Source organism: Pygocentrus nattereri, chromosome 15, assembly GCF_015220715.1.
Source record: "Pygocentrus nattereri isolate fPygNat1 chromosome 15, fPygNat1.pri, whole genome shotgun sequence".
Lineage (NCBI taxonomy): Eukaryota > Metazoa > Chordata > Actinopteri > Characiformes > Serrasalmidae > Pygocentrus > Pygocentrus nattereri.
Window position 1 is genome coordinate 17,478,727 of NC_051225.1, and position 144,179 is coordinate 17,622,905.

General features: G+C 41.3%; 3 protein-coding genes and 1 long non-coding RNA gene across 7 annotated transcripts; 2 read left to right on the forward strand and 2 right to left on the reverse strand.

Moving 5' to 3' along the window:
* The first annotated feature begins 18,572 nt into the window (after positions 1-18,572).
* dok4 (docking protein 4) lies at positions 18,573-107,644 on the forward strand. 4 transcript variants are annotated; one of them, XM_017696502.2, is made up of 9 exons: positions 18,583-18,862; positions 57,845-58,139; positions 77,394-77,501; positions 85,244-85,358; positions 89,723-89,842; positions 90,395-90,584; positions 96,066-96,204; positions 96,848-96,965; positions 103,504-103,780. In XM_017696502.2, exons 2-9 carry the CDS (start codon positions 58,074-58,076, stop codon positions 103,641-103,643), a joined length of 996 nt encoding a protein of 331 aa, XP_017551991.1. In that variant the 5' UTR covers positions 18,583-18,862; positions 57,845-58,073; the 3' UTR covers positions 103,644-103,780. The 4 variants fall into 4 exon arrangements, with proteins under 4 accessions (XP_037401047.1, XP_037401049.1, XP_017551991.1 ...); XM_037545150.1 differs by lacking the exon at positions 96,848-96,965 and having other exon boundaries at positions 18,573-18,862; positions 103,504-107,644; XM_037545152.1 differs by lacking the exons at positions 89,723-89,842; positions 90,395-90,584 and having other exon boundaries at positions 18,576-18,862; positions 103,504-107,644.
* Positions 92,127-95,680, reverse strand: LOC108426779. Its single transcript, XR_001857803.2, has 3 exons — positions 95,599-95,680; positions 93,369-93,444; positions 92,127-92,344 (listed from the first exon to the last, which is right to left on the reverse strand). It is a non-coding gene; the product is annotated as an uncharacterized LOC108426779 (long non-coding RNA).
* A 14,472-nt stretch (positions 107,645-122,116) lies between the features above and the next one.
* On the forward strand, positions 122,117-127,121 carry dnaaf1 (dynein axonemal assembly factor 1). Its single transcript, XM_037545209.1, has 10 exons — positions 122,117-122,339; positions 122,443-122,617; positions 122,969-123,058; positions 123,185-123,405; positions 124,261-124,427; positions 124,529-124,650; positions 125,177-125,343; positions 125,447-126,024; positions 126,108-126,161; positions 126,647-127,121. Exons 1-10 carry the CDS (start codon positions 122,243-122,245, stop codon positions 126,788-126,790), a joined length of 1,815 nt encoding a protein of 604 aa, XP_037401106.1. The 5' UTR covers positions 122,117-122,242; the 3' UTR covers positions 126,791-127,121.
* Positions 127,122-128,328: 1,207 nt separating this feature from the next.
* nrn1lb (neuritin 1-like b) lies at positions 128,329-132,902 on the reverse strand. The gene is made up of 3 exons (XM_017696473.1): positions 132,673-132,902; positions 130,535-130,676; positions 128,329-129,414 (listed from the first exon to the last, which is right to left on the reverse strand). The coding sequence occupies exons 1-3, from the start codon at positions 132,704-132,706 to the stop codon at positions 129,123-129,125; spliced, it is 468 nt and encodes a 155-aa protein (XP_017551962.1). The 5' UTR covers positions 132,707-132,902; the 3' UTR covers positions 128,329-129,122.
* Between the last annotated feature and the right edge of the window lie 11,277 nt (positions 132,903-144,179).

The following is a 144,179-nucleotide window of genomic DNA, read 5'->3' on the forward strand; positions in this document are numbered from 1 at the left end:
ACAAGGTTGTGAGTTGTAAGAAAAAGTGATGGCCAACCACAACAGCACATTCAGCGCAAAGTGCCTAATAAAAATAAACAAAATGTTGACAAAAAGAAAAAAAAAAACAAAAGACTATTTATAGAATAAAAAGAAAAAAAAAACAAAAGACTATTTATAGAATATATTATAACCTTTGAAGAAGCAACAGTTACCCTCAAAACACGTTGGCTCAACAATCAACCAACCATCTCCTCTCTCAACAGAAATATTGACCTTAAGTAGACGTCCCCTGTTCTACCCAACCCAGTACATCCCAGTCCTTCAGCTCTGCTGGGGGAGACAATAATAACCAGCAATAACAACTTATGAAGTAAATACAAAATCCAAGAAAAGCTTGTTCACAATGGATTCATGAATCATAAGGTAAAAACTCACAGAATGAACAAGATTAAATTAAATAAAAAAAACATTATTAAACTATATGAACCCCCTGATCCCCCGTCCAAATGGACCACTCCAACACGGTTGCACTGAGCATGTCTGAATTTGCCCAGGCATTATTTAAGGACAGCTCAAACCTAGTTTGGGCCATTTCCCAGACCAGGAATTTCTGCAGCTCATGTAAGTATGTTATGAACCTGCTGCTGGTATTGATGTAAAGTCTTACTTTAAATGTAAAAGGTGATTATTATGTACGAGGCCAGCAAACAGCAAACAGAATTGTGGTGAGAACAGCAGCATGGGACTGAAATAAGGGGGGGGGGGTGTATGAAAAAAAATAGATCTAACCAGGAAACCAGTTCACACAACAATTTGATATCTTTTATTTGAAAAACATTGTGTGTAAGGGCTGTTTAACCACATATACAGTGCAGTGGTTAATGCAAAGTCTGTACTGTTCATGTATATTTACATTTATGGCATTTTGCTGACACTCTTATCCAGAGCGACTTACAATTTGATCATTTTACACAGGTAGGCCAAGGTGGTGCTAGGAGTTTTGCCTAAGGACCCTTATTGGTATAGTGTAGGGTGCTTGCCCTGGTCGGGGATTGAACCCCAGTCTACAGCATAGAAGGCAGAGGTGTTAACCACTACACTAACCAACCACAAAGGTTACATCTGTAACGTTTTGTTAAAACTACATAGTAATTGATCCAAATATAAAACAAATATAAATAAATACATACATTTTCTAAACTTCCTATCCTTCTGGGACACAGGTGGTGCTGGAGCCTATCCCAGTAGTCATAGGGCAGAAGGCAGGATACACCCTGGACAGGTTGCCAGTCCAGACAAACATATACATTCACACACACACACACACACACACACACAGAATCACACCCAGGGGCAGTTTAGCGAGTCTAGTTGGCCTGGCTGTACGTGTTTGGATTGTGGGAGGAAACCCACACAAACACGGGGAGAACATGCACACATGCACTCCACACAGAAAGGATCCTAGCCTACTTGAACTCAGGCCCTTCTTGCCGAGAGATGACAGTGCTACCAGTACTACTGCACCACCGTGCAGTCCAAAATTATGTTTTTCATTTTTTTTTATGTTCACTCTTGTGTATTCTATAACTACTGCTATATCTCTTTTAAGTGAACCCACTTGCCTCCTATAGGCTAGTAGTGCAACAACAGTCTTGAGTGAGATTTCCTGTTTTAAAAACTAAAGACTCCTGTGTCTGAGGAATGTTTAAAAAAACTACACGTCTTTTGAGGTGAAGCTATGAGGGTGGACTGTTTAAAAGGCTTTTCCCCCAACTAGCTGGCCAATGCAGATGGAAGCCATTTAGCTAACACTGCTAGGAAGATGAAACTTATTTTTGGCTCAGATGTCAGTGCGTGTGCAGTGTTCTAGAGAGTTCTATAAAACAGGGCAAATAAAGTATGAACTTTTAACAATTCTAAAGTAATGGTAACGTAGCGTACCGCTACTGGCTCGTTTGGCTGTGTGCAGCCGAGAGGTGTGGCCATATGGAGTGGCAAGTGTGTAGTTGTTGTGGGCTTGGGGACGGTGCTCAAGTAGCTTTTGGTGCTTCATTAAATTGGTGATTCATACTAAAGTCCAGATTTACTAAACGAAGCATTAATTACCCACAGTCTTTTATGCAGATCAACAAAATGCAACTTCATAATTAACATATGAGCAGCTCTTTAAAAGGCGTCTGACTCACATGCTTTTTGTATGGAAATCTGTTTACACAAGACCTTAGAAAAGGCTGTCCTGAACCACATTCCTCAGCACTAAATAGTGCGTAAAAAACAGTGCTCCATACAAGTGTGTTGATCAGTGTAGCATGTACATAAGTGCACGGTTTGGGGTGCCACCAAAGCGTTTTTAATCATTGGGATGAAATAAGTTCTTATCTTGACCCAGTAACTAAGGAAAAAAGATTAATATTGTTAGAATGTATCATTTTGAAAAAGATACTTTAACAAAGTTTAGATGCTAAGTAATTATATTGATTGATTTTCTGTTTTGAAGTACATTCATTTGGGGATTTTGAGCTGAACTTGATTTCTTAGAATTTAGAATTTTTAGAATTTGTGAGGTTGTAAAATCCCTGTTTAATTTCTCTGAATTCTTTGATTTTAACTTGTGGTGAGCATTTCCTCTTAAACGGCTCTAACTTGGCAGCCACATTAGGTCTAAAAATAAGGCGCTTTTCACAAGCATTAATTAACTCGGTCCGTTTTTACTGTCAGTTTTAGTTCAGAATAAATGCTTCATTAAAATGATCCCCTCCCAGTATTTTGCACTATGAGGAGGAAACCCTTATAAATGCATATTCAATGAGGCAAAAGTGCAAAAAACCAGCAGCCACCCCTTTCATCTTATTACAGGCACTAAAAAACTGTTGACCCTTTATAGCGGAGAGGAACCCTCAGGACCTTCCAGGCCTACAGAGAAGGCCTAATGATTTCTGGGTAAAAGTCACGTCTGTATTTAGTCCAAAGAAAAATGCTTGTATTTCTGTTCTGCAAGTATTACAGTGCTACTCTTCATCCATCATAGTTTTGAATGGAAAGAAAAAAAAGCATAGCTTAGCATTAACAAACTACAGCCCTATAGGTATGCTAGCAGAAGTATCATCAAGGTGGGTTTTTTATGTTTTGACATTTATGTCCTGAATTGAAGGCCAAACTATAACAATCATGCTTCACCACGGCTTTTTAATAAATCCCAACAGCCACTTTTCAATACCAACATCCTTGTTTTCATTTGTGGATCATAAACTTGGACCATGAACTTTTGTTAGTATGTTTGGTTTCCAACTTTGTTTTTCAACAACAAAAAGTTAATCAAGGAAAAACACTGACCATTGACTTCAGTGAATTCATTTTCAAAAACTCTTTAAAAACTTGGAACATGATGGTGCATTTTGGTGCCACAGCAGATGCTCTGTTCTGTTTCAATTCACAATCAAATTGTTTAACATTATAATAACCTATAAAATGATTTATTACTTTGCTCTAAATGTGACCAAACACTTCAAATGGGTCCTTAATCTGTCTCTCTTTGATGGGGTTTAATGATAGAGCATGTGCTGTTGTTTGATTGGATGATGAACATCTCTTCTGATGGAAAGCAGGTCTCAAGTGAGGAGCGTCCCAAACAAAGAATAATGGACGCAGGGTCTGAAGCCGACTTTAGCACCATGGTATTTCCATCCCTTCAGGCTCTGACTGGCTGCAGTAAACATTTACATACAGCAATGTGGCATCAGGATGGAAGGTCCACAGGCCAACATACAGTAAAGCAGTTTGTTGCTTTGGGCAGAGGAAAGTGGGAATTACTGGTATATAGAATTCTGGGAAGATGGGCCACAGGCAGGTGATGGAAATGAGGTGAGGTAGAGATCACACAGAATTTTAGAAGACAGAGAAGCAGATAAAGAGACTGTAAGGTTACAAGTGAAGTCTGAAAAGACCAGGTACAAAACTTGTCAGACTTGAGGTAAAGAAAATCTGATTCATTTTTCATTAGATGCAACAATTTGTGAACAATGATGAACCTGAGTGTTGCTCCAGTGGTTTGCGCTTCTCGATCTGCATGTCATAACAAATCCTCCACAGGCAGCTGATAAAAACTATGAATACCTAAAAACCCCTGCTCCTAAAATGACTTTCTCTGCCTCCTTTGCTCTCTTGAAGGAGAGAGATCCCCTGTGTCGCACTCAAATGAAATTACCTTGCTGTTGTTGCAGCGCCCAGAGCCCAGTAGCTACTTTTCTTCCTCACTGGAGATTAAATAAAGAATTCTCATATGAAAATTGCTCCTAATGGGCTGCTGCTTTTAAATGAGGTCACAAATTGCAAGGCGTTTTGGTTTTATAGTGATTATTATTTCAATTGTGGACGCTTGTGTTTGCGTTTTATTTCATACTTGATGGCACAGGAGCCTTGGAATGAAGCAGCCAGAAACACTGGGTTGAGCAGCTTGGATAAACACTGCGTGAGAGCTGGTAAACAGTACATCAGGAGGGCGGGCAGAGCTGATCGACAGACACTGTTACTGTTACATCAAGGATGAGAACCATTTAAGAACCTTCATTTTTAAGAGTGTCTATGAGGTTCTGGGTATCAACGACTGCTGAATATTAAACATCAGCCTTTACAAGCTTTCATAAAGATGTTAAAGATAATGTGACCGTATCTATATGGAGAAGCTACTTGCGATCACACTGGGGGCAGTACGCTACTGCGTGTCCGGTCATGTGTGTCTAGGGGGGCTGAGGGGTGGGTATAGTGACAAGGCCCCATAACAGCTTTATTATACCCTTATATCGCTACTCATGCAATTTTACACCCAAAACTCAAAGGCAGCTACTGTAACTTAATATACCATTAGCCTGTATTACAGCTCCTACTTGGCTGACAGGTAATGATGAGATAAAAAAAAAATTACTCTTTTTATGCACTGAAGATAATTTACAGCTGCAATTTTCTCACTGTTCTTGTGAAGAGGGGCTGTAATTGAATACACTCCTAAAAATGAAGGTGTCAAAGTATGCCAATGCCATAGAAGAACCATTTTTGGTTCCCTATAAATCCTTTCAGTTCACAGTTCTCTAACAATCTACAGTTTTTTTTGTAAATTAAATGTGTGATTGTGAAGAACCCATTAAAGAACCTCCATGCAATGTAAGATTTAAATATGAGTTAACAGCTTTTCCTAGAACTATACATCCAAGCTTAGAACCTTAATTTTTGAGTGTATGTGAGGAAAATATTGAAGATTGGACTTTCTTTCATAATGGACTAGCTTTCATAATGACTTCAGTGATAACATTTGTGGAGTGCATGTTGGGGTGGGGGTCAAATCCCTAATTCCCCAACATCTTTATTGAAGCCCTCAAATCACTACTTTTGCATATGTTAAATCACCATCTTGATTAAGCGAAGCTATAGTGATTAAAAAAGCAAATCACTGTTTACTTCTTTTTATATGCTGACAGTAATTTTTGTTTGGGGAGCTCATAGTTTTTTTGCACTGGGGCCAATATAATCCATCGTTCACCTCTTGAAAGGGCTTAGAGTAGCATATGTGTTATAGAACATGGAAGAAGATGCCCATAGAGCATGTAAAGAGATATAATGAGGACTATAACACATGTAGGATGAGTCAGGGCTTTATGGATATTGATGAAAGATCCTAAAGAAAGATCTGTTTCTTTTTGTGTGCTGTCTCTAATATATCTCACTTTCCATGAGTCTGTGAACCCGCCAGGGTTAAGTCTTCAGACACCCCATAAACATTTTTATTAAACACTGAGAAAAAACCTGGGAACAGGAAGGAAGTGCTTTAACGCTGTGGCTCCGATTGGGGCAAGGGAAGGAGGGAAGGGGATGGGAGGCCGGTGATGCAGTGGCATGTGAAATGTGGAGAAGTCTATCATACTTCTTTTCTTCCCCTTCTGACGTTTAGCTCGGGCTCTCAGAGGCTGCCATATGGCCCCCATTACACCCATTTATGAAAAGTCTCATGCTGGATGCTTTTAGGCTGCTGCTGCGTCTCCTAATTGTTTGTCCTCTGCACTCAATTAAACCAATGAGGGAGAGGTGGGTGGGTGAGAGAGAGAAAGTGAGAGAGATACAATCTGCACGTATGTGTTGGCAGGGGGGTATATTGTTGTATTTTGCATATACTGAGTGCTCTCCTCCTGAACCTCCTGAAAAGCAGAAACTATATCTAACAAAAAACAACAGTCTGGGGTGGTCAGTCCATTGTTCGGCTTCTTTGTTTGTGGTGTCTGTCTCCTTTTCTCAGTGAGGTTCTTGACAGCTACACATCCTTCCAGACCCACCGAGTTGAGTTGTCTTTTCACAGTGGAAGGATGCAGAGCAACAGTTGATTGCTCCAATATGAAGCAGGAAGGGCTGGACTATCTCCTCAACGATTTTAATTTTAGGGACTGATGGTGACCATTCTGGTGCCCCACCAGGTCTTGTTTTGTTGTCTGGGTCACATTTTCTCTACACCTTTTAACCATTTATTGAACTCATACTGTACATCATACGATAATAACTGCAGAAATACGGGATTTTTTCTTTTTTTTTTAATGGCAGTAATATATACACAAAATATACACAATATATACATGCATCACATATAGAAACATAATGCAGATTGTCTTCAATTGCTTTTGTTTGCTGTAAAATGTTCCTCTGTTGACAGAACAGAGGCTCAAGTGTATGTGTGTGTGTGTGTGGCAGATGTGTGGTTTTGGGCTTGACAGGCCACTAAATGCATTAAATATATGCAAAATAGATAAATATATGCACAATGCTGCATATGGATGGATGTAGATAGTCAATATTCAGTCTGCTTACCATGGATATGTGTGTACGTGTATGAGCCGCTGCCTGTCATCGCTTGCCCCCGTGTCTGTCTCTTGTCCCTGGCTGTCTCTCTGTCAGTGTTATCACACGCTCTTATCAGTGCGACAGCTCCTCTCTCCCCCTGGACAAATTCCTTCCTGCACTCTGCCTCCACCTCCCTCTCCTCCCTTATCATCTTCCCTCTCTTCTCCTTCCATATAATGTAACCGTTACAAACATACTGCACTCACAGCCTCCTGTCAGAGTGAACTACCCAGCAGTTCATGTTGTAAGAAAATCTCTATTTCTGATATTTTTAATTGACTGAAAGCCGAATTTCTTTAAGGTCTAGCTTACAGACACTGGCGGTAAAACACGTTAATGTTTCCAGTCTGATCTGCTGATAGGTGGTAGAGAACGTGAGTTGTCTTCTTGGTGCTTTGATGAGCTGCTAATGGAACTACAGCCTACTTTCTCACTTCTAACATCTAACATTCCCAACATCTACAGTAAAATCGTGTCTTCCACATCTTCATAAAGATCTACCCACTTTCCAAAAGCCACTGCCTTCATTATCAGACATTAACGGGGAATTCCACTAATTTTTTCAAAACATTTTGCATAATTAAATCATTAAAAAATCTGTACATTTTATTGTTTAAAGAACAAAGTCATTCCAAATGGTTTGATGTGGAATCATCTGTTCTAAAGGAACTCATCCAGTCAAAGCTCACAGTGGTGGTGATAGGAACCAGACATCTGAGGAGGTTGATGCTGCCAAATGCTGTAACATGTGGATGCAATAGGCTGCCTGATGCCCAAAGCCCTGTTTTATAATAGTTTTGTAAAAAAATTTGGCCTAAAACTTATTATAAATTCCACAATGTAAAGGTGCATTATGAAGCTAAACGTACAACCCCAATTCCAATGAAGTTGGGATGTTGTGTAAAACATAAATAAAATCAGAATATGATGATTTGCAAATCATTTTCAACATATATTCAATTGAATACACTACAAAGACAAGATATTTAATGTTCAAATTTAATGTTCAAATATTCACTGATTTTGAATTTGATAAGCGTTTGGGAACTGAGGACACTAATTGTTGAAGCTTTGTAGGTGGAATTTGTTCCCATTCTTGCTTGATGTATAACTTCAGTTGCTCAATAGTCCGGGGTCTCCGTTGTCGTATTTTGCGCTTCATAACGTGCCACACATTTTCAATGGGAGACAGGTCTGGACTGCAGGCAGGCCAGTCTAGTGCCCACACTCTTTTACTACGAAGCCACACTGTTGTAATGTGTGCAAAATGTGGCTTGGCATTGTCCTGCTGAAAAAACAGGGACGTCCCTGAAAAAGACGTTGCTTGGATGGCAGCATATGTTGCTCCAAAACCTGTATGTACCTTTCAGCATTAATGGTGCCTTCACAGATGTGCAAGTTACCCATGTCATGGGCACTAACACACCCCCATACCATCAGAGATGCTGGCCTTTGAACTTTGCGCTGATAACAATCTGGACAGTCCTTTTCCTCTTTGGCCCGGAGGACACGATGTCCATGATTTCAAAAAACAATTTGAAATGTGGACTCACCTGGAGATCACAGGACACTTTTCCACTTTGCGTCAGTCAATCTCAGATGAGCTCGGGCCCAGAGAAGCCGGTGGCGTTTCTGGATGTTGTTGATATATGGCTTTCGCTTTGCATGGCAGAGTTTTAACTTGCACTTGTAGATGGAGCGACGAACTGTGTTCACTGACAATGGTTTTCTGAAGTGTTCCTGAGCCCAAGTGGTAATATTCGTTACAGAATGATGTCGCTTTTTAATGCAGTGCCGCCTGAGGGATCGAAGGTCACGGGCATTCAATGTTGGTTTTCTGCTTTGCTGCTTACTTGCAGAGATTTCTCCAGATTCTCTGAATCTTTTGATGATATTATAGACTGTAGATAATGAAATGCACGTTGAGAAACATTGTTTTAAAACTGTTGTACTATTTGTCACACAGTTGTTCACAAAGTGTTGAACCTTGCCCCATCCTTGCTTGTGAATGACTGAGCCTTTCAGGCATGCTCCCTTTATACCCATTCATGCCACTCACCTGTTTCCAATTAACCTGTTCACCTGTGGAATGTTCCAAACAGGTGTTTTTTGAGCATTCCTCAACTTTCCCAGTCTTTTGTTGCCCCTGTCCCAACTTCTTTGAAACGTGTTGCAGGCATCAAATTCAAAATGAGTGAATATTTGCAAAAAACAATAAACATTGAACATTAAATATCTTGTCTTTGTAGTGTATTCAATTGAATTTAGGTTGAAAAGGATTTGCAAATCATCGTATTCTGTTTTTATTTATGTTTTACACAATGTCCCAACTTCATTGGAATTGGGGTTATATTATAAACCCAAATAAAACAAAACTTTTCAGCTTTATCACTTCATCTTTATCGACATTACAAAAATTCAAATGAGGTGAAGGTTCACTGGTGGTTTTGGAGAGTAAAATATAATAAAAGTAAAGAAAAAAAAGAATTATGAAGGAAACAGAATTTTTAAACAAATTAATTTTCTATATACAGTCCTCCACGTTGAGAGAAGCCAGTTGAGGTGGTTCGGGCATCTGGTAAGGATGGCCTCTGGATGCCTCCCTAGGGAGATGTTCCAGACATGTCCGACGGGGAGGAGACCCCGGGGAAGACCCAGGACATGTTGGAGGGATTATAGTTCTCGACTGTCTTGGGAATGCCTTGGCATCCCTCCGGAAGAGCTGGAGGAGGTGGCGGAAGAGAGGGAGGCCTGGGCCTCTTTGCTTAGGCTGCTGCCGCCGCGATCCGGACTTGGATAAGCAGTGGAGGATGGATGGATGGATGGACAGTACTGTGCAAAAGTCATAGTACCCTTCATTTAATTTCCCATCAAAACAGTCATTAAGTATGTTACACAATTTTAGTGAAAAAAATATTTGACAGAAAATTACACAAGCTGCATCATCTAATATACTATTATTACAACATCCATTTTTTCAGGGCCGTGTCCACCATTTGACTTTATTACAGCTTCCATTCTTCTTTAGGTGACTTACTTCACCTTACTTACTTACGTCAGTTTTTCAAAGAAATCTGCAGAGATGTTTTTCCACACATGCAAAGCTCAGTTTTAGAAGTTGGCTGCATTTCCTGCTTCTCACAATCCAAATTTTTCCAAACACACTTTTAAAACTACTGCAAATAAATAAACAATATACCAAAAGTATTCACTCACTCATCCAAATCATTGAATTCAGGTGTTCCAATCATTCCACAGGTGTATAAAACCAAGCACCTAGGCCTGTAGACTGCTTCTACAAACATTAGTTTGTAGAAGACCCACACCCTGAGCGATCGGCCTGAACCCCCACGAGAAACTGCCGATCAAACACCACTGATCACCGAGCCGCGACCGCATCGTTTACCCCCGCGACAGGCCCGCAGGCCTCAACAAACCACCCTCATAGTTGGCGACTCAATCGTCAGGAATATTCAGCATCGCTCAGCTGCTGTCCACTCAGTCTCTGGTGCAAAGGTCTCTGACATTACGGTGCAGCTTCCCAGTCTTTTAAGAAAACACCATTCAGTGGAGAGGATAATAATCCACGTGGGATGTAACGACATCAGAAACCAGAGCACAGAACTGTTAAAAAAGGACTTCACGTGCCTGCTGTCCTCCATACAAGACTGTGGTAAATCTGTTTTTATTTCTGGAACAATTCCTTCACTAGGAAGAGGCTCAGGTCATTTTAGTAGACTTTTAAACCTTCATACCTGGCTTCAGAATACCTGCCTTTCCAAAGGTTTGACTTTTATAGACAATTTTAACCTCTTCTGGAACCGCCCCTCCTTCTATAGATCTGATGGGATTCATCCCAATAGGCTGGGTGCTCAGATTTTAGGACATAATATGTTTTACTCTGTTTTTAATTTGAAATGACAACTCAAGACCTACAATGCAAGTTCAATTATACCAGTAGTCATTAATAGTAGGAGACCTAGGACCAGCATTTTTAGAAGAAATACCAAGAATCCTCATAATTTTAATGTTTTTATTAATCGCGATAATCTTATCAGCATTAAGCCATCCCTAATTTCCATAAACCCCCAAGAAAATTGTACTAATAACCCAATGAGTAGTCTTGAGAGTTTTAAGAAAAGAAAAGGTTTAGGTATAATCCATCTGAATATTAGAAGCCTACTACAAAAAGATAGAATGGGTCATCTTAAAATCCTGGCTGCACAGTCTGATCCTGATATAATCGTTTTAACAGAGACCTGGCTTAGACACTGTACCACTGATGAAGATATAGCTTTAAATGATTTTATCCTCCATAGAAAAGACAGAGTTTCAAGGGGAGGGGGAGTTGCTATTTATACCAGAGTAAATTTACAAGCTAATGTTTTATGTGCAGTATCCAAAGAAAAATGTTATGAGTTTTTAGCCCTCCAGGTTTTACTCGGAAAAAATAACTCTTTTGTTTTAATTGGGATATACAGGCCTCCCTCTGCCCCACACTCTGCAGTCGAGGAATTAGCGGATCTTTTATCCAAATTTAGTGCTTCTGAATTGCTGGTCCTTGGTGATTTTAACCTCAACTGGCTTTCTAATGCATCCAATCACTTAAAGGAAATATGTGGCAATCTTAACCTAACACAGTTAATCAGTGAACCGACTCGCCCAAATCTGAAAGAACCCACCAAGTCAACCCTGATAGATCTAATACTCTCCAATAAAGCTGACAAAATTACTGCCTCAGGAGTTTTTTGAACTTGGCATAAGTGATCATTGTCCCATCGGATGCATTAGAAACAATTGCACAAACAAAACAGGCTCTCGGTTGGTGGTTAGAAGAAATTTTAATAATTTTAATGAGCAAGCTTTCCTTTCTGACTTAGCAATGAGTGAAATCCACCTTACACTAGAAATCTCAGATGTTGATGGGGCACTAAACCACTTCAGTAAAACTTTTCTAACAGTGGTAAACAAACATGCCCCATTCAAAAAGTCAAGAGTCAGAGACAGATCGAGTCCCTGGTTTACGGGTGAGGTTTCCTCATTGTTTAAGGCCAGAAATAAAGCTTGGTCAAATGCTAGACGCTCAGGGGAGAGAGACCATTGGCTTACCTTTAGACAGCTGAGAAATAAATGTACTTCTGCTGTGAGAAAAGCTAAATCAGAATATTACCTCAGCTTAATCACCAGCACTAGAAACCCTCAAAACTTCTGGAAAATAGTAAATTCTCTAAAAAATAATTCCCCCCTTTTTCCAACAAGCATTTTAGTTGACGATCAGCTGATTTCTGCCCAGAAGGAAATATGTCAAGCCTTTAACTCACATTTTGCTGCAGCCGGCCACATCTTTGATAAGAATAGCACAAACCCATTGAATAAAACTGATCTCAGCTCTACTGTTTCTAAAACGCATGGTCTTTTCTCACTCCAGCCATTTTCTCCATATTTAGTTGCTAATGCCCTGGCTAAAATTAATCCACGAAAAGCCACTGGAGAAGATGGGCTGGACCCCTTTTTATTGCGTCTCGCAGCCCCGATTATTTTAGAATTCATTTTATACATTTTTAATCTTTCAGTTTTATCTTGCAGAATTCCCAGGATCTGGAAAACAGCTCATGTAATTCCTCTGCATAAAGGTGGTGAGACAACAGATCTGAATAATTATAGGCCAATCTCAAAACTGTCGTGTTTAGCAAAAATGTTAGAATCTCTAGTAAACCAGCAATTGAAATTATTTCTTCATGAAAATTCTGTTTTATCTAAATATCAGTCTGGTTTCAGAGAAGGTCACAGCACTATCTCTGCTACGACACTGGTTTTAAACAATCTTTATTCAGACATAGACAAGAGGAAACAATGTGCAGCTATTTTTATTGACTTAACAAAAGCATTCGACACAGTTGATCACACTCTTCTTTTACGGAACTTAGAAAAGATTGGCTTTGATGCAACTGGGCTGGACTGGACCCAAAACTACCTCACTGACAGAAATCAATGCATGGCATTGAATAATTATAAATCAGAGTTGGTATCTGTATCTAAAGGTATACCACAAGGTTCAATTTTGGGTCCAGTCTTATTTAATATCTACATAAATGATATAGCTACCTCTGCTTCAACCTCAGACTGCAAAATTCACCTTTATGCAGATGATACAATTTTATATTGCTCAGCTGATTCTATTCATGCTGCAAAAAGAAAATTACAGAGCTCATTTAATGCTCTGCAGGTGGCGTTATATAAGCACAAACTAGTTTTAAATGCCACGAAAACTAAGTTCATGCTGTTTTCCAGATCTTTTAATACTGATTTTAGTACTGTAAATATTACTACCCTGGCAGGATCCACTATTGAGAGAGTCACAGAATATAAATACCTTGGCATATGGCTGGATGATAAACTCAGTTTTAAACCACACATAAATAAACTAGTCAGTAAATGCAGACAGAAGCTGGGTTATTTTTATAGACATAAGTCCTGTTTCCCCATGCACGCCAGAAAAAGACTAGTTGAAGCAACTTTACTATCAGTGCTGGACTATGGTGACGTTATTTATAAATATGCTCCCTCCAGCTCTCTCAAATTACTGGACCCCGTGTACCACTCTGCCCTGAGGTTCATCACTGGAGTTGCGTACAGAACTCACCACTGTGAGCTGTATGCAAAAGTTGGGTGGCCCTCTTTAACGGTATGAAGGGAAACACATTGGTTGATTTTTATTTTTAAGACACTCTCCGGTCATTTGCCAGAATACATCACTTCATTGATGATTACAAATAACAGTAATTATCAGATTCGCTCTAGTAATTGGATCAGCTGCCAGGTACCAAGAGTTTTTACAGAACTGGGAAAATCTGCTTTTAGTTACAGTGCACCAGTGAGCTGGAATTCACTACAGGAAACACTAAAACTCAGGTCACTGGTGTCACTCAGTCATTTTAAACTTTTAATATCAAACCACCTACAGACAGCCTGTACCTGTTTTACTTAATTATATTTATTCGTAACTTTTATTTTTGTATTAGTTCTCCTTAGTTTTTTATCTCTTTTTATTTATTTATTCATTTCCTCTCATTTTATTTTAAGTTTTTATGATTACTTTTTAAATTTGTGATATTGTACTAATACTTTACTAATTTCTTATCTATTTTAATTTCTTACCATTTAAAATCTCAAGTTCTATTTTTATCTACTTTTATCTTTTATTCACTGTTATTTTAAATTTTCTTTTAATTTAAAATGATTAAATGTAGTTATTATTTTCTTTGTCATGTCAATCCCTGTTTTTTGTGAATGCTCGGCTACATTGAAAATGAGGGTTGCCCTCAATGTACTTCAAGTCAAAATAAAGGTTGATTGATTGATTAGTGAAAGAATGGGTCACTCTCAGGAGCTCAGTGAATTCCAGCGTGGTACCGTAATTGGACACCACCTGTGCAACTTGTCCGGTCGTGAAATTTCCTCACTACTACATATTCCACAGTCAACTGTCTGTGGGATTATAACAAATTGGAAGTGATTGGGACGACATGGTAGGCCATGTAAAATGACAGAGTGGGGTCAGAAGATGCTGAGGCGTATAGTGCGCAGAGGTTGCCAACTTCCTGCAGAGTCAATCAATACAGACCTCCAAACTTCATGTGGCCTTCAGATCAGCTCAAGAACAGCATAGAGAGCTTCATGGAAAGGGTTTCCATGGCCAAGCAGCTGCATCCAAGCCTTACATCACCACGCACAATGCAAAGCGTGGAAGGCAGTGGTGTAAAGCGCCATCACTAGACTCTAGAGCAGTGAAGACATGTTCTCTGGAGTGACCAATCACATTTCTCTGTCTGGGAATCCGATAGACGAGTCTGGGTTTGGCGGTTGCCAGGAGTACCGTACTTGTCTGACTGCATTGTGCCAAGTGTAAAGTTTGGTGAAGGACTCAGCCCATTAGTTCCAGTGAAAGGCTTCAGCACCAAGAGAGATTTTGGACAATTTCATGCTCCCAACTTTGTGGGAACAGTTTGGGGACGGCCCCTTCCTGTTCCAACATGACTGCGCACCAGTGCACAAGGTCCATAAAGACATGGATGAGTGAGTTTGGTATGGAAGAACTAGACTGGCCTGCACAGAGTCCTGACCTCAACCCAACAGAACACGTTTGGGATGAATTAGAGCAGAGACTGCGAGCCAGGCCTTCTTGTCCAACATCAATGACTGACCTCACAAATGCACGTCTGGAAGAATGGTCAAAAATTCCCATAAACACACCTTGTGGAAAGCCTTCCCAGAAGAGTTGAAGCTGTTATAGCTGCAAAGGGTGGGCCGACATCATATTAAACTCTACTGATTAAGAATGGCATGTCACATTCATAGGCGTGTGAAGCCAGATGACCGAATACTTTTGAAAATATAGTGTATGATTAATAACTAAAATATTTTTATATAAACACAAATAAACTAAGTTGCAGTGTGTGTTCAGTGGTGTTTGCCTCCTTTCTGCTCTCTTGCCTGGAATGTTTCCTGAAATTATTTCAGTGATGTTTTCATAAGATATTTACCTTCCAATCATGGGTAAACATAAACAAACAAACAAGCAAACAAAAAGCTACATCCTCTGGGTTTCCTAAGCAACAGCTTACCACACCTAGCAAAAAAACTGGCCTTGTTGTCATTCAAACCTGCTCCTTTTTGAGGATTTTGCCATTCTGGAATCATGTGTGTTTTTTCTATTATTCACCACAAACAGGAGATGACTGATGATGAGCCTTCATGGTGATTGATGAGGAGGACACGGCCTTGCTTGATCCAGTTGTACCAAGCCAGAAAATTCCAGCATCAGCAGCAGCAAACTCAGCTTAGCACTCCAATGATCCATCACTTCCTGTGGCTCTCCAGGGATTCATGCACCATACTAAACCCGTCTGAACCATTCCAAGGACTGTGGACAGACACTGTACTGCTCCTCTTTCACAAGACATTCTTACAACACTCCTGATGGAGCTGTGAGTTTCTGAATTCAGCCAGAAAACTAATGAATAATATTCAGGTATGAAAAACATATCACTGATAACAAATTCTGGATAAAGTGGACAAATTCTGGATATAGATTCTGAATAAAGTACTGCAGTGGATCAGCGTGGAGCTCCTCATAGACCTACAGTGTATCACAAAAGTGAATACACCCCTCACATTTCTGCAGATATTTAAGTATATCTTTTCATGGGATAACACTGACAAAATGATGCTTTGACACAATGAAAAGTAGTCTGTGTGCAGCTTATATAACAGTGTAAATTTATTCTTCCCTCAAAATAACTCAATATACAGCCATTAATGTCTAAACTACCGGCAACAAAAGTGAGTACACCCCTAAGAGACTACACCCCTAAATGTCCAAATTGAGCACTGCTTGTCATTTTCCCTCCAAAATGTCATGTGACCCGTTAGTGTTACTAGGTCTCAGGTGTGCATAGGGAGCAGGTGTGTTTAAATTTGTAGTACAGCTCTCACACTCTCTCATTCTGGTCACTGAAAGTTCCAACATGGCACCCCATGGCAAAGAACTCTCTGAAGACCTTAAAAGATGAATTGTTGAGCTACATGAAGATGGCCAACACCCTGAAACTGAGCTGCAGCACAGTGGCCAAGATCATCCAGCATTTTAAAAGAGCAGGGTCCACTCAGAACAGACCTTGTGTTGGTCATCCAAAGAAGCTGAGTGCACGTGCTCAGCGTCACATCCAAATGCTGTCTTTGAAAGATAGGCACAGGAGTGCTGTCAGAATTGCTGCAGTGATTGAAGAGGTGGGGGGGTCAGCGTGTCAGTGCTCAGACCATACGCCGCACACTACATCAAATTGGTCTGCATGGCTGTCACCCCAGAAGGAAGCCTCTTCTGAAGTCTGTACACAAGAAAGCCTGCAAACAATTTGCTGAAGACATGTCAACAAAGGACATGGACTACTGGAACCATGTCCTATGGTCTGATGAGACCAAGATTAATTTGTTTGGTTCAGATGGTCTCAAGCATGTGTGGCGGCAATCAGGTGAGGTGTACAAAGATAAGTGTGTCATGCCTACAGCCAAGCATGGTGGTGGGAATGTCATAGTCCAGGGCTGCATGAGTGCAGCAGGTGTTGGAGTTACATTTCATTGAGGGACACATGAACTCCAATATATACTGTGAATTACTGAAGCAGAGCATGATCCCCTCTGGAAACTGGGTCGCAGGGCAGTGTTTCAGCATGATAATGACCCCAAACACACCTCTAAGATGACCACAGCTTTATTGAAGAGGCTGAGGGTAAAGGTGATGGACTGGCCAAGCATGTCTCCAGACCTAAACCCTCTAGAACATCTTTGGGGCATCCTCAAGCAGAAGGTGGAGGAGCGCAAAGTCTTGAATATCCACCAGCTCTGTGATGTTGTCATGGAGGAGTGGAAAAGCATTCCAGTGGCAACCTGTGAAGCTCTATTAAACTCCATGCCCAGGAGAGTTAAGGCAGTTCTGGAAAATAATGGTGGCCACACAAAATATTGACACTTCAGGAACTGTCTCTTAGGGGTGTACTCACTTTTGTTGCCGGTGGTTTAGACATTAATAGCTGTATATTGAGTTATTTTGAGGGAAGAATAAATTTACACTGTTATATAAGCTGCACACAGACTACTTTTCATTGTGTCAAAGTGTCATTTTGTCAGTGTTATCCCATGAAAAGATATACTTAAATATCTGCAGAAATGTGAGGTGTGTATTCACTTTTGTGATACACTGTAGACTTCTCATTGCAATCACGCTAAAACAGATCCTGTGCCTATGTGATTACTGTATTTTAATGTCTATACTATGATTTAAACTGCATGCATATATTCATGATACTCTGCAAAAAATTATATCTTGGTGAGCAAAGTCACCTTGAATCTATTTAATATTTCTGAAATGTCCCAAAATTTTTATGAATATTTGAACTAATTTGTAGACATTTTAGTCAATGGTCATATTTTATTGTTGATAATTTAGCTTGTTGAGTGATCTCTTATGTGTTTAAATCAGCAAAATAATCTTCCAGCAGAATGAGATGGTTCACTAGATCCAGTTTATTGATTTTATGATTTTCTTAAATCAAGCAAATAAGATCTGAAATGAAGTTGAATAATTTGATAATATTTTTACATCAATCTCAAAATGATCTAATAATGTTAGAAATATTAAAGAGATTAAAGATGTCTTCATGTGCCAAGATGTCATTTTGCAGTGCAGTCGGGGTAAAGATCACATTTACACAGCTTTCTAACTATTTCCATTTAAATGGCTAATAAATGTTGACAGGTGGTCTTCACTCACAGTATTTTCTCAGTTAGTAATGTTAACGTGTAAATATGAAACAGTGTCCTGAGATCACAGCCTCTTCTCTGTGTCCTGCCTGTGAACTGTTCTTGTTGAATTGTAGACTGAGGTGCTTTGTTTATGCAGAAGGATGTATAACATCAGGATCATATTGAGAGAATATTGGTGTCATATTTCTCTGCACATCATATTCTGATAACAGTCAGACTGACAGTAGTTCTGACTGTCTTTGCCCCTTTAGCAGCAATTGAATGAGGAATGTGTCGATGAATGGCAGGCTTTAGTCTGTGGCAGAACCAAATGGTTCCTTGCAGAACCACAGCGCGGTCAGCAGTGTGTCTGAGGGAGAGGAGGGAGAGGAGGATGGCGCCCGTACTGTAGACATTACGGTAAGGGCTGAACTGATGTGTCTGGTTTATGGGAAGCTGCTCAGAGTGGAGACGGTCGAGCTGCGGCGCAACATCACGAGCTTCCTCCGCCTCAGTGTCGCCTGGATTAACGAGCTGTTTAAAGCGAGTTTCTGTCTCTGGCGCTTCTCTTTTACTCTGCATCGTTACGGTCGCCAACAGAGACTATTTCGCATCGGACAGAGACGCGTTTTCTCCTCGGGGCTGTTTGGCTTTTCATCGCAGCGACGATCTCCGCAGCTTCACCTACAGCAGCAACGAGGTAGGAAACGCAGCGACATGACGCACAACCGCGTCCCGGAGCTTCGAGCCCTCCTGGGTTTCGTTGTCATGCAGTTACATCGTTTTCCAGCAGATCGCGGTTCAGTGTTTACATCGACCTTCAGTCGTGAATATGAGGTGAACTTAAGAGTTTTGCCCGCTTTGTCCGTCCAGCGGTCAATAAACTTAACCTTCCGGTCAACTCTGTGCGGGAGCGCTTCTCTGAGGCACTTCTTTTTGTGATAATAAATGATAGATTTAGCTTCGGCGTCACTCCCACAAATTCGTACGGAGCCCCGCTGGGGACCTCCTATATAAATAAAAATAATGCTTTAGGAATGAGATGACTGGGAATTATATGATTAAGTCGTGGCCACGACTTAGTAAAGCGTGGGAGCCAGATCCAAATGCGTGACAAAGACTGAGTATGCCGTGATCTCGTTCTCACGCCTTACTTAAGTTATGGCCATGTATTAGGATCTCGTACTCACGCGTTAATAAGGCGTGGCCACGCATTATTTTTTATTTAAACATTATGTCCCCGGCGGGACTCCGTAAATTCTCCCGTTTTTAACTCTGTATACTAATCTGGAAAAAATAATGTGTGGCCATCACATAGTAAGTAAAACAAGATCTGGCCTTACTCATTTGAGGCCACGCATCAGCATCTCGTTGGCACGCCTTAATAAGTCGCAGCCACAACATAATTATCTTGTTCCCACGCCTTACTAAGTCGTGGCCAGCGTTATTTTTATTGATACAAGATGTCCCCAGCGGGGCTCCGTAGATCCTCACACCTCCAGCCTTTTCTGTGAAACCTGCTGGGCTCTTCTGTCAGATGCGACGGAACCAGGCAGCAAAATCGCTAACCGGTAACCGGTTGACGACGCGGCAAACCTGTGTGCGCGAGCACAGCAGCTTTTCACCACGTGCTCAAACAGCAAAAGACTTTGAGTGAAGAGTCACTGGACCCGGTTCTAGTTCCGCGCGGATGGCGCGACCCATTAAAGCGCTTAAGTGAAGTCGCGCTCCGGGTTTGTTCACTTGCGCGCGGAGACGTTTGGGATCGCCTTCCCTTGCGTCCCCGGACGCTTCATTAAAGCCGCTCCTGGTTTCGTGTTTCGCTGATAAACGGTCGTGTTTCACCTCGGCTAATGAAACGCCGCCCGCTCTTATCTCTCCAGCCGTAAACAGCTTCTCCATGCGGGCAATAAATGAGCTCGATAGGCTGTGGTGGTTCAGCGACGGGCACAGTTAGCTAAACAGTGGAATATGACGGTGTTATGATCGATAAAACCCGCAATAACGCACATTAACCTCGAGTCCGTCACAAAATCAGATCCGACTGACGCACTGAAGGAATTTGTGATGGAGAAAAAACGTAGGAAGGACAGGTTATTAGATCAGTCTAATCCCTTGAGACTGAGAGCATTAAAATATTATGGGTCTCTCTCTCTCTATCTACCTGTCTCTCTGTTTCTCTCTCTCTTTCTTTGTCTCTATCTCTCTGTCTCTGTTTCTCTCTCTCTCTCTCTCTCTCTCTCTCTCTCTCTCTCTCTCTCTCTCTCTCTGTCTATGACTTGCTTTCTTTGGCTTGGCTCAAGCAGCACTTTTAAGATTGCGAAAGTAGCTTCATTAAAGCATCAGTTCTGCAGTGAAGAGTCAGGAGGTTAGACGTTGCTGTCTGGGCCAAAGGGCGCTGGAAAGACAAGCCCAGTGACGAGCTAAGAGAGAGACTTGGCCCTGAGGTCTGTTTTAAGTGTATTATATAACAGCCTGTGATCCCAGATTAGAATTTGTCTGTTATCCTCCCTCATTCATGGTCTCTCAAAGATGCAAGCTTGTAAATGCGCCCTCTGCTTTGTTAGGCAGCACAAATAATGGGCTTCGGCTTTTCCCTGTGTTCCCCTCCCTCGTTCAAGACTGTTGGTGTCTGTAACCCTGCAGGTGGTGGGCTGGGCAATGTACCCTCCTGCCCTGCTGTCTTTTCGTCCATGTGAACGATTTAGCCTCTCTCTCTCTCTCTCTCTCTCTCTCTCTCTCTCTCTCTCTCTCTCTCTCTCTCTCTCTCTCTCGAGATTGACACTCGGAACTTGCAGACAAAACACTCTGGCTCTGTTGCTGTTCAGCACAAAGGGGTCAGCACAACAGCCCATCAGAAAGGAGGAGGTCCTGCATTTGGATAAAGTGTTCCTGTGTCTCTTACAGTGATGTGGTTGAACGTTGTTTGATTGTTCAGGCCTGGCTGTAGGAATAAATCAGCACACAGCGCATCTAAAGCTTGTGTGTGTTGAAGGCGGGAGATTGATGCACTTCAGAGAATACAGTACACAATACACAGACACCATGTTTAGTAATGTATATGTGTGGCTTTATGCTTGCTTATTAAAGTGGATTCTCCAATATTTCCACATAATTAAATTATTCAGATGTAAGCAGAGTCAGTCTGACTGCTTTGATGTGAAATGCTTCATTCAATAAAGTACCATAAGTCAGTTTCCCAAACAGCATCTTGGTATTAAGATCATCTTTGGTGGAAAGTGTGTTCCAAACCAGGTGTGTAACTGGGCCTAATAACTTGACTGGAAGCTTTTGCGTGAAATGAATGCAAATATACTGCTTGATACATGAGAGAACACTTACTCATTAATTATGAAGAGGTACATGCAGGACATTCTAATGAAAAATAATAGATTCAGTACTATTCCACAGCTACCAGTATTATACAAACTCAGAAGACACGCGAGGACTCAGTTCTTTTGGATAGTAAATAAAATGACTTCATTTGTGTTGTAGAAGTTACTACCCCTTCTTCCCGTCACCATCATCATAAAGAAATCCGAAGACAGTGTGTTTCTACAGTTTAGCTTCAAACCTAAATGACTTTATTTGGATCTCAGTGATTTAATTATGATGTAAGTTCTGAAAATCTATTGAATTGTCATTTAAATATGAAGGAGTTCCAATGCAATGCAACAGTCATTATGTTACACCATTAAATGATTCGTAACATTATGTGCTTCACTTCTTTACTCTGCACAGATTCATGGACACGGAATGATTCAGACAGCTTTGTATGTGTGTGTGGGGGCCGGGGGGGGGGGGGGGGGGTGGGGGGGGGGGGGATCTTGGCTGGAGTTTGCAGCCAGGAGCAGGGCATTGTGGGAGTAGGCTGGTGCTGGTTGGTTGGCTCATAGTCAGAGAGACAGAGATGAACAGTCTGTAATTAGCACCCGCGACTGCATGCTACATTCCACCTCTGTAAATTACAGAGTGGCCTGCCGATATGGCGTCTGGCCTGCGCCACCAGACTCAGCAAACCTGCCTGGGTGAGCTTATCCAGAGTTCTCTCATACATTCTCTCTCTCTGTATGTCTCTCAGTCTGTATCTCTCTCTCTCTGTGTCTGTCTCTCACTCTGTCTCTGTCTCTGTCTCTCTGTCTGTCTCTCTCTCTCTCTCTCTCTCTCTCTCTGTCTCTCTCTCTCTCTCTCTCTCTCTCTCTCTCTCTCTCTCTCTCTCTCTCTCTCTCTCTCTCTCTCATTCATCATCATGTTTTACTGGAATTAGTTTTGTATCTCATGCAACAAAGCGATTTCAGTACGAACCGATGACATGGACTACTCGAGCTGGTTAATATTTTCAGTTTTTTTTACAAATATGTGTATGACAGCAACTCTCGCGTAGCACACAAATACAACCATGCCCTGCCCCACGACTTTAGAGGCTGTGAGGCTGGGTTAAAATGACCATGAACTCTTCTTCAAGTCTGCATTGTAAGCTAATGTTCACTGTCTCTGATAGACATCATGGTAGGCCAAAAGCGTAGCTGACGCTCTGCAGTGCTCCATAGCAGCTGGCTTGAAAAAAGATATAGCGGGAGGCCCTGAACCTCAGAGGAGTCAAGTGTGGCCTTCGTCTTCACACTGTTGCATGCAAAGGTTCCAAAAAATGCAATCTGAAGGTTCCTATCCAGAATAGTAAAAACATTGTATTATTCATGGCAGAATTCTTGTGTCCTTGCAGTTGCAGTTCAGACCGTAACTATAAGAAACTCAGTGGTCTCTCCCTGCTAACTCACCCCCCTGAACGTTTTTTTCTTTTCACTGTGTACACTAGCAACTCAAGGGACTTCAATTTCTGGTTAAACATTTCTCTCTCTCTCTCTCTCTCTCTCTCTCTCTCTCTCTCTCTCTCTCTCTCTCTCTCTCTCTCTCTCTCTCTCTCTCTCGCTCACACACACACAAACATCAGCTGCGGTTATGCCTCCTAGCAGCAGAGTTTCTTGTTTCTTCCACCTCACTTCCACAGCGTTGTTTTTCTGTGAAGCTGTAATTGGTGGTGGTAGACTCCCCTCCTCTGCTCAGTCTCTCCTGGGCTTGGCCTGCATTGATTTGTTTTGATTTCAGTTCCTCCAGAGCCCCAGCACACACACACATACACACACACAGAGCCCTCCACACAGCTCCTTGTTGGCTGGGTGGTGCTTTCAAAAAATTGTATGTTTATTAAAAAAAGCCTCTATAGAAGGAGCTGAATGTCATTGTGAAAAATTAAGGAATGTGTCTGTGTTTGTGTTTGTGTGTATTTGTGAATGTGAGTTTGTGTGTGTGTGTGATGTAATGCCTGGTCTGATGGATGGGATGGGGAAAATGACTGTGACCTCTGACAGAGGAGCCAGCCGTGGGAGTAAATGAGCTGTGCGTGTGTGTGTGTGTGTGCCTGCATGCCTGTCTGAGTGCACTGCACTAAGTAGGACAAGTAGCCTTTCTCAGTGTCTCTCGTTCTTGTGCCTCACCCTCGTCTTCCACTTTTCCATTCCCTAGATTGATAAGATCAGTCTTACACTACTTTCTCGCTGCTCTGCACTCAACCCATATACATTTCACCTCTGACTCTTTGGCCTATGAGCCTTTATCCAGGTTCAGGATAACGTTAGGGATGTGTGATAATATTGGAATAATATCTGTGTTGGCACATATTTGCTTGACAAATGATCTGCATCAGACAGATATTTAGACTGGACTGATATTTCATACTGATATTAGACAAAATTTGTACTCCTAAGTAAGTGCTGCCCAGCATGTGCACTGGTCATTGTTTTCCATAATATTGGAAAAAACATAGAATGTGCCATAACGTTTCAGAAAATAAATTATAATTTAAGTTTATTTTCATAAATTCAGAAAATAAACAGACTGTGTTTCTGCTGTGCAGACGTGTTCTCTCTAGTAAACATGCACTTTGCTTCGAAAATTAAGAAAATGAAAGTTGACCGGGGTGCACACACTTTTGCATATGACTGTGTATTTCTCCCTACTGTTACCTAGTTCGATTTAATGTCAGTTTCTAATTTTAAGTCAGTTTAATGTTTTTAATTGTTTATGTATTGGCATCGGTAGATGAAAAATGCATGAACAATATCGGATCAGTACTGGCCCTCAATTCCATTATTGGCGCATCCATAGATAATCCAATGGTTGCTGGTATCAGATTTTTCTCTTATTACTGGTTTTTCCCAGTGTGTTTCCATCAGCTCACAAGTTGCCAAGCTGCAGTTTCCTGTTTATGTCAGCTCTTCCTGTCAGCAGGTCATGTTCCACTATTGCTTTATTGCTCTCAAACGACCGACTTATGATGAACTGTGGTGTCTGTAACGTCCAAAATGTGCATTATGTGGCTTTTCGGGAAGCCTTTGGGCAGTTGAAAGTGTTTAGTTCTCCACTCAACATTGCTTATGCAGTGTCTTCACATTGACTGATGTTGGTGAGGATTGTTTTCAGTTTTCTAATCTGCCAATGTAAATCAGAATTGTATTTTTTTTTTAAATATTTTGAACTAGGAGCCAGCAACATGATCTCAAACTTACATCATGGTATTTTCTACTCTTCAGACATTTAGGATGTCAGAAAGTTCATCGTAGTAATCATGATAATAACACCAGAGAACATTACTTTAATTGTTTATTTTTGTTGTGCATGTTTCTTCTTCTTATTGTCATTACTACTACTACTACTACTACTACTACTACTGCTACTAATTATTATTATTATTATTATGTTGTTGTTGTTGTTGTTGTTATTTAACAATTTATACGCCATTCAAAAAACAACATTATTACTTTATTGTGTAGATGTGAATGTGCCACTAGTAACTTCTTCGATTACCTTTTATGGAGTCAGTTTAGTCATTCATACAACACCTTTTGCCCTCCTATTCATCCTTATCCTATTATTCATTTTGCTGTTGGTTTCTAAAATAACATTTTTCAGGCAGTTTGCAATTCGTAAGCTTACTAAGTTAAGGTGAGCATATTTTGAATTGTTTTGTCCAGCAAGAGTAGAAATGGGAACATTTGCAAAGTAATAATTTGTGTGGTTGACAAATGGTCATGTGTTTATAATGCTTCATGTATGAGGCAGACAGTAGACAACAGGCTTTAAAACAGAAGTATGTAAGCCTTTTTACCGAGTCAGGAGGGAAAACATGCTAAATATGGTGTCTGTAGCTGCTGCATGTCACTCCTAAAGCCTGAAATTTAAGTCATTTAGAAGTCAAATAGTGCAGCTTTAAGCTGCTCAAGCTGATCTTTAGTTTCTCTCGGGCTGGGGTTCACTGTTTTTGGGTTTATCACAGTATCCACAGTACGGCAGAATCCATATCATGAGACAGCGTCATGCTGGTGCTCTTTTTTCTTTCTGCTATACCTCCCACCCCCTCAAACTCACTTCTGAGAATTCTTCTCTGAGCCATCATTGAAGAGGCATTCTCCTAAAACCTTTACAACGTCTGGTTCATACTGAGGACTACCTTCTTTTAAAAAGCACTCTGTGCTCTGTAAATGACCGTGAGACTGTGCTCTACAGGGCTCTGCAGCATAACTTGTGTTTTGTGTCTGAGGCTCCAGAGGGACCATCCTGAGAGCCCCACAACAGTTACCAATGATCAGACAGCATCTATACTTTATGCTGGAGATAAAGATGCTTGTGGAGTGTGTGTGTGTGTGTGTCCCTGTCTCTGTCTCTCTGTCTCTCTCTCTCTCTCTCTCTCTAACAGATGGATCATGAGTACATTTACTGCCTGTAATGACAGGAGACATCTAGCTAGCATACTGGTATCATCTTTCTCAGACTGATAGGTAACAAAGTGAGTACGAGAGAGTAGCTTGTCTCTGGAACAGGGTTGCCACCTCAGTCTGAACTACCAACAGCGCACCTTTCTAGCTGACCTTGTGTACAGGTCGTCTTAATGCATTCTTTGTACATAAACACTTTGATTGGATAAAAAGACATGCTACATATACATATGAAAATACTTTGATTCCAGGACATTTTCTGTTGAGAAAAAGGAATTCTTTTTCCAGCACAGATGACCAAAATCTAGTACAAACTAGACGGGTGGCAACCCTACTTAAGAACGCCAGTACGACTATGGCAAGCCACAGAACACTGACTTCTACCTAACAACCGTCTGTAACAATGCAGTTGGCCAAGTTTTCATTGGACAGTAGGACACTTTACTGTTGTTATTCCTTGTACCAGCTTTCTTCATGAGCACATGGTGTTTGCTTGGCATCCTCTTCTGTGAGTGCTGAGGTGCCAGGCAGTGCTGCATGACAGGATGGTTAGCTTATCTGAACTTAGGTAGTTGTGAGCATTTACAGCTCCTCTGCTAGTCTGTTTGTCTCTTGCTTAATTAGTCTGTCTAGAGTACTTATGATTTATAGAAAATCATAGAGGAAAGCTGGTTATCTCTCATGTTTAATTTGGTCAGAAGTGTAGTTCACAGTTTAGCATTTAAAGAAGTAGTTTGGCACAAAATCACATTTACACAGTTTTCAGTTTTCCTCTTACTCCAAGTTTAATCTCAGTCATATATAGTGTCCAAAGTATGCTCTTTTTTGTTCTGCACTGGTGCAACAAGGCTATAAAGAAATGGATGCTTATTCCACCCAAGTTAACACTGCAAGTGATTTTTTTGTAAAGAATCTGCTTTTATGTTCTCTCTCTGTCTAAATGATAACATTCTTATTGGGTTGTTCAGTAATCACAGACATACTTATGTGACACTGTATTGCTTACTGTAGCATCCTGAAGCCTGAAACGTCACTGCGACACCTGGAATAACTGTGTTTAAATTAGGATTGAAGTAGGACTCTTAATTTTAAGTTTTGCTTGGAAGCTGAAATGTTTGTCTCAGAAGGCCAGATGGGAAATAGTCCAGTTTGTTTCCCCAGGTGGTATCTAGGGAAACCTATCTCTCTATCGCTGGGTAAGCGTTTAGGAGCTGGCTTGAAGGTTTCTGTATATTCTTACAGTCCTGTTGAAACTTTGTCTTTTCCGAAATTCTGTAAAGCTGCTTTGTGACAACATCCTTTGTAAAAAGTGCTATACAAAATAAATATGATTTGATTTGAAGACGCTACACATAAAATTAACTACCAACATAATTAGAAACTGGCAATGGAATCAACCAGTCATGTATTGATGGGACCAGTTTTGTGAGAAAATACATCAGAAAGTCCAGGGTGCATCACTGACTCCAATTTTTATTTTAAGCAGCTTTCAGCCAAATGTTAGGAATGCAAAACAGTGGTGGCAGCTCTATGGTAGAGTGACTGAGACACAGAAAAACTGGAACATATACAGTAAAACATGATACATGCTTCAAGTTAAATGAGTGGAATGTCGTTTACAAGCTTCACGTCTTGTGTTTAGTGTAATGGCCAAAAAAATGTTCCATTCCGCCATTCATTCTTATGAGAGATTTTTAATTTTTAAACTTAATTTTATTAAAAACTACCAATATGATTGACTCCAAAAGTACATAGCACAAATAACAGCGCCGAGACCTTCGAAGCGCAGTTTGAATGGAGTCTGTATGTTAAGCCTTTCGGGCTGTATTAATCACAGAAATGTGTGGAAGAATAAGAAGTATGAGAGATAACAATAGAGTGCTTTTTCAAGCACTCTAATCACAGCAGTGTTCCAGCATGTAGCGTAAATCCTTCCCAGAAGAGTAGAGGCTCTTACTACAACAAAGAAGAGACAAACTTCATATTAATACATGATACATGCTTCAAATTAAATGAGTGGAATGTCGTTTACAAGCTTCACGTCTTGTGTTTAGTGTAATGGCCAAAAAAAATTTTCCAGTAGTTTAGCATTGATGTACTACAGGGTTACATCAGAAATTATAGACTTAGTAGTAATTTTGTGATATTTTTTTTTCAAAGATCTGATGAGTCATATGATTTTATGATATTGCAGTGTTGCCAATGACTGGTTATGTGAATCCAGTGAAGAGAAGCAATCAGTTTTATAAAGTCTGCTAGAAGCTGATGTACGGCTCTCGCTCTCATATAGAGCTGTTTGTGTTCAAACACTCTGGATCTGTAATTGATCTGTGTGATGCAGCACAATGTTGTGGTTTAAACTGACAAAACGCTTTGTAAAGAAGCAGTGAAAAAAGTCAAAATATGAGGCTGAGAAAGTCTAGCATGAAAAATGATTTGAAAAATACTTTTTTAAAAACGTTGCTCAGCCTACAGAGTGTTGTGTTTTGTCTGGTAGCACCTGAAAGATGTTCACACACACGTAAATGGGCAACATTTCATGCTGCAATTACAGCCACTTGTGATGGTGGTATATCCATCCATCCATCCATCCATTTTCTAAGCCGCTTCTCCGTCAGGGTCGCGGGGGGATGCTGGAGCCTATCCCAGCAGTCTTCGGGCGAAAGGCAGGATACACCCTGGACAGGTCGCCAGTCCATCGCAGGGCAGACAGACAGACACAGACAGCCACTCACACACTCACACTTAGGGGCAATGTAGCATGTCCAATTGGCCTGACTGCATGTCTTTGGACTGTGGGAGGAAACCGGAGAACCCGGAGGAAACCCACGCAGACACGGGGAGAACATGCAAACTCCACACAGAGAGGACCCTGGCCGCCCGGCTGGGGAATCGAACCCAGGCCCTCCTCGCTGTGAGGCGACAGCGCTACCCACCACGCCACCGTGCCGCCCATGGTGGTATATTAAAAATGTATTGATTGTCATTTAAAGCGACATGGATCAGTGAATTACTGGCGTAACTACCAGCATTGCAGGTGAGGTCGTCGCAATGTGGACCATAGCTAACATCTTTGTTGCAACTTATATCGCTATTTACACAATTTTACAGTCACATATAGGTAGCTACAGTAATTTAATAAATGCACAACATGTACAAAAGTCTAGTCAAGTGTAAATTTGAATACATTGGAACGAAATGTTGTTCTTCAGGCCTCATGGTGCAACACACAACAGCAGCACATTACACAGGACTACGTGAAGTGCAGAGATATAACAGCGGTCAGGAGTGCAGATTATATGTTCACACCTGACTAAATATACAAAACAAACAATACATAAAACAATAAATGAACAGAATAATAATTATACATAACAAATACACAAACTACAAGGATATCAAAACCATATACACAAACTGGTGGCCACAGAATCTAAGCTTGTATAATTTCTACAGAACTGCATTTCTAACTAGATGTGCATTTCCTGAAGGAACTGCAAAAGTGATTGAAAAGGGCTGCAAGTGTGTGTGTGTGTTTCTGTGTGTTTCTGTGTAGGTGAACAACACCTCCTTAGGTATGTGTCTGTGTGGTGTGTGTGTGAGAGGGAGAGACGTATGTGTTTGAGGTGGGGAGGGGTGGAGAGTCATTAAAATGAACTGTCACTGTTATTATGCAGCTCTTAGTGGAGAAGCCTTGTTTAAGTCCGATTTGCACCCTCTGAACAAACAGTCCTGACTCGGGAAATGTTTACTCTATTGTTTAACTGGATAGATGGTGTGAGAAGATCCCTTGAGGATTATTTTGGTGTAATGTTGTGTGTTGAGAAGAAAATGTCTGAGTTAAACACAGAGAAAAATCTTGAAATAAGCAGATTCTGATTTTGAGAAATTTACATGGGAGTGAATGGGACAGGTTTCTGTTCTCTAGTGCCAAACAAATGCTCATAACTCTAAAGCTAATTGATAAAATTATGAGATATTTGGAGGTTTCTGAAAGGACAAGTTTCTTTACCATTTAAAACTGAAATAGAGTTTCTAGGTGAAAGTTTAAGGATTTTAAAACAGATTCCCTGTGTGACAGCTGTGTCTGTGAGACTGAGTGTGAGGCCTGCTGTGACATCATCAACGTCAGTTAGAATTTGAAGTTCTAGAACAGTCCGCCATTCATTCTTATGAGAGATTTTTAATTTTTAAACTTAATTTTATTAAAAACTACCAATACGATTGACTCCAAAAGTACATAGCACAAATGGCACATTACAGTACATAGCACGTTCGTGCTGTATTAATCACAGAAATGTGTGGAAGAAGAATAAGAAGTATGAGAGATAACAATAGAGTGCTTTTTCAAGCACTCTAATCACAGCAGCGTTCCAGCATGTAGCGTAAATCCTTCCCAGAAGAATAGAGGCTCTTACTACAACCAAGAAGAGACAAACTTCATATTAATACCCTCGATTTCGGGAGAGCCATTTGATGAGTGGGGGTGGACAAACTTTTGGCTCCATGCTTTGTTATGTTTTATGCAGGTTGCGATGGTTTGTGGAGAACCCTCAGCTGCTGTGGAACGGTTTTCATGAATGACACAATGGGATTGTTGAACAATATTTGCTAAAAAAAATTCAGACATTCAAATAGCAAAATGGTTAAAACGTCATCCATATTCATTCATTTATTTATTTATATTTTATTTATTTATTTATTTATCAATCAATCAGCCAAAGTAGCAGCAAGTTAAACAAACAAAAAATACAGCACGTAACTGGCTCACATGGGCTAAAATGACTGAAATTTTGATTCCTAGTCTCTACCTGCATTAAATATGGAATTATACTGTCAAAGGCACTGGACAGTGCCATATAATTCCTTGCCTTTTCATGGCTGAAGGTATTTTTGTGACTTTTCAAAACATGTTTTTCATCAGTATCATTTAACGGAGTGCACTGCAGACAGCATAAACACACTAACCCAAGAATGTTTTCAACAGTATTTCTAATCATTTTATCATTTTCTGGGTCATTTGCCAACACTATCATATTCTAAAATGTAACTGTTTGGATAAACTGCCTTCTTACTGAAATGTAAAAGCTCCTGGACAAAATGGCAGCCGTGTCATGTATTATGACAGCTTCTACAGAACTTAATCAATTCATGTATTGCTTTCATGTGGCAGGTCCAAACAAAGGGCCTAAGATATGTTGGTATAGTTGGAAAAGTCTATAAGTTGAGGTCTTTGACCTTGACTTATTTGCTTTGCAGACCTGCAATATAGATCTGCATGCCTTTAGGTTTGTCCAAACCCAGAGCTCAGGAACAAGATGGGAGAGGGATTTGAAAAGACAGGAAGAGTCCAGACGGACTTGCTCTTCTCCATAGGTGCCAACAAAGCTGATGGCCAATTGTTATTCCACCCCAGCCAAATGCCTGCTTTGTGTGTCAGCAATGCCAGGGATTTTGGATCTGTCTGAAATATGCATTCTCCCATTCTCCTATCCTCCTCTCTCTCTCTCTGTCTCTCTCTCTCTGTCTTCTTCCCTCTCTGCTTTGTGGTTCATTGTGTCTGTTTTTTTGACGGTCTCTGTTCTCTCATGTTGTGTGTTCTTTCACATGTGCAATGTCAGCTCACATTAAAATCTTACAACTGAGTGTTAAACGTTACATGTGTGATTGTTGAATAATGTGTGAATTAAGATTTGTGTCTGTTGTTGGGCAAATGATGTGGATGAAATATTAGTATTGTTATTAGGGATGTGCACTGGTACTTGAAAACTTTGAAGTTTGAGGTGCCAGTATTCGAATACTGAAATCACTTTTTTCAGTATTTGTTACATTTTCTCTCTGTAAAAAGAGAAAATTTATCGGCTAACAATTCAATAAAAAGGCTGTTTTAGTTCAAGTGAGTATATATATCACCCTTTGCCCTAGCGTGAGCTCTTTGGCAATGAGACATTGCCACTAATGCTAAGGAGGCAACTGAATTAGAAGTAGTGCAGCACTATTTTGGCTAGCTGCCCAGTGATGTAGCGGTTAGCTCTAGTTTAGCTCATTAGCTCATCTGAAAAGGCAGCCTCTGTTTATCTACAATGAAAACCTCCTGCTATTGTTTGGCTAGTTTTGTATAAACACGTTTTCAAATGCATTCATGGTGCTTTTTCCTTTTCACTGATTAACCCAAATAGCTATTCCTTGTCTCACAGATTCATTCATTACATATACACTAATCAGGTATAACATTCTGACCACCTCCCTGTTTTTACACTCATTGTCCATTTTATCAGCTCCACTTACTACAGTAGTGCTTGAAAGTTTGTGAACCCTTTAGAATTTTTTGCATAAATATGACCTAAATCAGATTTTCACACAAGTCCTAAAAGTAGATAAAGAGAACCCAGTTAAACAAATGAAACAAAAATATTATGCTTGGTCATTTGTTTATTGAGGAAAATAATCCAATCTTACATATTTGTGAGTGGCAAAAGTATGTGAACCTGTAGGATTATGTCATGATTGGCCCCTCCCAGTCCATGTGTTCATGTTTTGGTTTAGCCCATATGCATTTTTGCTTTGGTTTAGTCCAGCCCCTTGTTTTGTAACTCCTCCCCTGATTGTCTCCACCTGTTTTCCACCTGTCCCTTGTTATCCCTGTTGTATTTAAGCCCTGTGTTTGCAGGTCTTTGTCCTTGCCTTGTTTGAATCTTTGTTGGTTGTATTGGTCTATGTTTGTTTGTCATGTCTGACCCACAATCTCTACGTATTGGCTCTTTGCCCCTGGACCGTTATGACCCTGATTCTGGATTTGCCCTCAATAAAAGTTGCTCACCTCCGCACATGCGTCTGCTACCTCGCTCCACGTTACAGAAAGACCAGCCACCACAGGACGCAGCAGGTAAGCGACACATTGGCTGTGGCCACCCCGCCAATGAGAGCAAATCCCCTGAGGGAACACGAGCGTCTCGTCAGTCTCGTAAGAAGGCTAAGGACCTTCCCGCCTTGTGTCTGGATGACGAGTGTTCAGGTAAGCGACTTGGGTCCACCCGGCTTGAACAACGCTGCAGGGAGGAGCGACCTGCAGCGCAAGTCGAGGTGGGACGGTTGGAACATACAGTTAACCCATACTATGGTACTCTGCTCGGTCTCAAGAGCCACTGTGCCACTGTTTTGTAACTCCTTTCCACAGCTGCCTATAGCTCGAGTGAGCCTTGGGAACGGCCGAGTGGGTCCCGTGTCTGCGTGGTGTTCCAGGTTGGAGCAGAGGTCACCAGCCCGAAAGCCTGATCCCGTGGCTGCACCCTGTGGCACTCCCACGCCTCCGGGCCAGTCGCCGCACCTCCGGACCCACCACCCGTCTCGGTGGACGTCGTAGCAGGCCCGCCTGCCCCCGTGGACGTCATAGCAGGCCCGCCTGCCCCCGTGGGCCTCCCTTTCCACTTGTTTCTGTTCCCCATGGGTCTTCTGTGCCTCCCATGTCTGCTGTTCCCCTTTTTCCTTCTGTGCCTCCTTTTGGGTCTTCCGTTTCTGTTCCTTCGTTTCTGCCCTGTTCGGTCCCTGGTTTTGTCCTGTTCCCTACTGTTGTGTCTGTGTCCGTTCCCATTCCTGTTGTTGTACCTGTTCCTGTGTCTCCTTTTGTTTCTGTTTGTGTGCCTGTTTCTGTGCCTGTGTCTGTCTTGGTGCCTGTTCCCCTGTTGTTTGCGTGGTCTATGGTTCGTTCTTGTCTTCCTCGTCCTGTTTCTCCGGTCGTCTCTCGTTCGGCGGGGGACTGTCACGATTGGCCCCTCCCAGTCCATGTGTTCATGTTTTGGTTTAGCCCATGTGTGTTTTTTGTTTTGCTTTAGTCCAGCCCCTTGTTTTGTAACTCCTCCCCGATTTGTCTCCACCTGTTTTCCACCTGTCCCTCGTTATCCCTTTGTATTTAAGCCCTGTGTTTCCTGGTCTTTGTATCAGTCTTTGTCCTTGTCCTGTTTGAATCTTTGTTGGATGTATTGGTCGTTTGTTTGTGTCTGTTTATAGTTTGTGACGTCTGACCCACAATCTCTACGTATTGGCTCTTTGCCCCTGGACCGTTATGACCCTGATTCTGGATTTGCCGTCAATAAAAGTCGCTTACCTCCGCACATGCGTCCGCTACCTCGCTCCGTGTTACAGATTAGCAGTTAATTTGATGGTGAAATTAGTCAGGTGTTTTCAATCAATGGGGTGACAATCAGGTGTGAGTGGGAACCCTGTTTTATTTAAAGAACAGGGCTCTATATCAAAGTCTGGTCTTCAACACACATGTTTATGGAAGTGTATCATGGCCCAAACAAAGAAGATTTCTGAGGACCTCAGAAAAAGAGTTGTTGATGCTCATCAGGCTGGAAAAGGTTACAAAACCATCTCTTAAGAGTTTGGACCTCCATCAATCCACAGTCAGACAGATTGTGTACAAATGGAGGAAATTCAACACCATTGTTTCACTCCCCAGGAGTGGTCGACCAACAAAGATCACTCCAAGAGCAGGATGTGTAATAGTTGGCGAGGTCACAAAGGACCCCAGGGTAACGTCTAAGCAACTAAAGACATTGCCTAATGTTAATTTTCATGAGTCCACTATCAGGAGAACACTGAACAACAATGGTGTGCATGGCAGGGTTGCAAGGAGAAAGCCACTGCTCTCCAAAAAGAACATTGCTGCTCGTCTGCAGTTTGCTAAAGATCATGTGAACAAGCCAGAAGGCTATTGGAAGAATGTTTTGTGGATGGATGAGACTAAAATAGAACTTTTTGGTTTAAATGAAAAATGTTATGTTTGGAGAAAGGGAAAACACTGCATTCCTACATAAGAACCTTATCCCATCTCTGACATGGTGGTGGTTGTATCATGGTTTTGGTCTATTTTGCTGCATCTGGGCCAGGACGGCTTGCCACCATTGATGGAACAATGAATTCTGAAATATATCAAAGAATTCTAAAGGAAAATGTCAGGACATCTCTCCATGAACTGAAACTCAAGAGAAGGTGGGTAATGCAGCAAGAACACGACTCTAAGCACACAAGTCATTCTACCAAAGAATGGTTAAAGAACAATAAAGTTAATGTTTTGGAATGGCCAAGTCAAAGTCCTTACCTTAATCCCATCGAAATGTTGTGGAAGGACCTGAAGCGAGCAGTTAATGTGAGGAAACCCACCAATCCCACAGTTGAAGCTGTTCGGTACGGAGGAATGGGCTAAAATTCTTCCAAGCCGGTGTGCAGGACTGATCAACAATTAATGGAAACGTTTTATTTAGGGGGATCACACCAGATATTGAAAACAAAGGTTCACATACTTTTGCCACTCACAAATATCTAATATTGGATTATTTTCCTCAATAAACAAATGACCAAGTATAATATTTTTGTGTCATTTGTTTAACTGGGTTCTCTTTATCTGCTTTTAGGACTTGTGTGAAAATCTGATGATGTTTTAGGTCATATTTATGCAGAAATATAGGAAATTATAAAGGGTTCACAAACATTGAAGCACCACTGTAAATAGGTGCACTTTGTAGTTAAACAGTTACAGACTGTAGTCCATCTGTTTCTCTGATACTTTTTAGCCCCCTTTTACCCTGTTCTTCAGTGGTCAGGACCCCAATGGACCCTCACAGAGCAGGTCCTATTTGGATGGTGGGTCATTCTCAGCACTGCAGTAACACTGACGTGGTGGTGGTGTATTAGTGTGTGTTGTGCTGGTCTGAGTGGATCAGACACATCAGTTCTGCTGGAGTTTTTAAACACTGAAGTTTTTTGTCCACTCACTGTCCACTCTATTAGATACTCCTACCTTATTAGTGCATCTTATCTTGTGGGCAGCGTCCTGTGACCATTGATGAAGGACTAGAGGATGACCAACACAGACTGTGCAGCAGCAGTAGAGCTATCGTCTCTGACTTTACATCTACAACATGGACCGGCAAGGTAGGATTGTCTAATAGAGTGGACAGTGGGACGACACACTGTTTAAAAACTCCTGTAGCACTGCTGTTTCTGATCCACTCATGGACAAAAGGAGGCTAACAAAGTATCAGAGAAAGAGATGGACTACAGTCTGTAACCGTAGAACTACAAAGTGCTCCTATATAGTAAGCGGAGCTGATAAAATGGACAATGAGCATAGAAACAAGGAGGTGGTCAGAATGTTATGCCTGATCGGTGTGTATATGCACATCCCCAGGTAGTAAATTGCTGTATACTATGAATCACCTTATATTGGCACTTTATTCATAAATAATATGATTAAAGATTGGTCTACATTATTGTGACCAACATGATTTTTTTGTTCTTGTTGGTTTATGTACATATCTTGATATATCAGATTCCTCTCATGTGGAACTGTGATTTGTCAATGCGCTCACAGGACGCAGTAAAAAAAAAAAAACTACTATTGATTGGTTAGCGGGATCGTGTGCATAATACAGCCAGCTGTGGTGTCCACTCAGAAAGGCTATTTGATACAGATAAAAATTATATACTACGACGTGCAGATATAAATGTTTATATTGCACAGCCCTTCTTTTTGTTTGTACTATTTTCCTGGGCTTGTCCAGTTAGATGGACAACAAAGATCTGTGGAAAATAGTGTTTGTCTTTTAATTAGTACATAATCTTTGTTCACAAGGGGCTTTTGGTATAGCAAAGCACCTGCTTCACGGTTTCTCCCTCTCTCTCTGTTTCTCCCACTTCAGTCTCTTTTTCTGTCTCACACTCTCGCACCTCGCTCACACACTCTTGCTTGCAGCTGTTTGCTTTTGATGTGTATTCACAGGAGTGTTGTTAGGGGAGGGTGGGGAGGCAGGAAGGCTGAGCACTTTATTACAATTCCTCTCTGCGATGCAGCAATTAAAAATGCATGCAAGCTTGATGTACCATCTCCCAAAAGCCTTCCCAGGCAAAGATGCAAGGTTAAGCTCTATTAAGCTTAAAAAAACAATAGCCATCTCTCAGAGATGTCCCTAGGTTACTCTCTAACACCTGAGGGGATGTTGTGAATTAAGAGTTAAAGTTTTTAGTGGATATGCAGCAAAGTTTCACCTTTCCTACAAAACAACTTATTCCAATAACATTGCTTTTTGATTGGTCAAGATGTTTAGAACATGCAATTAATAATATAAATATAATTTTCATAACCCTGACGGAGAAGCGGCTTAGAAAATGGATGGATGGATGGATGGATAATTTTCATATTGCAGCCTTCTGCAACATTGTGATAACTATAGTCAAACATTATACGCCCACTGGCTACTTTATAAAATATGCATGCCTGTGTCATTTCTGTGTGAAGTTTACTGCTGGTTTGTGCTGCACTTCCAAGCTTCCAAGTTTAATTGTCATTTGCACAACATCCATCCATCCATCCATCCATCCATCCATTTCCTAAGCCGCTTCTCCCTCAGGGTCGCGAGGATTTGCACGACATGTCAGGACATTTATGCATTGAAATGCTTGTGGTGAGGCTCAGATGATCATTCTACAGACAGAAAATAAGTAAAGGCAAAATAAACAAATTGAAATATATTAAATATACACAAAATATAGAGACAATACACATTTTAAAGTGGCTTAAAGGACTTGGTGTGATTGTTCTTTAAAGTGATCTTAAGGTGTTATTGTCCATAGCAGAGATGATATGATATAATAGTAATAATAATAATAATACTGACAACAAATGGTAATTGGGGACAGACCCACAGCTTCACAGCTTATTGAGAATCCTGACAGCTTGTGGGTAGAAACTGTTCATTAACTAGGTTGTTCTTACCTGGATGCTGCGGAATCTCCTGCCTGATGGCAGGATGATGAACAAACAGGCTGTGTGCTCGGTGACGCTGTCTGACCGGGTGTAGTTGGGGAGGCCTGGAGAAGTGGCTTCGCTTGGCATCCCAGTCTAGGTGCCTCAGTCCGCAGAGTGTCATAGCGATAACACAGCAAGTTACCATGGAGACAACCTTGGACGGGTCCCAGGCAGAGTCAACAATCAGCAGGTGTCTGGGGGAAATGGGGGGAGGGATACAAGAGCATCTCGCTGCAGTGTTCTTCCAGAGGAATTTTTGTTCCAGCAGTGGCCTTGGCCAAGGCCAGTGCCAATTCGGGGAGCCGAAAGCAGAGTAAACCGATTGTTTGGGTTTGGGGGCGAATAGTCACATTCCAATTTGCACAACTACTCTCCTAGTCCATTCTAGTCTCCAAATCGATCCATTTTTCTTTGCAAAGCCGAGAGCTTCTCCAAGATGTTATCCATGTTGTGGTTTATGGTCACAGTCTGAGTGCTGACAGCTCTGCCCACCATGTCAATCATGTCGGGCAGCTTTAAGGGGCCTTGGACAGCTGTCCCCATTCCTTGAATCTCGCGATAAACCAGGGCAATGCCTAATCCAATCAGCAAAACACCTGTAATCATGGTTCCGAATAGGTAGATGTCCTCAGTGTCCTCCACGGAAAGAGCCGCCAGGCACACGACTCGCCACTTCTCCCACGCGTCCATCGTGTAGCCAGCTGCAAACGTTCCGGCAGGACAGGCTGGTTCTCCCGAACCCAGACTTCTTGTTGAGAAGATGGTGTCAATTGCATTGAGAGACCATTTGATCAAATCAATTTTCCTTAAATTGAAGAGCAGCGCAGAGAGAGTCTCTCAAAAGTATAACACAGTAGACTAGACGAGACTGGAGAAGCAGGAGAGAAAAGGGAGAGGAGAGGGAGAAAGTGTGACCGCACTTCAACTTGAAGATGATGTTAGACGTATGTGTGGCTACACAGTCATGTATACACAGGGAGTACAGGAGTTCCTAACTTTCACCAACTTGGGTTGGCTCATCAGGAAGTCCAGTATCCAGCTGCAGAGATGAGAGTTCAAAGTTTCGCAGGGATGATTGTGTTGAATGCTGAGCTGTAATCTATGAACAGCATTCGTACGTGTGTTCTTTCTGTGCATCTTTCTGTTCTGGCTGGAAGTGTTGAGCAGACGTGAGCTTTGACCAGCTGCTCAAAGCACTTCATCACTGTAGATGTCAGTGCAACAGGGCGGTAGTAATTCAGACAGGTGACGGACGATTTCTTGGGGACTGGAACAATTGTGGTTTCCTTAAAGCACTTGGGAATCACTGACAGTCCTAAGGAGAGGTTAAAGACGTCAGTGAAAACCTCAGCCAGCTGGTTGGCACATGCTTTAAGTACACGGCTGTGGATGCCGTCAGGACCGGGTGCCTTGCATGAGTTATCTTCCCTGAAGGATCTCACTACCTCAGACAGGGGAATGACTAGACCACAGCTCTTCTCATCTACTGGGAGTTTCTCAGCAGGTGTTAGTTGTCTCAAAACGAGCATAATGAGCATTGAGTTCATCTGCAAGTGAGGAGGAAGAGCCCCTGTCGCAGATTACACCTTCTTTGTAGTCAATGATTGTACGCAGGCCACGTCACATTCATCTGAGATCAGAGCCACTCTGTCCCTGTAGCTCCTTTTGATCAGCCTGATGGTCTTCTGAAGGTCATATCTGGCCTTCTTGTAACTAGCTGGGTCACCAGAGTTGTAGACAGCAGCCCAAGCTCTTAGTTTGGCTCGCACCTCAGCACTGACTCAGGGTTTCTGGTTGGGAAATGATCTGACATTGTTTTTTGGTACAGTGTCTTCAGTGCATTTATTGACGTAGCTTGTGCCGGAGTCAGTATATTCATTGATGTCTGTGCCAGCCACGTCATGAAACATCTTCCAGTCTTTGGATTCAAAGCAGTCCTGAAGTGTGAAGATGGCCCCCTCACTCCATTGATAGACTGATCTGAGAACTGGTTTGGCCAGTTCTTTGTTTGTATGCAGGCAGGAGAAGAATAGAGGTGTGATCACCTTTGCCGAAGGCAGAGCAGGGGAAGGGTTTGTAACTGCACTTACCAGAGTCTAGAGTTCTGTCCTGGTGGTAGATGGTGAAGTCAGCCAGTGTGATGCCGTTGTTTGGTATTGGCGTGGAGAGCCACGTCTCTGTGAGCACTAAAACGCAGCAGCTCTCGATGTTGCACTGAAACATGATCTGTGTGTTCAGCTCATCTACTTTGTTCTACGGTGACTGGGCATTTGTGAGCAGAACACTTGGAAGTGGAGGGTTGAAGCACCTTCTCCTTGTCTTGCATAGTATCCTGGCGTGTCTGCCCCTTCTGTGCTTCCTCTTGCTCTGCCAGTGTGTGTGTTGGTAAACAAAGGGGCAGAGGAGTTGCAAAGGGGCAGCTGAGCATGTGTTTGTGTTAAAGTCAGTCTTGAATGATGATCAGATGTTCAAAAGAGTTTGCCGATCATACTGAATGATCCCAAAAGCGGTTTGTGCAAAAACACAAAGAAACGGACAAAATTGTAGAGTTTACCTGAAGTTCTCACCAGTGTGGTCATTCTACGGCGCACCGGAACCAGATAGAGCAGTTATGCAATTGGATCAGACACAGCAGTTTAATGGAGGATTTGAACCTCATGTGGATGCTATCCAGTTTTTCAGACACACTTGCACTAGTGCTGGTCCACCTTGTAGATGTACATTTAGAAACGCTAGCTTGTCTGTCGCTGCACAGATGTGATAGTCATCCTGTAGTGCATCAGTGATGAGCTTCTGGCTGAAGGACCCTGATGCCTGGATGTTTTTGGTTGGTCCAACAGTGACATAGAGTTGTTTGAAAACACCAATAACACTGCTGTGTCCAACACACACACAGACATCCCTCTACCATCATTGTAGTGCTGAGAATGTTCCACCACCCCAATGCTCAGTGGTGGTCCTGTGAGCGTTCTGATAATTGATTAATGGGCTTAAGGTTGGGATGGGGGTTGTGAAGAACTTCAGCCTGTAATTGTAGAAGCTAAAAGTGCATCTATATGGCCAGTGGACCTGATACACAATGGACTATACAACAGTTAGTTCCGGCCACGCAAGCTGATTGGTTGAGAGGCGTTCTAACGGTGCTGTTATTTCACCATAACATCACAGGTTTTTCCACAAACACTCTAATAATTAGTAATAATATTACTAATAATAATACTAATAATTCTTACTTTGCCACAAACAGAAAACGGACACTTTTAAGATGACGTTTGACCGACAGCCAATTTGGTCCGGCTCTGAAGATGAGACGACACTAAATTTCCAAACTGTCGTCACCACTGAGCAGCTTTTCAGTTAGCAGCTGTGACAGAAGAACAGCTAAACAACCTGGAATCAGCCAGACATGAACCCAATACCATTTGCCAAACGTCGTCTGATCTTCGTCACATATTAAACGCCCAGTGTATTTCATGGCCCAGTGTATTAATTTCTTACTTTATTTATTTAACTGTTGTATTAAAGCAGTAGAACACTCGTGGAGTGCGTTATCACCAATAACATCACGGCTGTGATGATCTACGCCCAACAAATCACATTCGTGATGTTATTTCAGGATAACTCGCTCCCTCTGCTAATGTGTAAAGTGGCTAATGTGTGTATTGTGCAGTCACACTGTGTGTGTCTTCAAAGGTCACATTTGAGACTGTTAAGCACTGCAGTGTATATGAGGTGTCTTGTTTCTGACACAGTCCAGAACCACGCTGCTTAGGCTCCGATTATCACAGCTTGAAGTCCTGCCCAGAACACATCACACTTGGGGTGCCACCTCTTAGACTTAAGAGCCAGTTGTGTGGACAGCACAGCAATATTACAGACAGGCTTTCAGCTGCCCATTGTGTTTGTGTGTGCTATAGTGGCTAACAGTGATAACACAGTCAAAAAAAACTGGAAAAAAAAAACACATTGTGATGTCTGCTAGCACCCCTGTGCCTCTAGTGGTTTGTTGATTTGTAAGCATTAAGCTAACAGCAATTTACATGATTTTTTTTGTACAACAGTGATGATTCTGACAAAATCACTTCAAAGAAAACATCAGGCGTTATCAGAATGCATAGAAGACCCTGACAGTGCCCCACTGGTGAACAATAATAAGGGGGAAAAGTAATGTTTATGTTTTAGCAATAAATATTATGATATTTGGAACACATAAATTTGGAGTGTGCTCAGATAAAATTTGGCTAGTTATTACTCTAGCAATGGGAATTATGGGGGACAAAACAATTCAATGAATTTACAATTCAAATATGGTTCTGTGATGTGTTGGCGTTTGTGCACATACTTGCATATTTTGCTTTTCCATTTTTATCTGTTGTAATCTGAAGGAGAAAGGAAAGGAGACAAAGTGTCTCGTCTGGAAGTGGGAGGGAGTGGGATTGTATGGTGTGTGTCTGTTGTCTGTGTTTGTGCATGTTTATGGCTGTTGTGTTATCTAAGTTAGATAGAGGTTTGCAGACATGATGTCTCATCTGGCAGCAGTCTTAACTTCTGTGTGTGTGTGTGTGTGTGTGTGTGTGTGTGTGTGTGTGTGTGTGTGTGTGTGTGTATGTGTGTGTGTGTGTGTGTGTGTGTGTGTGTGTGTGTGTGTGTAAAATGGACTGAGGAGATATGAAAGTTTGGAAGGGTGAGTTGGTGCAAGCCTGGGAATCTTTGCCATGAGATCACATGAGATCACAATCAGCACCTAGTCCACTCATCACTTCCCAACATTTCACATGCCATGGCACTTCGATCAGTACTCTTAACTTTAAAGCTTTCAGAATGAGTTTTCGGAGCAATACCGTACCGTAGAAGCACTTTTGTTTCCCTAAAGACCCTGTGAATGGATGGTTCTTTAAAGAATCATTTTGGTAAGTGAGATGCGTAAACATGAAAAAGAATTTCAGTTCTGCATAATTTAGAATTGAAATCAATTTAAAGTAGTTAAATATGAAATGGAGCATTGTAGAAAAACTTTTCATCTTAAAATTATGGTGATTGGAACCAGGTGTACACACGGATATACTACCTAAAACAGCAAAAAATAATATTTTATATGTAATGCTATTAATGGTAAAACAGTACTAAATCTATGGAAAAGTCTTTGGGGACTCATTTGTCTTACAGCGCCCTGAGTGTACCTCTCTGCAATAAATGTATTTACAAAAAAAAAAAACACACACACACACATTTCACATTCCTTTGACGTTTTATCAAAAGAAAAATTAATTGCCTTGGCAATTAGGCATGTAGTAGCTTTCTATGAGGTCTCTTTTAGAGCCGTTAAACACGTTGTGTGCCTGGCTTCTGTCACCACCACTATGAACGATTCTTACTCAGTAAGTTTCTCGAGTCGCACGTTTAATATCAAACCACACTGAATGACTTTGTTCATATCAATTCATTCATGCATAAATCTTTGAAAATGTGCTTAAAGAACCTCCACATAGCATAAAGGTCTATACCAATTAAAAGTGTTTCCTAGAGCCATATCTTTCCTAGAATGTGTAATTTTCACAGTGTTGTGTGTCTCCAGTGTTTCTCTCCCTTAAATTGTTCAGATTCCTACTGCCAGTCACCTATTCACCTCTCTGTCCCCGTCTTACTCACATCTCTCCTGTGGCGGAAAAGCTGAGGTTATGCAACCTGATTTAAAGTGTTTTTAAAGGCTGCAGGAACGAGACGCTTGATGTAATCCTGATGTGTCTTTGCCTGTCTTGAGATCTGTATGTTGAGAGTAGAGTGATGAATAGGGTTGGTTTTAGTGTTTACTGACCGAGCTTTTGAAGATGGGAACCCAGTAGCTCCATTCAGATGTGCTCTGGATGAATGAACTTCGTCTCGTCAGATTTATTGGTTTTAGTCTCATACTTTGCTGTGCACACTTGCCTGCATGTTCCGTTTATATTTGCATTCTTCTCTTGCTTTTTGATGAGGTCACTGCTTTCTTGACATTGCGGGAAGAAAATGGAGGTAAACTGTCAATGTAGCTAAAAGCAATGGACTTTGGGATGCATCGAGGAAAAGGATGGTAGAAAAATGGTAGGAAAATTGACTCAGTTTAAGTGTGACATTGGATTTTGCAGCTAGATTAGGAAACTAAATGCAGGGTTTCATTTAATGAGCTCCTATTATGACATTATATCCATTATGTCTATGACATTGGCCTCCTTGTCTCTTTTTTTTAAAAGGAATGACATTCTCTTTCTCTCTTTCTATCTGCACACTCCTTCCATTTTTCTTTCACCTTTCATAATTTCTTTTCTCCAAATTTCATTCACATGGCTTATTCCCTTATCGCTTCCATTGTGTGTTTAGTTACATGTGGTTTTTGGGTCAAATCCCCTCCAGCTGCATCTGCGGTGGATTAACAATTAAGCCTGCCCTTTCACCTCATCTCAGCCCAACTGGGCCAAAGCAGCTCCAGGCATTGATTCAGCTCGCTACCAAGTGAGCATAAAGACCATTAAACTCTCATTTCCCAGCGTAGAAAAGCTCACAATAGCCAAAGAATGAAAATACAGTATGAATCACGTTTTGTCCCCTTTTTTCAGAATGAATAAGTCATTTTGTCTGTCATTGTAACGGAGGCCTAGGAGGACGCTGTAGGCTTATAATTGGATGTGATATGTGGATTATGTAAAAGGGTTTGTGTAGGATATGATAGGAATAAGAGGATAAGAGCGATAGAGTGAAGCAAAGACTGGAGGAGAGGGGCATGTCCTTGCAGCCTCTCTGTGCCTGCTGGACAGCAATAAAGCATCTTAATTCAGTGTGAAATTGGGTTTGAGCATCAGCAAGTATAGATGCAGGATCTTCCATTAGAGCTCAGAACACATGCATACGCATACGCACGTACATGCATGCACATACACGCACATGCATATGCACGCGCATACAAACGCACACACACACACATACACATTCACGCATATGCACGCACGTATGCACCCGCATGCTTACGCATGCACATATACATACACATGCACCCATGTTGCAAGGAGGTAGTTTGCACAGTTGCATCACTACAGGAGAGGAGAGGAAATTCACTCAGCCAATTATGATGCCAGCCAATTTCCTACTGTGCCTCGTCCTCCTGATTGCTTCTTTGTGTCTCTCTCTCTCGCGCTCTCTCTCTCTCTCTCTCTCTCTTTCTCTCTCTCTCTCTCCCCCTTTCCCCCCCTCTCTCTCCCTGTCTCTCTCCTCTCTCCTTGTCCCTCTCTCTCCCCCCTCTCTCTCCCCCTCTCTCTCCCCCCCACTCTCTCTCCCTCTCTCCCTATCTCTCTCCCCCCCTCTCACTCTCCTCTCTCCTTGTCCCTCTCTCTCCCTCTCTCCCTATCTCTCTCTCTTTCTCCTCTCTCCTTGTCCCTCTCTCTCCCTCTCTCTCTCTCTCTTTCTCCTCTCTCCTTGTCCCTCTCTCTCCCTCTCCCTCTCCCTCGCTCTCTCTCTCTCTCTCTCTCTCTCTCTCTCTCTCTCTCTCTCTCTCTACACACAGCCCAACCACCATCAAAATACAGCCAGGGAAAAAAAACAAAACATCCTTGACTGCTAAATGAATGAAACCCTCAACATAAAAGCGCTTTCTTTTTTCCTTCTTTCTTTCTTTCATTCTGTCTCTCTCTCACCCCACTTTTCCCATTCTGTCACCCTCTGCTTTGTCTAGCTTAGATTTTATCTTCCTCCTGCTCACAGTTGTCTAATGTTATTTCCAAACATCTATTTCTTCTGGATCTCTCTCAGCTTGTTATGGGCAGAAGTGCTCTACATTTCTTCAGCAGATTACAGGTCCTTATTGGATGGGACAGAGTGAGCGGTATTGTTTCCCCACGGAATGTGCAATGAGGCAATTGCATCTCTCCCTCTCTCTCTCTCTCTCTCTCTCTCTCTCTCTCTCTCTCTCATTAGCCTAGTTCTTGAGTAACTTCACCACAGCTGTGCTGCAGCAGCTCCCTGTTTGTTTAGGTAAAGTTCAGCTGCAAAGAAACCAATGGGACGTCATGACACATGATCGCTGCATACATCCTTTAATCCATCCCTCCATAGCCTGCCTTCAACACATGGCAGTGCCACTGTTCAAACCTTCTGGCAGTAATTGGTGAATTTTTAATTTTCCAGTGACATCCTAAGTTTTTTCATAAATTTGTACTTGAGAAAGATCCTAAGAAAAAGTCTCCATCAGATTCATGATGTATTCTTAAAGCGCAGAACTGTTCTCACCTCTGCGCTCTTATGTGTGTAGATTCAGTTCTTACCTAACAACAAACCCCAGATAGGAGAACAATGATGAGTCAGAGTCATCATCAAAACTGCGTAAGTGGGTTTAAGCAGAAATTTCTTCTTAAGAACAGTTGGTGAATGAGGCCCATTATCTAGCTTTTCATATGTCGTTTGGTCTCAGATGTGCACTCAGACAGTCAGTCAAATGAACAGACAGCTAAACCACAAACAGGTGGATGAGCCAGCTTTGTTAGCTAACCTTCATTAAACCAGGAGAACATGGCTTTGTTAAAGCTATGTGGGTGGGATCAACCTTGGTAATACGTCCACAAGCATTGTCAAAATGTAGGACTGCCCAGTTTAGACTGGGTAAGTATATTGACCATTTAGTGGAAACAGGACAGTTATATATAAAGTTTATAGCACAAACTCACTGTCCACAGGAAAACATGTACCTCCATAATAGTAGTTTTACAGGAGAAGACAAACATATTCTTAGCATTGAATGTAAGTTAATGTAAAGAGGTTTTATTCAAGCATTTGGTTACCAGGAGACCGTTTCATTTTACCTTTTTTCCAGAAAAAGGAATGGATAGATAGTGAAAGGAGTGGTATAGAGAGAAAACAAAGGACGGAAAAGTGCTTGTTCCATGGTTTATGCATCACAGCAACTAGTCTCTCGTTCTCCTAGGGGAGTGATTTGCAGAGCCAGTGTGATTCAGAGCATATCTGGAGAGTGGCGAATTTTCCCAGGTATGTTGTTGCTTGCTGAACTAGTAACAGTCTCTGGAGACAGAACTGGGGTAGAGAAATGCTCTACTGGGAACACAGTCTTCCCATATTGATGTTAATTGGATGGGATGGCCGGTAAATCTTCACTATACTTTCCATTTCTTTGCCCAGATAGCATTACAGACCATATGAATATGAGTGAAATGTTGATGCTTACTGACTGAGTGAGCTCTTTTTCTCAGTTTCTCCATCTTCTCCTCTGTGTACATTTTCTGTCTTCCTTTTTTGCCCATTTCTTGGTGACACACTCTTAAGGGCTTTTTTCATGTTAGTTTTTTTCTCTTTTTTGGCTTTTTCCTTCCTGTTATCATCTTATGCACCAGCTGCTGGTTGGCCCTTGTGTGCCAGCCAGCTGTCAGCCTCAGGGAGGCAGAGGAGGAGGAGGGAAGAGTGAGCCTGACAGGCAGCCTCCTCCTGTGGTTAATGGATGTCAGATAATACTTCCCAGACTCTCGAGGAAGAGGTTAGCTTTACCCCGAAATCTCATGAAGTGGAGGATGTTTAGCAGTCGGGAAGGGAAACTGGCTGACTTAAGAGAGAGTCAAGGTGGAGGGAGCACTTGTGGTTGGAGCAGAAATGTGCAGATGAGACAGATAATTGGTTTTATGGATTCTTGTGTTTTTGTAGTGGTGTTTGTTTTTAAAAATGCTTCATTTTGAGGTAGAGAGAGAGGCAGAGAGGCAGAGGTCTCTTTTCACCATCAGTGACACCTGAAATTCTCACAACTGCAGTGATTGACCTTTCACACCGTTTGTTTCTGTCCTTTCATGCACACACATACACAAAGAGAACCTTGGCACTTGACCGTCCAGCCTTCATCTCCTGATCAATGACTGGAATGCTTTTATTTTCACCTTGTTGCTCCTCTTAGAGAATCCAAGTGAGAGGTCTCATTAAATTGATCTGAAGGTGACAATCAACCCATGGATTGTCCATCTGGAGCCTTTTCTCACTCTATTTCTCCTCCCAAGAGGGCACTGCCAACTCCATCATGGACCATCAGATCTTGTTTCTGTCACTCTGAGTAGTACTGTGGAGATTGAATGTCTATTTATTCATAACCTACAAACCATTTCTATCATGAAAACCTGTACCTGTATGGTAGGTGCGGGCATGAATATGAAGGTGGAAGCATAAATATAAAGACTTGTAAATTATACATTATACATACAGTGCATAGTTTGTACATAAGATGTTTTACAGGTGTGGCGAAATGTGTACATGCAACCAGTAGGTGAGACCTGTTTATACCCCAAATGTAGAATTATTATTCTAAATTATTTTAATGTCTCTAGAAATTAGTGCAGTGCTGAATACCGAGTGTTTGTGCTTAAGCTGTGGAAATTCTCACCGTGAAGTGTTAGCAGTTTTCACTCTTTCAGATGAGGACAAAAACACTAAGCACTAGTACAAAAACACTATCAGCACTAGAGTGTAAACTAGAAAAGCAGACTAATGTGTCACTTGCTGTTTTTAAAATGATCACTTTATAAATCTTTTGCCAATGTAATGTAATCCTAACCTTATTTGCCAATATGCAAGGTTTGTTAAACACTCGCAAGGGAAAATAATCACATGATTCTGTGTAACTGTAACAAACTGTATACGTTCATGTGAGAAGGTTACTGCATGAGCAGAAATCATCTTGTCTGTTATGGTGCTAATAACAGTCCTAATTGCTAATTTAGATATAGCTAGGGAGCTGAATCAGTTTTAATATTTATTGATGGTGTAGCCCAGGGCTGGAATGTAAGGGAATACAAGTATTGGGAATGTATATTCAGAATATGGAAAATAAATTTCCACATTCAGGCCAAATTACAATTTGTGAAGGCAACATTGAGAATATTATTAGAATTGTTACCCACTAAAAAAAAATCTGTGCTTAACTGTCTTAAAATCAGTGCACTGTGTGGTTGGTTAGTGTAGTGGGTAACACCTCTGCCTTCTATGCTATAGACTGGGGTACAATCCCCCACCAGGGCAAGCCCCCTACACTATACCAATAAGAGTCCTTGGGCAAGACTCCTAACACCGCCTTCGCCTCCCTGTGTAAAATGATCAAACTGTAAGTCGCTCTGGATAAGAGCGTCAGCCAAATGACATAAATGTAAATGTATGTAACAAATATGCTCTTCCCGCACAATTAAGGACCTTAATGTTTTTTTGCCAATTTATTCATCTCAGTGTTACTGAGCTCTGCTAAAGCCTGAGTAGACTGCTAAATCAATGTGATCAGTTATTAATCTCAGTGTTACTGAGCTCTGCTGAAGTCTGAGTAGACTGATAAATCAATGTGATCAGTTAGTAACGCTAGCATGACTGAGATTTCAGGATCCTCTGGACATCACCCCTCCTTCTTGCCAGCAATTAGCAGGACCATAAGTCAACATTTATTATGTTAATTCACAGAGCAGCACTGTGGCAGCAGCTCTGTGGTGCATCCAGAAAGCCTACTAGTACTACTAGAAACATCTCTCTTTCTCTCACTATGTCTGTAAATATATAATATATTTATCTCCATATCATTATCATCAGTATATTTGATTTTCTACAGTAAATTAGAAATAAAAATAGTTTGCTGCACCGCATGTATTTATTTTATCATTATATCATTACAAATACCATTTTTTGGATACAGTTATACAGTACTACTAAATCGTGCCGTGTCTCGAGACGATGTCACGTGACCACTACAGAGAAATTATGCGGCAAGATTTGTTGTCGGTGTATATCATAAAATTTGTCAATTTATTTATATAAAAATTCTACCCTCTGTTCCTTTTCGAGAAAATGGCCTTAGTCAGACAGATCCCCAAAACCAGACAAGACATGATCCCTGAGATGATTTCATCAAGAGGCGTGGCCAACAGTACATTTTCTTTGTCACAGCACTTCCAGTCAGCCAGCTAACTTTGTCATACCAGGACAGCTGAAAAGACATGTTACCTTTCCTTACTTTTTGCACCAAATCAACTTTAGGCATTGATGTGCTCTGCTGTTTAATTCTAACCTTCTCCTCATAAGGAAGACTATCAAATGGCTTTGCCAAAATCAGGTGGACAATATTAGCATTGTCTGCCATTGTGTGAACCTTACTAGCTGGCTAGTTCCCTCTGACCTAGCCAACAGCATGAACGACTGATTGAACGAACTAACGAAAGGAAATTAAACTTGAACAAGGAAATGTTGAAATTATGTTAAACTGAAACAAGGAAATACTATGAGTGTGTTTTATTTACACAATGAACAATGGAAATGCGCAAGTAATTTCATCAAGCAAATACCAAGAAATGGGTTGCTCCAATCATCTTGCAGAAGCTCCACATCCCTACCCACCCACAGCTCCATTCACCCCAGAGACGCTCAGTGTCCGGGAGCGGGACAAAATCGTGGCATTTATCCAATGACCGGTGAGTTTCGAAGCAATGAATAAAAAAGTCCCATGCATATTTGACCATGTAGTTTTTGACATTTTAGGGGAAGGTGTGCTTCCCTTACAGTTAGAGGAATCTTAGAGAAATCACCAATGCTCTATACGTCTGCTACTACGTGCCCTTGAGTTATAACTTTTGAAACATGATTCTACAAATTTTCCATCATGCTGTAGGATTGGTAACATATACACTCAGGTTGTAACTTCAAGTTCACCTTGAAGTTGTGTCACGTTAAGTGCTTTGGACGTTGTACAAGCTTTCTGTGAGCGTGGGGGTTGGTGCTTCCAATGCATTCCTTCTCATTACCAAGACAATAAGCATTAATCAGTTCACAGCAGGGGAGTGGGCTACATGGTGGATGGTTTCCCTTACGAAAATTTTCGTAGCTGTAGTCATCCATCCATCCATCCATCCATTTTCTAAGCCGCTTCTCCGTCAGGGTCGCGGGGGGATGCTGGAGCCTATCCCAGCAGTCTTCGGGCGGAAGGCAGGATACACCCTGGACAGGTCGCCAGTCCATCGCAGGGCTAGCTGTAGTCATTCTAGTGTTAATTCATGTTACTGAGCTCTGCTAAAGCCTGAGTATATTGATAAATCAGTGTGATTGGTTATTAATCTCATTGTTACTGAGCTGTGCTAAAGTCTGAGTAAACATAAATCAGTGTGATTGGTTATTAATCTCAGCGTTACTGAGCTCTGCTAAAGCCTGAGTAAACTGATAAATCAATGTGTTTGGTTATTAATCTCTGTGTTACTGGGCTCTGCTAAAGCCTGAGTAGACTGATAAATCAATGTGATTAGTTATTAATCTCTGTGTTACTGAGCTCTGCTAAAGCCTGAGTAGACTGATAAATCAATGTGATCAGTTATTAATCTCAGTGTAAGTAAAGCAGGAAATGAGAGAAAAATACTGTGTTAGAATGTTAATTTAAATGACAAGTGAATTTTTCATGAAGCACATTAACAGAAGAATTAAGAGACTCATTTCTCCCATGTGCTTTATTAAGATGCATTGTAAATGTAGTCTGAGTGTGTCTTATGACAGTGTATTCAGTAATAAGGCATTAATACTTTTTCTAAATATATTGCCCAACCCTGGGTATAGCAGTGGACAGCATGTCAAAACGATGAAACAAAACCACACAGAATGCAGATTTTAATTTGTTTTATTTGATTATTATTATTATTTTTATTATTGGTGGTGGTAGTAGTGGTAGTAGTAGTAGTAGTAGTAGTAGTAGTAGAAAAAGAAGTGTAGTGGTGGTAATATGGCACACAGTTTCTGTGTTTATTGACAAAAAGTGGTTGGTGAAAATTCAAAGTGATCGTCTCATCCACAACACACTGCAGGCAGGTGGACTACAGTGTTAGCGTGTATTTGCCATAATGCAGTGTTTTTTATATTCTGTACCATTGAAAATTGCGTGACAGGCATCCTGCAGCCAATGGTTGAACATGGTCATGTTGGTTGAAGCCAGTTTTATTCATTTCCATCTAAAGGACAAATTAGCTACTATTACCTACAGTCCTTCCAGATATTAGGCAGCCTCACTGCCTCTCAACCTACGCAGTTTGATGATTTTCCTGCTCAAACACACCATCTCATTAGATAATTACCATGTTTAGTTGCTGTATTGGAGCACAGAAATCCACAAACTGTGCTGAACTCCGGCCCTTGGTTTCATACCTTTGCTGTGTTGGAACAAAATATCAAATTAATCAGTTTTCAGTTTTTAAGTGTGTAAAAATGTCTAGGTGAAAACAGTTTTTGATATGTTTACCTTGTCACTTTCACATTTTTCGTCCTCGTTCTTCAAACTTTGGCTCATTTTATTCTGTCAGGGATTTGTACTACCTAACCTTGGCTCAGGTCCTTGGGACATGCTGCAGTTCCCATGGTAACGCAAGGTACATTGAATAATACAGCGCATTTTTCATCCATACCTCCTTGACTGATGAAAACCATGGTACATTACTTTAGATGGCTTCCTTAGAAACCAATATACAGCCTTCATGGTTGGGTCTGAGTGCAAAACTTTATCATGCAACTCTTTTAAATCCTTATTTCATACATGTAAATGTGTATTTTATAGTGTGCAGTGAGGAGAATTGCCACTTAATGTCTTCTGTTTTTGTCAAATGCTAGAGGGCGCTCCTGAGCAAGTCCAAAATAAATGGGTTAATATCAAATCAAATCCACATTGATTGTCACATCACATTTACACAGGTGGAAAGTGAGTGAAAATCTCAGATGCGTAGCCCTCTTATAGAATTTAAATGTAAAAATATATAAATATCTAGGAAGAAAAAGAAATGTGTATATACACCTACTCTGAATATACACTTATACACCATATATACTAGTACTGCACTATTCCATTACTGCTGTACAGTAATACGTTCTGAAATAAAACTATGAAATGTGCTGCTGTACACATTCCATATGTGTAGTTAGTCTGAGGGAGATGATAAATGACATGCAGGTACTCAGGGATAGAACACTGATAGAATATGACAGATAATATGGAACATTTTGAGCAAAATCATAGTTTGTAAATGGTTAACATTTTTATATAGAATAATAGAGTATTTTTTCAACAAAGAAAAGTATTTTAACAAAATTAACAGCTGTTATATATTTGAGCACTTAATCAAACTTTGTAACAGGACATCATATACGTTCATGATGTCTATGAGCGCAAACTGCTTCACTCAGCCATCGAGCTAATCAGCTCATAACAGTAATAATAGCCCTTTACTACTCATTTTCTGTAGAAAGGAAAAGGAAATTGAGTCGGAAGTTGTCTTTACTTTCCAGAAGAAATGGAGAAACAATTTGAACTTTTTGTTTTTGGCCATTTAGCTCCATTCGCCTCTAATCATGTAGGACGTGCTTGTGGACGCCCTCTGGCATTTTGCAGTAACATTTGTGATATAACCAGAGAAATAAGAATTGCATAGGCTCCCCTTAAACTAACCCTGACGCCGTGCTGAGAGTCATGACTTTTCCAATTAGTTTTCAAATTAGTAAACTGTCTCCTCTTTAATAAAGTCTCTAAACTCAATCAGCAAATCAGTAGTAGGAGACGTGGCTTGTAATTTACACTGAAAAAATAAACAGACTATTTTCACCTCATCTTACAAAAATAGCCTAGCCACATTTCACATCATAGCTATTAGCTAAAATAAGCAGAAAGTTTGTGAAGAGTTAGTCATTACCAAACCCGATAAATTAACTAAATGATATTGAAAGTTTTATTTCATTGAATCTTTATGAGTAGAGTGTAATATGAGCTTGAGATAGATGTTTATGTGCTATAACTGCTCCAGAGACGTTCCTTTAGCATAGCGTAAAGCTTTGCCTCCAGTGTGCGGTAGCCTTTAGCCAGCTGGCCAGAGGCGTTAGAAAAGAGTAACTTGCTGGTTGGAAAATAAATATTCAGTTGTATCAATGATTCAAAACATTCTTTTGAAATGGTAATTTGGCCTTCAAGTTTTTTGGTCCCTCCTCATTCATAGAGATAGGAGCCTGGGGTAGTTAAAATGTATCAGCTACTATTACTATTACTAAAAAAGGTAAAAACAAAACTAAAGTGCAATACAGTGGAAGTTAAGGAATAATGTGGCAGCACCCCGCACTGAGTGTGGTTGTCATAATGCTGTTTCAATTTCAGTTTCAATTTATCCAGCATACTAACTGCACTAATGTTATTCCTCCTTTTAAACACTTTCAACACTCTCTCCACATTATTCACCATCACTGTATTATTTTATCATTAATATAAACACAATAGTGATGAGAGGGGGTGGTGGAAATAATGTCTGCAGTCTCTGGGATTTTTAAAAGGTAGAGTTATCAAACAAAACCCTCTCTGAAACCACTGTTTTGCAATATAAATAAATACCATCATTATACTGGGAGCAAACTATGCTGCCTTACACAAACATGATATAAAAACAATAAAAACAGACAGTTAAAGCAGACGTTACAACTCCACTGGTCTTGCCCTGAAGTTAGGACAGTATTTAGGAAATTTTCTCCAGTCAGGACAATTGTGTTAAACTGTTATCAAATCTGGAGTTAGGATACGGTTAGAAATTAGGAGCTGTTGCTAATATCTACAGTCTTAACTGAAGTTGTCATGGTAATTGAACAGATATAATTAGATTTCAGAGTTATGATGTTCCTGTATGATGTGGCTCTGGTCTTGTATAACTGGTAATAACTGCCTGGCGGTGTGACACAGTATGATGTACAAAAATAAAAACCAAAAAATAAACAATATTTTTCATGGAACATTATGGAAGAGAGAATGAAGCTGAGATGTACTCCTTATTTGCCAGTTTCTTATTCAGATTTCTGTTCCACCTGTTAACTTCTGCATCTTGACAAGAGAAACCATTTGGATGCTTTTTCAAAGAATTGAAATTGAATGGGGAAATGGTTCCTTTTCAAAGAATTCTGATTAATGAATGTTTCAGTACATCAACAGTTTAGCTGCATTATGTGAAATAGGCTGAATTGTCATCATATCACTGTAATATGCAGCTGCTCAAAAATTGGGTAACTGTTTGCAACATCTCTGGAGGCTGATTATGTGGCCAGCATGTGACCAAGCGACGCGGTAAACAGTGTATTTTTAAGGTCTGGCGATGAGGCAGTGCAGGCCCATCATCAGCCAGACAGCTCTGCCTGAGCCCAGCTCTCAGCTCTGTCTCAATACCAGCACATAACAATGAAAACAGATGTTCAAGGCTTGTTCCTGCTCAGTTCCCCTCCCTGCTAGTAGTGCTGCTCATGTCTTCACAAGCTGTTTATAACTGGTGCAGTAGGGGGCTGGGTGGGATTTTCTGCTATCTGTATTGATTAGTTGCCTGTTACCTCGGCTGAAACCTGGCACCCTGAGCCACAACTGTTTCCCTTCCATAGTAAGTAAAGGGGTTTGCAATGTGTGCCCTAAGAAGCAGTGTGAGCTAGTTTTTAAGTGTTAGTTCAAGTGTTTTTATCAAGAGTCAGTTTTTCAAGGCAGAAATTTCTAAGGCTTTTCTGGCTTGTGTTTCTCAGACGTGGTATTTGGGTGTCTGGTCTGTATCTGATGTATGTTTTATTCACATAAGCATGTCTCAGTACATTGTGACACAGGCAGTGGTGGACAGTAAAAAAGTAAATGTAATTTGTTACTGTACTTAAGTAGTTTTTTCGTGTATCTGTACTTTACTTAAGTATTTCCATTTTGGGCGACTTTTTACTTTCACTCCACTACATTTCAAAGCCAAATATCTTACTTTTTACTCCACTACATTTTGAGAAATCTGTCGTTCCTTTTGGTTTTTGTGTGTACAAAAACGTAACATGTCAAAACAAAAGAAGTGAAAAGCAAGAACCCCAATCAGGGCACAGCCGTCACTTTGTTCTGAGCTTGTTTTGAACTGTTTGTCATACCGACCCTGTGCAAGCACACAGTTCAACATCAGTGCAGCAGCGTAAAAATTCGGGAGCACATACGTCTACCTGAATTATGGAAGTAATCTAACTTTGTGTAAATAGACCACAATATAGAATTATGTACACATATGCAGTTGTGACTGGCATATTTCCTTTTTTCTGAATTCATACAAACACTTTCATTCATTAATTTTCTTAGCTGCTTCTCCCTCAGGGTCATGGGGGGGTGCTGGAGCCTATCCCAGTGGTCATCGGGCGGAAGGCAGGATACACCCTGGACAGGTTGCCAGTCCATCGCAGGGCAGACGGACAGACAGACATACACAATCTCACACACACTCACACCTACGGGTAATGTAGCATGTCCAATTGGCCTGACTGCATGTCTTTGGACTGATGGAGGAAACCAGATGAAACTCACGCAGACACGGGGAGAACATGCAAAGTCCACACAGAGAGGACCCTGGTCGCCTGGCCGGGGAATTGAACCTTGGTCTTGAGGACCTTGCTGTGAGGCGACAGCGCTACCCACTGTGCCGCCGTGCCGCACACAAAGACTTTCATTTTATAGTAAATTAGTTTCAGTTAGTTTATGTTTATAAACAGAGGCCTACAGATCAATACAGTAAAGGAAAACTTATTTGTAATCCTAAGTTTAAAGCAAGTTTTTATTCAACTTGTAACTAATTTACAAAGTAATCTTAAACTGAAACTTTGCTTGTTTGTAAAAGTGATTTCAGAGCCAATGTCTTCAGTGTTTTGTGCTTATGATCATTTTAATAGATGTCAGCATCACTAATTAATGGCATTCTATTAAAAGACTGGTTTACCAAGAAAGACACTGGAGTATTTTCACCTAAAATGAGTTCATGAAGCGAGTCTTATTACAAAAATGATACCAGGATATTAGAGCCATAATTAATCTTTTAGTACTTTTACTTTCGATACTTAAGTACATTTGAAGGCAAATACTTGAGTACTTTTACTCTAGTTGAGGTCTAGAATAAGGACTTCTACTTTCACTGGAGTAATATTTTACCTTGTGTATCTCTACTTTAACTCAAGTACATGATTTGTGTACTTCGTTCACCTCTGGACACAGGCAGATCACATAATGAATCCACTGCATCTTACTATGGTGTGTAGGCAGGTTCAGTTTTCTGTTGAGCTTTTATGTCTATTTCAGGAGTATTTACATCATTCACCTCACCATGAATATGTTAAAGCCAGCCCACGACTTTATGCTAAACTTCTATTTCTTACTATGTCTCCCTTCATTTCAGTAGGAAAAGGCTTGTTTTGGTGACATGAAAACCATATACCTGCACAAAATTTCACTGATCTTGAACATAAATGTGTTTTATCTAACTTCCTCCCTTAAGCAGCCACTTTTTAAAACCAACAGCGCCGAGAACGATTAGCCAAGCTCTGTCCTGGCTAATGAGCTGCTTGTTAAAGTTTAATGTCTGCGTTCCACTGCAGTCAGGAAATTTTGCCTCTCTCTGACTCCATCTCTATGTCTCTCTCATAAAGCTTCTCTAGTTGAAATGGAGAAAGGACAGGGAAGGAGAATAGTGATGATATAATTATTCAGATGTGGAAGACCTTCCTCAGCTTGCTTGAGGGCTTCAGTTTAGAGGATTATGTTGTCTTTGAATGAGTTAGCTTCAAAGATTTATGCTGTATGTTTAGTGCTATTACTTTATATAACCACTTATGGTACTTTACCAGAAGTAAATGAATGCTTTATGCTTGGTCCCTCCCAGTATGTTCAAGCAGCTCTGCTCCAACCACAGTTTCAATAATTTATCAGTGGGTGATTTCTTTTTCATCACAAATGAAATTGTTTGTTGAGTGTATTTTACAACTGAGATTGTCGTGTCAGAATTTGGTTAAGAATTAGCTCTAAAACTATTAGACTTTTTTCACCTTTGCCATATTTTCTTGGAAGTCTGCCACAAATACCTGAAGAAGTCAGGTTCAAGTAACCTGAAAAAGAAATGCCTGGTCAGTGAAATCACATGATGGGCAAGCCTCGTGCCCTGAAAGACCATGTCTGGCAAGTCAATGAATAATCTATGGTCATGTTGCATGCCTGCATGGGCAACCTCCTTCTCCAGGAATAGAGCATCAATAATAGATGTTTGCCTTTTTTCTCGTTCCTTTGCAGAGATCATGCTGGAGCGATGAGAGACCCAGGACCCCAGATGCGCTGAGGGCTTTGTTTCTTCACCGGGTGAGATCAAATATCTGGGAGAGCAAGAACCAAGTGAAGACTGAAGCAGGAGAAGAAGTGAGAGAGAGTGAAAGGAGGTGTTTGGTTGGAACGGCAGACGGAGGGAACAGAAGGGCTGGATGCCAGCGTCCATCGGCTGCAGCAGCTCCCAGGTGCCTCAGAGATGGCCTCCAACTTCAATGACATTGTCAAGCAAGGCTACGTCCGCATGCGGAGCAGGAAGCTGGGGGTGAGTGGAGGCAACAAAATTTGATTGTGATCAAAATGATCACTGCAGTAATTGTAGTTTATCATGGTACCTCCTACTAGTCTTTGCTGGCAGTGAGAAGGTATGTTTCCAGAGTCCAGACACCCTGCGGAGGAAACTCATTTCGGCTGCTTGTATTCGCGATCTCATTCTTTCTGTCATTACCCAAAGCTCATGACCATAGGTGAGGGTGGGAACGTAGATCGACCAGTAAATCGAGAGCCTTGCCTTATGGCTCAGCTCTTTCTTTACCACAACAGACCGGTAAAGAGCCCGCATCACTGCTGACCCAGCACCAATCCGCCTGTCAGTCTCCCACTGCCTTGTACCATCACTCGTGAACAAGACCCTGAGATACTTAAACTCCTCCACTTGAGGCAAGAGCTCATCCCCGACCAAGAGAGGGCTCGCCACCCTTTCCCGCGTGAGAACCATGGCCTCGGATTTGGAGGTAGTGATCCTCATCCCGGCCGCTTCACACTCGGCTGTAAACCGATCCAGCGAAAGCTGAAGTTCACGGCCTGATGTCCCCAATTGGACCACATCATCTGCAAACAGCAGCGATGTGACCTTGAGGTCACCAAACCGGACACCCTCCATCCCCTGAGTGCGTCTAGAAATTCTATCCATAAAAATTATGAATAGAATCGGTGACAAAGGGCAGGCCTGACGGAGTCCAACTCTCACTGGGAACGAGTCTGACTTACTGCCGGCCATGCGAACCAAACTCCTGCTTTGTTTGTACAGGGCCTGAATGGAGCATAGAGCCATGTACCCCGTACTCCGAGAGCTCCTCCTGAATCCTGACTCCTGAATCCTGAAGCTCCTCCTGAATCTGAGGTTCGACTATAAGCCGGACTCTCTTCTCCAGTACCCCTGCATAGACCTTACCAGGGAGTGTAGTTGGAACAAACCCTCTGGTCCCCCTTTTTAAAAAGAGGCACCACCACCCGTCTGCCAATCCAGTGGCACCGCCCCCAATGTCCACGCAATGTTGAAAAGGCGTGTCAGCCAAGACAGCCCCACATCATCCAGATCCTTGAGGAACTCGGGACGGATCTCATCCACCCCTGGAGCCCTGCCGCCAAGGAGCTTCTTAACCTTAGCGACTTCGGCCTCAGTAATGGACAAGCCTATTCCTGTGTCCCCAGACTCTGCCTCCTCACTGTACCTCCTCACTGGAGAACGTGTTGGTGGGATTGAGAAGGTCCTCAAAGTATTCCTTCCACCGCCCAATGACATCTTCAGTCGAAGTCAGCAGCACACCATCTCCACTATATACAGTGCCAGTGGCACACTGCTTTCCCCTTCTGAGTTGCCTGACGGTTTGCCAGAATCTTTTCGGAGCCGACTTAAAGTCACTTTCCAAGGCCTCACTGAACTCTTCCCACACCCAGGCTTTTGCCTTGGCAACGACTGAAGCCGCAGATCGCTTGGCCTGTCGATACCTGCCAGCTGCCTCTGGTGTCCCACAGGCCAACCATGCCCGGTAGGACATCTTCTTCAGCTTGACGGCATCTCTCACCTGGGGTGTCCTCGGGTTCGAGGATTAGCGCCCCGACAGGCACCAACTACCTTGTGACCACAGCTACAGTCAGCCACTTCAACAATGGAGGAGCGGAACATGGCCCATTCTGAGTCAATGTCCCTCACCTCCCCCGATATCTGGTCAAAGTTCTGACGGAGGTGTGAGTTGAAGATCAATCTGACAGGTTCTTCTGCCAGATGTTCCCAGCAAACCCTCACTATACGTTTGGGTTTGCCTGGTCTGACCGGCATCTTCCCCCACCACTTGATCCAACTCAGCTCAGCTCCTCTCTTTACCCGAGTGTCCAATACACATGGCCGCAAGTCCGCTGACACGACTACAAAGTCAATCATTGAACTGCGGCCTAGGGTGTCCTGGTGCCATGTGCACTTATGGACATCCTTGTGTTCAAACATGGTGTTCGTTATGGACAAACTGTGGTTTGCACAGAAGTCCAAAACTGAACACCACAGATCAGAGAGGCCATTCCTCCCAATCACACATCTCCAGGTCTTACTGTCATTGCCCACGTGAGCGTTGAAGTCCCCCAGTAGGACAATCGAGTCTCCAGGAGGAGCACTTTCAAGCACCCCTCCCAAGGACTCTAGGAAGGCTGGGTGCTCTGAACTGCTGTTCGGTGCATAAGCAGTCAGGACCCATTCCCCAACCCAAAGGGTAGCTACCCTCTCGTCCACTGGGGAAAACCCCAACATACAGGCGCCGAGTCGAGGGGCTATGAGAAAGCCCACACCTGCCCACTGCCTCTCACCATGGGCAACTCCAGAAAAGAATAAAATCCAGCCCCTCTCAAGGAGATTGGACCCAGAGCCCAAGCTGTGTGTTGAGGTGAGCCCGACTATATCTAGCCGGTATCTCTCAACCACGCGCACCAACTCAGGCTCCTTCCCCGCCAGTGAGGTAACGTTCCAAGTTCCAAAAGCCAGTTTCAGCAACCGAGGATCAGAACGCCAAGGCCCACGCCTTCGATCCACAATGCACCGCACCCCTACTACTGCCCCTCCCATCGGTGGTGGGTTGATGGGAGGGGGGACTCATGTAGCTCCTTCGGGCTGGGCCCGGCTGGGCACCATGAGTGAATGCCCGGCCACCAGATGCTCGCTGGCGAGCCCCTCCCCCAGGCCTGGCTCCAGGGTGGGGCCCCGGTAACCCTGATCCGGGCAGGGTACACAAGTCCTGCTTTCTTGTTTTCATAGGGGTGATTATGGATCACACTTTGTCTGGCCTGTCACCTAGGACCAGTTTGCCATGGGAGACCCTACCAGGAGCTTTTGCTCCAGACAACATAGCTCCTAGGATCATTCAAGCACACAAACCCCTCCACCACGATAAGATGGTGAGCCATGGAGAGGCACCTTAAATATGTTTTGGACAATTTCTTCTTTTTGTGCATTTTGGTTTAGTTATAGCTCTTTACCTTCTTTTTGAAAAGCGAAAGTGCTGATTAGCTACGAGCAACTGGTGATGTGTTTGGCATTGGGGCCTTTAGGGTATGTTTCTGTGCTGGAGTAAAGTGGCAGAATGGAGGCTGTGAAAATGTCTTATTTTTAAGTTTTGTGAAATGTGGTCACAGGTAGTTTCATTATATTTTTCTTAGTAGTAAGTCAAGCCTCACACATTCATGAACTTTTTCATTCACTAACTAATATTTTGCCAGAAACAGAACTGTTCTTCCCTGCTGAGAGGTTTGTGAACAGATAAAGGGGGTGCTGAAGGTTAAATTGTCTGCAAAGCAGGCTTTTAACCTCACTTTTTTAGCTCTGAGACCTCATTACGATTTTACGTTCCACCTCTGCCAGAAATGTCAACCTTCAGCTCTACACCACCTGCCTGTAGCTCCTGTAACACCAGTGCATGCACATTTGCAGCACTGCCACAGTCTTACCATTGCTATCATGTTAAGATTGGTAAATAAGGTTTCTTTTGTTTTTAATATTCCTGTCATGCTTATGTTGTATTATTTTTTGCATTTTGTTCAGTTCCACTCGGTAGATAGGTCTTCTCCAATCACTCATTTCTGCTTCCTGACAAGGTTGACTGTGGCATCACCAACTATCAGGCTTGCGATCTCCAAGATGGTTGCGCTGCTCATGAGCCACAACAATTTTATTTTTCAATGAATAAAAAACTAAAAGTTTTTGTTATTTGCTAATTTTGTTGATGCTTTCTTTTTGCATTCACCTGCCCAGTCTATTGATCAATTGTTTTGGAGTCACAGGTCTTCTAATATGTAGCCACACCAACTCCATGAGCCATAAACCAGCAGCAACATGGTGTAATGTGTTGAACTGTGTAGCATTTGAAAAGGCATGTCTGTCATCGTGATTTGTTTTTCGGCTTCTGTTCAGATTATTAAGGTGACACTTTTTTAGGGTCCTGTGTTGCCCAAACATTAAACAATATGAACACTGAATCACAAAGTTGTTGAACGAAGCTGTACCAGCTTTTGGGTTTCTAGATAGTAGTGCCCTCTAAGGTGAGCTTAAATAGCTTGAATATCTAATGTTAAACTGCCATTCTGAAATAGGAAGCTGGTTTTAGATGTTATCAAAAAAAATTTCATAAACCTCAGAACATGATGGACAAACATGACATCTTGACTTCATTCCATATTTTAGTGATTAAACATGACTGTCTGTTTTATGGCTGTAGGGTGTAGTATGGGTAACAGCTTACCGATATACTTATATATTTAACACAGGGAGACAGATTACCTTGAAAATGTGGTACAGTAATAATTTATAAAGAAATACAGCAAACTTTGTTTATAATGTTGAACATGCCAGTGCAATGCTGCACTCAGCATGAGTTGATCCACCAAGTTGGAGGGCGCGGTTTATGGCCTGTTTAGTGGGTGTGGATATGTGTCAAAACACCTGTCACTCCTAAATCAGTTTACCAATGGACTGTACAGATGAATGCCCTCTTCTAAAGCCTGCCCCTTGTGAAAATGTGCAAAAACTCAAGATTTTAGAAGTAAATTATCAATTCCAGAAGCAAAAATGTTTCTGCAAAAAAGCAAATAGAAAAAATTAAATCAAAGGAATCATATTAAAAGGAGTGAAAATGACTAGTAATCTTTAAAAATGGGTGGGATTTACCTCTCATTATTTGTATTTGCAACATATTTTTGACATTTTGTTGCTTAACATTTTGCTTGACGATTTTATTTTGCCTCTCCATGGATCACCACCTTATCGTGGTGGAGAGGTTTGTGTGCTTGAAGGACCCTAGGAGCTATGTTGTCTGGAGCAAAAGCTCCTGGTAGGGTCTGGTCCTAGGTGACAGGCCAGACAAAGTGTGATCCATAACCACCCCTATGAGGACAACAAAACCGGACTTGTGTACCCTGCCCGGATCAGGGTTACCGGGGCCCCACCCTGGAGCCAGGCCTGGGGGAGGGGCTCGCCAGCGAGCGTCTGGTGGCTGGGCATTCACTCATGGTGCCCGGCCGGGCCCAGCCCGAAGGAGCTGCATGAGTCCCCCCTCCGATCGACCCACCACCGATGGGAGGGGCAGTAGTAGGGGTGTGGTGCATTGTGGATCGGGCAGTGTCCGAAGGCGTGGGCCTTGGCGTTCTGATCCTCGGTTGCTGAAACTGGCTTTTGGAACTTGGAACGTTACCTCACTGGCGGGGAAGGAGCCTGAGTTGGTGCGCGAGGTTGAGAGATACCGGCTAGATATAGTCGGGCTCACCTCAACACACAGCTTGGGCTCTGGGTCCAATCTCCTTGAGAGGGGCTGGACTTTTTTCTTTTCTGGAGTTGCCCATGGTGAGAGGCGGCGGGCAGGTGTGGGCTTTCTCATAGCCCCTCGACTCGGCGCCTGTATGTTGGGGTTTTCCCTGGTGGACGAGAGGGTAGCTTCCCTACGCCTTCGGGTTGGGGAACGGGTCCTGACTGTTGTCTGTGCTTATGCACCGAACAGCAGCTCAGAATACCCAGCCTTCATAGAGTCCTTGGGAGGGGTGCTTGAAGGTGCTCCTCCTGGAGACTCGATTGTCCTACTGGGGGACTTCAACGCTCACGTGGGCAACGACAGTAAGACCTGAAGGGGTGTGATTGGGAGGAATGGCCTCTCTGATCTGAACCCGAGTGGTGTTCAGTTTTTGGACTTCTGTGCAAACCACAGTTTGTCCATAACGAACACCATGTTTGAACATAGGATGTCCATAAGTGCACATGGCACCAGGACACCCTAGGCCGCAGTTCAATGATTGACTTTGTAGTCGTGTCAGCGGACTTGCGGCCATGTGGATTGGACACTCGGGTAAAGAGAGGAGCTGAACTGTCAACTGATCACCACCTGGTGGTGAGTTGGATCAGGTGGTGGGGGAAGATGCCAGTCAGACCAGGCAAACCCAAACGTATAGTGAGGGTTTGCTGGGAACGTCTGGCAGAAGAACCTGTCAGATTGATCTTCAACTCACACCTCCGTCAGAACTTTGACAAGATATCGGGGGAGGTGGGGGACATTGACTCAGAATGGGCCATGTTCCGCTCCTCCATTGTTGAAGCGGCTGACTGTAGCTGTGGTCGCAAGGTAGTTGGTGCCTGTCGGGGCGGTAATCCTCGAACCCGGTGGTGGACACCCCAGGTGAGAGATGCCGTCAAGCTGAAGAAGGAGTCCTACCGGACATGGTTGGCCTGTAGGACACCAGAGGCAGCTGGCAGGTATCGACGGGCCAAGCGATCTGCGGCTTCAGTCGTTGCCAAGGCAAAAACCCGGGTGTGGGAAGAGTTCGGTGAGGCCTTGGAAAGTGACTTTAAGTCGGCTCCGAAAAGATTCTGGCAAACCGTCAGGCGACTCAGAAGGGGAAAGCAGTGTGCCACTAGCACTGTATATAGTGGAGATGGTGTGCTGCTGACTTCGACTGAAGACGTCATTGGGCGGTGGAAGGAATACTTTGAGGACCTTCTCAATCCCACCAACACGTTCTCCAGTGAGGAGGCAGAGTCTGGGGACACGGGAATAGGCTTGTCCATTACTGAGGCCGAAGTCGCTAAGGTAGTTAAAAAGCTCCTTGGCGGCAGGGCTGCAGGGGTGGATGAGATCCGTCCCGAGTTCCTCAAGGCTCTGGATGTTGTGGGGCTGTCTTGGCTGACACACCTTTTCAACATTGTGTGGACATCGGGGGTGGTGCCACTGGATTGGCAGACTGGGGTGGTGGTGCCTCTTTTTAAAAAAGGGATGTGTTCCAACTACAGGGGAATCACACTCCTCAGCCTCCCTGGTAAGGTCTATGCAGGGGTACTGGAGAAGATAGTCCGGCTTATAGTCGAACCTCAGATTCAGGAGGAGCAGTGCGGGTTCCGTCCTGGTCGTGGAACACTGGACCAACTCTTTACCCTCTCCAGGATTCTGGAGGGTTCATGGGAGCTTGCCCAACCAGTCCACATGTGCTTTGTGGATTTGGAGAAGGCATTCGACTGTGTTGCCCGGGGTATTCTGTGGGAGGTGCTTCGGGAGTACGGGGTACATGGCTCTTTGCTACGAGCCATTCAGGCCCTGTACAAACAAAGCAGGAGTTTGGTTCGCATGGCCGGCAGTAAGCCAGACTTTTTCCCAGTGAGAGTTGGACTCCGTCAGGGCTGCTCTTTGTCACCGATTCTATTCATAATTTTTATGGATAGAATTTCTAGGCGCAGTCAGGGGATGGAGGGTGTCCGGTTTGGTGACCTCAGGGTCACACCGCTGCTGTTTGCAGATGATGTGGTCCTATTGGGGACATCAGGTCGTGAACTTCAGCTTTCACTGGATCGGTTTGCAGCCGAGTGTGAAGCGGCCGGGATGAGGATCAGTGCCTCCAAATCCGAGGCCATGGCTCTCACGCGGGAAAGGGTGGAGAGCCCTCTCTGGGTCGGGGATGAGCTCTTGCCTCAAGTGGAGGAGTTAGCGGCCAAAATGAGTTTCCTCCGCAGGGTGGCTAGACTCTCCCTTAGAGATAGGGTGAGAAGTTCGGTCATCCGGGAGGGACTCGGAGTAGAGCCGCTGCTTCTTCACGTCGAGAGGAGCCAGTTGAGGTGGTTCGGGCATCTTGTTAGGATGCCTCCTGGACGCCTCCCTTGGGAGGTGTCACAGGCAAGTCCACCGGGGAGGAGACCCCGGGGAAGACCCAGGACACGCTGGCATGACTATATCGCCCAGCTGGCCTGGGAGCGCCTCGGAATCCCTCCCAGGGAGCTAGTGGAAGTGGCTGGGGAAAGGGAGGTCTGGGCTTCATTGCTCAGGATGCTGCCCCCGCGACCCGAACCCCGGAGAAGCGGAAGATGATGGATGGATTTTATTTTGAGACTTTTGGCACAACATTATCTCAATTCGTCATCCTCTTCTGTGATTCTGCACACTTTCACTCAGAGAACATGAAGGAAATAGTTGCCTGTTTTATTGCTTGTGGATGTGTGCTTTTGACATTGCACATCATGTTGGTACATCATTATCATCCCAAACACTATACTTTTTAGCTATGCTCTTTATTAATTAACATTATTTATCTAGGGCTAAACCTTTAAAAATCCACCTATTTAAGTATGAATGATCATTTAATGGAAAGTAAATTTCCATTTTTACTGACAGGATCAGTTGAACAGTTGTTTTTCGGTTAATGGTTAATCATTACATCCTTACAGTGGAAGTTATTAAGTATGTAAAGTGCGATGGTCAGTCACAGAAGGTTAAAGAAAATGGTCTTCAAATGGTCCAATGCAATGGCAATGAACCTGAATAACTGGCCACTTCTTAGCAGCTCAGCGGATACTCCATGCTGAGGCTTGAGTGGCTGTGTATGCTTAAGGTGAACTCTGGTCTGTTAGTCAGCAGGATTGTCGTTACCGTGGCAGCAGAAGGGCTGTGACACAAAGCTGTCTGTGGGAGAACAGCAGTGGATTACCTGAGGATTCGTCTCTCCATCCTTCCATTATGCACCTCCTCCTCCTTGTTCCTTTTTTTCCTCTCTCTCTTTCTCTCTGTCCCGCTCTTTCTCTCTATTCTATTATACCCAAACATCCATTGTGTGTGTGCACTTTGTGTGTGTGTGTGTGCAAATGCGTGTGTGTGTATATTCGTGTGTATATGTGCATATATGTGTGCGCTTGTTTGTGTGTATGTGTGTGCATGTTTGCATGTGTGTGTGATTGCATATATATGTGTATGTGAGTTACGTGTAGCATATATGTCCGTGTGCTTGTGTGCGTGCATTTATGTGTGCATATGCACGTATGTGTTTGTGCACGTGTGTGTGTTTGTGTGCACGTGTGTATGTGTCTACATGTTTCTGTGTGTGTGTGTGCATGTGTATGTGTGCGTGTGTGCACGTGTGTAAATGTGTGCGTGCGTGCATGTATGTGCGTGTGTGTGTGTGTGTGTGTGCATGCATGCATGCAAGTGTGTGGGTGAGTGTGTGTGTATCTTTGTGCATGCGCGCGTGTGTGTGTGCACGCGTCTGTATGTGTGTGTGCGTGTGTGCATGTGCGGGTGCGTCTGTATGCGTCTGTATGTGTGTGTGTGTGTGTGTGCACGCACATCTGTATGTGGGCGTGTCTGTATGTGTGCATGTGTGTGTGCGTGCATTTGTGTGCGCGGGTGTGTGTGCGTGCATGTGTGTGTATGTGTGTGTATGTCTTCACCTCTCTCCTCCAGCTGCATTGAGTAAAATTGGATGCTGTTGCTTCTCGCATGATTTAACGACTGGTTTTCCTAATTGTAAGTCGATTTCCCTCGGCTGCTCAATATTATTCTTTCGCACGTAATGCGAGCCCAATATCATAAATCCCTGCTTATGTGGGGCTAAAGCTATTTACATCCCAACTGCTGCCGTTTCTCTGGCTCGGCAGAGGCACACAGTGTGTGGTGGCGTTTGCATTTCAGTCTGAGCTGTGACAAAGCCATCTCTGCGGCGTCTCTGTCGACTGTGGAACTTTCCTCCGAGGAAAGGAAGGAATGCATTTTCCTGTAAGTCCACTGCCTCGTCTCTTCGATGGAAGGCTTGCCAGATTGTCTTTTTAATTTCACTGTATTGACTGCTGATAGAGATGATTGTTGACATTTTGTGAGTGATTTTAGCGAGACTCGCTCTCGTGAGGGCAGTTTGCCTTGTGAGTGAAGGAAGAAGAGATGCTTTAAAGGGTCCATATTCTACATTTTTCCTTGCATTTGATTTTTTCATCCCAAAGAGGTCCCTTTATAATGGTGGTGTGGTTTTATGTGCAGTCATAGACCATTATATATGGATGGTAATATTACATGTCTTGTTGATTTTCTGCATTAAAATAATTTAGCCTATCCTCTACAGGGAATACGCTTCACCACATTTTAATGCACAATTACTGTTTCTGTGCTGAATTTAACATATTGGGATGGAAAAAGTAAACCATAGAATGTCGTCTGTGTGCATTTTCATGGCATATTTCACGTTATGCTGTATTTTTATGAAATCAACAAAACATAATTTAACCAAGGGTAAGTCTGCACTATACGATTGCATGTGTGTGGCCTCAGTTCTGATGGGCTGTTCTGTATTATGTCTCACCTTAGTTTTCATGATGATGAAAGTAATGAATTCACAACTGTTTTTTAGTTTCCATATTTGAATTGAATGGACTGAGGAGTGAACAGTATGTTTTGAAACTTTGTCTGTGTTTACATACGTCAAACTCTTCAGTTTCAAAAAAAGTGAGGAAGAACTTTTTCTTGATTTGGGATCTTAACTATACAAAATAGACACACAACACAGACTCTTGTCTGGCTCGTCCCTTCAGCTGTAGATGTTGTCACCTGCTGTCTGTGCCACAGCTCATGCCCTACAGACACTGCCTTCAAGCATCTGTGCATGTCTCCTTGGCCACACACATCCATAAACACACACACACACACACACACACACCATTTCTAGCGTTTCAGAACACTGATCTGTCTCCATCCCCCTTCCCCCTTTCTTTCCCCCTTTCACCTCACTCACCCAGCTTCTCACAAGACCCTGAAGGAGCTAATTAACCACCCTGTATGCCTCTCTACCTCACCTCCCCTCTCTCCCTCTGTACGTCCCTCCGTCCTCCCCACCAAGCCCCCCCGGCTGACTTAGAAACGAAGAGCCCCAATCAGTCTAATCAGAAATCAGAGAGCTGCTTAGCATTCTGTTCCCGGACTGACGGCCCCCATATCCCTGTACTCTAATGCCACTGCGGAGCGACCCTAATTGCTCCTCTGCCAAACTCCTTCACCGCATTGGTTTTCGTAAGCAGCACGACAGCAGGCACACAAATGAGGAAACAGATCGAAGGCAACTCAAAAAAGGATTTATCAGGATGAAGACAAAAGATTTGTGTTTTCTAAAGTCCTGAACCAGAAACAAAATTGGCTGTCTTTATAAGTGAGATTCTGTTTTGAACACTGCTAACCTGCAGCCACAATTTAGTGGCCAGGGCTCAAGCTAGTGACATCAAGATTGAGTTTTAGCATACGCAGCTGGGCTTTGTGGCATTTTAAATTTGATTTTGAATGACGTTAATTGATTTCTGTCGTTTTGCTGTAGGACAGCTTTAATCTGACTGGGCCTCGTTATAATGGTCCTGTTATTCTGAGACAACTCCAAGATGCCTAGCAGAGCCAAAGCCTCTTGGGAGGATCGGATGAGGGTTCAAAAAGCTGTGTGCCAACCGGCCAAAATGAAGTCCAACTGTGAGGCAAAGCGCCTCTGCCCGCTTCTTTCATTCAGCTCATATTTAGCACTATAACCCACTTTGTTCCTTCACTACCTGCTGTGTTATCACTCATTAGCTCGCACTTAGGGCTACGGGTGTTTAACTGCTGAGTCCCTTCCATGCTGGCTCTGTGTGTCTGTAACCTTGTCACCGCTGCATGAACCTGCCGGTGTCATGTAGCTAACTGATCCTGTTGTTGAGGCCTGCTGGCCCAAACCTGACTGTGGTAATAATGCCCCCCCCCCAGGGTAGGGATTACTATAACATTCAACATGGCTGAGGCAGAACTGAGGCTGCATATTGCCTGTCACTTATATTTCCTTGCACTAAACTTCCACAATTAAACGTCACACAAAGCAGGTGATAGAACCTGTAAAACAAGGCACCTCTGATCAATCAGCCAATCTGCTAAGCTCTGGCTTGCTCGCTCTTCCTCTCCGTCTCCTTCACTTACTTCCTTCCTTGTCTCTGGTGACACAGCCTGTTTAGAGGGTATTAGCTGAACCCCCAGGGTTGAAATTATGCATACAAGGAATCCATCTTCTACCTGCTCTGTAAACAGTGTTCCTTGAACTCTCCACTCTTTACTGCCATAAAACACCACTCGACATTTATACTACATCAGTATTTTTAGCTTGTGGGCTGTAGTTCGCCTTCTGCTCCTCTCACAAACAAGGCTGATGCTATTCTGCATACTGTGCAGTTTTAGCGCATTTTTAAGCGTGATTTGGTTGTCACTGACTTCAATTCACGATCAGGCCAAATTTCAGCTCCACTGGTCATTGTTAGATGTGCAGTGTGAGGAGGCTGGCAATGTCTGATTATTCAAACGAGCTCCGACTGAGCAGAAGGACGATTAGGTGTATTTGTCATGTCAGCCATTGTCTTGCAGTTTGAGCCGTCACACGCAAACCACACTCACACAATCACAAACACTGCTCCTCACAAAAGGACATGCACTGCATTTACATGCTGGTGGTAAATGGGCGACAGCAAACTGGATATTCCATTGTTTTCAGGGAAGCTGCTGTGGGCAATTCCGCCACTGCCAGCATTTCACATTCCATTAGTTTTCTCAGTGAAATAAAGCAGACTTTAATCTTTTATTTGATTTTGTTTCTATAGGATCCACGGTCTCCCAGCATTGCATTGTTGAAGTTTATAACCACCCTGTATTATACAACCACAAAGACTGCCCTCTTATATTTTTGTTACTTTAAATGGTGACGCTGCTAGAACTCTCCTCTCAAACAGTCAAATACCTTTGACACTTGATCCCTGAGCTTGTTCTTCCCTCAGGTAGAATATTCTATAAATTGTCAGAGCCTTTTTTTCCCCTGGCTTCCTCCCTAATCTCTCACTCTTACTTTCTCTCTCTTGCTCTCACTTTCTCTCTCTCACTCTCACTTTCTCTTTCTCGCTCTCACTTTATCTCTCTTGCTCTCACTTTCTCAATCGTGTTCTCTCGATCTCAATCATGTTCTCTCAGTCTCTCGCTCTCAATTGCATTCTCTTGCTCTTAGTCTCATTCTCTCGCTCTCAATTGCGTTCTCTCTTTCTCTTGCTCTCTCTCTCTCTGTCTCTCTCCTTTTTTCTCCCATTCTCTTCTTCTGTTGCCCTCTGTGTGGGTTTCTTATATTGAGTGTTTTGTGAATTTGCTTTAACAGCATTAAAGACAAGTTCATAAAGTTCCTGCATCCTCATCTGTTATATTGAGGTAACGTCTCTCAGAAAGATATAACGTCAGACTGCTGATGTGAAGTGGAGCAGGTTGATGTGATGTTTAGCGACACCTGCAAAACATAATGATAAAATAATTGTATGTCCTCATACTGATGGAAGATAAGAAAAAGGGTTAACACCTCATTTTGAGAGCTCATGTTTTGTAGATGCCTCAACTAAATATCTAAATGTAACTGAGTTGAGCTGAATACATTAGATTTAATAGATTTAGACTTGGAGGCTAATTCTGTACAGACTCATGTTAATCACTGCTCTGAGCAGCTGATTTAGGCTCTCAGAATATCCTAATATATATTATTGATTTAATGCTGGTACCATTTTCTAATGAAATTCTCTCAGGACATTCAGCTGCTTCTTGTGAATGCCTCAGGTGCCACAATGTAACTGCTGTGCCATTTAAGGTGGAACAGGAAAATTTTAACAAGCAGTTGCCAAAACTTCAGCTTCAGCTAGAGTTGAAAGTCATGATATGAGCAGGTTTCTCTGTTTCTGCTTGACAGCTGAGTAACATTAACTTATTTTTGCTGTTTCACAGTTTTGCTGTTTTGGCCTGTTTGCTGATGTTTGTGATGCTAATCACAACTGCAGTGCCATTTAAGGTGGAACAGAAAACTTAAACAAGAAGCTGCAAAAAACATGGATAGTATTTTTTTATAAGGAGTTTTAGCCTATCGGAAAGTCCGATCTAGAAGTTTTATTTACAGGTATACAGAATGATCATTTACCGAATGATGCACAGCTAATAGGTCTGTATGACATGTTTGTGTATGCAAATGTATTTGGATATATACATGTTGAGTATGTGTGTGTGCGCGTGGGTGTGGTGGGGGGGTGCATGCAAGTAGGGGAGGTGTGCGTGTGTGTGCGGGTGGTTGGGGGTTATACGTGCGTTTTTGTTTGAGGGGTGTGCGTGGGTGTGTGTGGGGTGGTGGGCATGTTTGTTGGGTGTGTGTGTGTGTGTGTGTGTGTGTAGGTGGGGGGTGTGCCTGTGCGTGTGTGGGTGGGGGTGTGCATGCATGTGTGAGGGGGGGTGTGCATGCATGCCTGTGTGTGTGCTGGGTTTGCCCGTATGTGTGTGGGGGGGGGTGCATGTGTGAGCTTGGTCTCAGGTGTAGTCAGTTTACCAAGCAGGTGCCAGAGTACGAGGTTTCCATGGCAACCGTAGGTTTGATTTTTGAAGGGTATCAGAGGCGCGAGCAGAGGGGTCTTTTTTATCTGAGAGAGAGAGACAGAGACGCCTGGTGCTGAGGGGCTCAAATATCAGTAACTTGAAGAGAACTGACGATTAGTTCATGATAATTCAGAAAAATCTTGGCTGGACTTTTTAGCTGTTCCTTCCGCAGCTGCGCTCAGATCACGATGGGTAGCGTCTCACCCTGGACTCATCAGGCGCTGAAGTTCTTTAGTTCAGGTCATCCATTTGCTGTACACAAGCTTGGCACTTGGGTCCTGTGTCCCCAAAACCTGTGATGACTCACCTGGTAGGCCCTGGAATACAGCCTGGGTTCTTATCCTCAGTCTGATGAGCCATCCACCCTTACATAATTGGGATCAAACAATATGGTTTTGTTTGGGAACAAGTTTGGGAATGATTATTAATTGCTATGTAGGTGATTTGGGTGTTACAAACTTGTTTTCCTTCTGTTATGTGAATGACGTCATCATTAAAAAAACTTATTTTCTATTTTATATAGAATCTGAAACAGTGTAGAGTGACCAATGCAAAAATAGAAATCAGGAGGAGGCAAATAATTTTTCATGGCATTGTGATTACTGTCGGATGGAATTGTATTACAGCTTCCCAATTCCTGTTTTTTTGTACTTGGAATAATCTTTATATTGTATTGGTTTCCAACAGGGGGCAGTTGCGTGCATATTGTTGATAAAGGCTTTGTAAACATTCAAATCAAATCAAATTTATTTGTAGCGCTTTTTACAACAGATGTTGTCACAAAGCAGCTTCACAGAATTCTAGAAAAGACAGAGTTTAACAAGAATGTAAAAAACCCCAGGGGCAACAGTGGCAAGGAAAAACTCCCTCAGAAACTGAGGAAGAAACCTTGGGAGGAACCAGGACTCACCAGGGGGTGGACCCATCCTCCTCTGGTCAAACTACTTACAGAGTTATTATACTACTAATATTAATAGCAGGAGTATTAGTAGTAGTAATAGCTAGGAGTCCATGAAAACATCAGTGTAGGGTGGGCAGCTAGTCAAAGGTAGGTGGCAGTAGCTGGGGCGTGGACAAAAGGAAAAAAGGTAGGGAGAGGGAATTAGTTTTATTATGTGTACGAAATTGTACGAAAAACAGGGAATGTGAACATTTCCAGAGTGTAGCTAATGACCCTGGCAGATCTGACTATGACAGCTTAACTAAAAGGAGAGAACCAGAAGGACATACAGACACAAGAGCACTTTGAAACAGTTTGGCGACAGCACCTGCGTCTCAGTTTACTATAATTCACTGTGTCCATGGACCCCTGGATCTGCTGCCTTTATCTAAGGGGGGACATTACCTACCAAAAGATAAACTGAGCTAAAGTGAGCTAAACAAAAGCTAAAGTGAGTTTTCAGCCTAGTTTTAAAGATTGAGACTGTGTCTGAGTCCCGAACATTTTCTGGAAGATCATTCCAGAGTTTGGGGGCTTTATAAGAAAAAGCTCTTCCCCCAGCTGCAGCCTTATGAATTCTAGGAGCTATTAATAAGCCAGCACTCTGGGATCTGAGTAGATGTGATGGCTCGTAATAGGAAATAAGGTCTTGCAGGTACTCAGGAACGAGCCCATGTAGGGCTTTATACGTCAATAAAAGAATTTTATAATCAATACGGAATTTAACAGGCAGCCATTGAAGTGATGATAACACTGGACTGATATGATTACATTTTCTAGTTTTAGTGAGGACCCTGGCTGCAGCATTTTGGACTAGTTGAAGTTTGCTTAGATTCCTGCTCGTACATCCTGACAGTAGTGCGTTACAGTAGTCTAGTCTGCCTAGGTAGGGCATTTCTTATCTTGGCAATGTTGCAAAGATGTAGAAAATCTGTTCTAGTGATGCTGCCTGTGTTGATCGAATGATACATCTAAATCAATTATGAGGACAAGATAATTTGCTGCTGAGCCAGGTGTAACTACTTCTTGCCAGTTTTCAACCCAGAAGGAGAACCTCTGTTTTTTTTTACTGTTTAGTAGGAGGAAGTTCCATAACATCCATCATTTGTATTTGTCATCAGGCTTGGCTGATAGGTACAGTTGCATATCGTCTGCATAACAATGAAAGTTAATGCCATGGTTAATTATAACTGTGCCTAACGGTAACATGTAGTGTAAATAATAATGGCCCTAAAATAGAGCCTTGCGGAATTCCAAAACTTACTTTTGAATAGTTGGAGGATAAATTGTTTACACTCACGAACTGATAATGTTCTGTTAGGTAAGATTTGAACCATGATAGGGCTGTCCCTGTGATTCCAACCATGTATTCTAACCTTTCTAGGAGAATATTGTGGTCTATTGTATCGAAAGCTGCGCTGAGGTCAAGTAGCACTAACAGGGATATGTAGCAGGGATCAGAGGCAAGAAGAAGATCATTAGTTATCTTAACTAGAGCTGTCTCAGTGCTGTGATGTGGCCTGAATCCAGATTGGATTTTTTCATGGTTCTTATGTAGATATGAACTAAGTTGTTGGGCCACAGCTTTTTCTAAGATCTTAGATATAAATGGCAAGTTAGAAATAGGCCTATAATTTGACAAAACGCTAACATCAAGATTTGGTTTCTTGATCAGAGGTTTGATAACTGCTAGTTTAAAAGCTTTGGCTAAATAGCCCATACTAAGGGACGAGTTTACTATAGTTAAAAGAGGGTTTATAATAACTGGCAGTACTTCTTTGAGTAATTTTGAGGGAATTGCATCGAGTATGCAGGTTGTGCAATTTGCAGAGGAGATAATCTTCTCTAGCTGTAGCTGTGGGAGCTGTAGCCTTTTTTCTACAACTGTGTCTTGTTTTATATCAGCCAAGTCAGATGACAGCCAAGGTGGATTAAATACTGTGGGTTGAATTTGTTGTCTAATATTTTAAATTTTATTATTAAAGAGTTCATAAAAACAGTACTGGTGAGAGTTGCTGGAATTTGTGGTTCAGTACCTGCCTGATTTTTTGTGATTCGGGAAATCGCACTAAACAGTACTGTAGGATTATATTTACTATTCTCGATCAGCTAGGCCAGATATGCTGAGTGAGATTTAGTGAGACCATTTCTATACTCTATAAGGCTGTCCTTCCAGGCAGAGCGGAACACCTCCAGCTTGGTTTGTCACCATTTCCGCTGTAGTTTCCGAACAGTTTGTTTTAAGGTACGGGTTTTATCATTGTAGCATGGCGCAAGCTTTTTCTGCCTTATTCTTTTTATTTTAAGTGGCGCCACATTTTCTAAAGTAGATTGAAAGGTATTTTCTAAATAATCGGTTAGTAAATCTAGCTACATTGGCTCTGATGGAGTGAAAACTGGGGTTGATAGTTCTGGGAGATTTTCTATAAATTGTAGGGTGGTAAAAGGTTTTATTGAGCGCTTTGAAGAATAGTGAGGGGACATACATATATTATGGCTAAGTCGTAGCTCATACGAAATTAGGTAATGGTCGGAGATTGCTGAGGTTTGCGGTAGGATATTAAGCTTGTCTATGTTAACTTGTCATGACAGTAGTGTGTAGGCCCTGTTACATTTTGGGTAATACCAACAGAGTTTAGAATTGAAGTAAATGCCTTTTTAGTGGGTTATCTATCTTCTGAAAGTGAATATTAAAATCTGGTACAGTTATTACTTTATCTTTGCACACAGCTAGCTTTGCAGCGAAATCACTAAATCCTTTTAAAATTTAGAGTAGGTCCCTGGTGGTCTGCAATGTTAAATAATGAAAATGCGTTCTTTTTTGTGACCGGATATGTAACGTAAATGGAAAGGACCTCAAAGGAAGTGAAACTGTCACATTGTTTCTGACTAATATCTAGAGTATTTTGGTATTTTAAAGCTGAATATTCAATCTGGTCGAACCCATGTTTCAATGAGACAGAAAATGTAAAATTTATGATCGCTTAGAATTTCACTTACGATGACTGCTACTTTGAGTTTAGTGATCTTATATTGAGTAGTCCAAATTTTAGATCTAAGGCGTTAGTGCTATCATCTGAATATGGATATATGTTGAGTAGGTTGTTTAAATGGACTGATTGAGTTTTTCTATGATTAAATTTAGTTTTAATTTGGGGCAAAGGCACAGTCTCAATAAAGTTGAACCTGGGTGACGCCTCAAGGCGATTCGCAGGCGGTGGATTTAGCCTGTCTGTCTGCGGCCTGGTCTCGGCTCTGGACTGGGAGCAACTACTCTGTTGACTAACTAAAGTCTGACTATGACTATGAGCTATGCTGCAAGAAAGTAAGGCAGCACCCTCCCGCATGGGGTGGATGCCATCCCTACCTATAAGACCAGGCTGCTCTCGAAATGCAACCAGTTGTCTATAAATCCCACTTGATTTTTTGGAACACCACTTGGACATCCAGCAGTTTAACGCTGAAAGCCTGCTGTAGGCTTCAGCGCCGCACCACATTGGGTTGGGGCCAGAGCAAATTACAGCCTCGGACATCGTCTACATGAATGACTATCCTCAAATATCTCTTATTAGCTAACAGCTCTGGCTTCTGATAAACATCTAACTGTTACTGCTTTGAAAGTGGTTCATTCACTCTTTCTAAGAATGGTTGGTGAACAAAGTCCAATTTTTCAGGTCACCATTTTCAAAATGTACCTAAAACCTCATGCAACAGTTTCACCTGTATATGAAAAGATTCATGCACATAGTGAATTTCATATACATAGTGGATTTCATGTACATCATGGATTTCATCATTAGACATTAGAAGGTGTGTAAAAGCTGCAAATTTTTTGTATTAATCTTAGCAAAGTATACCATCTGCTAACCGGTAGTAACAGGGAGATTTTGCTGTCAACCGTGTTCAGTATTCAGAAATGTATTTGCATTAATAAAGCCTGAAGAGTGGAACTTATTCTTCATGAACACATTTTAAAAATATACCAGAGAGCAACTCCTAATGCTAAAACTTGTACTGTGTGAGCTCACACTGATAAGTAAAGATGAATAAGACATTTTCAGTGAAGTGTGTGTGTGTGTGTGTGTGTGTGTGTGTGTGTGTGTGTGTGTGTGTGTGTGTGTGTGTGTGTGTGTTTCAGATCTATCGGCGCTGCTGGCTGGTGTTTAAGAAATCCTCCAGTAAAGGGCCTCGACGTCTGGAGAAGTACCCTGATGAGAAGTCGGCTTACATTAGGGCCTGTCCTAAGGTACACAACACTCACTATCTACAGTACCTGTCCAGTGGTGGACAGTAGCTATGTAAATATAATTAGTTTCTGTACTTACTCTGTAAGTACTTTTTCGTGTATCTGTACTGAAGTTTTTCCATTTTGGGCGACTTTTTACTTTCACTCCACTACATTTCAAAGTCAAATATCTTACTTTTTCCTCCACTACATTTTGAGAAATTTGTTGTTCCTTTTGGTTTCTGTGTGTATAAAAATGTAACGTCAAAACGAAAGAAACACAAAGCAAGAACACCAATCAGGGCACAGCGATCACTTTGTTTTGACCTGTTGGTCATACCGACCCAGTGCAGCACACGGTTAAACGCCAGCGGAGCAGCGAACTAACCTAACTTTGTGTAAATAGAGCACAATATAGAAATATGTACACGTATGCAGTTGTGACTGACACATTCTTTTTTCTGAATTTATACAAACACCATTTCATTTTATAGGAAATTAGTTTTGGCTAATTTATGTTTATGAACAGAGACCTACAGATCAATATGGTAAACTCATTTGTGATCCTGAGTTTAAAGCCAATTTTTATTAAACTTAAACTTGGAACTAAGTTGTAAATAAATCTTAAACTGAAATTTTGCTTGTTTATAAAAAGTGATTTCAGAACCATTCAGTTCTACCTGGGGGAAACTGTTTACCTTCCGTGTTTTGTGCTTATGATCATTTTAATAGACATCAGCGTCACTAATTAATGACATTCTATTAAAAGACTGGTTTACCAAGACACTGGAGTATTTTCACCTAAAATGAGTTCATGAAGCGAGTCTTGTTATAAAAATGATAACAGGACATTAGAGCCATAATTAATCTTTTAATAGTTTTCTTTTGATGCTTCAGTACATTTGAAGGTAAATACTTTAGTACTTTTACTCAAGTGGACGTCTAAAGGGAGGAACTTTTACATTTACTTGAGTAATATTTTACCTTGGGTGTCTCTACTTTAACTCAAGTACATGGTTTGTGTACTTCGTCCACCACTGTACCTTTCAAAAGTTTGAAAACACCTGAAACTGTATAAACTTGCCTCTAATTAATAATTCATAATATGATCAGTGATGCAAATTAAGTATTTAGTAAAATACAAATACATTTCAATTAATTAGGCACCCAAAGGTAATTTTAGTGTAATTTCACAGTGTGTTAAAACTCTAGAACTGTGCCTCTGAAAGGCGCTATATAAATTTAACTTATTATTATGATGTGGCCCAGTTATTTTAACTCCATGGCCCCACCCAATAAGTGGATGAGCATATTTTATACCATATACAGCTACACTATATGGACAAAAGTATTGGGACAGGAGCTTTTATTAATCTCATTCTAAATCCATAGCCCTTAATATGGAGTTGATCTCCCTGCAGCTCTCACAGCTTCCCCGCTTCTGGGAGTCTGGGAGTCTTTCTTAAGAATTTCCCCATTGTGGGACAAGTAAAGGATCATCTTATTTTACAAGATTTTGCAGGGTGTCTGTGGGAATTTGTGTCCATTCATCCAGAAGAGCATTTGAGAGGTCAGACACTAATGCTGGAGGAGAGGGTCTGGTCACAATTTCCGTTCTAGTTCATCCCATAGGTGTTGGATGGGGTTGAGGTCAGGGCTCTGTGAGAGTCAGTCAGGTTCTTCCACACCAAATTCACCCTGTTAGGCCTTTATGGAGCTGCTTTGGTCACTGGGGCTCGGTAATGCTGGAACAGAAAAGGTTCTTCCCCAAACTGTTCCCACAAAGTTGGAAGCTACAATTGTCCAAAATGTCTTGTTCTGCTGAAGCATTAAGATTCCCTTCACTGGAACTAAGGGTTCTAGACCAACCCCTGAAAAACAGCCCCATATCATCATCCCTCCTCCGCTGAACTTTACAGCTAGCATAGTGCAGTCAGGCAGGTAATGTTCTCCTGGCATTCGCCAAACCCAGATTCATCCATCAGACTGACAGACGGAGAAGCTAATTCATCACTCCACAGAAAACGAGTCCAGTGGCGGCGCTTTATACCCCTCCATCCGACGCTTGGCGTTGTGCTTGGTGATGTAAGGCTTACATGCAGCTGCTCAGTCATGGAAACCCTGCCATAAATCTCCAGGTGCAGTTTCTGTGCTGGTGTTGATGTCAGAAAAGGTCTGCAGTTATTGATCAGCAGAGCGTTGGAGACTTTTATGCTATATACTCCTCAGAACTCAGATTTTACATGGTCTGACTCTTCGTGGCTGAGTTGCTGTGGTTTCTAAATGCTTCCACTTTTCAATAATACACGCAGTTAATCGTAGAATATCTTTAAGGGGTAGAACTTATGCAAACTGACTTGTTGTGATAGTGGCCTCCTATTACAGCACCACACGAGTTCAATGAGCTCTTTCATAGATGTGTGTGAAGACAGGCTGCATGGCTAGCTGCTTGATTTTACACTCCTGTGACAGTGAGACTGATTGAAACACCTGATTTTCAATTATTAAGAGGTGTGTCCCAATACTTTGATCCATATAGTGTATAAAATGTTCACTAGATATAGCTCATCCATCCATCCATCCATCCATCCATCATCTTCCGCTTCTCCGGGGTTCGGGTCGCGGGGGCAGCATCCAGAGCAATGAGGCCCAGACCTCCCTTTCCCCAGCCACTTCCACTAGCTCCCTGGGAGGGATTCCGAGGCGCTCCCAGGCCAGCTGGGCGATATAGTCACGCCACCGTGTCCTGGGTCTTCCCCGGGGTCTCCTCCCCGGTGGACTTGCCTGTGACACCTCCCAAGGGAGGCGTCCAGGAGGCATCCTAACAAGATGCCCGAACCACCTCAACTGGCTCCTCTCGACGTGGAGAAGCAGCGGCTCTACTTTGAGTCCCTCCCGGATGACCGAACTTCTCGCCCTATCTCTAAGGGAGAGTCCAGCCACCCTGCAGAGGAAACTCATTTCGGCCGTTTGTATTCGCAATCTCGTTCTTTCGGTCATTACCCAAACCTCATGACCATAGGTGAGGGTGGGAACGTAGATCGACCAGTAAATCGAGAGCCTTGCCTTATGGCTCAGCTCTTTCTTTACCACAACAGACCCTGCATCACTGCTGACCCAGCACCAATCCGCCTGTCAATCTCCCACTCCCTTGTACCATCACTTGTGAACAATACCCCGAGATACTTAAACTCCTCCACTTGAGGCAAGAGCTCATCCCCGACCCAGAGAGGGCTCTCCACCCTTTCCCGCGTGAGAACCATGGTCTCGGATTTGGAGGTACTGATCCTCATCCCGGCCGCTTCACACTCGGCTGCAAACCGATCCAGTGAAAGCTGAAGTTCACGGCCTGATGTCCCCAATAGGACCACATCATCTGCAAACAGCAGCGATGTGACCCTGACATCACCAAACCGGACACCCTCCATCCCCTGACTGCGCCTAGAAATTCTATCCATAAAAATTATGAATAGAATCAAAAGGGCAGCCCTGACGGAGTCCAACTCTCACTGGGAACAAGTCTGACTTACTGCCGGCCATGTGAACCAAACTCCTGCTTGTTTGTACAGGGCCTGAATGGCTCGTAGCAAAGAGCCATGTACCCTGTACTCCCGAAGCACCTCCCACAGAATACCCCGGGGAACACAGTCGAATGCCTTCTCCAAATCCACAAAGCACATGTGTACTGGTTGGGCAAACTCCCATGAACCCTCCAGAATCCTGGAGAGGGTAAAGAGTTGGTCTAGTGTTCCACGACCAGGGCGGAACCCGCACTGCTCCTCCTGAATCCGAGGTTCGACTATAAACCGGACTCTCTTCTCCAGTACCCCTGCATAGACCTTACCAGGGAGGCTGAGGAGTGTGATTCCCCTGTAGTTGGAACACACCCTCCGGTCCCCCTTTTTAAAAAGAGGCACCACCACCCCAGTCTGCCAATCCAGTGGCACCACCCCCGATGTCCACGCAATTTTGAAAAGGCATATCAGCCAAGACAGCCCCACAACATCCAGAGCCTTGAGGAACTCGGGATGGATCTCATCCACCCCTGGAGCCCTGCCGCCAAGGAGCTTTTTAACTACCTGAGCGACTTCGGCCTCAGTAATGGACAAGCCTATTCCCGTGTCCCCAGACTCTGCCTCCTCACTGGAGAACGTGTTGGTGGGATTGAGAAGGTCCTCAAAGTATTCCTTCCACCGCCCAATGACGTCACATCACCTGGGGTGTCCACCACCGGGTTCGAGGATTACCGCCCCGACAGGCACCAACTACCTTGCGACCACAGCTACAGTCAGCCGCTTCAACAATGGAGGAGCGGCACATGGCCCATTCTGAGTCAATGTCCCTCACCTCCCGATATCTGGTCAAAGTTCTGACGGAGGTGTGAGTTGAAGATCAATCTGACAGGTTCTTCTGCCAGACTGTCCAATGCACATGGCCGCAAGTCCGATGAGACGACTACAAAGTCAATCATTGAAATGCGGCCTAGGGTGTCCTGGTGCCATGTGCACTTATGGATATCCTTGTGTTCAAACATGGTGTTCGTTATTGACAAACTGTGGTTTGCAAAGAAGTCCAAAAACTGAACACCACTCGGGTTCAGATCAGAGAGGCCATTCCTCCCAATCACACCTCTCCAGGTCTTACTGTCGTTGCCCATGTGAGCGTTGAAGTCCCCCAGTAGGACAATCGAGTCTCCAGGAGGAGCACTTTCAAGCACCCCTCCCAAGGACTCTAGGAAGGCTGGGTACTCTGAACTGCTGTTCGGTGCATAAGCACAGACAACAGTCAGGACCCGTTCCCCAACCCGAAGGCGTAGGGAAGGTACCCTCTCGTCCACCGGGGAAAACCCCAACATTCTACGAGAAAGCCCACATCTGCCCGCCGCCTCTGACCATGGGCAACTCCAGAAATGAAAAAAGTCCAGCCCCTCTCAAGGAGATTGGACCCAGAGCCCAAGCTGTGTGTTGAGGTGAGCCCAACTATATCTAGCCGGTATCTCTCAACCTCGCGCACCAACTCAGGCTCCTTCCCAGCCAGTGAGGTAACGTTCCAAGTTCCAAAAGCCAGTTTCAGCAACCGAGGATCAGAATGCCAAGGCCCACGTCTTCGATCCACAATGCACCGAACCCCTACTACTGCCCCTCCCATCGGTGGTGGGTCGATGGGAGGGGGGACTCATGTAGCTCCTTCGGGCTGGGCCCGGCCGGGCACCATGAGTGAATGCCCGGCCACCAGTCGCTCGCTGGCGAGCCCCTCCCCCAGGCCTGGCTCCAGCGTGGGGCCCCAGTAACCCTGATCCAGGCAGGGTACACAAGTCCTGCTTTCTTGTTTTCATAGGGGTGATTATAGGTCACACTTTGTCTGGCCTGTCACCTAGGACCAGTTTGCCATGGGAGACCCTACCAGGAGCTTTTGCTCCAGAGAACATAGCTCCTAGGATCATTCAAGCACACAAACCTCTCCACCACGATAAGGTGGTGATCCATGGAGAGGATATAGCTCATTACATATATGTATATATAGTGTACACTAGATATAGCTCATTACATCCTTATTTTGTAAAAAATCTTTGCCAGATAATTTTCTGCTGAATCTGGTGGCCTTCTTTATGTTCCTTATATTTTTTTGTTATATATTATTTCATGTGTTAAGTTTTAAGTACCTCATAGTAGAGATGGGGAAAAATAATGTTAAGGTATAATATGGAGATATTTGAGTTACTCTCAGTACTCGAAGGCCAGTCAGTATAAAGTTCAAGAAAGTTCAGAAAGGCAATAATTTCATATTCAGAATATGTTGAGTACATAAGATAACACTTTCCAAAGGGAAATTAGTTTTTCAGCCACAAACACTAGAAGAAAATTGTAGATAAGAATAAGGAACAAAATTATATATACATGAAAAACTTGCTGCTCAAATTTTAATTCATCATTCCTTGCTTTGACTGGTTGGCTGTTTTTTTAATGTAATAATTGTGTTAATGTTTCATGAAAAATTCACTTCTTTAAATGAAGACACAACATTCACAGCATTATTGTTTTTTTGCCTGTGTGACGGTCAGACAGATTCGTAGACGCTTGCAGATAAGATGCGGTGATTTTAATTATCCACTAAGTCCAAAGGGTAAAACACAACTCACAGTGAAAGATCCAGTCCAGTAATCAAAAACATGAAACCATCCGAAAAAAGGGCAGCAGTATCCAAGGGGCAAAAACACAAATCATACATGGGAAAACTCGTCCAAGGTTCGATACACGAAATACACAGAACAACAGAATCAGGGAACACTCAGTGATTGTCTAAACAATACTACGCAAGGTTCTCAATCTGAGTCCCTGCTTAAATATTAGTAGAGGACGAGCATCAGGTGAAAGGAGTTCAATAATCAGGCGACTGAGACCGCTAATAGGTGCATGGGGAAACCACGTGATCAGTCTGAGAATCCTGGGGGTTGGAGTTATCAAAGACCGAGTCCCCTAGCACGTAATTGATCACGTGGTCTCCCCTAGCACTCTGGGAGAAGTCCAGCTCCTTCTCAGAATGCATGACAGCCTGCTTCAGTCCCTCTGCCATCTACGGAAGTAATGGAACAATTCACTAATTCCCAGTAACTAATTCTCGTAAATTTGACTACATAAATTATGTAGTTATGTAATTTTTAGTTAATGGCACATAAGCAACTTGACACAAAATACATGTGTGAGCCACTACAACACCAATGCTAAGCTTATCACTCAAGAACATGTCCAGTACTGGAGACTTTTCTGTTATCCTTCAAGAGTTTAGTAACACTAAGATTAATACTGACTCATCATATTGATGTAACAGTCTACTCAGTCTTTAGCAGAAACATCAGTGTTCATAAAGAAGCAGTTTTATTTATTTTATTTATTTATTTTTTTTTTGAGAAGAGTTTTTCTGTATGTTACCTTACATACTGTGCACTGGTTTTAAAATAGTTTATTCTAAAAGTGTCTCCTAAAACTTTTAAAGGTAGCTTTAAAAGGTAACTATATTATGAATACTGTCTTTACAAAATATAACTTGGACTGAATTTAGACACCTTATTTCTGTATTTTGAATACATATTCTTGCTACTTGTATTCCATAATATCCTAACTCTGAAAATAATTCATAAATATAACAGTTGAATTGTACCATGGCTGTAGCATCACAAAATAATGTCATACTACAGTCATGCAGCAATTCCCACTCAAACCTGATTGTATTTGTCCAAACACAAAGATTTCAATATTGAAAATAACTAGATATCAACAAGGCATCACAATGTCTAACACATGTATCCTAAAGAATTTATAAGAGAAATTTGAAAATTAATTCTGAAAATGACCAGCTGTAGTCTCTGTACATGTGTGTGACCGCTGTCTGAATCCGTCCTCTCGGTCTGAGGCTCCCTGTTTTTGGTAATCAATACTTCAGGCAGGAGATAATCCTCGCCTTTACATGCACCACCCACGCATGGATGATCTGTCAGAGATAAATTTAAATGGATGAAATAGGAGCATGTCTGGTCCCATCTGCCGATCATGCCACTCTCTTATCTGATCCACTCTCAGTTGCTTCATCAGCTTCTTCTCTTCTTGATTGCTCATTTAATGCTTTTATGAGATGATGAGTCTCTTAATTTCTTATAATGGCCTCTGCAGACAACAGACATAAAGACACTGCATTAATTTCTGTACGCATATTTTCCTCAAAACCCCAGTGATTTATCATTACTTTCCTGCCCTGAATGTCTGCAGGTGACAGAGATCAGTAATGTGAAAAATGTGACGAGGCTGCCACGCGACACCAAGCGCCAAGCTGTGACCATCGTCTTCACCGATGACACCTCTCGGACTTTCACCTGTGAATCAGGTAACTCTTTGCTGAATTGTATTGAGATGAAGCGTTCTAATTTGTGAATCAGAACTGTGCGGTAAAGTTCCTTGACTGTCCTACATGTCTTCCACGTCTCATGTCTTTATTACATTTATGCTTGCTATCACGGCGGCACGGTGGCGTGGTGGGTAGCGCTGTCGCCTCACAGCAAGGAGGGCCTGGGTTCGATTCCCCGGCCGGACGACCAGGGTCCTCTCTGTGTGGAGTTTGCATGTTCTCCCTGTGTCTGCGTGGGTTTCCTCCGGGTTCTCCGGTTTCCTCCCACAGTCCAAAGACATGCAGTCAGGCCAATTGGACATGCTAAATTGCCCCTAGGTGTGAGTGTGTGAGTGACTGTCTGTGTCTGTTTGTCTGCCCTGCGATGGACTGGCGACCTGTCCAGGGTGTATCCTGCCTTCCGCCCGAAGACTGCTGGGATAGGCTCCAGCATCCCCCCGCAACCCTGATGGAGAAGCGGCTTAGAAAATGGATGGATGGATGGATGCTTGCTATCAAGGCTGGCTTTAGTAATATTAGAGGCTAACTAATAACAAGCTGTGTTTGAATTATATGCAGGGTTGGGAGAGCTACTGAGAAATTAGTAGTTAGCTACTTTTGTAGCTACTTTTCAAAAATTAGCTGGTACAATTTAGCTACTTTTTGAAAAGTAGTGGCTACTTTTTAGGTCCTTTCAAAGCACGATTGTCAGAATGTTTGTGAATCTCCATCTGACACACCAAACAAGCCCAACAGACTCAGTGTGAACAAGACACTGCATTTAATCATGAGCCAGAAAGACATCACCAAATAGTGTAACCAACAATCAAACTTACACACCCAAAGGCGTGATCTCCAACAAGCATGTAGATTAAATAAAGACAGTCAGTCATTCCAGGTTTTTCCTAACATAAATCAACAAAAATAACCAAAAACAAACCAAACAATTTTGTGCAGAGCTTTGTCAACTTTTGAAATAAAACTGCTCCAATTTAAACATTTCAATAAGATACAGACATTCAGAGTCCAGTAAACTTCACCAACACTTCAGCCTCAGAATTTTTACCACTGACCCTGACTCTGTGGAGTGCTGTTAGTAATACTCTATTACGAAAATGTTTTTTCCACTTTAGCTAAGGCAACGGTCAGCAACATGTGGCTCCCTGCTACAGCTCCACAGCAGATAAGGTCAGCTCTGTTGATTGTTCAACACAGTTTAACAATAAATGATCTTAAAAGCTGGAGTTAATGTAGAACTGCTAACAGGGTTGTTACTAGGATCAGAGGTCCATTTTGCAGAAATGCTACTCACATCTAATTATGATAATCTAATTAAGATAAGGTCAGCTCTGTTGATTGTTCAACACAGTTTAACAATAAATGATCTTAAAAGCTGGAGTTAATGTAGAACTGCTAACAGGGTTGTTACTAGGATCAGAGGTCCATTTTGCAGAAATGCTACTCACATCTAATTATGATTAAAATAACTTCCAAATATGAGAATTACAGCAACAATACGTTTCTCCTTTTGTTTATTTATTAAATAATTGCTCATTTTTTACACATCCATAACTGTTACGCACCTTTTTGTTAAATTTTTTCATCCCTCTGTTCTTCCATAAACTGCCATTAATGTTTTTCAATGCATTTTGTTAATCTTTTAATTTTTTCCTTATTTTTCTTGTATTTAAAGAGTTGTTGTTGCTTAATTTTTTTTATTGAGTGAGAAGGAGGGACCTTCATAATTAATATTTAGTCTAGTAAGCTTATTTGTAAAGTTGATTTCGGAGCGCTACGTGTGATCACTTCCGGTTTGGAATTCCGGCGTTTTTCTGGGGGGGTTCTGCAGCAAAAAAAGATGAGGCAGACACGAGTTATTGTTCTGAAAGTACTATCCTACTCTTGTGAAGCATCAAAGAGGCAATGTTGTAAGTTCTTTTAGAATTAAACATATTGCACTTCATACATAAGCAGTGGTGATGTTAAAAACCATGTTTGTAAGTTAAACTGTTTAGTTTCATTCAGAACAGGAATGTATACGGCAATGTTCTCAACTATGCAGAATGTATAATTAAGAACACAGATGCTGAATGAGATTTGTATTGTTTATTTAGTTTTCACCTGTACGCCAATAAGAAAGAGTGACAGTAAATGGTCAACCTTGCTACGAATCTGTCTTCATTGGATATGGTTTAGCTTGGTGTTTAGTCAGAGTTTCAACACACTGCACGAGAACACTACAGTTCCATAAATCTATTTGGCTGCAATTGCCCTGTTTAAGTTTAATTAATCATTTAACTATTTATTGTTTATTTTCAGCTAAATCTGTATTAAATCTGCATTTAAAGGTGATGGTTTCAAATCGATTTTGTTTCATTTACCTCTCGGTCTGTCTATCTATCTCTCTCTCTCTCTCTGTTTGCTAGTCTCTTTTACATCTCTGTACTCACTGATTATCGTAAAAGCACACATTAAACAGATGTTATGAAAGGCTGTCTATACTAAAGCCCAGCTAGAGGGAAAGGCGGCTACTCATATAGTTAATGAGACATAATTTAGTCTAATGTAGCTGCTGATATCTTAATGTTTGCTACATCATACTTGACCTTCAATATACTGGTTAACAGTGAACTTTCATGTTGCTTGTAGTCTGTTATGAGTAGGAAACACAATGTACTTTTAATTTCATATCTAATCTCTAATATAGCCCACTATGGAGCCTGTAGCCTAAACTGAGCAGCTACTGGAGCTTGACTAAAGCAGCTGATTTGACCGCATTATGAGCAGCCCAAGCAAAAAATGAAATATAGGGTTTTCATTTTACAGTCTTAATGTGTTAATTGTGCTCATAAACTCTCAGCTACATTTTTAGCTACATAGCGATGTAATGTTTTAGGCTTATAGCCTGTGTGCCCTGCGATGGACTGGCGACCTGTCCAGGGTGTATCCTGCCTTTCGCCCGAAGACTGCTGGGATAGGCTCCAGCATCCCCCCGCGACCCTGACGGAGAAGTGGCTTAGAAAATGGATGGATGGATGGATGGATAGCCTGTGTGCTGCTGCATGCCTGAACATCTCAACAAGTTACTCTGGTTCTTTGGGCGGTAGCATCTCGTACAGAGACAAACAGAGCGGGCAGTTCAGTATATGGCCAAGCCACAGCTGTGCTGAGGTCAGCTGAGAACCTCCTACTGCTTGCTGTGTAGTTTCATCACCTGAGAAACTTCTGAAGAGTCCTGACGTCATTATGAACATCACAGGCACTGATTAATGAAGTAATTTCGGACAGCAACAATTAATAAGCGGTGATTGCAGGGTTGAGCTTGGCAGATTTTGATTGGCCATAATTCAGTGACAGCACTCACAGAGAACAAATCAACTTTCAAATAAAAATAAGGCATAATATTCTGTCCCCACATTTAAGACGAATATCAATAATTTGGAAACAAATGGACTTATTTGCATTTTTGCATATGTTTAATCTGCAACGAGAAACTGTCAAAAACTAAAACATGACGTCAGCTTCTCGATCTAATTTTCCCTTTCCACCTTAAATGGCGCAACAGTAACGCACATTCTGGCACCAGGAAATGGGACAATTGGGACAAGAAGCTGGTAAATGAGAATCTGGCTTCAGCCTCAGAAAAAGTTGGAAGTTTAGAGACGTTTTACGTGTTAAAGTTTCCTGACTGATGTGCGAGAGAAGTGGCTACAGCTGAGCTGAAGCTTAAAGCAGAGTGTGCATTTTGCAGTTTCCTTTATATTATGTTTTTTAGGCTATACTAACACATCAGCACATACTGAGACTTATTTACAGCCAAGATATGAAATGCTGTGGTTGTGACCCCTGAGCTAAGCCTACTAGTAAGGGGTGATCAGTGTGTGGGTGCAGCGCATGACCGTTTGGATTGCACCATTGCTTTTGTTTGTTAAGTTTTGTTGAACAGAAAAAAAAAGTTGAACCTGCTTCAATACACATCCCAGATCCACAACCTCTTCTTGTCCAACTACAAGCCAAAGCAAATGGCATAACTTTAACACAAATACAACAACAACAAAAGAACAACTTTAAGCTGTTTCTTTTCCTCTTACCTTGTTTTTTTTTTTGGCTCCAGATGTGTATGTTGTTTTTCTGAGACATGATTAACCAGCTGCTTTTTTCCTCTCATTTGAACGCCTTAGACAACATTATGGTACACTAACAACCCAAAGTTATTAGGGGGCCTCCTGGTGGCTCTGGGGTCTAAGCAGCTGCTTGTGTTGCTTATAAGATAGATGCAGGACTGCATTTGGGATCAGCAGTGAACATTTTTATCATCTGAAGCTCTAACCTGTAACCCTGAGCGTTTGTGTTCTGTCCATTAGAGCTGGAGGCGGAAGAGTGGTTTAAAACCCTCTCAGTTGAGTGCCTGGGCACCCGACTGAATGACATCAGTCTAGGGGAACCTGACCTTCTGGCTGCCGGAGTTCAGTGTGAGCACAAAGGTTGGTTCAGACTTCGAACTCCCCCTCTGCCAGTTTTCACTATTGATAATAGAGTAAACATCACATTTACACAATTTTCTACTAATCACAGATATAGATGTTTGGTATCCAAATTTTGCTTCTTTAGTGCAGTTCCTGAGCTGTGAGACTGATGTTGCTGACAAACGCTAGAAGTCAAGAGTCACCATAATCTTTTCTGTAAATACTTCCTCAACCCAGTTAAACCCCATCCTGATCTTAGTTAAGGTCACACAGACCTAATCATGTGATTTAAGGCACAGTGTGATTATTGTGCAAAGTTTGACAGTGTAACTAGAAGGTCTGAAAATCTGAACACAGAATCTGACTCCCGTTCACATTCACTTGTGGACATATGGCTCCTACATTTAATTAATAATTTCTATTGTTTGTACATGTATGCACATGATCAGTATTTGGCTCAATGTCTGTTGTCTAAAGTGATTAAAAAGTTAAAACCTCGCTGTCTCTGTAACATTGGCTGTGCTCTGACACCTGGACTAATGCATTTGACTTGTCTCTTGACTCATCTAGAGCGATTTAATGTGTTTCTGCTGCCCTGTCCCAATCTGGACATCTATGGAGAGTGCATGATGCAGATCACTCATGAAAACATCTACCTGTGGGACATTCACAACCCTCGCACCAAGTTAGTCACTTGGCCCCTCTGCTCGCTCCGCCGCTATGGTCGTGACGCCACTCGTTTCACCTTTGAGGCAGGCAGGTAAGAAGCTATGAGCGAGACTTTGGTAGTTGGTGGCCAACCTAGAAGGTGTACTGAAGTGATCAGGTGTAGAGTTTGGATGTATTTGGATTCCAGTATAATTCTAAAGTGCTCAATAGTGGATGTACAGCAAAAATAATATCATGATATAATTGACGTTTCTGACAGTTCAAAGTATACATTTTAGCAAAGAGTATTTATGAAAATTTCATCAAAAACATTTTGGATGTTTAAGTAAACCTATTTTTGTAGATTACCAATGTCATATTATTCTGGAATGTCCTTTCACTTTCAATAAGAACCATTTTTAACATCTGAAGTAAGTCTAAAATATTTTTGTTTGTCAAAAAATTAAAGACATATATTTAGTTAAATTTTAAGTCAATATTGCTTTCTTACCCTAATGCATGTAAATGCTTAATGTCTGTTACGCTTGAGCTTTTATCTACAAGCATCAAACTGCTGGAATTTGGTAAATATTTCAAAGCGTTCTTGCTATCAGTATTATCTGATAAGTATATCGATAAAGAACAGACAGCCTTAGAAATATACATAGGAAGAACAGTGAAGAAACACTGTAAACGTGAAACATTGCAATTTGATAAATAAATTTGATTTATTTATATATTTTTGAAAAGCATTGTGTTTTACACATAGCATACTATGAATGCATGATCCAGACCAGCACATCATCTTGAGGAGACAGACACAAGCAGAGGTGAGCTCTGTTGAACTGAGGACCTCGTAAAAAGATTGATTGAATAGATTAGAGGAAATTCAATGGTGGATGAAGCGTTCTTATCTCCCCCCGGCGCTTTGATCAAATCATAAAGAAAGATTTGCAATGCCTGCAGGGTGCCCCTAAAAGGACAAAGATAAGAACATTTTGTAGTAAGAATGTGCAGTTCTACGCTGCCCCCTGCTGGTGATAAGCGCTTTACATGTGCATGTGTCTCTGTCAGTAATTACACTAAGTGAAAAAAGATTTTGAGAGGTATTGTACTGTATTTTGAAACATTTCCAAAAAGATGAAAATGGTTGTTGAAGGGCAAACAACCACCACACTGTAAAAAATTTTCTGTAAATTTTACAGTAAATTACTGGTAGCACAGACGCCAGTACAGTACTGTAAATTAAATGTAGATACTGTAAATTTAATTTACAGCTTGATACTGTATTATTGCATTACAGTAAAAATACTGTATTTTCTTGACTACTGTATTTGTTTTTCTACTGTAGATTTTACAGTAAATTACTGGCAGCACAGACGCCAGTACAATACTGTTAATTTATAGCTTCTAATTTAAATTGACATTGTGCTACTGTATTACCTCATTACAGTATAATTAGTTTATTGGCTTGCCTTTTACAGCACTTTACTGTCTGGGCATTATTGTAATTTTACATAAACTAGTAACTTTAAGAGGCTGTTAATGTATACATATTTCATGGCAAATAACTGGCACCAAGATATGACATTACTCAAAAACTCTAACTTCACAGTTCTGCTTTATTTTAGTTAAATCATGTGTGTACAGTGACACATTTTCCAGGCTTTTAATCTGGAATGAAATAAAAATACAGCATAAAAACATTTGATACCAAAAAATTAAATACAACCTTTACTAAAAAAAAAAAGAGCTCAGCAACACACTTCGTGTGAGTTAGTGTGAATTGCCCACTCACACCAACAATAAGCAACAGCAACTGAAAATTCCTTTTTGGATTTTCATCCAGGTTTGGCCCATCCTCACTGGAGCCTGAAAATGATAGACGAGAATAGACAATAATAAAAAATATATTTTTTCTTAAATATTAAATAGTCCAAATAGTTTCAGTACAACTACATCACCAGCACCTCTCTTAACCTAAATGCATACCTCAATTAAGGTGTATTTAGGACAAAATATTTAAAATGACTAACAAGACTTTAACAAGATGTACGTGAAGTGCTTCTCTGTCACTATACGGCTGATGTATAAGGCAACATCAGAGGACACTACACCTTCAAAGAGATCATGGACTAAGCGAGGTGGCAATCCATGACAAACATGAAAATGTGAGAGATTATTGAAAACAATCAAACTTCACACCACATTCAGAATTCATACTAGACAACCTTACACTTTCCACATTCTGCTTATAAGATTCAACTGTTCTAAGTGAGCCCTTTGAATAGGGTGTAGCTTGAAATGTATTACGATCTACGTCACAATACCTGCTAAAGTGACTGCTGAAACTGAAATTCTCAACAAAGCCACCAATGCTGTGAGACCCTAAATTGTCTCCAGCAATTGCAAATAAGATGCCTTTACAGACCTGTCCATCAGGTAATGTTAAACCATGTTCTTCCATACACTTCAGGTCATCTACCAATTTGCCAAAAACTAGGTTTTTGACCAAAGAATTTAAAATCCTGCTCTTTACATAATAGCACAAGCTGCATTTGATCTATGCTAGATCTATTATGGGGCAAAATATCTCCCAAGAGTCATAAACAGCTAGAATCTTGTGCTTTTTTTTCCTGATCCAAGTATATTGGCCACTTCGAAAGAATCTTGATACAGTACCAAGCTCAAAGAGTCTGCATTAGCTTTCAAGTGGGAATTCTCTGTCATATTGCTCCCATCCCAAATATCCTGAAAAACATCTTTTGTCTGCCTTTGGGAATTAATTTTCTCATGTTGCTCTCTGACTGACACACAGTTAAAGAGTGACTCCAATGTATCTTTGACTGGAATATACTGAAAATAACAGAGGTATACTGGCTTTGGCTCAACATACCTGAACCTTTCCTTGAATATGGTCTTCCTCCTCTGGTCTGTCTTCAGCACTGTGTTGCACTGACTGAGCAGATCTTCTGATTTAAGAACATCAATGATTTTGTTAATCTCACATTCCAAAATTCCAACTTGACTCAACTTTTCAGTTAATTTATGAAAAAGATTTGACTGGCTTACATCATGAATATTCTGAAAATCTTCAATAATTGTCTGAATGACTGAAGCTGGAAGTAACAACTTGTTTTGCAATTTGAGATAGAATAAAGCTAGACTGTTTAAAAACAGAGCTTCATCTGCCTTATCTGGGACAACATTTGGCATCTCTTCAGCAAAAATATCATCAGCAATAATAGCCTCTAATTGTTCATTGTCAGCTTGAGATGAAGTATGTTTACAAGTGTTTGAAACATGCCTCTCTACTACAGCTTCAATCAGACTGTTCGCTGAGATTATTTTGTGGTTTCTAGACAAATGTGAGGTAAATGTTGATATCACAGAGAATGTTTTGTTACATTGACTAAAAGGACAGCATACTACTTTGCTTTCTTTAATGCCATCCACCCATCCATCCATCCATCCATCCATCCATCCATTCTTTAATGTGACATTTCAAATGTGAAAACAGTTTGCATAAATCATCACACCTGAAAGGGCAAAAGTCAACATTACAAAGCAATGTGTCCCTATTAATAAACTCAATGTTTCTGTTAGACTTCTCTCCAAACCGTATTTTGTGGTCTCTATACAGGTGTGATTTTAGGACACACTGAATTTTCTAAAGTCACAGCTACAGTCTGGTACACAACATTGAAAATTTGCATTTGGAACATGGCAATGGATTTTCATGTGCTGAGTGAAAGCCAATATTGCATCAAATGACTGAGGACAAAACTGACAATGAAGCATTGCCATAGAGTTTAGCTGGTAAAACCGAAATTTTTATATTATTATTATTCTTTTATCAGAACTAACCTTAGTCCACACAATGCGCTCAACATAAAAAAACTGCTGGCGCTCTTTATCTGTCCTCAAAATGCAGTTAGTGATAGGAGTCGACAAAAAATAAGTTAATAGAAAAAACACTGTAGAAAAAAGGATTTTAAACTTCTGGTTTTAAACTACTGGCTCTAACATTAAATAAATGTAGAGACTAAATGTTCATTGCTGTGATAAAGAAATTAGCTAATGTTAAATAATAAATGGAAAAGCAAATCTTAAAAACGTTAAGCTATATCCAACAAGCTGAACTGAATTGTTAGATCCAAAAACTAGTTAGACACATTTCAGAGCATTAACGTTACCTTACTTAACCTAATATCGTGCCTAAATGCACACAACAGCAGTGCTTGGTTTTGCACTGGCTCTGTATGAATTAACTAACAGTTAACTTGACTTCCCTAACCTAGCTAGCTGTCTAACGGAAAGATTAATGTATGCATGTGCACACACCCTTAAATGTACAATGCAGGCCACAGTGTTTAAATGTGCATCCTCTAAAAATACAGACCTAATATTTAATAGTAAATAACCAGTGCAACGTCGTCAAACCACACCTGCAGCAGACTAAGAAGCGAACTACAGTCCCAAAACCGGCAAATCAGCAAGCTGGCGAGCAGCCGCAAAATGGCGCGCTTTTCAAAAAATGCCACAAATATTTACCCAAAAAAAGTGTCCTGCACTGACGAACACTGTTAACGAAATATTCACTCTACTGACTTCGCCTTAATGGAAGGGACTAAAGCAAGGACTAAGTTACAGAGTAGAGCCCCATCATTAGTAGTTAGTTAGTTAGTTAACCTATAGCTAACCTAGCTACTACCACAGTAGCTAAGTTAAATAAATGCCACTAATGTCGCTGAACCTACATCAACTCGCTCTACTGCGGTCTCAGATTACCGTCAGAAACACTAGCTAGCTAGCTATTTTGAAGATAAATAAACGTCAGACATGTTCATTAACTTACTTTCTGTACTTTTTTAAAATCTGTCTTCTGAGCACTGCAGATAGGATGGAATGTGCTTGCTGGAGCCTCGGGCTCGGGCTGCTTCCTCGGCTCGTTGCCTCACCGGGAAGGCGGTCTACGCCCAGCAGCGAGCCTCTAGCAAGCGTGCTAACTAATATTGGGGCTTAAACTCTTTAAAACAAACGAACAGCACCACATTTCTCTCTTAAAACGAGTCTTAATCATTAACGTGCCTCAAAAGTTACAAGGAAATTTTTATTTTACTCACCATTAAGTCCGTGTGAAGAGTAGCTGGCAGTCTGAGGCAATCTCAGAAAAAATGTCACGCTCACGTTCCAGATCAAAGAGGAGTGCTGCGTTACGCGGATCTCCTGCTGAATCGTCCATTAAAAAGCAGTAATATACTGTATGTTTGTTCGAACATTTGGCATATCCCACAATGCATTGCTTTAAACTGTAAAATACTGAACAGAATTACAGTACCTTGCTGTTAAAATTTTACTGTAAATTTACAACAATTTTTACAGTGCAGATGCCCTTCTTCAGCTGTGTGATTGTAGGTACCTACGTCTTCACAAGAATTAAGAATTATGAATGCATTAGGAATAGCTATCAGTGGGAGAACACAGCCCATGTGGAACAAAGAATGCTGTGCAGCCAAGGTCCCTGTAACATGTTTTTGTTCAAAAATACTGTAGTTTGTAAAGTGGCTTTTTGTTTGTGTGTGTGTGTTAGGATGTGTGATAGTGGTGAGGGCCTGTATACTTTCCAGACACGGGAAGGGGAGCAGATCTACCAAAGGGTCCACTCTTCTACGTTGGCCATTGCTGAGCAGCACAAGAAAGTCCTCATGGAGATGGAGAAGAACAGTAGGGTGAGCGTCACTCACTGCCACATGCCCAATCATCTATTCCTGTAATCCTGTTTTTAAGCATTAGGGCTGCATGACATGGACATGAAGTGTGGTGTTTGATACATTTTTTTTTTAGGTGACTACAGTTGTATGCAAAAGTTTGGGTGCCCCAAAATAATTTTGTTCCTTTTCTGTGGAAATATAAATCCTGTGCCCAGAACTTACTTCTGCACCTTTTGATGTATAATAACTGTTTATTTGCTGGATTTAAATTATTGTGTACACAAAATGTGTACTGTGATAGTTTTTACAATTTTTAATACATTTTAACACATTATATTCTTTTTAGAGAATGTGTTAACAAATTTTCACTTTTAAAAATCAAGAAAACAGGTGTCACTGACTGGTTGTGTAACTAACAAGCTATGCATGCATATTTGCTTTTAATTGGCTCTGTAGCATAGTGGCTAAATCACTTGCTCTCTATGCTACAGTACCACCACTGTAATTATGTGACTCAAGCTGGGTGCGTAATAGTAAGTGATCCATTCTGTCATCACAGATTAGTGTTTTTATCACAATCACTCATCAGATCAGTATCCAACTTATTACACACACTCGATACGATAAGATATGTTGTTCTTGTTCTTAACTGCTGGTTTAGCTTCTATCCAAAGACTCAGACGCAGGCTCCTACCCCTGCACGCCCACAGCCATCTTGCCTCGCAGTGCCTTCTGGCACCACATCACAGGAACACAAGGAGGAATGGACCCCTCTAATGGTAAAGACCCTACATAGAATCTATGTATATTAAGCACTGGCACCAAAGCTAACACATATATAACATTAATGTCGTAAATTACTAGTGGCGCAGTGTTTTTTAGATCATTTCATTCATACATTTTCATAGTTTCATAACCATTTGTAGTTCCAGCCTGAACCTTGACTGCTCGCATACTGTTGCTATGACTCCATAATTGTTGCCCTCTCATCCAAACACAGCTTTTAAATCACAAGAAGTTCCTTTAATTACTATCTTGATGAAATTATTTCCAACAGTGATGTGGAATACTTCAGTCTCCCTTTGAAACAAGTGGTAATGTAGTGGGTATGAGAGTGAGATCTACAATAATGTCATTGAATTATACATACACTATTTTGTCAAAAGTATTCACTCACCCATCCAAATCATTGAATTCAGGTGTTCCAATCACTTCCATGGCCACAGGCGTATAATACCAAGCACCTAGGCATGCAGACTGCTTCTACAAACATTAGTGAAAGAATGGGTAGCTCTCAGTGAACTCCAGCGTGGTACCGTGATAGGATGCCACCTCTGCAACAAGTCCAGTCATGAAATTTCCTGACTACTAAACATTTCACGGTCAACTATCAGTGGGATTGTAGCAAAGTGGATGCAACTGGGAATGACAGCAACTCAGCCACGAAGTGGTAACCCACATAAAATGACCAGCAGACCAGTAGGATCAGCAGATGTCACCAACTTTCTGCAGATTCAGTCATTACAGACCTCCAAACTTCATGTGGCCTTCAGATTAGCTCAGGAACAGCGTAAAGAGCTTCATGGAATGGGCTTCCATGGCTGAGCAGCTGCATCCAAACCTACCTCACCAAGCTCAATGCAAAGCATGGAATGCAATTGTGTAAGGCACAGCCACTGGACTCTAGAGCAATGGAGACATGTTCTCTGGAGTGACCAATCATGCTTCTCTGTCTGGAAATGTGATGGACGAGTCTGGGTTTGGCGGTTGCCAGTAGAACGACTGCATTGTGTCTGACTGCACTGTGCCAAGTGTAAAGTTTGGTGGAGGGGGGATTATGGTGTGTGGCTGTTTTTCAGTAGTTTGCTCGGCCCCTTAGTTCCAGTGAAAGGAACTCTTAATGCTTCAGCACCAAGAGATTTTGGACAATTTCATGCTCCCAAATTTGTGGGAACAGTTTGGGGATGGCCCCTTCCTGTTCCAACATGACTGTGCACCAGTGCACAAAGCAAGTTCAGCCAGTTTGGTGTGGAAGAACTTGAATGGCCTGCACAGAGTCCTGACCTCAACCTGATATAACACCTTTGGGATGAATTGGAGCAGAGACTGCGAGCCAGGCCTTCTTGTCCAACATCAGTATCTGACCTCACAAATGTGCTTCTGGAACAGCAGTAAAAAAAAAAATCCATAAACACGCTCCTAACCCTTGTGGAAAGCCTTCCCAGAAGAGTTGAAGCTGTTATAGCTGCAAAGGGTGGGCTAACATCATATTAAACCTTATGGATTAAAAATGGGATATCACTCAAGTTCATATGCTTGTGAAGGTAGATGAGCGAATACTTTTGGCAAAATAGTGTATATTGAATAATACATTGTATATTGTGTTAAAACCCCCAACATTGGGCTGTAGAGCATCTGTACTGCATTCTGTAACCCAGGTCATAAAAGCCTTTAAAAATATCTCAGTGATACACAGTTTAATTATTAAGAATTATGCTACAGAACACTAGAACCACGAATAACTCATTCTTAATTCTAAAAGAAGAGAACTAATATTTAACTGTAAATGATGTATAAGTACTTCTGAGCCTGAACCAAGCTCAATCTATATGAAATGAGCCGAGAAAGTAAAATGAAATGGATACACAAATATTAGAAACAAAAATACGATTTATTTACGTCCGTAAATATCCTTTTCACTGATTTGTGGAGGTATTTCACGTCACTGATCCAACCATCCAGCCAGCCAAGAAGGTGACCAGTTACATTAACGTGAGGGTAAAATACTGCTGGACTTGGTGCCGAACTTCCTTTTGGGTCCAGCCAGCAAGAGAACCGAGATAAGCTAAAAGTTAGATTTACTCGATATATACAGCACTAGGATTGAGGGAATCTTTTGTTTATTTAAACTGCTCAGGGGTTGGACCTAAAAAGCACTTCACCGGCGAACAAGGAGTTTTATTTGCTGAAATAAACGGATTATCGCATCGGTAAGTGTACTGCATTGCCGATGCTATAGTCCAGGTGTGGGCAAACTTTTTGGCTCAGGGGCCACGTTGACTTCTAAAATTTGACAGACGGGCCGGGCCAGCTCCAGGTGCATACATGTCAAACATAAACATATAAAAGGCATAACAATGTTAAAACTTAGTCACTTTTAGTGGGAACAGTGTTGCTGATCCCCCTTTTTTGCCAGTGCATCGAAGTCTGGTGTTAGGTTTGTTGTGGCAATTCTCAGAACAGATCTGAGGTGTTCATCACTCAGCTGGGATCTGTGGGGTGCTTTGTTGGTGTTCATCACACTAAAAGTCTGTTCACACACATATGTAGAGCCAAACAACACCAACATCCTCTGTGCCATCTTCCGGATGTTTGGAAATTTGTCTGTGCTTAATGAAGCATAAAGCTCATCCAGTTTAAGAGAGTTGAACTTCTCCTTTAAGACGGTGTCACACTGAAGATCAATCAGTTCCAACTGCAACTCCTGTGGTGAGAAGACACCAGGTGAAGTGACTTTTTCAATTTTTCCAAAATCAGAGAACCGGCGGCAGAATTCTCCATGCAGGTCGTCCAGTGATTTTGTGTATTCTTTCACATGTTGAGGGGCCTCTTTCAGCGTAGCCAGCGTGGGGAAATGAGTGAATGACTTGTTTGACATTTGCTTTGAGAAAAGAGCTAGCTTGGTTTTGAAGGCTCTCACGTTTGTGTACATTTCATGCACGAACTGGTCTTTTCCTTGTAGTTTCATGTTCAGCTCATTCATGTGTGTCAGTATGTCCACAGCAAAAGCTAAATCACAAAGCCAATCTGTGTCACTCAGCTCAGGAAAATCATCACCTTTCTCAAGTAGCTCCAAAAATGAGATAATCTCCTGTTTGAGCTCCCACACTCATTGACACACTTTCCCCAAACTTAACCAGCGGACATTGGAGTGGTAAAGCAAGTCCTGGTGATCAGCATCAGTTTCTTCAAGAAACTTAATAAATTGACGATGCTGAAGTCCCCTCGCTCGAATATAGTTAACGACTTTTACAACTGGCTTCACTACGTGGTTAAGCTGCAATACGGATTTACACAGTGCTTCCTGGTGGATAATGCAGTGTAGGAAAATCACCTCTTGCTCCGGGTTGTCCTCTTTCACCCTGTCCTGGATTCTTTTGAGCAGCCCGACGTTTCTTCCAGTCAGATTTGGCGATTCATCTGTGGTAACATTGGCGAGCGCTCTCCAAGGTAGCTTGTGCCTCTCCATGACAGCCGACACGCTGTCGTACAAGTCCTCTCCCCGTGTTTTCCCCTTTAGGGACTCCATGGCCAAAAATTCCTCTGTTATCTCAAAACTGTCATTTATCCCTCTGATAAAAATTAAAAGCTGAGCAGTGTCCTTTATATCATTACTTCCGTCTAGTGCCAAGGAATATAATGTAAACGACTCCACTTTTTTGTTTAGCTTGCTAGCTAAGTCTTCGTCAATTAGCTCAACACGACGAGTCACTGTCCTGCGTGATAAGCTAATTTTTTCAAACTTGTTCTTGCTCTCAGGACACAAGATATCTGCTGTCTCTACCATGCACTCTTTGAGAAACTCCCCTTCGGAGAAAGGCTTGCTGGTCTTTGCTAATTTGAATGCCAGTAAATAACTCGCCTTCGTGGTTGTTTCTTGGATGGCAGTTTGTCGGATAAAGGTGTTTTGCTGAGCCTGCAAATTAGCTGCCATCCTCTGAGCAGTAGCTGACCGCTCTTGCGTTGATAGGTTGTTAGCATAATTAACGTGCTTGGTGGAAAAGTGACGGCTAATGTTGTATTCCTTTCGGTTCGTGGCAAATCAGACATACAGCCTTTGATCGGACTTCAGTGAAAAAGTATTTAGTTGTCCATTCCTTATTGAACACTCGGCACTCACTGTCGACTTTTCTTTTATTTGGCCCACTCATGGTTACAGATGGGTTCAGAGCAGAAGCAGAGTAATGAAGGAGAGTAGCCCCTGGCTCCGTAAAATCAAGTCAATGTATCGCTCTGCCTAATGCGCCACCTGGTGGAACGCCAGGCATTACAGAACAAGATTAAATTAGCAGTCAAAATTATGATATGATTGATTTGAACAATTCTGTACCAATCTTCCGCGGGCCGGATCAAAAGGGCCAACAGGCTGGATGTGGCCCGCGGGCCGTAGTTTGCCCACCCCTGCTATAGTCGGTTATGCCAAGTTCGTATTTACTTATATGCAACGAGCTAAACACTAGCGGTATAAATGTGTTTGAACGTGTTCTTATAACTTAGCAGTGAAACAGTGAACCAAAAGTAAGCTATATTTTAGATCTGTCGAATTCCAAAGAGTTTATGTGATTTTTCTGGCGCGTGTAGTCACGGCCTTTACTGCGCGTGGCCGAGAGAGGCGACGTTACGCCACACGCCAGAAGTTAACCCTTTCCGTACCAAGTGATGCAGTTTTCTTCATGTTTACTGTGTAGAAACAATGTGTAGACAATTTTGTAAATAAATGCAGTTATTTGTGAATTAAGTCAGTTAAAGTGTATTTTCATGTTTTTAGACACTTTGAAACTTGAATTTAACAGTGATTTATGACCTTATAGGTCAGGTTTTTTGCTAGAGTCAAAGTTGGATCTGTTGTCATTCGATGGCGAGCCACCCTGGAATATTGACCACCCCACCCCCCCCCACCCCCCCCCCCCAAAAAGTGATTCACAAGCAGTGGACATCATTTAATCTGTGAAGTCTCCTTTTCCTGTTGAACTTTGCGCTGAAGTCTTTCTCCAGAGCAGCAGGAGGAATACTTACCTTTTTTCTATTCCATGGACTGGAACGGTCACAGCTACATGTGCATTTGCAACCTGTGGAACACCAAGGAACATTGATTATACACACACACACACAGAAGAAAAGGGGATACTGAAATTGTAATTGACTGAAATTGTAATTTAGTAATTTTACTAAATGAAGCTGATTTGTATTATATTGTTGAACTGATTGAAACCATGATTGAAGACTGCTTATTATTGTAAACTTAAAATTTAGAATTTGATGTATTATTTCCTACCCGGGTAGAAGTAGTAGCTTTGCTAGCTAATACAGACACAAATTTGAATTGTTTAATGTATGTTTGTTCTATTTATTTGTTTTTTATTTATTTATTTACATACCTGTTTCTTTATTAAATGGAAGTTTCCCTAAACTTCCAATCATAGCACAGTGGTGCAGCGTCGTCTCTTGGGTAGTAGTTTGCCCCGGCTCTGTAGGCGATCCTGGGATCGTTATGATTGGCCCACAGTATCTTGGCGTTTTCCTCTTTTGCTCATTCAGTTAAACCCAAGGTTAATGATAGAAATTGTCTACTGTGTTATCGCTTTTAACTTACAATGCTCTAACCAAGCTAACACCCCACTGTTAGCTAGAATTCGTGTTAGAATTATCTTTGGAATGAGATGGAGTGGTGTTGATTATCCAAAGCTAACATCAGTACCTGACCTCACTAATGCTCTTATGCATAATGCTTGAATGCAATCAAATCCTCACAGCAATGTTCCAACATCTAGTGTAAAGTCTTCCCAGAAGAGTTGATGGCTGGTACTGCAGCAAATGGGAACAAACTCTGTGTTAATACCCCTGATGTCAGCAGATATGTTGGATGAGGAGGTGTCTACAAACTTTTGAACAAAGTATGCACTGAGGTGCCAGAAGTCATTGGATAGCAGTAAATTGATTATGAAGCAGTGTTACCTCAGGAGATGGCTTGTGGACCACCACACCTGCATAGGTTTTGAGGTGTTATCTTGTGAATGAGGCTGAACACTGTTCATAGCAAGGGGATGTGAATTATCACAGTTCGATTGAGGCACGGATAGAACTTTCCACTTCCAAAGTTGTGCCGGCATTTAATGTTCCTCAATCTACAGTGTCACGTGTACAAAATGCCTTACCGCCCACAGTGGATAGTGAAGTGACCACCCACGAGAGCTCAGTGATCATGACCAGCAGTGTCTGGCTAGCATTATCTGTGCAAACAGACAAGCGACTCTGGCACAAAATCACACAATACTCGTATCTGTCCCATGACTTTTGGCGCGTCAGTGTATGCTTCTTGGATCTTGGTTAAACTTGAGCAAATATGACAAATGTGATTAACTACACAAAATATTACAATATTCAATTCAATTCAACTTTGTCATTACACAATACAGGGTAGTACAGTATAACGAAGCACTATCGGCCTAACTTTCCAGTGCAGTAATGTGATATTGTCCATGGTCAATTTGTTCCATTGTTATACCTTGCTAACAATTTTCCTGTATGTCTCTTTAGGTGAGATGTACACTGCGTCTCAGTCAGGAGCGGAGTCTGACCTCTTTTCTGCACACCTTCCCCCAGGACACAACTCCACTCTTCCAGTGGGTCACAACCGCCAACATGCAACACATTACCCCACTTATCCCAGCCAGTGAGGGGCTTAACAGAGAAAACCTTCAGGTTTCATGCCTGAAAATTCCTCCAAACTGTGCTCTGTCCCAAGTCTTCTCATTTGCCTCTTCTCACCAGGGGCAGATTTGTGACACCATGCTATACCCAGCCTTCCCTAAGAGTAGCTGAGGGCCCTTCCTGAGAGGAAATCCACTGTTAAGCGTGGAATGGATTGGGGCTTTTTGCAAATGTGACAATAACACAAGGTTTTTGTCATAACATTGGTATTGACACAGTTGCCCACAGAGGTCATGGTTTTTGGCAGGGGGCAAGACTTTAGGTTTCTAATGCCTCTATCTCTGTGTCTGTAACCCATGCACGGTCTCTGTCTCTGTCTGTGTGTTGGTGCATGTCTCCTGTGACTGTGAGGGAGTTTCGAGATTAGTAGCAGGCCTGCCTTTGGTTTAGATTACTTGGAATACATCCAAGAATGAATATAAGAACATAGTACTAGAGTAGATAGGCTTCCACTTCACCTTCCTGCCAGCTTTTACCTACTTCAGCACTGAAACTCTTGTTCTCAGCATGAGAGCATTAAAATTCTGTCATGCTTTAAACACAGAAGCTCAGTTGTGTCTGTGACACTTCCCTCAGTCTGGGGCCAAGGGAGGAACTTGAGAGAAGCCTAGGTTACTTCTGTGAAGAACACAGACTTTCCATCCTTCATTCACTTTTCTTTTCCTTTCTTTTGTCTCTCATTCTCCATCATATGCCTTTTCAAGAATGGTGACTGAGGAGTTTTGTTCGCAGCATGGAAAGAAAAGTGGAGGAAAGTGACAATGAGATCTGTGGTGGATTAATACATCATTTACAGGCTGCAAGAGTCTGTGACTCTTCCTGCTCACTAATGCATGAAGCTGCTGACCTTGTGAAGGAGACCAGAACTCCAGTCTGTCTAAATGATCTTCTGAGGGTCAGAGCTAAGCATGACCTACAGATCCACAGATAAAGAAGAAACTTATGGATATGAGTGTACCCAGTACAGATGGTTGTGTGACATCTCTCGTTGGATTTTTGTAAACAATGTGTGTATTTACATTAACCAACAAAGCACAAATGAATGGCATTTTACTGCAGTTAACTTTCCACTGGTAGCCAAAAAATCCTGCAGCTAAAAAACTGCAGATGTGACTCAACATTATTCCTCTGAAGCAGTAATTTAGCATAGTAGCAGGTGTTTCTTGAGATACTTTATGTTGAAGTTTGTTTCTTTTGTTTTTGTTCTATTAAATACTTAAGGAATAGGTTTGGTGAAAGGTTCTGAAAGGAACATTTGCATTGCAGTTTTACACAGAGAGTTCCAAGACTGTTTACTGTGTTCCACTCAGAAGTCTATTGTTGAGTCCAATATTTAGTGCCCTAAATATCTCGGGATTACCTCTCCTAGCCATCCACTTCCCCATGACCTTCACTATCTGCCACACTGAATGATCCTCCCTACCGGGTGGGATTCCTGAACTGTAGTCAGTGGAGATTCTTGGTGACATCATATGTTGTATCCTTGATTCTTTGTCATCCCAGAGAAGTTGGTGCCATTCATTATGTTGCGATGCACTGAGCTTTATTTTGAATGCTTATTCAATGCTGGAATCCATAAACATGCATGCAAACACTTAGAGGCACACACACACACACACACACTGTGTATTATTTATATTAAACAAAAGAAGGGCTAAATTTACATGCACATGTTTCTACATTTTGTTCTTTGTGTAAACTGTTTCTGACACCCACTAAGCTCATGTATGTGAACTATTTATTTCACAATCAAGTGATTGTATGTTACTGAGCAAAAGGCAAGCCACTATTTGTGTGTTTGTAGACTGTATGTATGGATAAATGACAAATGGAGGATGGACTGCATCACAATACATCTGTAGGTTCTCCACAGTTCTTTGTGGGGATCTTTTTCAACTGACTGTTGAAATATGTATGTGGGGGTTACTTTTCATAAAGGAAAAAAACACCTTAAAAGAGTGATGGTTTGTTCTCTTGAGAGCTTCTGCACAAATTAATACTCCTACATTCTGTACCCATAAATGAGGGTTTGTGTGTGGTAGAGTGTGCGTGTTGTGTCCATTAGTGCTTTAGAGTTTGTATCTTCCACAACCCTCTTTGTTGTCTTATAGAGAACTTGACTTGCCGTTTCTCATTTTCATGTGCTCTTCTTGTCGTTATCACACTCACTTTTCCCTGTTAAACAGAACCCAAGATAAAGACAGTAGTAGCTGAAATTAATTATGAGCTTGACACTATATCAACGCCCCGATGAATGTTAAGACTGCCAAAGGGAGGCTAAGCATATCTTCAGAATGAATTCAGATCATACTTTAGACAATTGGCAAAGTAAACTTTGGATTGTCAAGACAACACAACTAATTTGGTATGTTAAATAATTGATTGATCACCTTTAGTGAAAATCACCTGTATTTCATGCAATGAGCAGTGAGTGAAATATTTTTTTCATATCTAGTTATTTCAGACATTATTTCACCAATATGTCATAACTATAAAATACTGACAGCATTGCAGCTGCAGCAATTTTTAGTGTCCTCCTGTTATTTAATATAATTTCACAATCTTTATAATTGATTTGTTCTCACTGACAATTCACAAGGAGTCATCTTTTAAATAAGCTAATGTATTATGTTATTTATATACCTAGTACTGCTAATAATTTATACAAAAATAAGTACTGTGGAAAAAAACAGACCACCCTTCATTTATTTAATTTCCAGTCAAAACAGCCAATATATACAAGTTACTCGTTTTTAGCGTCAGGAAAACATTTAACAGAAAATTACAGGGAATCCTAAAAAACTGAAAAGTATTTAGTGTGTTCACACTTAGTCTTTACTGCAACTTCCATTCATTTCAGGGACATAAGTAGCATTTTTTGCTTCTCTCAAAGTGATCACAAAACCCATTCAGTGACATTGAGGTCTGGGGAGGCCACTCCACTGTTCTGAGAACACCAGCAGCTTCTTTGTTTGATTTGCAAATGATGTTCTTTTATTTCTCAGAAATGGCTTCATAAAAGCCACCCATCCTTCAGAACCATAGTGCTTAACTGTCTTCTCACAGTGTTGCACAGCTTTTCTTTAGATTGGCACAAGGTTGTTATGAGTCCCATTTTCTTGAGATCTTTAACAAGTTATTGAATTTTGATTTTGGAAACTCCTGTTTTAACTTATTTTCATTTGACTTTCTCATTCTTATGCAAGTGGTTTATCTTACATAATGTCCTCAGAAATACCTCCATAAAAATTAATTACATTAATTACATTACTTTATGGCTGTTTTTGACTGGGACTTAAATAAATGAATAATGTGCAAATTGAGTGTTGCAGTGTCCTACATGTAAAACAAATACATTGATATCCAAACTAACCGATCTTAGTGAAACACTCAATTGGCACATCACATATACTTGACACAGCATAATGTGGGTTTCAATTAAATATGTCTGATGAAAAACTATAACACGGGTGGGCACCTGGAGTCCAGCACAGTTTGGCAGTTTTCCTGGTCATACACACCTACTAACCTATTAATTAGGTGGAAACAAGTATATTCGATCGTCCACCCCTGATCTGGAAGATCATGTCTTTGCTGCAGAGCACTTAAGCATTAAAACTTCATCATTCCTGTTTTTTTTATGCATTTTCTCCATTGTCCTCTGAAGTCTGGCTGCTTTTAAATGCTACAATATTTGATTGTGTGTTCAGTTTCCACATGAAGGGCCAGTAATAAAGTCAGAGGCACACAGATGTACCAAAATGTTGTTTTTTTTATTATTCAGAAGCCTAACTAAAGATTTCTGTTTTCTCAGAATATTGGAGAGACAAAGCTTAGACAAATAAGATCGAAGCATGTCGCTATGGATAGAAACCTCTCGCATGAGTGCATTTCACAAAATACCATACGTGTCATGTAATGTTTGCGGTACATTTTTTTTTTACAATAAAATATGTTTTTTACACTATGTAATTTAGAATGATTATGTTTTTATACTATGTTTTTGTAGCTTCTACACTTTAAATAATAAAACCTAACTCAGGCCAATAACCTAAATGTGCTTCCACGATATTCTTGATGAAAACAATACATTAAAGACCTCAGACATATAAGCAATTTTGACTGCTTTGCATAGTGGATTTAAAGAATATTGGTTGTGTAGGGAAGCACAAATGTCACTTTATCCAAATTTATGTCAGCCTAAGTGTAAGTGAATTATAGGACAAGTTATCCGAATATTGCAGTTCAAATGACATGGCTAACCCCTTTATTTGACTTTGGGAGGACAGTTTTCAGTGTAACTTATGATGGATTGATTACAGATGGTTACATTTCCATTCTCTCCTCTGTAAGAAGTTAGCACAACTTACACAGAGCCACTGTGCCACTGGAGTTCTGTTTCTGTTCTGCTCAGGTAGGACCACTTTTGTCTCCATAATTTATCATTTGTCCTGTGTACTGTGACTGGTGGAGTTTAGTCAGTAATGTCAGCCACAGGCAGGGTTTTCAAAAATTATGTGCAGGATCCTTTAGTTTTGAAGTAGAAAGAGTCTTCTAAGATGTGATTGTGTGCTCCTGCAAAAATTTAAGATTCAATTTTTGTTTTTTTCTTGCTTGCAAATTAATCAAAATATGAATATTTAAATTATCAATGTGTCAATTTCATCAACATTTTATTACATTTTATTTGTAACTGCTTGCAGTGAACTACCAATGTGACTCGATTTCTAAATAATTTTCAAAAAAAGGTTGCTGTCATGTTAAAACCGCATATCCTCATTTCAGTGGCCTGGTGCTCCATACTTTAATAAAGTAAGCATACAAGGATCACACTTTAATATGTATTTTTTCCTTCAAATACACTATATTTCCCAAAGTATTCACTCGCCTATCCAAATAATTGAATTCAGGTGTTCCAATCACTTCCATGGCCACAGGTGTATAAAACCAAGCACCTAGGCATGCAGACTGCTTCTACAAACATTAGTTAAAGAATGGGTCACTCTCAGGAGCCCAGTGAATTCGAGCATGGTACCGTGATCGGACGCCACCTGTGCAAGTCCAGTCGTGAAATTTCCTCACTACTAAATATTCCACAGTCCACTGTCAGTGCGATTATAACAAAGTGGAAGTGATTTGCAACGACAGCAACTCAGCCACGAAGTGGTCGGCCACATAAAATGACAGAATGGGGCCAGTGGATGCTGAGGCACATAGTGCGCAGAGGTCACCAACTTTCTGCAGAGTCAATCACTACAGACCTCCAAACTTCATGTGGCCTTCAGATCAGCACCAAGAGATTTTGGACAATTTCATGCTCCCAACTTTGTGGGAACTGTTTGGGGATGGCCCCTTCCTGTTCCAACATGACACACCTTTGGGATGAATAAGAGTGGAGACTGAGAGCCAGACCTTCTCGTCTTACATCAATGTCTGACCTCACAAATGTGCTTCTGGAAGAACGGTCAAAGATTCCCATAAACACACTCCTAACCCTTGTGGAAAGCCTTCCCAGAAGAGTTGAAGCTGTTATAGCTGCAATGGGTGGACTGACATCATATTAAACCCTATGGATTAAGAATGGTCACTCAAGTTCATATGTGTGTGAAACCAGATGACCGAATACTTGTGTATGAGTGCAAGTTTTGCATAGTGGAAAAAAAGATAAAATAACAAATATAAAAATGTTCCATACATTTTGCATTTGCCATTTTTTTCTCACATACATAGCAAATAAAATATTTTCACTTAATATCAACAATACATGGAATTTGACCAAAGGGGCTCAAACTTTTACATACATAACATTTCATGGTATATGGGCCAATATAAATGGTTTCATTGACTTACATTACATTAAAAGTAAAGCAGGTTTTTTCCTTTTCCTGTAAAGTTACCATTTTCCGAGATATGAGGTTTTGTTCCAACAACAGTTATATGCAATTAGGCTCTCCGATTGTTTCACAGGCAATGACTCATTAATTTATAAGGAGGCAACAATGCACACCTGACCATAGAACAACAGAGCAGCCATTCATCCACTTATTGTACAATGTACAATGACCTGAAACATGCTGCAGAGGCAAGCCAAGACTTTTTTTAGGACAAAGTAGAGAATGTTCTGTAATAGCAGGATCATTTGACCGTAACATAACTATAAAATACATTTCACTTAAAGGCAAAATTAAAGGTAAAAAATGCAGGAACTGAAACTGCAGTAAAGGCCTGCAGAACATCACCAGGCAAGAAACACTGGTGGTCGTCTATGGGATCCAGACTTCATACAACCAATCTAAAAATCTCAATTTAATTTATATTTCTTACAACCCCAATTCCAATGAAGTTGGGATGTTGTGTAAAACATAAATAAAAAACAGAATACAATGATTTGCAAATCCTTTTCAACCTATATTCAATTGAATACACTACAAAGTCAAGATATTTAATATTCAAACGGATTAACTTTATTGTTTTTTGCAAATATTCACTCATTTTGAATTTGATGCCTGCAACACGTTCCAAAGAAGTTGGGACAGGGGCAACAAAAGACTGGAAAAGTTGAGGAATGCTCAAAAAACACCTGTTTGGAACATTCCACAGGTGAACAGGTTAATTTGAAACATGTGAGTGTCATGATTGGGTATAAAGTTAGCATCCCTGAAAGGGAGCATCCACTTTGTGAACAACTGCGTGAGCAAATAGTCCAACAGTTTAAGAACAACGTTTCTCAATGTGCAATTGCAAGGAATTTAGAGATTTCATCATCTACAGTCCATAATATCATCAAAAGATTCAGAGAATCTGGAGAAATCTCTGCAAGTAAGCGGCAAGGCAGAAAACCAACATTGAATGCCTGTGACCTTCAATCCTTCAGGCGGCACTACATTAAAAACCAACATCATTCTGTAACGGATATTATCACTTGGGCTCAGGAACACGTCAGAAAACCATTGTCAGTGAACACAGTTCGTCGCTCCATCTACAAGTGCAAGTTAAAACTCTGCCATGCAAAGCGAAAGCCATATATCAACAACACCCAGAAACACAGCTGGCTTCTCTGGGCCCGAGCTCATCTAAGATGGACTGACGCAAAGTGAAAAAGTGACCTGTGGTCTGACGAGTGGTCCACATTTCAATTTTTTTTGGAAATCATGGATGTCGTGTCCTCTGGGCCAAAGAGGAAAAGGACTGTCCAAATTGTTATTAGCGCAAAGTCCAAAAGCCAGCATCTCTGATTGCACATCTGTGAAGGCACCATTAATGCTGAAAGGTACATGCAGGTTTTGGAGCAACATATGCTGCCATCGAAGCAATGTCTTTTTCAGGGACGTCCCTGCTTATTTCAGCAAGACAATGCCAAGCCACATTCTGCACGTGTTACAACAGCGTGGCTTCGTAGTAAAAGAGTGTGGGTACTGGACTGGCCTGCCTGCAGTCCAGACCTGTCTCCCATTGAAAATGTATGATGCATTATGAAGCGCAAAATATGACAACGGAGACCCCGGACTGTTGAGCAACTGAAGTTGTACATCAAGCAAGAATGGGAAAGAATTCCACCTACAAAGCTTCAACAATTAGTGTCCTCAGTTCCCAAACGCTTATTGAGTGTTGTTAAAAGGAAAGGTGATGTAACACAGTGGTAAACATGCCCCTGTCCCAACTTCTTTGGAATGTGTTGCAGGCACCAAATTCAAAATGAGTGAATATTTGCAAAAAACAATAAAGTTTATCTGTTTGAACATTAAATATCTTGTCTTTGTAGTGTATTCAATTGAATATAGGTTGAAAAGGATTTGCAAATCATCGTATTCTGTTTTTATTTATGTTTTACACAACATCCCAACTTCATTGGAATTGGGTTTGTAGTTTAGACAATTACTCTTGAATCGCTAACAATAAGAAGGTGGCTATGTACAAAAATGGTTGTAATTCCTACACTGGTTACCAGATTTAGATATAAATACCTTTAAATTAAAGCTGAATGAGTGCACTTTGAGCTTATATTTATCATTTATCATTTAGCTTTTAGTTCCAATATGATATTGTACACAAAAGAGTATAAACAAATAGAAGGAGGACAGCATTCATGTAATTCACAAAATATTCATTAAAAGATAAAGCACATGAGCGTTTCGGAACAGAGTCTTCCTCAGCAGGAAAACCAGCCCACTAAATAGCGTAACGAGTTAATTGGACCACACAGCAAACCAAAAAGATTAATAAATAAGTGAAATTAAAGTAAACAAATGGAAAAAAAATCTATTTTAACTTAACAAAAATAACAGACAGCTAAAATTAAAACTTCACCACATTCCTGTAGAAAGTTTTAAATCAGACTTGTTCTCATTCCAGTGGGATGTACAGAACGCAGTTCCCTCTCGTAATGGAAAGGAGAATGGAGGTCAATGCTGCATTGTGGCTGTTTCAAAACATAAATGTCGTTACATTCAAGGACTTGTTCTGCATTCCACTCGGAGAAGTAATAGTTACCTGGACACTTTTCATCCCAATTGTCTGTATGTCCATATACAGGCTGTGCTTCATGACCAGGACAGAACATTTTGTTCCTGTGTTTGTCATAAACCTTCTCATCTCTGATCTTATTCAGATCTGTTTCAAGCCTGTTATATACATTCTTCCAGTGACTGAAGGACTTTTTCCTGTGTTCTGTATTCACAAATGTTGGCACAATAGCTACTATTAACTTCATGGTGTGTATCTCTTTTGAAAAGTATGTAATGATCATGTACCCTGTTTGGTATTGATTGTGTCATTCATTTAAGTTCTCCTGTTTTATCTGCTTATTAATTTGTTTTTTGTCCATCACTGAAGTAGAGATTTGCATTGTAATCATGAAGGGAGGAAATGTGGGGAATTTATATGCTGTGTCAGTGACTTTTTTACTTCTCCCATACCCTCTGGTTGTGTTTCCCTTTGTTGGTTCTTGGAGGGCACTCCCACGTTCAGTCTCCATCCCCCCTGAAGAACAGAAGAGGATTCTAATAATCCTGGTGCTTGTACTGTTCACTTATACTGTGATGTTTCTACCTCGTGAGAATGGAAAGAAGTCCTTCTTGGGATACTTGTTAATAGTGTCAGGAGCCTTGATATATCTGAATCTACTTGTTGACTGTCTGAGGTATGTGTTTATGAGGATGGATGCCAAAGGAATACTTAAGTCTTTCAGCTGTGTGATGCCTTAACAGAGGCAGAAATCGAACTCTAAACACTGCTGTAGATAGACGTGACAATGAATGAGACTAAAGGAACGGTTTTGCTGTATTTTAAGCAGAAAGGTCATGGAAAGAAAGCAGTCTGATATCCAGCCTTATATAACATAATTTTTGACTCTGTAACTTAATGTGAACTTTTTTTAACCTATTTTAACCTATGCAAGTTATTTAGTTAGTAAAACGTTTTAAAAATGTAAAAACGTAAAAAAGTAAAAAGTATTATGAAATGTTGTTGTTACCCTATATAGAAATGCTTGTAATTATTTATTATGTGCTGTGTGTATATATCCGATTGTGAAATCTTCTTCTTGCACTATATAAAAATGTATGTAATTTTTTTGTTTATATAATCTGTTGCATTTAAAAAATACAAGCGAAATGGCCATTCAGCCAGTCCATTGAGTGAAATCGTCTATAGGTCCTAGTCTGAAGTGTAAAAGACACAGATGAGTGACAAAATAATGGAAAAAACCTGAATAAATGAGTTGAGTGCAGATGTTTGCAGGCAGGTGTTGTGCAAGATACAAATTAACACCATGTTCTGTGGCATGTACAAAATAATAATAATTTAATAATAATAATAATTTTATCTATATAGCACTTTTCATGCCAGTGGCATGAAGTGCATTACAGACAGGTAATAAAACATAGGAGAGATATATATAAATATAGAAGAGATCATTAGTATTTAAAAAGTGAGCACTGAGCTTGCTTGTCTAATAAAAGGTGGAATTGAGTTCCACAGTTTAGAGGCAGAATAACTGAAAGTCTCTCTCCATGTTTTCTGTATTTTACAGAGGGTATATGTTGAAGGCCACTATCTGCAGATCTTAGACAGACAGACACTCTGTGATGTAAGTGGTGCTTTAAGGTCATTTAGAGCTTTAAAGACCAGTAACAGAGCTTTAAACTCTATCCTGAGTGATCCAGGCAGCCAGTGCAGCTCTTTTAAAGCAGGACTGATCTGAACTCTCTGTGTTGTTTTTGCTAACCCTAACCCTAAAACCAAAACAGAAGGATTTTGTGCATCAGCACTGAGCCTGAGGCCATTCATAACATGAATCAATGCTGTCTCTGTATTAAGGTTGGAATGAAACCCTGACTGAAACTCATATAAATTATTTGATATTAGATACACATTTAGTTGTTTGAAAACAACTTTTTCTAAGACTTTACTTAGAAAAGGTAGATTTGAAATTGGTCTAAAATTATTTAGTATAGAATTCATGCTGTTCTTTCTTAGGAGAGGCTTCACCAGGGTGGTTTTAAAAGCATTTGGAAAAAAGCAGAGCAGGGCTAATTGACCTCAAATTTGGGTCAGGATGCAAGAGAGAAAGGGTTCATTATTGGGGCAGTGATGGCAGAAGCTTAAATGACAAATATAGTTCAACTGGCTAGTGTTTCAAGAGGAACAGTGACAAAAAATATCAGCATTTAGTGCTGGAGCAAAAACAGTAGTAGAGCTGGAAATTGTGGTCTAAAGCACATTCAGTGACTGTGATACTTGTCCATTAGTGTGATATACATATGAACAAACAGAAGAGAATGTCCAAAATTACACAGTGAGGAATAGGTTTGTGGTTCATTAACCCCTCACAGATCAATTAAGAGTTAAAGAAGAAAAAATAAAAACTAGGAAACATTTCTGTCCTGATGGGAATTGTCCCTTCCAGCATGGCAGTGCTGCATCCATTGGATACAAAGGGTTACCAAATGGTTTGATGAATATGAAAAATATGATGACTCGGTGTTAGACAGTGCTCTGCATTTTCATCATCATCATCATATCATCATTAAAACACCAATTGAGAGAATATCTTTTGGATGAATGGTGTTCCTTTTATCCAGTGCAGTTCCAGAGACTGCAATCTATGCCAAGGCACATTGCAGCTATTCTGGTGGCTCATAACTTGAGAGGGACAAAGTTATTGAGCCTTGCATGACCCTTTCTTCTCCAGGGAAGTCACTCCATGCTTATAAAGATTTCCCAAAGACTATATTTTGGCCAACCGTTAACAGTATAAACATCTTATCAAATCACTGGTTACACATTCAGACTCTTATTCAAATTTCAAATTTCCATTCCACCTTAAGTAGAGTAGCAGTTACACACCACTACCAGTAAAATGAATGAACTCACATTCAACAAAAATAGGGAAAAAGAATTTTTCAAAGGCCTCAGAAACATATGTTCATTATGAATTTTTAGAGGAGCAACAGCCAGAAAATTAATCCGAACATGGCTATTTTCAAACAGAAGATCTTTCTCTTTGGAGTTTGCTTTAGATCATAATATAACAAATTGTCTGTCCTGTTGTTCATCTCCAACATGTTTTCTAATACAAAAAAGAGGTTTTCTAAAACAAATGACAGCAAGATGGAGTTCAGCATCAGCATCTTAGAAAACCTGTTTTCTCACATCATCAAACAGAATTGAAGTGTTTATTTCTTAGCCCAGTAAGTGGAACCAAAAACTGCAGTTTGTAACCATCAGTATTTCCATGAATTATTATCGCAATGATAAGTAATGATTTAATCCAAACTAACTTTTGTAAAGTTTGAAAATGACTCGGTGCTGCTGTTGCTGAAGAGAACTGTCCTAAGACTTGGAAGAGATTTGTTGATGTCAAGGTCGGATATGACTGGCTCCCATATTTACAAGGTTTGACCTGCAAACGTGTCCTAAACGGCTAAAAACAAATGGTTACATTTCTTTTTCTTTTTTTTAATATACTTTATTTATAAGGAATCGCAGAAAAACACAACCCATGCTAATACACAATCAGAAATAGTAACTAGCACCAAAGCATCAAGAATAAAAAAGGGAAAGATAAGAAGAAAAAGAAGAAGGAAAAGAAAAGAAATAAAAATAAATTAAAAAAATAAATTAAAAAAATAAAAATAAAATACAGTCTGTCGAGTTCAAGCATTACAAAGAATAAATGACAATAGATCAAACTGGAATATTTCCAATATCAGACTGGGACTGGTATCAGACTAGGACCCTTCCAGACTATTCAAAACCACTCCCCAAACACTCTGGAACCGTTTATATGATTTAGCGTAATTGCAATGTAACCGATCCATTTGTATAATGAATAACATCTCATTTATCCACCTCTTAAAACATGGTGCCACTGGGGATTTCCAAGATAAAAGTATGACTTTTTTAGCTGCAACCATACCCGCCAATAGAGCTTGCTGTTGTGCAAATGAAAAAGAAACAGAACTGTCAAAATAAGCAAAGCAAGTTTGTAATCTGGGACAATGTCCACATTGAATGCTTCAGAGAACCAATGAAAGATATAAACCCAATAGTCATGCAACACAGGGCAGGACCAGATTAAGTGAGACAAGGAACCTTCGGAGGTTTGACACCGATCACACAAAGGAGAGACAGAGGAATAGATTTTGTTCAATCTGGTTTTAGAAAAGTAAAACCTGTGTAATACTTACTGTATGAGTCTATACCTGGAGTTCACTGAGCAACGATGAATACTGGACAAACTTTCCTCCCACATGTCATCAGAAATTGCAGCACCCAACTCACAGGCCCACCCTACCTTTAGGGGGTAGTATTGTCTGATGGCGATAATGCTGCAATAAATTTGGACACCAAGTGTCCGGGGGAGAAAGTAGCAAGTTGTAAAAAACAGATTCTTTTGGTTTAATTAAAAAAGAGGGGATATATTTTTTGAACATAGTGTCTGACCTGCAAATATCGAAAGAAGTGAGAAGAAGGAGGACTATATTTAATTTTAAGCTGAGTAAAGGAAGCAAAGCTATTGTCAAAATAAGAATCTTTGATGCACTGTAAACCCTTCTCTCTCCATGTAAGAAACACATTATCTAACTGGCCTGGAACAAAAAAATGGTTGTGAGCTATAGAAGTATAGCTGGAAACTGGAGGCAGAGAAAGAAACCTCTCAATTTGATTCAGAATCCTTAAGGAGTTTTTAATTATAAAATTATTACCAATTATTCTATTGAGAGATTTCATCATAGAAAACAGTAAAACTGGTAAAGAGGTATTTGTTAAGGACTGTGCCTCTATACTTAACCATAGTGGAGCCCCATCAGGTAGTGAATGATCTATGATTCCCTTCTGCCAATTGGTAAAAACCCTAGCATTGGCTGCATTGACTGCTTAAACACAGGCAGGCCTAGGCCCCCAAGTGCTGTCGGCCTTTGCAAATGTCTTTTTGAAATACGAGGGGGTTTATAGGCCCAGACAAATGAGCAAATAATTGAGTCTAATTGCCTAAAAAAGGATGAAGGGAGGAAAATTGGTATGTTTTGAAAGAGATATAAGAATCGTGGTAAAGTCACCATTTTGATAGCATTAATACGTCCAATCATTGATAAAGGAAGTAGCTTCCAGCATTCAATATTCGCTTTTAGTTTGTTGACCATGTGTAGAAAATTTAGTTTGAAGAGATGTTTGGGATTTCTTGATATCTGAAGGCCTAGATATGTAAAATGATCATCAATTATTTTAAATGGCAATGGTCTCAAGAAGACTAAGGTTATTAGTAATGCACATAAATTCACTCTTGCTCCAATTAATTGAATAACCTGAAAGTCTACTAATGGCATCTATATAATTTAATAAGTTGGGAACAGACAGCTCTGGGTCAGATAGAAAAATCAGCAAGTCATCTGCATATAAATTCAGAAGACTTTCAGTGTCTCCACATTTAATGCCATGAATCTGTGGAGGATTCCTGATCCCTATTGCCAATGGTTCGAGAGCTAAATCAAAAAGAAGAGGGGACAAAGGGTCCCCTTGCCGGACCCCACGATGTAGTTCAAATGAACTAGAGCGCTCCTTATTAGTATAGACATAGGACAAATATAAAGCATCTTGACCAGTGAAATAAAAAAGTCACCAAATCCAAATCTTTTGAGCACCTCAAACATATAGGGCCATTTTTGATCAAAGTTTAAGAGTGCTATTGGTCTATAAGAAGCAGGGTCTGAGTCTTCTTTCCTTTTTTCAACAATAAGATAATATTTGCTTCGTACAGGGAGCTGGCAACTTTTTATTCCTAACCGAATTGTTTATCATCCTCAACATATAGGGGACAAGTTGTTTAATAAAAGCCTTGTAAAATTCAGACCCAAATCCACCCGGACCGGGACTTTTGCCTGATGTGAAAGCCTGAATAGCTTCCATAAGTTCAGTTTCTAATATTGGAGCATACAATTCCATTTTGCAGAACTCAGGTAACTGTGGTATTATAAGCTTATGGAAAAAAAGGTTAAAATCTTTCTCATTTACCTCTAAAGAAGAAGAATTATAGATTAGAGTAAAACTCCCTGAAACTGTTTATTTGCTTTGGATCTGTAAGTAAGTCACCAGACTTTGCTTTTATTCTATGAATACCTTGATTTGGATTGTATTCCTTTTAATTGTCTGGCCAATAATCTCTCAGGCTTATCTCCCAGTTCAAAATATTTATGTTTCATTTTAAGTAAAGAAATTTCCACACGTTTACTAAGAATTGAATTATATTCATATTTTAGTTTTAAAATTTTATTGTAGTCTGACTGTGCAAGAGATGATCTATGTGCGTTAGAGCAGCTCGCATCCTGCTATAACAATATATTGAGAATATGGAGGTGGGATGGCACAGTAATAAGGAATGAGAACAAACTATAAATTATTTGAACAATTCATGTGCATTTATTTCAGAATGGGAGGGGTTAAACATGGCTACCGGTAAATCCTCCAGACTATCCTGATTGCTCACTCTGGCATTACCTTACATGTAGGCATCAAGTAATATATTATTCAGTCCATGGAGTTAATTGTGTGAAAAGATTTGAGAGAAGATTCTGATGTTTGCAAAAGGAATATTACACTTTAAGATGACACCAGTGCTTCAGTATTCCAACTCCTCCAGTAATAAGAGACTATTATCCAATAATAAGCTTCAGCTTCAGACCTTTACAAGAAGGCATCGATGTAAAAGCATGACTTATGGAGTAAAGAATATGTTGCTTTTATATCACTTGTATGTTATGTATAATTGGTAAATTAGAAATTAGTAATATCTTAAATACTTCAAGTACAAATGATTAAATATCTTCAATGGTTTTATGAATTCATGTTTTTTGACTGTACAGAGGGCTTACGTTGTGGTGCCATCTCCCCAGTCAAAAAACAAAAAGACAAACATCATCTTTATATATATATACAGTGCCCTCCATAATTATTGGCACCCCTGGTTAAGATGTGTTCTTTAGCTTCTAATAAATTGAGTGTTTTTTTAAATAATATAGGACCACGATGGAAAAAAGAGCAAAATCCAACCTTTATCTCAAGTGCATTTATTCAGTAGGAAAAAAATCCCACATTAAGAAATAATTGTTTAACATCAAATAATGTGTGCCACAATTATTAGCACCCCTGATGTTAATACTTTGTACAACCCCCCTTTGCCAACAAAACAGCACCTAATCTTCTCCTATAATGTTTCACAAGATGGGAGAACACAGAAAGAGGTATCTTCGACCATTCCTCTTTGCACAATCTCTCTAAATCATCCAGCGACCTGGGTCCTCTCCTCTGCATTCTCCTCTTCAGCTCACCCCACAGGTTTTCAATGGGGTTAAGGTCTGGGGACTGAGATGGCCATGGGAGGAGCTTGATTCTGTGTGTGGTCAACCATTTCTGTGTAGATCTTGCCATATGTTTAGGGTCATTATCTTGCTGAAAGACCCAGTGACGACCCATCTTCAGCTTTCGGGCAGAAGCCACCAGATTTTGTTTTAAAATGTCCTGGTATTTCAAAGCATTCATGATGCCATGCACCCTAACAAAGTTCCCTGGGCCTTTGGAAGAAAAGCAGGCCCACAGCATCACTGATCCTCCCCCGTATTTCACAGTGGGCATGAGGTGCTTTTCTGCATACTCAGCTCTTGTGTTACGCCAGACCCACTTACAGCATTTGTTGCCAAAAAGCTCTATCTTTGTTTCATCTGACCAAAGCACACGGTCCCAGTTGAAGTCCCAGTACTGCTTAGCAAACTCCAAACGTTTACGTTTATGATTGTGAGTGAGAAAAGGTTTTTTCCGTGCATGCCTCCCAAACAGCTTGTTGGCGTGTAGATAGCGTCTGATGGTTGTTTTGGAGACTTCGTGACCCCAAGATGCTACCATTTGTTGCAGTTCCGTAACAGTGAGCTTTGGAGAACTTTTTATTTCTCTTATCATCCTCCTCACTGTGCGTGGTGGCAAAATAAACTTGCGTCCTCGTCCAGACTTGTTTACCACTGTTCCAGTTGTTTTAAACTTCTTAATAATTCCTCTGACAGTAGATACGGACAGGTGTAGGTGAGTGGCTATTTTCTTGTAGCCATTGCCTGACCTGTGAAGGTCAACACACATCTGCCTTACTTGAATGCTATGTTCCTTTGTCTTTCCCATGTTGAAGAGAAATGGCCTCTGTGTCACGTCATAATTATACCCCAGGGAAACAGGAAGTTGTGAATTGCTAATTAAATGTTCCTACATACTTTGATTAACTTCGTAAACTACTGTAGAAGTGACAGAAATTCTTTAATTACATTTATTTCCTAAGAATTGTTAGGGGTGCCAATAATTGTGGAACAGGTGATTTTATGAAGAAAAATTATTTCTTAGTCAGGGATTTTATTTTCCCCCTAAAACTCTACTTGAGTTAAAGGTTACATTTTTCTACAATTTTCAGTGTGACAGTATGTTTCCACAATAAAAACTGAATTTATTTTAAGGCTTTTGACACATCTTAACCAGGGGTGCCAATAATTATGGAGGGCACTGTATATATATATATATATATATATATATATACCCTCATTCTTTCACATTTCTGTTAGATTAATGTGATTTCACTTAATATGTATCATCAATATTTATTCCATCTATAAATTGACAAATTTACACAACAAGTTGCCTTGGATGTATCAGGAGTTCTTCATGTCAAACAACAAACTACGGAGTGTTTGGTGCAATGCAGACACCCATAATAGTGAAGCATAACAATACAGCAAAAATGGAGCTTACAATCTCTGGCAATTATCTTAATATTTAATTTAAAAAAAGGTAAAAATAATATAAAAAGTAAAACACAGATCTTTAGAATGAGAACTGTTAAACAGTGTTGCTTACACTGAAGATAGTGTTTATATAATCTGTTTATATAATCTCTAATATTCTAAAATGTTAGAAAATAAAATAGAACATATTAAGATGCCCCAATAAATAAAGGCTGTGTAAGAGCATGTAGCACTAAACTCTTACTGAAAGAGAAATTGTCCCTATTTGTTCATTACAATCATAAGAACACAATTAGGGTTGCTTTATTATAATGTAAAGACAATATTGATGAAATCAGTGCAATATATATAATTTGATAAGCAAAAATAAAATAATGTAATCAGTGAAATAAACTTTAAAAACCAAATTTGATGAGGTTTTGTAGAAACCTCTGGTTAAAAAAAGTTCTCACAACACTCGCTTTCTCTGTTAAAGTTAAAGCTCACATGTATTAAAAAACTAAAATCTATTTGTTTGAGGTGAATTTCCTCTGTAATGTATGGAAGTCTATTCCGACCGGATAGACAGGGTAAAACAAATGGCTGCGATATTTTTTCTCCTAGGTTTATGACAGAAGTAGATCAAATAAAAATAGAATAATGACCTATGGTAATCTCCTAATTACGATTTATAATAATTCAAATGTAATGGCTCTTAATTTGATACATATACTAATGTTTTTAAAAAGTCATAATATTGCTATTATATGCGATATTAATATTTACAGAAAATAGGTTGTTATTTCAAAATGTTAAATCAGTATTTTGACATATCACTGCCAGAATCAGAGGAAGGGGTGGAAAAATGAGCTTTCAGAGCAAAATGACCTGAACTGTCCTGAACTGACCTGCTCAGAGTTTACAGTGTTACTGCCTGCACTGTCATCTGCTCTGATAACCACGGGAGGTGCGGATGTGGCGATTCTCTGTTGACACATCTTTAAAAATTAAATAAACAGGTGAACCGATTGCGTTTCACACCATAAACCAGATCAGGTCTTCTGAGCTGCTCACGGTGCGTGACAAGAGGGGCGAGTATCCGCCCCGCAGGCGGATCTCAGGGCTGGCGTTGGGAACCAGGGAAAGAATACGGCTGCACAAGTTGTCGGGGGTGTGGCTACTGGTCTCCATGGAAACAGTACACACTAAACGGAGCAGCTCCTCAACCCTTTTCTCCGGGGTTTTCTGGTCCATCTCACGGCTCCTGGCAGCATCTCGCGGCTCCCTCTCTGAACCGAACCACCCGAGAAATGCAGATGAATCTGAGCGACGCGACGCTGAGCTCCGGTGACGGAGCGCAGACCGACTCCGCGAGGAAAGACGCTGGATGCGAGTCTCCAACAACAGGTAGCGCTATAACAACATAAATAACCCCAGTACAGCTCAGTAACGCGGACCTCCTCCTGCCGTTTAACTTATGTCCATTCATAATACCTGTTGTTTTATCTAGAGCAAAAACGTGAGGTTAAAAACGGCGACCTGGAAGAACCACAACGAACAGATGGAGACGTTTCAGAACAGAATAAGGTGGAGGAAGATGACGGTGTGAAAAAGGCAGCACCAGAGCCCAGAAACAGCGCAGGGCACAGACACAGTGCAGGGCCCAGAGACAGCACAGGGCCCAGGTGATGTCCTGCTCCCAAAGGCATTGCTGTGTAATAGAAATCAGCATATTTAGAGAAAGAACAACAAACAATGTCACAGTGCATGCTGGTATTATGAGTGTGCTCTGAGGGAACTTTTCAGAATAAAACCGAAATTATCTTTGTGTCCCACATTTTGTACTTTCAGCCACACTGAACCGAGGCTTCCTTCCCTCTTTTGTTTTACACAGTCCTTCTAATTTTGAAATTTAAATAAGAGAATGGGATGCAGTCCAGCCTCTATTATTCCTGTGCTGTTTGTTTGTGCAAAATACTATATTGCACTTTTATTAAATGTGTAGGTGATTTTTTTTTTTTGTCGGCTTTCTTCAGAATTACTAAGGCGTTTTTAAGGGACCACTGCAACAAAACAACTGTACCTGATGCCTTGCTGAACGACACACTGTACCTTCACTTCAAAGGTTTGAGCTTTGCATGGAACCTACAGAATGTTATGTGGTGTTAGTTTTTTGTCATTATATATCTGATATATATATATATAGTCATTGGTCCATACATTGAGTTGTTTTATCACAACTTGTTATAGGTTTTTTCTGCTATCGAGGGTTTAGAGGAGTATACAGACTTGCGCTGTCTCTGGCTTGAGTGCAACGGAATTGAGAAAATTGAGAACCTGCAGAACCAGACAGAGCTTCGCTGCCTGTTCCTCCAGCAAAACCTCATTCACACTTTGGAGAATCTTGAACCACTCAGCAAGCTTAGCACTCTCAATGTTTCAAACAATTATATAAGAGTCATCCAGAACATATGTGAGCTCACACATCCGCCCACACACCTTAATATATACATCTTACCTTCACCAGGAACCCTGACATATACACCGATCAGGCATAACATTCTGACCACCTCCTTGTTTCTGCGCTCGTCCATTTTATCAGCTCCACTTGCTGTATAGGTGCACTTTTTGGTTCTACAGTTACAGACTGTAGTCCATCTGTTTCTCTGATACTTTGTTGGCCCCCTTTTACCCTGTTCTTCAGTGGTCAGAACCCCCATGGACCCTCTCAGAGCAAGTACTATTTGGGTGGTTGGTCATTCTCAGCACTGCAGTGACACTGACGTGGTGGTGTGTTAGTGTGTGTTGTGCTCGTCTGAGTGGACCAGCTGCTGGAGTTTTTAAACACCTAGTGTCGCTGCTGGACTGAGAATAATCCACCAACCAAAAATATCCAGCCAACAGCATCCTGTGGGCAGCGTCCTGTGACCACTGATGAAGGACTAGAGGATGACCAACACAAACTGTGCAGCAGCAGATGAGCTATCGTCTCTGACTTTACATCTAAAAGGTGGACTGACAAGGTAGGAGTGTCTAATAGAATGGACAGTGAGTGGACACACAGTGAGTGTTTAAAAACTCCAGCAGCACATCACCACCACGTCAGTGTTACTGCAGTACTGGGAATGAATGATCCACCACCCAAACAGTACCTACTCTGTGAGGGTCCATGGGGGTCCCTGACCACAGAAGAACAGGGTAAAAGGGGATTAACAAAGTATGCAGAGAAACAGATGGACTACAGTCTGATAAAATGGACAATGAGCATAGAAACAAGGAGGTGTTTATAATGGTGTTTATAATGTTATGTGTACATTCTCTTTTTCAGCATGTTTGAGCAAGCTGTCCACACTGCAGATCTCCCATAATGCATTGGAGAGTGTACATGACATAGCGGAGCTCTGTTGTTGTCCGTCTATCAGTGTTCTGGACTTGTCACACAACCGTCTCAATGACCCAGAAATGATCACGATTCTGGAGAAAATGCCTGATTTGGTACATAAACTTGAAAACATCTTCTAATGTAAACTGCATAATCAATACTGTGAAATATGAAACTACTGTAAACATCAATGATTATTGTGTGTTTGTCTCAGAGAGTGCTGAACCTCATGGGTAATGAAGTTATAAAGAAAATTCCAAACTACAGGAAGTCACTGATCATTCGCCTAAAGCAACTAACATATCTGGATGATCGTCCAGTGTTTCCAAAAGAAAGGTGAGCACGTCATGTTATGTGAGAGGTTATGAATAGCTATCTCTGATAATTGACTTGTATGCTGAAGTGTAGTGTTGTAAAGTCTGAAACATCAGTTATGACATTATATTTTCTTTACCTTTCTATTGCATTTGAAAGCCTGTCTTGCTGTTGCAGTACATTACAATGTCACTATATCCTGCATATCGTTACTGTCAAAACAAAACCTTCTATCCATTTTTGTCATCTAGATTTTTTTTTTTACATTTTGCAGTCATTTCCATTGTATTAATACAAAGATCAATACAGATGATACTAAATTACTTTTGATCAAAATGAATTGTTCCATTAACTTTTGAATTAATGGCATTTGCCCACAATAATACAATAAAAATTTATTTTTACCTTTTTAAAATAAGAGTTTGTTTAACAGTTTTGTCATCTGCTGCATCGAGTCATGCAGTGTCATGTGGTATAATTTTGCAGTTCTGGAATGGAAATTCATATATTCTGCCCTTGTATTTCCAAAATGTGTACATCACTATAGGGCATGTGCTGAGGCTTGGGCAATAGGGGGTTCGGAAAAAGAGCGGAAAGAAAGGGAATTCTGGCGAACAAGAGAGAGTAGGAAGATTCAGGAGAGTCTGGATGCTATGACAGCTATAAAAGACAATGCACAAAAGCAGAGGCAAGCTCAAGAGCAGCAGGAAACAGGCAAGTAAAAACATTAGATTACAAGAATGTATATTTTTTTAATTTGTCTTGTTCATATTTTGACGATTTGCCATTTTACATTTTTATGATTATGAAATTGCAGGAGTCCCTGAGTTTCAAAGTCCTGCTGCTGAAGAGTACAACAAGCTGGACAAATCTGCGTTATACATAGAGCCAAGTGACCAATTAAAAACAGATCAGGAGCAGGCTGACATGTCAGTATCAGAGATGGAGTACGCATATTCTTCAGTAAGGGATAGCAGAGAGATGCTCTGGTCAGGCCCAGAGGAAGAGCAAACTGACCAGTTACCACAAGAGCAAGATTTGGCTAACCCATCAGAGGCAGAGATGGAGCCAATTACATGTCAGCGATCAGCAGTGCATGGAAACAAAGTTTCCCAGACAGCATCGGAAGCTGAGCAGATTCTTCCATCCAGATCAGATGCAAATAAAGCTGTGCAACTGGCATCTGAGAAAGAGGAGGTTTTGAAGTCAGGACCACCTCTGAAGTTAACATCAGAGAGGAATCTGAAGAAGAAACATGATGCACCTTTATGGTCAGGATCAGAGTCTGTGGATCCACTCCTAATAACTGGCACAGATGGCCCTGTTACTGAACTTGTGCCAGATGATAAAATAGAGATCATAGTACTACCTGACATCCCATCACTGACTATCAGTGTGAGTTCTCACATTCAGTTCTAGGTAGTGAGTACTTGAGTTAAAAGTGGTCTTCATGAAATTAATAGCATGATTCTCCACAGGATCTACCTGATCTGGAGGATGTGGATTCAAACTGCATGCAAACAGTGCCTCAGGTACAGTAAAACAGCATATTTCAACAGTCTAGCATAGCACAGTTTAACATGTATTTGTTTACACAATGGTAATTGCTGAGCTAAGTAAGTATGTACAGATAGCAAACTAGCTAGCCTGGTCAACCATGAAGTTGGGATGTAAGTGTCTGGGGTTCAATCCCCCTGCCAATACCCTACACTATACCAATAAGAGTCCAATAAGAGTGTGTGTGGTCTGATCTTCTTCTGTTTGCGATTTTCCATCATAAATATTTCATCCCCTTTGGGTCTTTCAGAAACATTTCCATTGGGTTTGACTGGCTTTGCAGCATGTCTGAAGTTGCATGAGTTTTCTTTATTTGCAGTACGTCTGTAAAATGTAGCTCAGATGTAGCCATGTTGATGAAAGTGTTTTCTGTATCTGCAGCATGTTTTTATTTGCAGTTTGTTGGGTCTTCTTGGCCACCCTACTGATGCAATAAATAACAATATGTTTTCTTTTGCAGGCTGTCTTCCATCCAAAACTTGAGGTCATCTCTGCCACTGACAGTGACTTTGAACCAGAGGTGACGTTGTGTGAAGGAATTAAATCTGGATTAAAGTTCCTGACCCCTTCTTTGGGATATGTACCAACAATATGTCCATCATAGATCACAGTTTTCTTTTCAGCAATGAGGCAGTACCAGTAATGGGTCCTGATGCCCCACCCATTGCAAAAGAAAGCGAAAAAAACATTACCCTGATTGAGGAGATGGACTGAGTCTGATACATTTAATACACTCTTTGTTTAATGACTGAAATGTATGATTGTCTCAGCAGTTATATTTCAGTGTTAATGACTTTTTATAGGAATGATATTCTTGTGGCAGCAGCTATATGCAATTGACTGAATAACTGATTCAGTGAAGTTCATAAAATTCCATACTTTTTAAAATGTCCCACATGACATATTTCACCACTAATAAAAAAGACTTAAAAGCTTTTCTTGATGTATTTTTTTTCTCACACGGATACACTTAAAACAGCTTTGTTTCTGTCTTATCACATAATATGTGCTAACAGTGTTTATACATTTCATTGTGCGTCAATATATTTCCAAATTGCTACTTCCTCACGTAAAACGGATAATATGGGTTTTATTCAAAATACAGTACATTCAACTTAGAGTCAATTTAGCAGAGACTCCTTAATGGTGCCCTAAGACCTGGAATAACTATGCCAACATATTAGTAAATACAAAACAGAAGTCTGATTGAACAGTTTTACCAACATTTGACTTTTTAATGCAAACCAATTAAACATTCATTCACATCCCAAGCTACATTTGGGCAGTTTCTGACCAGACACTAATTGTGTGATGGACCATTCTCAATGACATGGTAGCTGATGTGATGTTGGTTATTGTCACTGCTAGTTTGAGAGTGATCTATCACACAAAAAATATTCAGTCAGTTTCATTTCTACTGTCAGAAATTGTCCAGAGCGCTGCTGCCAGAGTCTCACAAGAACCAGAAAGTTTGATCATATCAGCCCAGTTTTATCAGCCCTGCACTGGTTACCAGTTAAATTTCGCATTGATTATAAAATTCTATTACTGACTTATAAAGCTCTAAACGGACTCGCTCCTCAGTACCTATGTGAACTTCTCTCCTACTATGAATGATCACTCCTAGTTAGATCACAAGGTGCTGCTCACTATTAGTACCTAGAATTAATAAAGCTACATCAGGGTTAGCCTCAGCCTCAGTCTTTAAGTCTAGGCTAAAAACTTACTGGTATTGTCGAGCCTTTGGTGATTAGTCTTGCCTGGAAAATCTAGACCTGCTGGAGTCTCTGCTGCTCTGTTATACTGTAATCTGTGATCAGTCACTCTTTACAGAACTGACTCTGTGTGTTTTTCTTTCTTTGTTGAATTGATCAGCTTCCCATCCTGTGCCTCTTCTGCCTTGATTGGGTGCCACTGCTCGCCAGCCTTCTGGACCAACTTGACCACCATTGCGCTTCAACAACGCTGTGCAGTCCTGACCCTCAGATGCTCCTGGTGCCACTGCTAATCATAAACTAATCAAATTAACCACTGCCCACCTGTTTTTCCCATTTGTACTATAATACTTTAATACTTTATACTAACAATGTATATACTAAATTGCTCTCCAGTGTTGACCAGAGGAGGATAGGTTCCCTTTCTGAGTCTTGGTTTCTCTCAAGGTCTCTTCCTCTTGCCCTTAAGGAGTTTGGGACTGGATTTTCTTTCGGTAATACTGATTGCTCTGTAAAGCTGCTTTGTGACAACACTTGTTGTAAAAAGCGCTTTATAAATAAACTTTGCTTGCTAACATTAATGAAGGGCTAGCGGAAGGCTAACACTAATTACAAGCCGTCGGACAGTCTGCATTCTCTAACTGTACAAGTGTAACATGAACCTATTCTATGAGATTAATCTTCAAGGCCTAAAACTTGTTGAAAATGATTTCTGGCAACTAAAAATACAAGTGTGTAATTTGAGTGCTGTATGGAAACAAGAGTTAATTCTTCATATTGTGGATGGAAAATTGATCAGTCAGAAATGGTTTAATTTTTTCATGATATCTAGGTAGATATAGTTAAGGTAGAAAAATGCTACAGAAATTAGCAAATGGAAATGTTTTTTTATTCTCATGCTTTGACTGCGTTTTGGCATTTACAGCTTAAATTTAAGGCCTAGCACTAAAAGTCACGGTTCACCACTGGTTCCTAATAAACCTATTTATTGTAACAAATTGGCTTATGGGACTAGCACTGCAGCACTGTAGGAACTGTTCTGTTAAGATTTAGAATTTCATTCAACAAACATATGACACATTAAATTTAATTTAAAGAGCAGAGATCTTAATTTTGTTACCTTGCATGTCTCACCATTATGTTATTATGTACATAATTTACACCACCCGTTGTCTACTACTAGCAAAACTGGCTTGTAGTCTGAACAGATGTGAGGTGCTATTATCGGACTAAAATGAGAGACATGCATGTCAGAAGCAACTGCATAGAATGGGTGTGGTCACTGCTTGCAGCAAGTCCTTTTAAAGACTCCTGATTGGTCTGGTCAGTACTCAGTAGAGTCTGGGAAGGTTTCAGGGTGGTAGCTTGAGTGCGGCTGGCACACATTTCGTAAAGGTTCCCAGAAAACTGTGTCCGGCGAGACTCCTCTCTTAAGGACTCCCATACCTCTGCCGCATCACCACGGCAACCTGACAGCACACCACTCACACACACCTGGAAGGCATCCCAAGATCTACCAAAATAAAGCACAAGAAAGAAAGTGATGAAAATGCTATGTTTTTATAGATGTTACTAAAACCCCTTGTCAAAAAAGAAACTGTATGCCAAATGAAAGTATCCAACATGTTCTGGATTAAAAATATTTTTCACAAAAATGTTATGACATGACACTGACATGGTAGCAGGATGTTAGTGTGTGTGCTGCACAGGGTGGGTTGAACATTTAAACAACTCAAGGCTGAATATAACAGAAAATAATAAAATGGGCCACCAATCATGAATATGCAGCTGAGACACACAGTGTCCTGTGACTAGAAACTGACCACTGATGAAGGACTAGAGGATGACTAACACAAACTATGCAGCAACAGATGCACCATCCTTAACATTCAATCTACAAGGTGAGTCAGTACAGTAGGTGTGCCTAATAGAGTGAACATGAAATGTACACAATAGGGATGATGCATATGGTAAAAGTGCAACATGAAACATTTGAAAAATATGACGCATCACAATATTTAATTTTTCTGTTTTCATATGACAAAAAGCAGCAGAAATGTCTCATTAAGAAACCTAAGTACTGACAATGTCCACTGCCGATCCCTGTTACAGTGTTTAAAATATGTAGCCACACTGCTTGAACTAATTTAAATGTTCCTAAAATCAACATGTGGTGCATTATCCTGGAACAGGCCACTGCCTTGCAGAGGTTTCCAGCAGAACAATAACTAAATCATATTACTCCCTCTGCCAGCTTATCTTCTTCCCACAGTGCATCCTGATGCTTTCCCCAGGTAGACAGCACACATGTACCTAGCTGTCCACGTGATGTATCAAGCACTTTGGTGAGCAATGGGACTCATCCGTGGTTTGACCACTGTCAGTAGGTACTCACCACTGCTGCCTTGACTTTTCAGAGATGCTCTGACACGGTCACCTGACCATAACAATTTGGCCATAATAAAAGTCGCTAAATAAGAATGGAGTTTGATTACCATCTATCGGCGACCTTTGCATACAGCGCTGTTATGAGATAACCGTTATTTACTTCATCTGTGAGTGGTCATAGTGTTTGGCTCACTCATGTGTGTGTGTGTGTGTATGTGTGTGTGTGTGTGAGATGTGTGGCTCACTTGCAGATGGAGTTGATGTCCTGAATGTTGTCAGACTGGCTGCTTACACTGTCTCCCAGAGTAACTAGACACTCTGCAAAGCCCCTGTACACAGAGCTACAGAGAGGAGTAACTGCTGCACCCAATGCAGAACAACAGAGACCTGACAGAAGGACAGAGAGAAATAGATCAGGGGTGTCTACGATGTTATTACAGTGCATTTTTGTAGATATATGATTCAGAATAAATAATTCAGACTATATATATTCAGTTCTCTGCTGGTTGTTGGGACTCATCACTGTCCAAAAAAGGCAAGAAGTATCTAAGACGTATCTCAAAAGTGGTAACATTGCAGGAGATATAGAATAGTCCATTCTGAAGCATTTCTACTGGTCCATTTGTCCTGAAATTGTTACACAAAATAAAGGAGAGCAGCCATGCTCAAATGTTAATTAGAAAAATAAAAATCAACAAAAAATGAACAACGATGATGTATGACAACATATTCCTGTTCAACATCATTATAACATAGACAGAGCTGGCAGGCAATCAGCATTTTGGTAGCTCTTTCCTGCTTGTCTAACTGTGCTTCCAGAGCAATAAGACAAAACATTTATGGTATTAAGCGCTACTGAAACGTATAACTTTTTATGCCTAAAAATAAAATGCTTCTCATTTATCTGATAACCATTAATGTGTGCTTGTGTGCTTTGTATTTTATCGCTTTGTGTTTGTATTACAGTGAGAATAAAGGTTATATGACTACATGACCATGACTATGTATTTGAGCTGATCTGTGGAGAGAAATGCACGTCAGTGGGAGTTAATCTGGGGATTACAGTCATGGGCCAAACCTCACCTAATCCCACCACACACCAGCTTGTAAACACAAATCTCTCCATTTGCCTGCTTTCTGTCTTCCTGTCCTCCCATCCAAAACCCTTTTTTGATGCTGCTTTTTTACATTTTATTATGTTGTGATGTGTTATCTTTATTTCCACGGAAAAGATAATGGACAATGCACACGGTGCTAGAAGAACGTTTTGGGTGTAACAGATGGAGAAACATATACAAGTGGCCTTCTTCGCCCAGTGGCCGTGGTTTTGTGGCTTTTCTGTCAAAAACCCTGTAGCCACACATCAAAATACAAACTTTAATATAATGCAATGAATTTTAGGCACAGCTTTGAGGACCCATATCTTGAAAAAATTAACTTTCATCATGGTTTTTAAAAAAAAAGTGTTTGATATAGTTTGTTAAATATTGTTGAAGTTACAAAACATATTGTTCACTCTGAGTGCAAGAACAGCCAGCTTTGAATTCATTGTTCTTGTGATGTCACAAAAACCATCACAAATTCATATTTCTGCCTATTGAAGCTTACACAAGTTTAGTGTGGCCCACACTGACATCATAAGGAATGTACAGATTTAGATTGCTTTTTGAACAAAACAGCAAAATCTGCAAACTTTGAATTCACTGTTTTAGTGATGTCAATACATATTCACATACATGCCTATTCAAATCTACAGCAGTTTAGCCCCATCCACTCACACTGAAGTTATAAGGAGTATTTCAGCCTGAACTGCTTTTTGAAACAATACACACAATTGCCGCACAATACAGGACAGCCAATCAGAAAAAAGATAATTTGCATACATTAGTCACAAAGGCACAGTAACAAAAACAGTGTGTGTAATATTAAATGATACAGAGGGGGTGGGAAAATTATTTTATGAAAATTAATTTAGTAGGTTTTTATAGGTTTTTTGGGGAAAACAACAAAATGTGGCAAAAGTTAAAATTATAGTTTATCTTTGGCAATATGTTAAACAAATGAACAGTGAGCAAATATAAAAATACTACAATTTGAAGAAAAATGCCATCTATATGTTTATACCCTGTAGAACATGTCAACTTATTTTCACTTAAAAATCACCATTGTAACTGTGTTGTAATATCACAGTACCTTAAGAAACTTACACAAGCAAACCTGAAAATGTGGCTATTAATGCGCTCACACACACACACACACACACACACACACACACACACACACACACACACACACACACACACTCTCACACACATTCTCACACACATTCTCACACACACTCACACACACACACACACTTGAAATCAAAAGGAATTTAACTCACTGAGACAGAGTGAGATGAACAGCAGATGATTCATTCCGTTGTGAAGCCTGAATCCTGAGCTTAATGAAAAATATTCATGTCACCTTAGGCCTCTGTTTAAAGGCACAGTAGAGTTTTTAACATAAAACCAGTGTAACTCCGCAATACAGATCTTAATCCTCGAGCAACTGCAAGCCTTCTGGAAGTGTCTTGCCTGCTCCTGTTTCCCAGAACAAAATCTACCGTTTGAGACAACCATGCAAGTGTAATAGATCGGGAAGGATTGTGGTAGCATCAGATTATAAAAAAAATGGTGGGATTAAAGATCATTTCCGGTTGCATAGTGCATCGTGGGAAAGCTGCAGTGTATCCATGTATCTAACGGGATATTCTTTTAATCTATCGGCATCGTTATTCTGTTATACATATGCTCATATGCACAGAGAGAAAACAACACTTTGCATTTTCTTCATTCACAGAGACAAACACACTCACATAGGACCCTGATATTTGTTTGACTGACAGGCTTGGATTATGTCATTGCGTAGATCTACTGGGAGAATGGAATAAAGCCAGATTAGGATAAAAAACACACACTCTTTTTATCTCCCACTCTGTATCCCTTAACATTTCCTAGCTGTTAAACAGATCTATTGTCTCTTTAAACACCACTCCATGTATAATAGCGTTCAAAAATTTGGAATCATAGTCACATGTGCAGTTATTTATTTTAATATTAACTTATCCAATGTAAATTAAAATACAGTAAGATATATATATATATATATATATATATATATATATATATATATATATATATATATATATAACCTCTCCTTGGATCACCACCTTATCGTGGTGGAGGGGTTTGCGTGCTTGAATGATCTTAGGAGCTATGTTGTCTGGAGCAAAGCTCCTGGTAGGGTCTCCCATGGCAAACTGGTCCTAGGTGACAGGTCAGACAAAGTGTGATCCATAATAAACCCCTATGAAGACACAAAAGCAGGACTTGTGTACCCTGCCCGGAACAGGGTTACCGGGGCCCCACCCTGGAGCCAGGCCTGGGGGAGGGGCTCGCCAGCGAGCGTCTGGTGGCCGGGCATTTACTCATGGTGCCCGGCCGGGCCCAGCCCGAAGGAGTTACATGAGTCCCCCTCCCATCGACCCACCACCAATGGGAGGGGCAGTAGTAGGGGTTTGGTGCGTTGTGGATCGGGCAGTGTCCGAAGGCGTGGGCCTTGGCGTTCTGATCCTCAGTTGCTGAAACTGGCTTTTGGAACTTGGAACGTTACCTCACTGGCGGGGAAAGAGCCTGAGTTGGTGCGCGAGGTTGAGAGATACCGGCTAGATATAGTCGGGCTCACCTCAACACACAGCTTGGGCTCTGGGTCCAATCTCCTTGAGAGGGGCCATTCTTTTCTGGAGTTGCCCATGGTGAGAGGCAGCGGGCAGGTGTGGGCTTTCTCATAGCCCCTCGACTCGGTGCCTGTATGTTGGGGTTTTCTCCGGTGGACGAGAGGGTAGCTTCCCTACGCCTTCAGGTTGGGGAACGGGTCCTGACTGTTGTCTGTGCTTATGCACCGAACAGCAGTTCAGAGTACCCAGCCTTCTTAGAGTCCTTGGGAAGGGTGCTTGAAAGTGCTCCTCCAGGAGACTCTATTGTCCTACTGGGGGACTTCAATGCTCACGTGGGCAATGACAGTGAGACCTGGAGGGGTGTGATTGGGAGGAATGGCCTCTCTGATCTGAACCCGAGTGGTGTTCAGTTTTTGGACTTCTGCGCAAACCACAGTTTGTCCATCACAAACACCATGTTCGAACACAAGGATGTCCATAAGTGCACATGGCACCAGGACACCCTAGGCCGCAGTTCAATGATTGACTTTGTAGTCGTGTCATCGGACTTGCGGCCATGTGTTTTGGACACTCGGGTAAAGAGAGGAGCTGAGCTGTCAACTGATCACCACCTGGTGGTGAGTTGGATCAGGTGGTGGGGGAAGATGCCGGTCAGACCAGGCAAGCCCAAACGTATAGTGAGGGTTTGCTGGGAACGTCTAGCAGAAGAACCTGTCAGATTGATCTTCAACTCACACCTCTGTCAGAACTTTGACCAGATATCGGGGGAGGTGGGGGACATTGACTCAGAATGGGCCATGTTCCGTTCCTCCATTGCTGAAGCGGCTGACTGTAGCTGTGGCCGTAAGGTAGTTGGTGCCTGTCGGGGCGGTAATCCTCGAACCCGGTGGTGGACACCCCAGGTGAGAGATGCCGTCAAGCTGAAGAAGGAGTCCTACCGGGCATGGTTGGCCTGTGGGACACCAGAGGCAGCTGGCAGGTATCGACAGGCCAAGCGATCTGCGGCTTCAGTTGTCGCCAAGGCAAAAACCCGTATATGGGAGGAGTTTGGTGAGGCCTTGGAAAGTGACTTTAAGTCGGCTCCGAAAAGATTCTGGCAAACCGTCAGGCGACTCAGAAGGGGAAAGCAGTGTGCCACTAGCACTGTATATAGTGGAGATGGTGTGCTGCTGACTTCGACTGAAGACGTCATTGGGCGGTGGAAGGAATACTTTGAGGACCTTCTCAATCCCACCGACACGTTCTCCAGTGAGGAGGCTGAGTCTGGGGACATGGGAATAGGCTTGTCCATTACTGAGGCCGAAGTCGCTAAGGTAGTTAAGAAGCTCCTTGGTGGCAAGGCTCCAGGGGTGGATGAGATCCGCCCTGAGTTCCTCAAGGCTCTGGATGTTGTGGGGCTGTCTTGGCTGACACGCCTTTTCAACATTGCGTGGACATCGGGGTGGTGCCACTGGATTGGCAGGCTGGGGTGGTGGTGCCTCTTTTTAAAAAAGGGGACCGGAGGGTGTGTTCCAACTACAGGGGAATCACACTCCTCAGCCTCCCTGGCAAGGTCTATGCTGGGGTACTGGAGAAGAGAGTCCGGCTTATAGTCGAACCTCGGATCCAGGAGGAACAGTGCGGGTTCCGCCCTGGTCGTGGAACACTGGACCAACTCTTCACCCTCTCCAGGATTCTGGAGGGTTCATGGGAGTTTGCCCAACCAGTCCACATGTGCTTTGTGGATCTGGAGAAGGCATTCGACTGTGTTCCCCGGGGGATTTTGTGGGAGGTGCTTCGGGAGTACGGGGTACATGGCTCTTTGCTACGAGCCATTCAGGCCCTGTACAAACAAAGCTGGAGTTTGGTTCGCATAGCCGGCAGTAAGTCAGACTCTTTCCCAGTGAGAGTTGGACTCCGTCAGGGCTGCCCTTTGTCACCGATTCTATTCATAATTTTTATGGATAGAATTTCTAGGCGCAGTCAAGGGATGGAGGGTGTCTGGTTTGGTGACCTCAGGGTCACATCGCTGCTGTTTGCAGATGATGTGGTCCTATTGGGGACATCAGGCCGCGAACTTCAGCTTTCGCTGGATCAGTTTGCAGCCGAGTGTGAAGCGGCTGGGATGAGAATCAGTACCTCTAAATCCGAGACCATGGTTCTCAGGCGGAAAAGGGTGGAGAGCCCTCTCTGGGTCGGGGATAGGCTCTTGCCTCAAGTGGAGGAGTTCAAGTATCTCGGGGTCTTGTTCACGAGTGATGGTACAAGGGAGCGGGAGATTGACAGGCGGATTGGTGCTGGGTCAGCAGTGATGCGGGCTCTTTACCGGTCTGTTGTGGTAAAGAAAGAGCTGAGCCATAAGGCAAGGCTCTCGATTTACCGGTCGATCTACGTTCCCACCCTCACCTATGGTCATGAGCTTTGGGTAATGACCGAAAGAATAAGATCGCGAATACAAGCGGCCGAAATGAGTTTCCTCCGCAGGGTGTCTGGACTCTCCCTTAGAGATAGGGTGAGAAGTTCAGTCATCCGGGAGGGACTCGGAGTAGAGCCACTGCTTCTTCACGTCGAGAGGAGCCAGCTGAGGTGGTTCGGGCATCTGGTTAGGATGCCTCCTGGACGCCTCCCGCGGGAGGTGTCACAGGCGAGTCCACCTGGGAGGAGACCCCGGGGAAGACCCAGGACACGCTGGCGCGACTATATCGCCCAGCTGGCCTGGGAGCGCCTCGGAATCCCCCTTGGAGAGCTGGTGGAAGTGGCTGGGGAAAGGGAGGTCTGGGCTTCATTGCTTAGGATGCTGCCCCCGCGACCCGAACCCCGGAGAAGCGGAAGATAATGGATGGATGGATGGATGGATGGATATATATATAAAAATGACAATGATAAGGACCATGACAATAATAGCATCAGTACCACTGCTTCTAGCCTACTGCTACTACTACTACTAAGCAGAAGTTCTGTTTGCAACTGCATTTCCACTGTCAGCAGGGTAGTCTTGTCATTTAAGCGCTGTGGGTTTGGGGCATGTATCAAATGGTTTAAAAAAGACGCATTATCCATTTGAACCAGCACTTATCAGTGCCCCTTTGGAAGGTTCTTGCTTGAGAAAGTCTTCAGAGAGCCACCCACAGCATGCAGCATTACTGTTGACATTAATCCAGGTGAGTAAACGTTAGCTGGCCGTTTTAGGTAGACCTTTTGCCATATTCAAATCAGTAAGCTTGCAACGAATCTTTAAATATTTGTATTATAGTTTGTTTATGAATAAAGGGTATATGTTAGCCAGCTAGCTAGCTTGTTAGTATTTTATGTAATGGCAGAAGTTGTCTTGCTAAGGATAGCTAGTGCTAGAACAGTCCTGCTAACTATGTGAAACAGAGGTTGGTGGTGCACATCATTAATACAGATTTGCCTGCTTTGGCTAAATATAGCGAATGAAAAGCTTATTAACGAGAAGACTTTGGGTCCATCTACGTCTCTTGAGTTCCTTGGCAATCAGCTGGACTCTGTCTTAGGCTTCCCTTCCACCTGATTAGCTGGATCGCATTACTACTGCCCTGTCAGACTTTGTGCTGCAGCCTCGATGTTCGAAGCTCCATCTCCTCTCTCTTCTTGGGCATCTCAATTATGCAATTCGTTTAATACCTCAAGGATGCTCATTTATCTGCCACCTTCTCAGCATTGGGCAGTCGTGGGCTGGAGGTTAGGGATCCAGCCTCGTGACCGGAAGGTCGCCAGTTCGATCCCCAGAGCTGACAACACATGACTGAGGTGTCCTTGAACAAGGCACCCAACCCCCAACTGCTTCCTGGGTGCTGTGGATTGGGCTGCTCCGGGCAAGTGTGCTCACTGCCCCCTAGTGTGTGTGTGCTCACTAGTGTGTATGTGGTGTTTCACTTCACGGATGGGTTAAATGCGGAGGTGAAATTTCCCCGTTGTGGGACTAATTAATTGCCTCTTCAGTTCACTCCAACACCGCCTCTCCTTGGATGATGTATGTATCTTGGAGCGCCGCTTCTGGCTCTTCTTCCTCCAACACTGGAATGGCATCTCTCTCTTCTATGAAGACGCCCAGTGCCTGAAGATCTGCAGCTATTCACCAATGCTGCTCCCTCGATAGGCTTTGGCGGCTTCTATGGTGACCACTGGTTCTCTTCTCCTTGGCCTCCAGAGTTTGCTTTGCTTTCCCTTGAATCAGGCGATTCCTCTGCCTTGCGGGAACTCTACCCTGTCATCATTGCTGCACTCCTTTGGGGATATGAATGGATGGGACGAATGAATCATCCACTCTGACAACTCTGCAGTTATACATATAATCAACAAGGACATTCTAATTCCCTTAAACTCATGCTATTCCTACGTAACCTTACTTGGCACTCAATCCAACATCAACTTAATCTTCGAGCCATTCACATCCCAGGCCATTCAAATGCTATTGCTCATTCTCTCATTTTCAATTTCAGAAATTTAAAGCTTTTGCACCTCAAGCAGAGCCTTTTCCGATGCCAACTCCTCCATGTTTAGACTCCATCCTCCAGCTGACCAGCAGTTCTTTCATTTCCTCCTCTAAGCTCAAGAAACCATCCTAAGAATGGTGGCCCCCGTACCCTGTCAACCTATTGGTCTGGATGGAAATCTTTCCTATGCTTCCATGCACTCCACAGCATGCAAGCATCCCTTCAGATAATCTTTCAACGACATTTGCCATTCCATATATAACCATTTGCTCTTCCACCTTAAGAGTCTATTTAGCCGGGATTGATTTCTTTACAATGCTAATCAATGGAACCCAACACATAATGGCTAACCACCCTCAGATCATACTTTTATTAAAAGGAATGCAAAGAAACGAACCTCGCCTTCCACCACGTCAACTGCCTTCTGATATCCTTCACCACTTGGTTTACTCATAAACTGGCCCTGTTCTAAAATCAGTCACTGAGGTAAAACGTCATGTTTATGTCTCCAAAAGGTTCCATTTGTCTGCAAAGCAATTAACATGAACTAATAAGTAAAGGCTCTCTAAACATTCTTAATGTAACTTAATGTAACATAATGTAATTTAATTAACACATACTTCTAATAATAGTTATGTCAGCTTAGTCTGAAGAAGCTGTTTTACAACCTGTCCAAAAGAAATGATAGAATTTTGAGAAATGTGTATCCGTTGCTGGTTGTCTTATTGCATGAGAGTTGTTCTGCATATTATAATTTAAAATATTTTTTTTCTAATCTGTATCTTGGTACTGCATAAATCCAGGATCATATATTACACAATCAGAGCGCTGGATACTTGACGGAATACGGGTGGGATTTTAAACGACGAATGTTCGGCCTGTTTTTGGCATTGTGCATTCCAGCGTGATGCCGCTTCAGGCCAGGTGGTGGCGCTAATTCTGTAATCTCCAACTGCACTAAAGAGGAGAAGCAGAAGATTGTGTTGTGGTCAGCAGTCCACGGCTCCGCGCTCATGCAGTGTTGATGGAGGAACAGAAAGAAGAGCTGAACCGCTGAAGGTAGGAAGCTGTCCGACACTTTAACACTCACTGTTCTTCATTCACTCTGAGACAAACAGCTGGAGACACATTTGAGTTCTGAAAATAGGATCTGATGAGTTTAAAGAGATTAGACAACACAAAAGCAGCTTCATTCAAACTGATTTGCCTGAATGCTTTCCTAGATTACTTTGGCAAACATGGAGCAGTTTGTTTTTTATTACAGCAGAAATAAGGAGTGCCTGAAAATATGCCTTGTGTTCATGTGTAGATGTCAGTGTTTGCACAGTGCATATTAGGGTTGCAATTGAGCACAATTCCAATGTTGATTTTACATTTTTGGTTCTGAGTTTTTCAATATTTTGTATGTTAATGTCTTGATTCTGCTGATGTCTGGTTCTAAACTACACTGATTACTTAGGCTTAAGTGAAAGAAATATGTTATTTTGATCTTTGGATCACTGGGTATCTGCTAGATAAGTATAGGTGCTAACTTTAATTTTTTAGTAACTTGTAGTCTCCAAATGTGATCATCAACTGTATCCCTTCAACTCAGCTTTTATTTAGATAGTTCCCTGGTCTGTAAACATGATAATTTAGCTAGGTGGCAATCACCTAACTAACTTCATCTTACTAGCAATCACTGCTAACTGATTCCTATTTTAGTTGGAAAAAAAACATATTTTAAATGACCTGATCAGTCAGAATTATTGTTCAAAAGCTCTGACTGCTCATTTAACCTGGCTTGAAAATATCAGATAGAACCTTAGAATTCTAAGGTTGAGATTTATTGTGGAAGGATGCCCTCATGCAGCCAATTACAGACATTAATGTACTGCAGCCTAAATAAAAAAGAAAAATGCATGCAAAGCAGCAACACCAATCAGAAAGGATATAAGGCCTTTGAGATTGCAACATAACTACCATTTGATGCAGAAACCAAACAGACATACAAAATAAGCATATAGTGCACCCATTCCAGAATGTTTTTATTCAGTCTTATGTGAAAGTTTAGGCAACCTTGGTTAAAAATGAACCGAACATCTCCATGAAATGAACTTAAATATGACATACATTATATTGCAAAAAGTATTCCCTCACCATCCAAATAATTGAATTCAGGTGTTCCAATCACTTCCATGGTCACAGGTGTATAAAACCAAACCCCTAGGCCTGCAGACTGCTTCTACAGACATTAGTGAAAGAATGGGTCGCTCTCAGGACCTCAGTGAATTCCAGCATGGTACTGTGATTGGGTGCCACCTGTGCAACATGTCCAGTCGTGAAAGTTCCTCACTACTAAATATTCCATAGTCAACTGTCAGTGGTATTATAACAAAGTGGAAGTGATTGGGGACGACAGTAACTCAGCCACAAAATAGTAGGCAACGTAAAATGACAGAGCGGGGTCAGCGGATGCTGAGGTGCATAGTGCACAGCAACAGCAAGGTCAGCAACTTTCAGCGGAGCCAATCACTACGGACCTCCAAACTTCATGTGGCTTTCTGATTAACTCAAGAACAGCATAGAGAGCTTCATGGAATGGGTTTCCATGGCCGAGCAGCTGTATCCAGCTGCAACCAAGTGAAGGCAGATGAATCACCAAGCGCAATGAAAAGCGGCGAATGCTGTGGTGTAAGGCGCCACCACTGTACTCTAAAACATTGTCGCTTCCCTGTGTGGCAATCTGATGGACGTGTCTTGGTTTGGCAGTTGCCAAGAGAACAGTAATTGTCTGACTGCATTGTGCCAAGTGTTGGAGGGGGATTGTGGTTTGGGGTGGTTTTTCAGGAGTTAGTTCCAGTGAAAGGAACTCTTAATGCTTCAGCAGACCAAGAGATTTTGGACAATTTCATGCTCCCAACGTGGGAACAGTTTGGGGACAGCCCCTTCCTGGACTAACATGACCGCACACCATTCCACAAAGCAAAGTCCATGAAGACATGGATGGAGCGAGTTTGGTCTGGAAGAACTTGACTGGCCTGCACAGAGTCCTGACCTCAACCTGATAAAACACCTTTGTGATGAATTAGAGCGGAGACCTCATAAATGTGCTTCTGGAAGAATGGTCAAAAATTCCCATAAACACACTCCTGAACCAGATGAGTTCAAGCTGTTATAGCTGCAATGGGTGGGCCGACATCATATTAAACCCTATGGATTAATAACAGGAAGTCATTCAAGTTCATATTCGTGTGAAGGCAAACGAGCAAATACTTTTGTAAATATAGTGTTCTACAAATGTAAATACTATTTTAGCATTTATTTGCTGAATGTAATGTATTAAAGGGGAGAAACAAAGCATAAAGTTAAGAGTCATCTTTATTTTCAGATGAGATGCTCAGGCAACGGTTTAGATGAGCACATTATTGAGAAGTGTAAGCACACTAAGAAGCCTGAAGGATCACATAATTTATTCTGTGAAATTATCTGTACATGCCTTGGAGTAAGGCCTGATGAGTCAAATAAACTATGAGGCCTTGTAGAAGCATAAGCAGAAGAACCTGTAATATTACCCATACATTGTACATCAGATGCAAATTTATTGTTTCCTTCCTCTTTTAGCAAGTTGATGAAAGTGGAGCATTCATGATTTTGATCAGACTAACTTTGTTGCATTGTACATTGATTTTATTTATTTATTTTTTGTTCTTTCAGAAATAAGTGATGTCCTGTTTCAAGTCTTCTCCTGCACCTCCCTACCCAGTGTAAATGTGCTTTTGTCAACATGTCAGGACATTCCACCAAGAGGAGCGTTAAGCTTCTGAAATGGGTGAAATACAAGAATATAGCATTCAGAAGGTATTCTGGTACTCAGCAAACATCTGGTACCATATACATGAACACATCTAGAAAAATGCAGAAACGCAACAAAGAAAGAACTCACTACTGCTTGGAATGTGGAAAGAGTTTCACTCAACAGAGTCATCTCAAAGTACAACATTGCATTCACACAGGAGAGAAGCCGCATCACTGCTCAGACTGTGGTAAGAGTTTTAATCATCAGAGTAATCTCCAACGTCACCAGTACATTCACAAAGAAGAAAAACCGAATTATTGCTCAGTTTGTGGTAAGCGCTTACACTACAAAGTACTTTGAAAAGACACCAGCACATTCACACAGGAGAGAAGCAGTATCACTGCTCAGTGTGTGGGAAGAGTTTTAATCGTCAGAGTTCTCTCCAAGACCAGCACACCCACACAGGACAGAAGCCGTATCATTCAACACATTCCTGGAGTTAAATTCTCCAGATTTCAAAGTATCTTTAGAGGACAGCATCTGTTGTTGTTATATGCTGTTTCTAATACATGATCAAAATATAATTTCCTGTTCTGAACATTAAGTTCAGAACAGGAAGCCTATAGCTCATACACCCATTGAGAAGGTGTAGTACTGCATATTCTCACCAAAGTGGGTTTAATTTGTAATATATGTTGAAAACAATTTAGCAGTGGTATTTTTAGTAATAAAATTTTGTTTACTTGGTTATTTAGGATATCTGTGATGATATTGTGTTTGTGATGTAGTTGACAAACTACACTTATTTTTAACCCTTAATGGGATGTTTTCAGTGTGTATTATGTTCACTGTTCTTGTTGAGGACTGCTATGAAGGAAATGTGACCCTGAAGACTACAACAGTGAAGTTTTTGCTGTGCAGATCTGAGGAGCTTTGGAATGGAGACACTGACTGCAAAATATCAAGCTATCTGAGTGGTGTGTGCTCAGTATGGTCTATTCATGCCTGTTCTTTGCTGCATCCTTGGATTTTACATTGCTGTTTTCAGAGTGTTCAAGGACTCGTGTTGATGTTCTTTGTGATGCCTGGAGAGTGATTATTCCTTAAGATGGACACTGTGACATGAAAAGGATGTGTTTATGCACATCTCTAATCTATTATACCCCATGTTTTGGGGTATATTGCATCACAGAAATTGTTTTTCATACACCTCTAGTCATGCTTTGGTAATTTACCCTACATTAGATAAGCTTAACATTGGCCTTAGCCTCTGAGATCCAACAAAACTAGGGCTTCTTGGTTCTCTTTGGCAAGTATTCCATACACATATACACTATATAACCTAACAGATGCATGCTTTGATTTCCCCTAATGTCATTTGCTAAAGATACCAAATGACTTTTTTTCACTAAGTGTTTAATACATATAAGGATTCTATCACAGTGAGAGCACACATATATGACATATACTAAGCAGATCAGAGTTCACAGACATTAAAAGGAAAAAGAAGCCAGAAGTCTTTAAAGTGAAAAATAAAAAACAGCGAATAGGATAAGGGGTTAAAAAGATGAATATGTGAGTATGAAATATTTACATGTGCTACATATACTTAGTCTGGAAGACAAGAGAAAGTAAGCTATTACTAAGATCTTTCCCTTAAAAAGAGTATTAGCCTCAGTTAATAGTTTAGACCATAATTACTGATCACTTTTGACGTTTTATAACAAAACCTCTTTAATGTGAAAGCAAAACCAAGAGATAGAAATATAGACAAAGCTGTAAATTCACGACTGAAGGGCTTTAAACTATAAAAAGCACTGTAAGTGTAGTATTGAAAATCTTCTTTCGGCTGGTCCCTTTAGGGGTCGCCACAGCGGATCATCTGCCTCCATCTTGCCCTATCCATAACCTCCTCTACTTTCACACCAACCATCTCCATGTCCACCTTCACTACATCC

Excerpts from the sequence above, each read along its gene's own strand:
- nrn1lb (XM_017696473.1), bottom strand. The coding sequence starts at position 132,706 with ATGAATCATCTGCTGTTCATCTCACTCTGTCTCA. Across the intron at positions 130,677-132,672 it reads GTTCATCTCACTCTGTCTCA|GTCTCTGTTGTTCTGCATTG; the intron begins GTGAGTTAAATT and ends TCCTTCTGTCAG. Across the intron at positions 129,415-130,534 it reads GACATCAACTCCATCTGCAA|ATCTTGGGATGCCTTCCAGG; the intron begins GTGAGCCACACA and ends TTATTTTGGTAG.
- dok4 (XM_037545150.1), top strand. The coding sequence starts at position 58,074 with ATGGCCTCCAACTTCAATGACATTGTCAAGCAAGGCTACGTCCGCATG. Across the intron at positions 58,140-77,393 it reads TGCGGAGCAGGAAGCTGGGG|ATCTATCGGCGCTGCTGGCT; the intron begins GTGAGTGGAGGC and ends TGTGTGTTTCAG. Across the intron at positions 89,843-90,394 it reads AGTTCAGTGTGAGCACAAAG|AGCGATTTAATGTGTTTCTG; the intron begins GTTGGTTCAGAC and ends TGACTCATCTAG.
- dnaaf1 (XM_037545209.1), top strand. The coding sequence starts at position 122,243 with ATGCAGATGAATCTGAGCGACGCGACGCTGAGCTCCGGTGACGGAGCG. Across the intron at positions 122,340-122,442 it reads ATGCGAGTCTCCAACAACAG|AGCAAAAACGTGAGGTTAAA; the intron begins GTAGCGCTATAA and ends TGTTTTATCTAG. Across the intron at positions 125,344-125,446 it reads TCAAGAGCAGCAGGAAACAG|GAGTCCCTGAGTTTCAAAGT; the intron begins GCAAGTAAAAAC and ends ATGAAATTGCAG.